The 144,179-nt window shown below is 42.8% G+C and overlaps 4 protein-coding genes across 6 annotated transcripts; 1 reads left to right on the plus strand and 3 right to left on the minus strand.

The window, feature by feature from the left end:
- The first annotated feature begins 344 nt into the window (after positions 1-344).
- On the plus strand, positions 345-10,727 carry LOC310679912 (embryonic pepsinogen-like). Of its 2 annotated transcripts, XM_083445857.1 has the most exons (9): positions 345-432; positions 2,561-2,720; positions 3,573-3,690; positions 4,389-4,507; positions 5,458-5,657; positions 6,794-6,910; positions 7,821-7,965; positions 9,001-9,099; positions 10,385-10,727. In XM_083445857.1, exons 1-9 carry the CDS (start codon positions 377-379, stop codon positions 10,520-10,522), a joined length of 1,152 nt encoding a protein of 383 aa, XP_083301983.1. In that variant the 5' UTR covers positions 345-376; the 3' UTR covers positions 10,523-10,727. The 2 variants fall into 2 exon arrangements, with proteins under 2 accessions (XP_083301983.1, XP_083301984.1); XM_083445858.1 differs by lacking the exon at positions 9,001-9,099.
- Positions 10,728-12,552: 1,825 nt separating this feature from the next.
- On the minus strand, positions 12,553-37,870 carry LOC310680051 (adhesion G protein-coupled receptor E3-like). Its single transcript, XM_083446175.1, has 20 exons — positions 37,819-37,870; positions 37,213-37,272; positions 35,512-35,582; positions 30,636-30,712; positions 29,227-29,286; positions 28,451-28,507; positions 27,136-27,288; positions 26,275-26,354; positions 25,031-25,138; positions 24,033-24,210; positions 21,679-21,798; positions 20,919-21,115; positions 20,393-20,563; positions 19,577-19,771; positions 19,198-19,433; positions 18,525-18,591; positions 17,687-17,778; positions 17,194-17,362; positions 14,550-14,648; positions 12,553-13,131 (listed from the first exon to the last, which is right to left on the minus strand). The coding sequence occupies exons 4-20, from the start codon at positions 30,664-30,666 to the stop codon at positions 13,069-13,071; spliced, it is 2,076 nt and encodes a 691-aa protein (XP_083302301.1). The 5' UTR covers positions 30,667-30,712; positions 35,512-35,582; positions 37,213-37,272; positions 37,819-37,870; the 3' UTR covers positions 12,553-13,068.
- A 12,146-nt stretch (positions 37,871-50,016) lies between these two features.
- Positions 50,017-73,778, minus strand: KCNA10 (potassium voltage-gated channel subfamily A member 10). The gene is made up of 2 exons (XM_083446176.1): positions 73,712-73,778; positions 50,017-51,785 (listed from the first exon to the last, which is right to left on the minus strand). Exon 2 carries the CDS (start codon positions 51,706-51,708, stop codon positions 50,155-50,157), a length of 1,554 nt encoding a protein of 517 aa, XP_083302302.1. The 5' UTR covers positions 51,709-51,785; positions 73,712-73,778; the 3' UTR covers positions 50,017-50,154.
- A 53,039-nt stretch (positions 73,779-126,817) lies between these two features.
- Positions 126,818-134,773, minus strand: LOC310679154 (potassium voltage-gated channel subfamily A member 2). Of its 2 annotated transcripts, none has more exons than XM_083443928.1 (2): positions 134,636-134,773; positions 126,818-132,730 (listed from the first exon to the last, which is right to left on the minus strand). In XM_083443928.1, the coding sequence occupies exon 2, from the start codon at positions 132,583-132,585 to the stop codon at positions 131,086-131,088; it is 1,500 nt and encodes a 499-aa protein (XP_083300054.1). In that variant the 5' UTR covers positions 132,586-132,730; positions 134,636-134,773; the 3' UTR covers positions 126,818-131,085. The 2 variants fall into 2 exon arrangements, with proteins under 2 accessions (XP_083300054.1, XP_083300053.1); XM_083443927.1 differs by having other exon boundaries at positions 134,030-134,773.
- Between the last annotated feature and the right edge of the window lie 9,406 nt (positions 134,774-144,179).

Raw genomic sequence — 144,179 nt, forward strand, 5'->3', positions numbered from 1 at the left:
GCCTGGATGAATTTCTCCACTATCTCTAGGCTTGAGTCTGGACGGGTTGAAGACTACTGGCCTACACTGACCATCAGCACATCTTCGTGGTTTCAAATAAGATATGAAAATATAATGCATGGCAATTTGTTCACTGGATTTATTTATAACTGAAAATATTTTATGATGAAGACACACCTTAGGGAGAATTTCAGCATATTTACAAAGAAATATGACTGGTCAGTTTTGGTTTCCTGGAATGGGAGGGGCTTTCTGTGATGAAATATCATAATTCACCCTTTCAATAACATTGAATACTTCACAAGGAGCTATAAAATAAGAGCCTTTCTGCAACAAACACTAGAGAAACTGGAGCAGCCTCTGCTGAACAAGCAGGATGAAGTGCCTTACAGTTCTCTTCACCATTATTACTCTCTCCGAATGTCTCTTTAAGTAAGTTATCGTTATATTGCTGATATTTACTTCACAGACATATGTGCTTTCTGATTAACTAATCAAGCAAGAGAGGAAAGGGAGTGTGAATTGTATCTACAAATCTAAGAATATACATACATATATATATATATATATATGCTTTCGTAGATTTTCACGGGTACAGGAATGCAGGTTTTGGTGTCCTCGGGTGTCTTCCCGTGTAAAAGTTGGGGTGTCTAGGCGACGTTTCGACGAGGTCTCACTCGTCATCTTCAGGCTGGTGCTTTCGGCTTCTTGTTACTGGAACAGAGCAGGATCTCAGTGTTTGAGTTCCTATAAATACCGTTGAGGAGGTGTGGTGTATAGCCTCCAATGTTCTGGGCAGAGACGAGGTTCCCAGGCTAGTGTGCCTTTTCTTCTTTTGTTCCTTAATTACTTGAGGGATATCTTGAGTGATTTCTTGAGTGATTTCCTGAATCCCACTTAGGTGGGTCATTAGGTGTGGATTAGTTGCTAAAGCCTTCGTGTCTTGAACTCTTGAACTTTGTGAAGAGTTTTTCTGAGAAGATGGCTGTACTGCACTTGGTTGTGCTCTGGCTTGGCTTCGTGTATAGGGGCGAGCTGTGGTTTTGTGGTCTGTGCCAGCCAGATCTGTGTAGGGATTGCAGGGGAGTGCAGCATCCGGAGGTGCCACCCTGGTTTGGCTACTGGATGGTGTCTGTAGTTTATCTGTGGAGAGGGTCTGGGTTTGGGTCTGGTGTGGTTGATTGGTGATGGCGTTCTGTGTGCCTCTGGATCTGGTGTCAGATTTTGTGGGGAGGGCTAATTTCCAGATGTCTGGCAAGCGGGATGTGTCGTCACGCTTGTTCATGTTGTGAGGGTGTTTCTCTATCTCGATGGCTTCCATGATTATTCTCTTGTGGTGATGTTCCATGTTAAAGAGCAATTTGGAATCTGCAAAATTAATTTCGTGTCCTGTTTCACATCCCGCTTGTGAGACACATCCCGCTTGCCAGACATCTGGAAATTAGCCCTCCCCACAAAATCTGACACCAGATCCAGAGGCACACAGAACGCCATCACCAATCAACCACACCAGACCCAAACCCAGACCCTCTCCACAGATAAACTACAGACACCATCCAGTAGCCAAACCAGGGTGGCACCTCCGGATGCTGCACTCCCCTGCAATCCCTACACAGATCTGGCTGGCACAGGCCACAAAACCACAGCTCGCCCCTATACACGAAGCCAAGCCAGAGCACAACCAAGTGCAGTACAGCCATCTTCTCAGAAAAACTCTTCACAAAGTTCAAGAGTTCAAGACACGAAGGCTTTAGCAACTAATCCACACCTAATGACCCACCTAAGTGGGATTCAGGAAATCACTCAAGAAATCACTCAAGATATCCCTCAAGTAATTAAGGAACAAAAGAAGAAAAGGCACACTAGCCTGGGAACCTCCTCTCTGCCCAGAACATTGGAGGCTATACACCACACCTCCTCAACAGTATTTATAGGAACTCAAACACTGAGATCCTGCTCTGTTCCAGTAACAAGAAGCCGAAAGCACCAGCCTGAAGATGACGAGTGAGACCTCGTCGAAACGTCGCCTAGACACCCCAACTTTTACACGGGAAGACACCCGAGGACACCAAAACCTGCATTCCTGTACCCGTGAAAATCTACGAAAGCATATATATATATATATATATATATTATAATATATATATGTATGTATGTATGTATGTATATTTGTGTGTATATATACATATATACACACTGCATCAAACTTATTCTTAAGTTTTGGGCTATAGAGTGGAAAGACTAATTGCTAAATAAGCACATCACGGGGAACCAGATAGAGGGCCTTTTCAGTAGTTGCACCCTCCCTGAAGGAACGAGGCAGAGGGCCTTCTCGGTAGTGGTGCCCGCCCTGTGGAATGCCCTCCCATCAGATGTCAAGGAAATAAACAACTACCTGACTTTTAGAGGACATCTAAAGGGAGCCCTGTATGTGGAAGTTTGAAATGTTTGATATCTTACTGTGTTTTAATCTGATGTAAGCCACTCAGAGTGGCTGGGGTAACACAGTCAGATGGGTGGCATATAAATACATTGTTGTTGTTTGTTTCTTTTGTACCAGGATTTCTTTGGAGAGGAGGAAGAGTCTAAGAAAGATTCTCAGGGAGGAAAACTTGCTGGAAGAGTTTCTTTTGAAACACTGTTATGGCTTCTTTTGTGCTCAATGGCCTTTTGCAAAAAATGGCCATGTGTCTAAGGAACCGCTTCTGGATTTCTTGGATGTGAGTTCATGTTTTGCTTTTATCAGTTTGCTGTGCTGCAGAACAACATTCCCAAATATATTCATGAGGCTCAGTTGAGACCCTTTTAACATTTATCTTGGCATGCAGGCTTAAGAACATAATAGGCACAATTAAGCAAGACATAGTCATTCCCACTAAAAGCGACAGAATACGATTTAGTCATGACTAGCCTTGTTGATTTCTATGGGACATGTTGAAACTAACTTTGGATGGATTGTACCCATGATCCACCCATAGTTAAGCATTTTGAAATCCCATTGACACCTAGGGGGAGCTAGATGCAAAAGAGAACAGAGCTCTTGGACCTTTGATATTTCCAACAGGAGTGATTTCTCATCATGGAAACTTAACACCTGCTGAAATGCCCTTTACTAAATAACAACCCTAATTCTACACATCCATTAAAGGTCTGTGAGTCCTGACTTCTTTTGCATCTGGCCACCCTACTGAACCACATGTAGGGCAAGTTGGGGTGACATGAGCCAGAAAAATATTATTTTACCTTACTGACTATGCACAGAAGGACACTGGGGAAAATTGGTATTCCTACTGTTGTATCTTTGCTGATTGTAGGTTATGTTTCTGTGCATTCAGCTTGAACATTTTGATGTTTATTCTTCATTTATTTGGGGGGGGGATCCCCTTTCTGCATGAACCAATCTTTGCCAAGAATCTATTTCCTGCTTCCACCCTTCAGTTAGTTATGTGGCACTCAAATTTACAGTGATTAACTTGCATATCTGGGAGGAACTAAAATTTTCAAAAGTCGGAAAAAAGAGAGAAGTAACCAAAATAAGTGTTACAAAGTGTATTTGTTTTATAAATCAACAGCTCGAATACTATGGAACAATCTACATTGGAACCCCGCCACAGAAGTTCTCTGTTGTTTTTGACACTGGGTCATCTGATCTCTGGGTACCATCTGTCAAGTGCAGTAGTGAGGCATGCCGTAAGTAACTGAGTACCTCAATGTAGTCAAACATGTTAGTCAGATGTAAAAGCGGTGGGGGGGGGGAGCTATAAGGAATGGGCTCATTATTTCACAACCAGAAATCCAGAGTCCAGTTGAGGGTATAATTCCAGTTACCTAGGACTCACTGAATGCACAGGGACTTGCTTCTGAATAAATATGCATTGGATTGACGAGTGAGCCTCCAATCCTATATACCCACTTTCCTGGAAGGAAGTGCCATCAAAGTCCATTAGTGGCATTACTTCTGAGTAAACACGCATAAGAGTATACAAGAATATCAAGTGGATTTGGTTGTGTGAAATTCAATTCCCATCATCAAACACAGACATTTTTAGTTAATGGTACGAAAATGTTAGAATGAATATATGCATGTGTGGGGGGGGAGAGAGAGAGATGGGGGAGGGAAAGAAAGATTCAAGTTTCAATATCAGGGAATCATTTTGTATTGGGTAAAATTTATTCAGTTCAATAATAATATCTCCCAGTTTTATCTAAATATTTCCTGCAGGTAGACTAACAAGATTGCTAGTATTTTCCAAACACCCTTTACTTTAAAATTTTACAATAGTTTTCTTCAGACAGCAAATTTATACTGTGATTTCTGCCTGCTATCTATGATTAATTAAAAACTATTTTTATATCTATTTAATGCTTTCTTTCTTTTTTACTTTTAGTAAAACATCGGAGGTTTGACTCATCTAAGTCTTCTACCTTCCGCAGAACAGGAAAACACTTCCACATTGTGTATGGGACAGGAAGCATGAAAGGAATCTTGGTATTTGATACAGTTAAGGTAAACTAATAATATTATATAGGTACAGTACAATGTTATACTCAGCTATTGGTTCTGTGCATTTCCAAGGCCAGTGAATCTCAGCCTGTTTGAATGCTGGAACTCAAACTTTAACGCAGAAAAAACAAAACAGCCCATTATTTTCTCTGGAAACACACACACACATACATATACATATATACATAAATACATATGTAGATGTAGTTGCAGGTGGATGCATATAAAGGAACTCAAAACAAAATATATTTTAACTTAATAGCTGTTTTGTTTTTTGTTTAAAAAGACTTTACTGAGTAATCGAAACATTATACAATACAACAAAGAAGAACCAACTGGTGACTTACTATGATAGATCTGTGATACATAGTTAGATATCACTTCATAACATAGAAAGGTTCAATCCAATGTCAATCAAGAAAATGAGAATACTATTTTGGGGGAGGAAGCAGAAAGGGCTACTGCCAAATAAAAAAAAAAAAATGATGGGAACATGCCAACCCTGAGTTTATTTTTTAATATACATCAAAGCATTCCCCACGTAGCAGCATAGTCCATTGATTTCTTGATTTTAAATTGCCATTGTTAGCATCAAAGTAATACGAAATTGAAGCAGTACAAAATCATGGGATCCTGAAGTAAACGCCAATGAAATTGTTGAGATTTACTTCTGAATAAAGAGGTTTAAAACTGGGATGTAAGTCACACTTACCCACTATTTACATCTGAATATTATTCTCTGGAAAGCCAAATTGCATACATGTTTAAAAAGAAAAGCAAGACAGAACACTGTTTGATGAGGTTTCCTTTTTGTTAACATGCACAGGGCTGTAACTTCAATACATCACGTGTGTGTGTGTGTGTGAATAAGCAGATGAACATCACTAGTAGAACCCTGCTCTGTACTTCACAGCTTGATATAAAAGTAAGGAGATACTTTGCTTCTCTCCTAGGTATCCAGTGCTTCCATTTCTCATCAGGGATTTGGCTTGAGTACCACTGAGCCAGGTAAAGCCTTTGTCAACATGACATTTGATGGGATCCTGGGCTTAGCCTACCCCTCCCTTTCTGAAGAAAAAGCAACTCCGTTCTTTGATAGGCTGATGAAGGAAGGCTTGCTTGAGAAACACCAATTTTCTGTTTATCTCAGCAGGTAAATACTATTTTGCTTTACTGCTAAGTTGATTTGTTGAGAGCTTTGCTTTAAGGGAAGAACCAAGTTCAGGTGAACTATGTTGATGTGGGAAGGTAGAGAGTTGAGGCTGAGAGTGAAGACGAAGAGCATTCTATAATTTATGTGAATGCAGAATAGGAAATTAGATTACATCTCATCAGTATAGCTCACATCACTTTTGATTTTAATTTAATATTGGATCACCTTGAGACCCTCCTACCTAAAAACACTTATTGAATCTTTGTTCCCAATTGCAACTGTACCCCATCCAGAATAATAGGAGGACAGCATTACAAAGACCTTTTCACCTGACTATTTTTAAGGTCAAGTAGTCAGCAAAATGTATTGTTATGAGTTGTGAGAGGCGCAGGCTGTATGGCAAGACCCTTTTAATTCCTGGGTCCAACAATCTAATCAAGGATTCGAATTCCTGGAATAGCTAGGCTAGCTTCTTTGCTGAAGTGATAGCCTAGGTGATGAGTTATCGAGGCAACAAATGAAGGGTCTCTGTGCTAGCCAGCAAATAAGTGGGACCCCCTCCCTCTACTTGCTAGTAGTTAGACAGACAAAGGCCAGAGTGAAGGGTAGAGTGATGTCAGCTAGCCTGTCTAGGGCAGAAGGCAGGAAGGCAAACAGTATGTGGAAGCAATGACACTCCCTGGACTGGGTGCAAGCAGGCAGGCAGGCAGGTGAGGCTGGCTGGAGATAAACTGAGGTTGGTGGAGTAGAGGCCCCTTCTGCAGAATGGCCTCCACTGCTCCAAACTGGCTTCCTTAAAATCACAATGAAAACCAATTAGGGAAGAACAAATCTTATGAAGATTATGAAGGGGGAAGTCAGTGTGTGATCTACAAAGCAGAACAGGAAGCATGGTGATATGGAGAACAAAACAGGAAAAGTATACAGTATTAACAGCATTCACCTTTCAGAATCTTAGAGCCTTCATTGTTCACAATTAGATACTGGTGCATTACGATTGTTCCTTTCTATTTTTCCTCTTTCGGTAGTAATTTGCACAGAGGTACAAGAATATGATACATTCGTTTTTTAACATGCAGTTCAACTTATTCTGAATGAATGGCTTGGTAACAGCACACCATATATTCATGTTTCAGAAAGAAAAGAGGAAGTGAGTTCATTTTTGGTGGAATTGATCGATCTCACTATACTGGTCGTATTAATTGGATACCTGTTAATTATCAGTCGGGTTTTTGGCAGATTGCACTGGATAGGTAAGCAGGAATTATTATTAGTAGTTGATGTTGTAGCATTAAGGTATTCTTAACATATGGACTGCCACAAGGGAAAGTAGGTGCCGTTTACAATAACACTGGAAATTTTTTGTGACTAATATTCATTGGCCAAATCTATACTGGTCAGTTATAACATTAAAATGTGTTATAAAAATATGACACCAGCGCTGTGCTGCAGAGACGCAATCAGTTGGCAATGAGAAATTACATTGAGAGCTATGTAACTTTAAAATAAAATCCTTCAATGGCGTTTTTACATATCAGTGCAGATCCAGCCCTAGTTATTGGCTAGCTAAAAATATAAGGCACAAAAGGAAATGAAGAGAAGGCTTTGCAATAAAATGTAAATACTAATATGTAGTTTACTTTGTATTTGCAAGATGTCAGTTGTTAGGATGAATTGTCAATGTTATTATCAATTTATTTATTTATTTATTTATTTGTTTGTTTATTTATTATGTTGATGGTGATCTACAGTGTATATAAGGACAGGTTCCTGCCCTGAAGAACTTACAATCGATAGTTCATGCATTTTGCTTTGCTACCTTCTAAAGCTTCCAATATGTGATGTAATATTGGCTAGCACAATGGAGAACCTAAGCTGCATAGGGATGGATAGCTTCCTGAAACCACTTATCATATCCCACTATCCATTTTGTTTTAAGTCCATGTTTGGGGAAGGGTTGTATCTCAGTGTTAGGGCCTATGTTTTGCATGCAGAAGATCCCAGGTTTAATAACTGATATCTCCAAACGTGGTTAGAAGAACCCCGCATTTTAAATCCTGGAGAGCTTCTGCCATTCACCATAGACTATACTGAGCTCGATGGACCAGTGGTCTGATCCAGTGAATGTTCTATGTCACAGTCTAATGATTTCTCATTTCTCAGCGTTTTAGTGAATGGTAAAGAGATTGCCTGCAAAGGTGGATGCCACGGAATCGTTGATACAGGGACATCCCTCTTGCTTGGCCCAAAATATGAGATGATTAAAATCGAAAAAGCCATTGGAGCCACTCCAACGCACTTTGGCATGGTAAGTTTTACTTTTTGGCCATTGTCTTTACACAGTAGCTGAAAGAGACCCCATATCATTAGCTGAGCTTACATTTCAGATACATGCAGAGTGCTTAAGATTAGGCTTGACCTCGGATTCCTGCTTGCATCCCAGTCCTAGTCTTCACAGTACTTCATGGTATTGCTCATGCACACTAATGTGCCTGAGCATAGGGGATATGGCATGCAAGGCTTTGTGAGTATGTAGTGAGAGTGCAGGAAGGAGAGGCAATGGTATGAGCAGGAAAAGGAAACAAACTGGGGTTTGGCTGGACCAGTGTGACATCCAATGAAAAAATGGGCCTAATATTGAATTAACAAAGTTAGCCGAAGTGAGGATATGTTTTTCATAGGTTTATTGGCTCTTGGCAAAAGAGGACCTTTAAGAGTTATGCAGAAGAAGGAAGTTCAGCAGATGTACCTTGTCATGCAACCTTAAACTTGCTGAAGGTCTCTTCTTCAGTACAAATATGAAAGGTGCACAATTCTTTGGCACTCCATCTGCAGGGAGAGGGGGGCAGGCTTTGCTGCTATTATCTAGTACCATTGCCTCTCCTCAAAATAGTTGTATTCACAGTTGTGATATCTTTATTTTCCTCAAACAGTATATTTCAAGAAAGAAAAGACATACAGATTCAGTATGTCAGCATGGCATCAGCATCCCTTTAGAATGGGGAATTTGGTCTCAGAGCAGAATTTAGAATGGATGGTTGTATCATCTGAATTGAGAGGATATGGTTTGGGATATGAAGACTGGACTCAAAGCTTTGAGTTTATTTGTTTGCAATCTTCGGCTAGATGCCCTGTTTCTGTGCTACAATGCACAGACCTGTGTGCTACATTAGATGGTCTGAAGGGAAGTCCAGAATACTCAAGTCCTCTCTTAAGGTTCTTTCCTGAGATTGGCACCGGGACGAGTCCACTGCATTTCTTAACCAAGCTTGAGGTTTGCCAGTTCATTTCCTTCATCATCAGAGCAACACAAGAACTCAGCTCTCTTCCTTATCTTTTTCAGAGTGAAATCAACTGCAGTAAACTCTCCAATATGCCAGACGTTGTTTTTGTAATCAATGGAATCCACTATCCTTTGCCTCCATCAGCCTACACTCTAAAGGTACATAATCGTTCTCGAATCTCATTTACTTGCTATAAGAATGCAAATTCAAAAGGGGTTGGGGCAGATTTAAAGTGCAAAATCTTTATGAACACATGGGCTGAAAACAGAAAAAATGGAATACATATTAGATATGCTGAAAATGTCAGAAATGCTGGGCTAATACATGCATGTCTGATAGGGAAAAAATCAATCCAAATTCGGATAACGGCTCTGCTCTGCTAAGCAGCATCCCGATTCCATACCAACATGATTTATTGATTGTATTGTGTATCTGACTACAGAATTGTATTGTACAATACAGAATTGTATTGTACAATTGTATTGTATCTCTGACTACAGATATTATATCTCTGACCACAGAATAATTATTCCTATCCCCAGAATGTTGCCCCCGTTAGTGCAAAACCTGGGTGCCCAACTCATCCTCAGGACGCATATTACACCTTCCATCAAAATGTAGCAATGTATCTATGGGGCACTCAGGTGTTCCAAGTATTTGCATGGAAGTTGTAGAGAAGACAGAAGGTGGAAGCACACACTATTTTTCCTCCCCTCGTTTCCTCCTTGTGGTGATGAGGCATTCTAGAGAGTTTCAAAATCCCATGGACCAAACAGGAATGTGGATGGGCCCATGCTGTACACCTGTACCGTCACTGCCTCTTGCATTCACTTGAAGGCTGCGTTTGTGGCAGGGGCAAGGCAGGGGAGGAGATAGGAAACCATTCTCTTGTGCTCTTCATCAGCTCCACAGGGAGGAGCCATAGCTCAGTGGCAGAGCATTTGCTTTGCAACTTGAAGATCTCCAGCATTTCCAAGTAGGGTTGGCTAAGATTTCTGCATGAAACTCAGTCAGTCGAACTGTAGACAATACTGTTCTAGAGGGCCAGTGGTCTGACTCAGCATAAGGCACCTCCCTATGATTTCAATGGGAGTGTTCCCCACCCCAGCCACTACCTTTGTAGGCAAAAAGCATTTTGGAATTGTGAAGCATTCCTATCACTTTTCAATACTTTGCTTATTTGTACACTTCTCTGGTTTGTATTGATTGGGAGATCATCCTGTTGATTAAGAGACCAAATACATAATGTACAGTCTTGTGCACTATTACTATTGTACTGTTGTTGTATCTACATTATTTATCTCCTTTGGAGACTTTTTCAGGAGAAACTCTTCCTTCTTTGTGCTGGAATGTTACTGTATGCATTGCTACCCAGTTACTTTCTGGGATGATATTTTTGTAGAACCTCCTGCATGTGATGACTATCCTTTTCCTTCTCTCTAGGAGAAACAAGTTGGCTGCTTTAGTGGTTTCGGATACACATTTGATGGCAGTTGGAACCTAGGAGATGTGTTCATCAGAGAATACTACAGTATCTTTGACCGGGAAAACAACAAAGTTGGACTGGCAAAGGCAGTCTAAAATAATTGTGCCTTTTAACAACAGCAAGTGCCGTAATCATTCATCTAATTGACTTACGCAGTTAAAATGCTTACGCAGATAGCATTTTAACTTCATAGCCATGTATTTGAGCTAATAATAGCAACTCCAATGATGTCCTTTAAAAAGTAATATTTGTCTAAAGTTTGTAAAGAATCTGCAGGTGGTAGCACTGTTGTGGCATATATGATCTAAAAAATATAAATTTCAAATTAAAAAACTGTCCAAATCTTCTTCTTTTTTAGTGATTCATGTACAAAAGCCTATAACTAATGTGAGTGAAGCTGGGGTGCCATTTCAGATATCAGTGAGCAGGCGAGGGGAGGGACAAAGGCCCACTCTCAGAATCACTCAAATAGGCTCATCCACACTTCTGCTTCTCCCATGACTAGAAAGCATGGGTCCAAATGGTTTTCTGCTTGATCCATGCTTACTAGGCATGCTTCAGAGCATTTTCCCCCCATGCCCCATTCCTTTCCCAGAGAAAACCCACTCTTTAGTGCCAAATCAGAGCAAAGATCAATCTGGAGAAAACCCAAACAGAGCACTAAACAGTTTCCCCTGGGGGAAGGCAGCAGGAAAATAGGTGCCTCTGGTTCCTGTAAGCTCAAAGTTCTGCAGAGATTTTGACTTAGTTATGTATCCCCCACCCTCTCTCTCTCTCTCTCTCTCTCTCTCTCTCTCGTGTGTGTGTGTGTGTGTGTGTGAGAGAGAGAGAGAGAGAGAGAGAGAGAGAGAGAGAGAGAGAGAGAAACTTGGTGCAAAGCAAAGTATTTTCCTGTCTATTCTTTAATTGTGAAAAAACCACAAAAATATAATCTAATACCAACAACATAGACAACTTCAAAACAGATACATATTATCTGTTTTTCTATATTTTTTCCCCATGGATAATGGGTAAGGATGATTGGAGTTCTAGTCCAATAACATCTTCAAGGCCACATCATCTCCCTGCATTTTTCTTAATTAAACAATTTTGAGCATTGGAAGCCTCATCTGAGTAAACTGTCATAAATCCACCTATCCCTTACTGACCACAGTACACAAAAGGAAACCACACAGTCTTGCAAAAGGAAAGCACAGATCTTCTCAGGAAGGAGATGCTGTGGCCAAACATGGTTTCAGTTCTTAGGAAGCCTTACCTGTGAGGAAGTTGGTGTCACACCGTCATTCTCACAGAGGGATGGTGGAAGGCTGACCCCATCACTGAGCAGTAGAAACTGTTGTAGTGACTTAAGTGATCCCAGGCATGTTTAAAGGTCTAATATTACTCCAAGCATGAGAAGAAAATCGTTTGCTGGCCAACTAGTGGTTCCAGTCAGTTGGGAGTTAACTGTCAATTGTTGGTAGGATAGCTGAGATTTGTCAGTTGAGGAGAAAGGGGGTGATGAGTTATTTGTGAGGGGTTTTGGTTGGTCAGGCTGTTCAAGCAGTCAGAATTCCAACCAGAGGAGTTTTGAGGTTCGAGGATGGATTGTCCCAAGTGGCTAGCCAGGGTTCTGGGAGTCTTTGGCTCAGATATAGGTTTGGGGTATTTGGACTGAAGTTTGGGTCACTCAGAGGCTCATACTAGCAGCAGTGTCTCAAGTCTTCCAAGGCTTTCAGCAAGCACCTTTGAGAATACGATAGTACATTTGACAGGGAAAACACACAGGTTTTGCTGCCAAGGCAACCTAGAATAATTGTGCCTGTTCATGTAATCAGCTTACCCAAATTTCATTTTAACTTCATAGCAAGATATTTGAGCTAATAGTAGTGATTCCAATTGTGTTGTTTTAAAATAAGCATCTGGATGGTGTCTTTTAAGAACCTGCAGGTGTGAGTGCTAATATGGCATAGAGTATACAATCTGAAAATATGAATCTCAAATTAATAAACTGTCCCAAAGCTAAGGTTTTGCTTTTTGCGATTCAGGTGTGAAATCCTATAGTTAATCTGAGTTAAGATAGGGCGCCATTTCCGATGTCAACAAAAGGGGGGCAGGAAAGGGAAAGAAAATAAATAACAACAAATGTTTTCAGTGTTTCCTGGTGTTTTTATCTCTCTCCACACTCAAGAATCATTGTATTTGTGTATGTATGCATATATGTATACATATTTCATCTCAAGTGGTACAGACTTGATCAGTATATATAGGTACAGACTTGATCAGTGCTACCTAAAGTAAGTAGTTATTGCCATTAGGGTACTGTTGCCAAGGCACTATGAAGCAGTCCCAGTGACAGCCATGAGTCTTCTCCTCTGTTGGTTCAATCAATGTCCATTGCTTTGTTAAGCTCATCATGTTCTATTACCTAAAACTTCAACGGGCAACAGGAGTGTTTGAGATCTAGAGTGTATCATAATAGTAATTGGAAATGTCTTGAATATGAGGATTTCCATGGTTTTTTTAATCCTGGTACATTAAAAAGCTGGAAGGCAACCAAACAAGGAATAATTGCTTGGATATGAAAAATTCCTGTAGTTCGTCCAGTTTCATTCAGTTGTATTTTGGATGCAGAAGGAAGAGACCAAAACATGGTATTTGATTATGGCTCTGCCCCCCATCCCACCGTCTGTTGATTGCCTGAAGCAGTGCTTTCCTCTTTCCTCTGGAAAAGATAAGGAAAGAAGTTCCTTAGGTCACAGGCTATGATACATAAGCAAAAGAGTGCAAAATTCAGAATATGTGAGTCTGTCTTCCTTTAACACAGAAACCTATCGGCCACTTCAGCCTTTAAGAAACCAGCATTTAACAGCAGGGAGAATTTTCTACAACACTCAACCTGCAACTCTAATAGCAAAAAGCAGTCCTTTTAAAAACTGCAGTCCATAATATCTGAACACATTTCCTACGAAACATTCCATGAAATACTGGATCTATAAAATCTGTTGCATCCCAAGTTGGCTGCACTGCAATCACGCGATGGTATTGGGACCAGTTAGGGCGCAATTGCTGTGCGAGCTCCAGGCTGCACAATGAACAACATGTTCCTACCATCATGTTCCTCTCTGTTAAACCCTGCAAGGCAGTGATCAGTACTAGGGTTATAAACCAAATAGTTTATTAAAATATGAGCCTGAAATTAAGGCTGGGCTGAAATTCCCTTCGAGTGGGTGTGGCCAGTGGGAAGCTGCAGTAAGAGCTTTACACCATTTCAGCAGAATGGGATTTAAAAAAAAAAGCTTGTAAAAAAGAAAACCTTTGGCCACCTGATGAGTTAAAGAAAGGAAACCCCTCTCAAAACTTCCAACAAATTTCCTTTCCCCACCCCCATGATATTTTGGGAGTCTTTCATTCTCTTGCAATGAATGGTTGAAAAAGAAAGTTTCCAAATGTCCAGCACAGGACAGGTCAAAGTGATGTTTTTTATTACAGGCAGAGCTCTGATTGCTCTCTAGAGTTCATTGAGGTTGCACTGAGGTTTCACTTGACTCAGCAATTTACTGCTGAACCAGAAAGGTGGAGAAAAACTCCCAGAAATGAAGGTACAACATCATGCAGAGCCTATACCAGCATTGCTCCTTCTGGCCAGGTATATAATAATCCCACAACAGCTCAGCTATCTGTGAATAGATGGTATTTCATAGTAGGAGGAACAAATGTCCTGGAGAAGCAAATCCGTCACCTATAAAGGGCAGATGTCCTAAGAATGTGAAATTCTGTGAATATTAGGGGCTGAGAGATGCAAGGTTAACCATATCACTGCTGGTTAGAGAAAATGTCTGGATCATGCATCTGTCTTACCATGGGGACACTGACAGGTACAGAAATCATAGACATCTCAGAACCTGCAACAGCATTACTCTTTCTAGCCAGGCATATGATACCCAGATGATGGCCCAGCTAACCTCTCCCAGCTACAATCTGTGGAGAGATTATGCTTCTACTAGGAGGATGGCATGTGCTGGAGAAGCATATCTGCCCCCTAAATGTGCAGATATCCTATGGAATGCCATGAATACATGGCGGAAGCAAGGGTAACCATATCATTATTGCTAAGATATCTGGATTATGCACCTTTCTTACCATGGGATTGGTGATGGGGAGAGAAGTCATCGTCATGTCAGAAGCAGGAGGCTCGATATCTTTCTTGCAAGAAATCAAACGCCAGTATGTTTCTCTTACCTGAGGATTCAAAATACAAAGCTACTAGGAAAAGATTTCTAGTCTCCCCATAAAAACACTCCCTTGCATCGCTGCCTCTTCTTCTCACATGATGCTGACATTTGTGACTATCTAACCTTTCTCCTCTCCCCATTTAGTTGCCCCATGTCACACTTTCCGCAAACTAATTTTCCTTTTGAAGTATATGCTTGTTTCTTCCCCACTGCCCCTCTCCTATTTGATTTTTCCTTTCAGATTTTGATGTATGCCCTTCCTTCTTGAGTACTTCAGTATTCACACTAGTGACCATCGTTTCCTCTTTTTCTCAGTGCCTCCTTTGATATCCAGCTTTAGTCTTCCCTATTTGGGGCCTGTCTTTGAACCCATCCTCCACAGAGGGCTGTTTTACCTAAACTTGTACATCACTTGTTAACACTTTGTTTGATGCCTCATCACTCAGTGATTCACAGCTGCAGGTCTGAACCGTCTCTGTTGAGCCTATTGTTCTTTTTCTGATCTATCTCTGGAATGAGCCTCTCTAGCCAACACCACATCTCCTTTCATGTGTCTCAGTGGCTGTATGCTTTTCCTTCTATCACACATCCTTTCTGTCATTTCCAATACATTCACAATGTTCAGTTTTCTCCTGCTTCTCCCCACTCTCAACCTATTGTCTCTCATCTTAACTCTCAGGCCCTCTCTTAACTACATCCTGTCTTCCCTCTCCTTGCTTCTCTAAAATAAATCTCGGGGTTGTGCTCATAGTCCTCACTCATGAGAACTCCAGTATTGCCTGATTGCACAGTGGAGAGTGAAAAAAAAGAGGGAACAGAGTAGTGCAGATGCTAGCTGCTGACTCAAGTTCTAGCCTCAGTCAAATCCTCCTAGACTCTGCAGTCACTAAAGCATAGCCTATGTTGCATGCATATAACAAGCAAGCAAAATGGGACAGATTATTAAAAGTGATTTATACACTCTTAATTAGGTTATATGAAGATGAGAGTGCAGAACAAAAAGAAAGAAAACAGAATGGCACAGATTAAGTTTTACCATCTACCATCGCTGCAATAACCTTTAAACAAATGCATGGAGATGAGGATGCTTCAAACAGAGCTTTTGAGAAGCACTTTAAGGCAGCTTCTGCACCGACATTAGAGCTGAAAGAGGATTGTGGAGGCTACTTCAAAGTGTTTCTCAAAAGCACTCTTTGAAGTAGCTTGTATGCTTCCCATGCAAGCAGGCAGGCAGCAGCACCACTGGGGGAGGATATTGTCACAGTTGCCCAGCCACTCACTTCATAGAAGCATGAGCTGCTTCAAACAGTGCTTTTGAGCAAGATTTAATCCCTATCATCAGACGATGAGCGGAGATTAAACCCTGGTGCCTTGGCTGTGTGCACCTTGTTCCTCCTGGGAACAGGGCACACAGCCAAGGCAGGATTAAACATTGCCCTCCCAACCATCATCTGACATCATCACCTGATGGGTAGGTGGGTGCATTTTGGGGGAAATGACCTCCTCACATGCCAAATTGGATACCTAATAAACCCAGAATAGCTCCCAGACTGTTGGTTCCCCATCCCTGCACTAGAGCATAACCTCTATTGCATGTAACAGCCAGCCAAATGGAAGCAAATTGTTCGATGTGATTTATATACTCTTAATTAGGCTTCATAAAGTCATTCCACTCGCACCAGTTAAGAGGAGGAAGGGGACAAACACTGTCAAAAGTGAGGAGTTTAGTTCTGAAGACCTGTAGTAGCAATATAAATGGTCATTGGGGAGTCATAAGAGGAGGAGGAGGAGGAAGGAAGTTTCTGATTCTGAACCCAAGGTGCACTTGCAGAGCTGATCTGCTCAGTATTGGCTGCCAATCTCATTCTGTTTCTTTGGAGTGAATATTGCAGGGAGCAAGGAACAAAATAGTCCCTTGTTCAACGGTCCACCAGGAGTCAGCCTTGAAAATTTGCACTAAGTTATATCTTGTTGTCAATTTACATTTCTTAGTACAGAAAGTATTGATCTGATGTGTCTTTCCTATTCTACTTAGCTCAAGAGGATTCTTGAAGCTTCTCTGTGTGAAAGAAGCTTCATGATGTTTGAGAAGCTGAGTACAGCTGGTTTAAACTGGTTCTGTTATCTCTTTCTGTCCAGGTCATGCCGACTATAATAGTAGGGCCAGAAGGAGCCTGGGTTTCACTTACTTTCTCTTTCTATCTCTTTTCTGTCTGGTGTGGTGTTCTGTGGGTTAGTGTTGAGTTTAAGACTTATTATAAGTATTGTAAGTTTAAGTTAAGTCTGCTGCAACTGGATTTCTTATGGACAGTGCCAATCCTGGATGTATTGGATTTGAGACCATTATGCTCATTTGCCTTCAATAGCGGTAAAGCTCTGCTGAATGAAATATTCATTGCCTCTGGTCTAAGTTTTTACTCCGCTAACTATATGTTGGAATCTGCTCTGGATCAATATTGAGTAGAATTTAAATGACACTTGTATCCTATTGCCCCACATTTTATTTGACATTGCTTGCTCTAAGTGCTACCCTCTCTTGTTCCATACATTACCTTCTTGTTCAGCAAGCAATGCACCAGGAAGATGAAGAATCCCTGCACACTGTTGGTGATTGTGAACAGGTATGCCATTACCTCAGCCAGAGGGCCAAACTGAAAGAGGCCTAGACACCAAGTCACACCCAGGATGAATACATGGGCCATTGCCTTAAATGTCAGTGACCTACAAAAGAGGAAGGCAACAGCATGGATGTCATGAAAGGGTAAGGGCAGTACTGGGAAGTATTATCTGAACAAATCCCAGACAACCCTCTTTTTCTCAGTGGCTGTCCTTGAAAGTACATGTTCTTCACTCATGTTTAATAGAAGGAAACCAAAGCTTCATAAGACTTGGAAAAGTTGTGGGTAGCAATGGAAAGCAGTTAAGATTTGCTATAATGTCTGAAGTGTTCCAGTAACTCAGGTGCCAAATCACTAAGTCCAGTTTTTTAAACCACCACTTAAAACTGGGCAGCTGGATTTTGCACTACTATGTGGTTTATCTTACCTCGTATTTCTGAGGGTAGTTATCTCAGAATTGAGAGATGCAAGTTTCATACGCAAGATCGTCAGAATAAGGCAGAAAAACATAATGTTGATCTGAGAAAAAGAAAAATAATTTGAGAAAGGATAAAAAGTGCTCCACGGGAAAATGTGAAGCATAATTCTTAGGGCTGTTGCATTTTGTGAGTGGGGTTCAATTGCAAAGCAGTAAATTTATGTTGGGCAATGAAAACAAATTTGGTGCTTACATGCAATAAACCCGCTTGTAAAACACACACACACACACACACACACCAGACCTTTTGCAGGAAATAAAATGATGGGGCAATGTACTGGTAACTCATGTAACTGCTCCATGAACTAAGCAGAAATAATAAACTGGGTATAACCTTCCCGCAAATATTGTGAAAACCAATCAGGATGACATTTCAATGAACAAACTCTCTGGAATTCACTTTATTCATATCCAGCTTCTAGATGAGTGATGCAGATTCACTATCAGTTTGAAAAAGTTTCTAGTGACATTGCAAAATTATTTGTAGCCCATATCAGTGTAGCAAAAAGGAGATATTTCACATTATTGATAACTAATTAAACTGAAGGCATGAGGGCAAATATAGAAGTAACTCTCAGGACTCCTTTCAAGTATTAGATGAAGCCAAAGACCTGGCCTAGATCTGGCTGACAACAAGAATTATGAATTCTGGACCTCAGCCCATAAAAGATTTCCTTTCCTTTAGCAGTTATAAAGCAGAGAGATGTTCAACAAGCAGTCTGTGTTTTCTTGTGTTTTTGCCCCATTTTCCTGTTATTTTTAGAGAATGAGAGCTATTTTTACTGACCACGATTATGGCACAGACAGGTCCCAGGAAGCTCCAGATAAAACCTTTCTCATGGTTAAGCCAGCAGCTAAGGAAAAAGAAATACCATCAACATAACTTTTGGAAAACCCACAAACACCAAAACAGCAGTTACACCTGAAAACACAGCTACATGTACACAACATGATATAGTCTACATTCAGTGTTCACTCAGCTTGTTTGTTTGTTTTCCCCTAACTAGTCCACACAGTCTGGAACTATTCCTCACTATATACCCCTCAAAAACACTTTTTCATAAATGTAGTTTCATTCTGAAAATAGAAACCCAATGCAGATTGATTCTGTTTTATGTCTAATGCCCAGTATGTCCATTTGAATATAGATGGAGGAGGATCCACCGATTGCAGGGAAGGTGGGATCCACATCTGCCCAGTGACGTTCTAACTAAGATCACAGTCACCACTTCCTTATTGTGTTGGGGTGTGTGGAAAGGGCTTGGAAAACCTTAGCTGGTCTTTGTGTCTGTTAGCCCACAAACCTGGGTCTGTAGAGTGATAATAAAATCCATCAGTAAATACATTCAAGATTGAGGTGCACTAGTTACATGGGCAATCCAATTATTTTAAACAAAGGACTTCAAAGGATGACCTTTGCAGATCTCCCTGCCTCCCTATATTCTAAAACGGACACTTACTGATAATGGGTCCCATAGGACCCGGGTGAAATTGCTGCAGAAATGCCAACTATCATGACAGGGAGCCCATAGCCACAGAGGTACATGGATATCTTCATGCACTTGCTGGTACCGCCGTAATTTGCCACTTTCAGGTTCTTGACGATGATGAAGAGGTTCACACCTTCTAAGAACATCCACACAAAACAGGCCAGGAAGAGGTACTGCAGAGTCCCAGCTATGACCGAGCACAGGATCTGGAATGGAAATAAAAGGTGCCCTTTTGTCGGTACTCAGTACTAGAATCCTGTACTGCTTTGGATCAGAGTGCATGACTGGATGGGGTAGTGAGCAGAGTTATCGAGTCTCTGCCATATCCTTCAAGGATGTGCCAAAATACCTTGTTGTGTGTTTTGTCAATTCCGATTAAGAAGATGAGGTCTGCAAAGAAGAGGCACAAACTCAGCTGCAGGTGGATGAAGGTGCTGCTGTTTTGGACGGAGCGGCAAAAGAGAAAGGTAACAATGGACAAGAAGAGGCAGATGAGCGAGATGATCAGTCCAATGTAGCTGATAATGGAGAGGATCAGAGCTCCCTGTAACACAGGACAGTGGCTCTCAGAACCAAAAACTGACTTTTGATAAACATGGCTTTTTTACACTGCATCTAGCAGATTTCGATTCCATAAAGGAACAAAATCCTCAGCTTCCACAAGCTCCAGTGATTCCATAAGGGAAATTAAAGTGATCTTGAGCATCTTGCTGAAATGTCTATCCATATCTATCTATCTATCATCTATCTATCTATCTATCTATCTATCTATCTATCATCTATCTATCTATCTATCTATCTATCTATCTATCTATCTATCTATCTATCATCTATTAAACCTAATAGTTATGCCTTAAATACAATAAAAAGTTGGTGTGCAGCACCTCAGCCTGATTCCACCCCCTCACCAGTGTGGCACATCAGGTGTCTGAATTGCCCTTTTAACCATTAATGATGACAGAGAAACCTGGAGCAGTTTGCAGAAGCATTCTATGAACGTGTTTCTCCACCACTAACTCTGGAGTAGCCTCACACTATCTAATCCATGAAATACAGTACTATAACAAGACCCAAAACAAATGCATTAGTGGTGACTTAGGGTCTGGTCTTTCACTCTTTCCTCCAACAGGGAACTCAGACATTGTCAGGCCTAAGTCTGACTTACCTGCTTGGGAGTGGGGGCCATCAGCACAGCAAAGTTGGACAGGTACTGGCAGCTGCATTCTGAATGAGTGCTGTTAGACTGGAGGAGCTGGCAGCCCTCAGGGGACCAGGCGCCACTTCTGCTTGCAGAGTCCCAGTGGACACAAACCACTTTTTCCTGGGGAACTTTATTCTGTAAGAAAGGGGAAGGGTTGGAGGAAGATCTGGAGAAAGTCCACTGAAAGTAATGCGTCTTTCTGATGCAAAGAATAGGAGCCGCAAAGTAACAGGTAAAGAATACATGACAAACAGAAGGAACTACGGTATGTCTACGACAATATTTCTGATAAACTAGGATACCTGCCTGTGAATCTGAGTGTCAGGGAGCAAAGCTTGGATGTATACAGGGAGTTCAGCTGAGAGTCTTGCCCCAGCTCTACATTTTCCTTGACACTGGGGGAGGGGTCTCTCTCACGTCTTAATAGATATTCACAATATGAACAGAAAAAACACTTCCCTGATCTCCTCTACAGAATTCATTTCCTCACCTCAAGGTGACGAAAGGTGAGGTTGACAGGGCTGGAAATATTCCTCATCCAGCGGCTGGTGGAAGCGCTTAGCATCCTGGAGTTCATGTGGAAGATTTCTCCCAGAATTCCCCTGCTCTGCTGAGTCTCATCATGCAGAAGAATCCCACTCAGTGATCCCAGTCCACTGTATGACATAAAGACCACAGCAACAGGACCTGCAAGAGACAGAAGGAATATCGGAGGCAGAATAGTGAAAATACATGTCACATACCAAAGATTGCCTCGGTATGCACACATGTACTTTTCTTTGGTAGAATAGAGTGTTGCAGGAGTAAGAATCTGATTGTCCCTTAGGCAATTCCACACATATAAATTTCTCATGCTGCTGTCTGCACAATGCACTGTTTGCCCTGTACAGGGACACCACATCCTGATGCCAGCCACAAGGGATAGGGAGGCATATTTTCTAGTTGTCCTGCCACAAGTCCCAGATTCTCATTTCCCAGCCAGGGCCAGTTGTTTGTACCTGAAGACTGGACCTCCTTCTCAAATACGTACAATTAGGTTGCACTTTTTTACTGCTGAGAAATACAGGTCAAATTGATGCTGACAGTCAATGAAACTAGTTAAAAGTACATGGTAAAGATAGTAAAAAGTTTGGTGTGTCTGAAGAAAGAGAATATTCAAGGTACTTTTCTAAGGGATTTAGAAGCACTGTGATAAGTTGCTATTCTTTATCTTGAACAAGTGTTATCTGAGGAATGAGCAGAAAGCATACCTTGGGTGATCCTGTCAATCACTGCTCTGGGATCAATGGTCATTTGGTCTTCTTGAGCCTCTAAATGCAGAACTTCATTTTTTGAAATAAACTCTTCACTGATTATGTGGGTTTGGATCACTACAATGCGCAAAGAAGGGATATGGGTTCTTAGATACACATCATGATGACTATGTGTTTGTGGGACAATGAAAAAGCAAATCCCAGAAGGGACCGCAACAACATACATGAAGGCAGGAGCGCACATGTCATGAAACACAAACCATGAAATACTGACTTTTCCAAACACTAACCATGAAAGTTCACAAAAAGCCTAGCTCATTCCCAATCTAGCCATTGAGAGCTCACCCATCACTATAAATGACTAGGGGTGTATGGATCAGCTTATTTCCATTAAAGTCGGTTTCACATGCATTCAATAATAAGTCTGTTCCATCCCATTTACTGCACTTTTTTTGAAGAAGAAGAAAAATGTTTGTGTAGTTTCATCCATTTTCTCCTAATATACACATTTTGTACTCATCCCCCAACCCCCTTTGTATGCAGGGGAGTTTTTAACTGTGTTCCACTCAAAGTATAAGTCTGTTAATTGCAAATCATGTATGTTCTGTTTAAAGTGCAGACCAAACAGAATTCTCTTCCATCCCTATGTGTGACAAATCTCTCAAAATCTCCAAACCTTCCTTCTCAACCTTCCAATATAGTTGGTAAAAAATCCCCAATCATGGCTTTCTGTTAGCATCACAACAGAAATACAAGAAAACAGAAGGAAGGAAGGAAAGGAGAAGCAGAATTTTATCCACTGGGTTTCAGCAATATAAAATGAAGACAAACAAAACATTCCTCCTCCTGCTGCTGCTGCTTTGAAAGCCCTCTTAAATCTCTGTTGTTGTTTAGTCATTCAGTGGTGTCCGACTCTTCATGACCCCATGGACCAGAACACGCCAGGCACTCCTGTCTTCCACTGCCTCCCGCAGCTTGATCAAACTCATGTTGGTAGCTTCGAGAACACTGTCCAACCATCTCATCCTCTGTCGTTCCCTTCTCCTTGTGCCCTCCATCTTTCCCAGCATCACAGTCTTTTCCAGGGAGTCTTCTCTTCTCATGAGGTGGCCAAAGTATTGGAGCCTCAGCTTTAGGATCTGTCCTTCCAGTGAGCACTCAGGGCTGATTGCCTTCAGAATGGATAGGCTTGATCTTCTTGCAGTCCATGGGACTCTCAAGAGTCTCCTCCAGCACCATAATTCAAAAGCATCAATTCTTTGGCGATCAGCCTTCTTGATGGTCCAGCTCTCACTTCTATACATCACTACTGGGAAAACCATAGCTTTAACAATACGGACCTTTGTTGGCAAGGTGATGTCTCTGCTTTTTAAGATGCTGTCTAGGTTTGTCATTGCTTTTCTCCCAAGAAGCAGGCATCTTTTAATTTTGTGGCAGCTGTCACCATATGCAGTGATCATGGAACCCAATAAAGTAAAATCTCTCATTGCCTCCATTTCCTCCCCTTCTATTTGCTAGGAGGTGATGGGATCAGTGGCCATGAGCTTAGTTTTTTTTATGTTGAGCTTCAGACCATATTTTGCGCTCTCCTCTTTCACCTTCATTAAAAGGTTCTTTCATTCCTCCTCACTTTCTGCCACCAAGGCTATGTCATCTGCATATCTGAGGTTGTTGATATTTCTTCTGGCAATCTTAATTCCAGTTTGGGATTCGTCCAGTGTTAAATAAGCAGGGAGACAATATACAGCGGTGTCCGACTCTTCGTCCGACTCTTGTCGTACTCCTTTCCCAATTTTGAACCAATCAATTGTTCCATTTCCAGTTCTAACTGTAGCTTCTTGTCCCACATAGAGATTTCTCAGTGGACAGATGAGGTGATCAGGCACTCCCATTTCTTTAAGAACTTGCCATAGTTTCCTGTGGTCAACACAGTCAAATGCTTTTGCATAGTCAATGAAACAGAAGTAGATGTTTTTCTGGAACTCTCTAGCTTCCTCCATAATCCAACACATGTTTGCAATTTGGTCTCTGGTTCCTCTGCCTCTTCGAAATCCAGCTTGCAATTCTGGGAGTTCTCGGTCCACATACTGCTTAAGCCTACCTTGTAGAATTTTAAGCATAACCTTGCTAGCATGTGAAATGAGCGCAATTGTGTGGTAGTTGGATCATTGCCTTGTCATGGCGAAGTGGTTTGAACAACTCAGAGAAACTATGAGCTATGCCGTGCAGGGCCACCCAAGATGGACAGGTCATAGTGGAGAGTTTTGACTAAACGTGATCCACCTGGAGCAGGGAACGACAAGCCACTCCAGTATCCCTGCCAAGAAAACTCAATGGACAATTCTCCTTACCTATTGAGTTAGTAACCACAGTCTGAGATTGGTGCTCTGGAGATGCAATAGCTTTTGCAACTGCGGCTGAGGCCAGTCCGTCCAAAACCAATGTCACAGCTGATACACGCTCCTCATTTGTTTCAATACTCTGTAGCGAACTGCTGACAAGAAGTTTGTCAACGGAGCCCACTGTGTCCTGCAGCATTACAAGAAGCCAAGAAACCACATGACAATTCAAAACCTTGCTTGCCTTCTTACAATCAGTTCTTCAAGAGAGGCAGGAGGGTAGCTACATGAGAACAGGCCTTCTCTGCAGTGGCTCCTCGTTTGTGGAATGCTCTCCCCAGGAAAGTTCGCCTGGTGCCTTAATTATACACTTTTAGGCACCAGGCAAAAACATTCCTTTTTAACCAGGCCTTTGGCTGAAATTTAAAATGTGACTCTTTGGGGAGGGGAGTGTTATTGGATTATTGTTTTTATTTTCATATATTGTGATCTTTTTTGTGAACCGCCCTGAAACCTCCAGGTATAGGGCAGTATAAAAATTCAATAAATAAATGAATGAATTCTCAGAATATGTACATAGCACAGTAGATTTTGTACGGCTCAATGGGTGTACATTATCCTAGAGCAAAAGAAAATATCTACCTGTCTGTCTGTTCTTTAATTGTGAAACAACAACAAAATTTACAATTTAATATCAACTACATAGACCACTTCAAGACCAAAAAATATTATCTTTTTTTCTGTATTCTTCTCCCATGGATAATGGGTAAGGATGATAGGAGTTCTAGTCCAATAACATCTGAAGGGCCACATGATCTCAATATTTTTATTTGTTTGAAATTAAACAGTTTTGAACATTGAAAGCCTTGTCTGTGTAAACTGTCATAGATCCACCCATCTTTCACTGACCACAGTAGGAAACCACACAGTCTTGCAAACAGGAAGGCACAGAACTTCTCAGGAAGGAGATGCTGTGGCCAAATGTTGCCTCAGTTCTTGGGAAGCCTTACCTGCAAGGAAGTTGGTATCACACTGCCATTTTCACAGAAGGATAAAAAAACATTGAAGGCTGGCCCCACCACTGAGCAGTAGAAACTGATGTTATGACTGAAGTAATTCTAAGGGAAGAGAAGAAATGTGTGTTGGCAGAGATCAGCTGATAAGGAAATACAATGAAATACCCCCCAAAAAAGTAGTATAGGCTGGGTTCAAATGGTCTGATATTGCCCCAGGCATGAGCAGAAAATATTTTGCTGGGCCAAATAGTGGTTATAATGGTTGCACTAGGATTAGAGACACCCAGATTCAAATCCCCTCTTAGGTATGACGCTCACTAGGAGAGCTTTGGCCATGTTGCTGGGCAGATCAGTTGTGCATTTAAGGCAAATTACTTCCCCCAAAGAATTCTAGGAACTGTAGTTCCCCCTTCCCAGGGCTACAATTTGCAGAATTCTGAACAAACTACAGTTCCCAGGGTTTTGTGAAGGAAGTTGTGTTGATTATTGTCTATTGAATACGTTGTAAATGTATGGGGTGGATCTGCCCATTATCTCGCAGCCAAACTTACTTCACAGAGATGTTGGGCAGATAAGACCTATTTCAGTTTCCTCCCTTTCCTTCCAGCAGCTCTTCACAAAAACAGTGGTTCTTTCACAACCCTCCCCCAACCCCTTTCTTAACACACCCTGTCTTTAACATCAGAGTGAGGTCTGGAACATAATAATAATAATAATTTTTATTACATTTATTAGTGACGAACATAAAAGTCTCAAAGATAGAATACAACAAAATCATTTTATAACCAGTAAACTTTAAAACAATGAGCAATACAAAATATTATATATATATATATATATATATATATATATATATATATATATGAATATCGAGGATATATAGAGTAATTAGCTCCGCATATAGAAATCATAAGCAGGTTGCGTCCCACACATGCGTACCACAGGATTTTCATTATGTGTTCCATGTGTGTAGAACATGAATCAAGCATTTTCCTTGTCCAATTTCCTCCTTCCCTCCAGTTCCCTCAATTTTCAACAGATTTGGAGAATGAGAGTGAGTTAGCTAACAATGAAAACATCTAATTTGCATTTAGCACTACTGTTCTAGTGGGGAGAATCACCATTTGCATTTCAAAGAAGAAACATTGACAGTGTTAGCATACCAACCAACCCAGTAAGGTTAAGCATATCAGAGTTACAGAACTGTGTTAATTTCACACATATCACAACGCACATACCTCTGGTTTTGTTGCATTGAAACACACCCCTAGACCACCATTTTGTCTTACCATATCTGGTTGGCAGTGGTAGGGAATTTCTGTAAAGAAAACATAATGTACAACTAACATGCAATGCATGGGCTCCATGTCAACTTGTACGATTTGTGTGCTTGTTATGTGTTTGGAGATGACAGATTGTGCCACCATTTTTTCTGATCAAAAATTATATCTTCTAGTTATTTCTGAATGTATTGAACTGGGGTCTAAAAGAGTTTAGGCTTCTAAATACTAAACACTTTTAGCATGGATTGCTTTTGTATAATAATAATTTAAGCTTATATGTGTAAGAGAAGACTGCTATGTGTGAAGAATATATTGTAGCCCCCACCCTCAACCCACCAGGTTTTCCAGCAATCCTCTGCTGATATCTGTGCCTAAAGAGCTTCGGCTTCTGATCCTGACAGCTGCACCATCTTTCCACCTACAGAATTAGGATTTTATTGATAATAAAGAAATACTTTCTACCCTTTGGGATGGCTAAACCCCCAGTGTTATTTATTAACTTATATACTTCTTGCATTCCAGAATGGCTTGTAAGCAGTTTACAACTATAGAATCAATTAGGACATTCATTCGTGATTATAATACACAATAGCAATTCAATAAGAGAGGAATGAAACGTCATTTATTAAAACATACAATAAAGAAGCCAATTGAAACAAGGGCAATTAAAATCCTCTGAGAAACAGTTTAACATTGACAGAAAAATAATGGCGTATTGCCATTGGTTATGACATTAGCAATGACTGAAAATCAAATTTCATCACTGTGCAGCTCAAGTAGATGCCATTTAAAGGATCTGAGAATTAACACACTTACTCTCACAACTGGTGTGATTGGTTCCCAAAGTTGACATTTCCCTGTATCCTTCTTCACAGACACAGCTGGAGTTATTATATGAAACAGAATTAGGACCACAGTCTACGGATGTGTCATTGTCACTGGTAGTACTGCCTTCATCATCCACATAAACTAAACAGAGGAAAAGATAAAAATGGTATTCCACAGGCAAGCTGTGCCCTCCTGCACTGAGGGCAGAGAAGAACTGGTTGGTCTTAGGAAGATGTGAGTAAAGGTGACCCCCGACCATTAAGGCCAGTCGCAGACGACTCTGGGGTTGCGGCGCTCATCTCGCTTTACTGACTGAGGGAGCCGACATTTGTCCGCAGACAGTTTTCCCGGGTCACGTGGCCAGCATGACTAAGCCGCATCTGGTGAAACCAGAGCAGCGCACGGAAACACTGTTTACCTTCCTGCTGGAGTGGTACATTTCAATCTGCTTGCACTTTGACGTGCTTTCGAACTGCTAGGTTGGCAGGAGCAGGGACAGAGCAACGGGAGCTCACCCTGTCATGAGGATTCGAACCACCGACCTTCTGATCGGCAAGCCCTGGGCTCTGTGGTTTAGACCACAGCGCCACCCGAGGAAGAAGTGGACAAGGAGCAAATATTTAATCCACAAGTATATAAGCAGCATTACTTAGCAATACTAACTAGCACAATGACAAGTATATAAACAGTATGAGCTCACTGATTTTCATGCAAAATACTTTTAGAAAGAACTGCCACCAGCTAGCTATGCAATATTTTCAAACCCTCTCCATTTTATACTGGCTTGATTGTCTCTGAGAGGGTCAGGGCTTTATATCATTTTACCAGCAAGCATAACATGGTGGCAGCCAAGGGCATAGCCAGGATTTTTTTGGGGGGGGGGGCAGGCTTAATATTAGATGGACAAGCTTTATGTTGGGGGAGTGGGCAGAACCGAGTTATTTGCGACACAATTGGTCAGTTAAATCAGTCTGATCCAAGGTGAGGCAAGGCTCGCACTGACACCCAGGTCACTATCCTTTAGGCTGTTGTATTAACTTTGATTCTGTCATGGTTTAATGCGTACATACTGTGACAATCAAATGCATGCCAATGGTCTACATGTTTTTGGCAAATTCTACTGTGTGGTGGGGTTGTTTGTACATGCTTTGTATAACATTTACACCCTGATTCATAACAAGTGCAAATGCTGTGTTGTTCCGTGTCAGGCTCCATGGAGCAATGTGCATTGTGACCCTTTCTTTCAATTGCTCCAGCATGGGATTTACAGGTGCTATCGATGCAGACATGGTCCAAAACATACCTATATCATAAGACTTCAAAATTTCATCTAATCGCCATTGCCGTGGACCACCTGATCCTACAAAGAAGCAGAAAATGTTAACATTTTATAAAGAAGCAGAGTCCCACGAACAAGATATGTTTACATGGCAGTATTTTCTAGTGCATTTGAGGATAGGATGTGCACATCATATAAACGCTATGGACTATTCAGCAGATAAAGGAAAGAAAGGGGGATTAACCTTTGTCCCTGGCCTTCAGCTAAGGAGCTGACTGCTGCCTATATTAATTCTCCCCATCTCACTTTCTGTCAGGATCTTGCAATTGCAAATTAGCTAGCCATCTTCTGAAGTGAAACCCATGCATCAGAAATTCTCCACCCTTTTATTTTCATTCCAAAGTCTGGTACAGAGGACAATGCATGTGCAGTTTGACATTACTTTTAGTTCCTATGTTATGGTCAAACAAGCAGCTACTAATTAAAAAAAAAAATTTATATATTAAGACTATATTTGACCCATAAAAAATATTTTAAAACCACAGATTGAGGTCTATTATTCAGAAATTTCTTTCATCACCTTTTCCCAAAATTTGTACTCTTTTGCAAGACCATCACTTGTGCTGATAGATCATTTGATTAAACACATTTCTTAAATAGATGGATACCTGGAAGCAGTAGGGGCCAAGAACATTGCCCTCTTCAACGACATTAAAATAATAGTAAACAATGGTAAAAATTGAATCAATAATTGCTCCCACATTTTTCCAAATATTATCCAGGAGAAAATAATTTTTTACCTCTTTCATCGTTGTGCGCAACGGCAAATCCAAGACAAATCCCTTGACAAATAACAAATCCTAGGACAATATTTTAAAAATGGTGTTAAAAACAGCTGTTTGCCAGGATAGAAAGCCCCATACTGAGTTTTATTTAAAAGAAGAAACATAGCTGAGGCAGCAAATGTCTAAAGCAGAGAGTTCTTCCTTATAAAATTCTGTACATTCATCTTTAAAATGCCGGAGACTTCTTCACATATTGCAGAAACGGATTTCCTCTAATGTTTTTTGGTTGTTCCGGGTTTGTGTCTGTCCCTTTCCTCTCCCTGCTTCCATCTTAATCATAATTACAAAGGGTTGTATTCAGCATAGCACCAAGGACAATGTTCTGTCAAAGCAAGGGTTTCTTCCAATGCAGCAGAATGTTCCCCCCTCCCCTCCCATTCCACCTAAGTCTTTTCTGTAGGTTTCGCCAACCCTCCAAAGCAGAGTTGGGGGACAGTGTGCAGTGTATACAGGGGTAGGAGGGGGGAAGTCCAATTGCATTAGTGCTCACCCTTGTAAGGTAAAGGTAAAGGTAAAGGGACCCCTGACCATTAGGTCCAGTGCTCATCTCGCTTTATTGGCCAAGGGAGCCGGTGTACAGCTCCCGGGTCATGTGGCCAGCATGACTAAGCCACTTCTGGCGAACCAGCGCAGCGCACAGAAACACCATTTACCTTCCCACCGGAGCGGTACCTATTTATCTACTTGCACTTTGACGTGCTTTCGAACTGCTAGGTTGACAGGAGCAGGGACAGAGCAACGGAAGCTCACCCCGTTGTGGGGATTCGAACCGCCGACATTCTGATCGGCAAGTCCTAGGCTCTGTGGTTTAACCCGCAGCGCCACTGGTGTCCCCTGCTCACCCTTCTAGTAGTGCTTTTATTTAGTTGAATACCACCCAGAATATCAGGGTCTGCCACTTGAGTTGGAAATGGGGTGTGATGGAGGCTTTGGCTAAATGGTCTTGACAGCAGTTCATTCTGCAGCATCACAATGAAACTTGAAAGTTCCTGCACAAGCCAGTCCTAACAGCACAACCTCCGACATTTCTCCAATGAAAACAGGGGTATTTCACATCACCCGCTAGTACATACATACTACCATGCATTTATAACACACTTACAGCATATCCCCTTGCAAAAAGAGAGACAGGGAGGAAGAAAAGAATCCTGAGAACTTTTGCTTCTTGATGGTGCTGAGAATTGTAGCATAAACTACCATGCCCAGAACCATTTGGGGGCGAATGTGTTTTAAATATGCCTTTAAATATATGGGGCATATGCAGCCTGAATCAACAACTTTCTACATGCAATGCATTTGCTCTGCCTCTGAGCTATTTCTCCTTCCTTATGTTGAATGTCTTAGCCTATCAATTTCCTACTCACCCAGAAGAAAGCAGCTGAGTGTGGTCCTCATGGTCTTGTTGGCACTGAGGTAATGAATGGTTTGTTTATGCTTGTGACTACAAGTTAAAGCAAAAAGGAACTAAGAAATGCTGAAACCACAAGTTTAGAACAGTTCCCATAAGTAGTATTCAGGTTCAGTCCCCACTTTGACCCCAAGATCTCTTTCCTGGTCAGTTGAGAGTATATGCAAAATTTTGAAAATTTTGCCCCAGGGCACATGATTTTATACTTGCTTACACTGAGCTGCATTTGCCATTTTACTGACTGTTCATCCCATCTGGAGAGAATCTTTTGGAGCTTTTCACAAAAAACACACTGAACCATTTGGTATCATCAACAACTTCACCACCTCACTCCTGACTCTATATCATTATTCATTCATTTATTATTAACAATAATAGTACAGTGGTACCTCGGGTTAAGAACTTAATTTATTCCGGAGGTCCGTTCTTAACCTGAAACTGTTCTTAACCTGAAGCACCACTTTAGCTAATGGGGCCTCCTGCTGCCGCCATGCCGCCGAAGCACAATTTCTGTTCTCACCCTGAAGCCCTATTTCTGGGTTAGCGGAGTCTGTAACCTGAAGCGTATGTAACCTGAGGTACCATTGTAGTAATAATAACCTACCCTTTACTCTAAGGTCCCAGGGCAGGTTACAACAATTAAAACACAATCTTAAAAATAGTTTAAAACAACTTAGATTCACAGAAATAAAGTGGGTCCGAAAAATATGTCAGAGTAAAGAGGCACATCTTCAGCATTTGCCAAAGGCTATATAATGAAGGCACCAGGCACACTTCTATGGAGAGTTCCACAACATAGGGAGAGAATGCCCTCCCCCCCCGCCGCAACGATACCTATTTATCTACTCACAAACTTTCAAACTGCTAGGCTGGCAGAAACTGGAACAGAGCAACGGGAACTCACCCCATCGGGGGGATTCAAACTGCTAACCAAGAGGCTCAGTGGTGTAGACCACCGCATTCCTATTGCTATTTTTGTAAACACTGATAGGTTGCAGAACTGCGTTGCAAAATTCTGATAACAGAATTCTGAAGGATAGCTGTGCTTCAGTTTGCATATTGTTTCAGAAAGTGTAGAGTTGATAGATTTGGCTACAAATGCAAACTAATTCAAGTTTCTCCCCTATCCCTGACCCCTTCCCTGCCTCAAGCACCATGTTTTGGGGGGTTTATTGGCTAGTGCCAACGAGGATGCAACCTCCCCGCTCCAAAATGGCAGATTGGGGGTTTGAATTCTCCTGTCCAAGACCCTATTAACTGCAGCGAGTTAACTTGGGAGCGAGTTCCCGAGCCCCATTTCTACAATTAAGAACAACTTCCTTCTTTATCTAACTGGAGTGTGAAATGAGGAACAATTTCTGTATGCACACTGCACTGTGACCATTTTAGTTACTGATGGGTTTTCCCCTCCCTAAGAAACCAGAAGGGTTACTAGCAATTATTGTGGCAGTGAGGGTTTAAGGGGCGTAGCTCTGGATGCCACACTGCCTGCCCTGTGGCCCCTAAACTAGTCTGCTGCCCTCAAATATGGTGGAGGGCATTGCCCCATCACCAGTGTTGAAATAAAAGTGCCCATCATATTGAATTATGTGCATTAAATGGAGAATAGGGTGTGTTCTTGTCTTTCACCTCAGGCAGCAAAGTGTCTTGGGCTAGCTTGGCACAGCATCATAGTGGCATTTGGGCAACACTGTGACACTGAGCACAACTTGGCTAAATAGATAACTAAAGTCTCAGTATATTGTTTTGAGAGCTGTGTGGCATTCTTAAGTTGTCGTGCACTAAGAATTTCATCGTTGTTGTTTGGTTGGTTGGTTATAAATTTAATTTAAACCAGGAGTGTATGTTTTTGAGCTTCAATTCTATCGAAATTGGAATTGTATTTTTCGCTCCATAAGACGCACCTGACCATAAGACGCGCCTAGTTTTTAGAGCTGGAAAACAAGAAAAAAAAATCTGACTCAAATGTTGTACTAAACTATTTAAAACAGCAAAGCGGGTGGCTCCTGTCCGCTTTGCTGCTTTAAAGTGAGCCACAATATATAATGAAGAGAATGGGAAAAGGACAGACATTCCATTACAATGTCTCATTATCACTGGGAAGTCAGTATTGGCAACCGTCGCATGAACTAAAACTTGAGCATTTTACTGTTATTAATCAAGAATGGTAATAGTCAGGGATGCAAATGAGAAGTATGGATGAACAAGAAAGAAATCAAATGATTGCGCTCCAGTTCCTAAATCTGTGAAGTTTTCTCAAAACAGGCATGGTTGTTTTGAAAGGAAGATTCAAAATGGAGTGACTGAGCAAAGAACAGAGGAGGAAAAGAGGGCAGATAAATAGCTTCCACTCAATACCAAGAGAACACAATGTTTTTGGTTTGGTGTAGGTGGACTGTACTTGTAAGAATTTGTATAATGGATTATAGATTTGGAGTGGAATATCAGTGTCTCTTTTCTGCAATAAAGATTAGCTGCTAGGAACATGGTCCACACACAAACACACAGGATGTCCGGTTATAGTTGTGCAGTTTAAACTGTTCCTGAGCCAGAAGCCTGCTCAGTTTTAGCTGAGCTCACTATTACTGGTTTGTGGAGATGCTTTGCATGTATTTATGACTATTTCCGCAAAACTGCTGCTTGAAGAAATCCCCAAACTTAATATTTTTAAACTTCAAATGGAGCTCAGAATCCAGTTAGGCAATGAAGCCTATGCAGTTGAATTAGGAGGCACTGAGAGGCGGCAATTTGCTGCTCCCCCACCCCACCCCCAAAGAGCAGCCCAGGAGCACACAGCCTTCCTGCTGCTTGCAAACCTTGCTGGGGCTTCAGGGGAAAGTGGAGGCTGCCGGCAGAGCAGCGTGGCTCCTCCCCCAACCCCCAAAGAGCAGCCCAGGAGTGCAGGGCAAGGGCAATTTGGCTCAAGGGACCACACATTTGTGCCAAAAGACGCACAGACATTTCCCCTTACTTTTTAGGAGTAAAAAGGTGCATCTTATGGAGCGAAAAATACGGTAACTCAAATTGCATTTTAAATTCATAACCATGTATTTGAGCTAAAAATAGCAGCTCCAATGTTGTCCTTTTAAAATTAGTATTTGCTTTAAAGAACCTGCAGGTCATGGCATTGGCAAATATGACCTGAAAACTGTTAATTCCAACTTAATAAACTTCCCCAAGGCTAAGCTTTTAGTAGTAATCCATGTGCAAAAGCTTACAGTTATTGTGAGTGAAGTTGGGGTGCCATTTCTGAGGTCAGCAGGAAGGGCAAGGCAGGGGAGAAAAACACCAAAAGATGTTAAATTCATTTCTTGTGATTTATTTTCTTTTTCATGCTGTATTAATAATGCATAGCAACTACTGTGCAATACAGTGTGAGATACAGGTACTCCTAATGCAGGAAGGAGGAACTTGTTGCCCTCCATATGCTGTTGGACTATGGACAATAATATTATAATAATTTATTATTTATACCCCGCCCACCTGGCTGGGTTTCCCCAGCCACTCTGGGCGGCTTCCAACAAAATATTAAAATACAATAGTCCGTTAAACATTAAAAGCTTCCCTAAATAGGGCTGCCTTCAGGTGTCTTATGAAAGTCTGGTAGTTGTTCTCTTTGACATCTGGTGGGAGGGCGTTCCACAGGGCGGGTGCCACTACTGAAAAGGCCCTCTGCCTAGTTTCCTGTAACTTGGCTTCTCGCAGCAAGGGAACCGCCAGAAGGCCCTCGGCGCTGGACCTCAGTGTCCAGGCAGAACAATGGGGGTGGAGACGCTCCTTCAAGTATACTGGACCGAGGCCATTTAGGGCTTTAAATGCTCAGGGATTATGGGATTTGTAGTCCAGCAACATCTGGAAGGCTACAGGTTCCCCATGCCTGCCCTCATTGGTAATCACATGTTGCCATAAACTGGCTAGAGGGGATAGGACTGTGTCTCCTTGTTCTCCCATTAGTTTCTCTTAGTTATCCTTATATTCATCTCAGAAGGCGGACCAGTATGATTTGGAAAGTGGAATATATAATTAGTTGGTGCTCCTAATAATCCATTCACATTCATTGGAATCAAAGCACATTGGAATCCTGGACTGAAAAGGGCCAGTTTCCAAGCAGATTACCCACGGGTGTACTGGTCCGGGATAACACCGAATTGGCATTGGAAAAGAGTTAGATGAATCGCTCATTAGATCAAGGGGATTGACCTCTAAAGTCCATCCATGCAAAGCCCCGATGCAGTCCAATATAGCCATTCACAGTCTTCATTTATCACACAATTCAACAGCCCAAGCACACACTCAAGGATCACTACGTGTGTGTGTGTGTGTGTGTGAGAGAGAGAGAGAGAGAGAGAGAGAGAGAGAGAGAGAGTTATTGCCAATAGTGTGGTGCTGCCAAGGCACTACTGAGCAGCTCCAATAATAGTGATGTGTTCTCTCTGCTGTGTTTCTTCAATCCATTGCTTTGTTAAGAGCACACACTGTCCCATCGAAAAATAGAAAGTGCAAGAGGAATGTTAGAGATCTAAAAAAGATATTGGTTTTTTAAGTTACAGAGAGAAAATGCTAATATCAATAGGAAAGGTCTTGGCGTTCAGCATCTGCATGGTTCTGGAATCCTGGTACATCGAAAAGATGGGAGCATCTTGACTTTCTGGAGGTACTCTTGTGATGGAAAGGGGGTGTCTTCTTCTATGTTACGTCTACAAAAATGCAAAATAATCTTTTTTCAAAAAAAGGATAAGGCAACCAAACAAGGAATATTTGTCTGGATCTGAAACATTCCTGTAGTCTGTCCAGTTTCATTCTGTTGTAATTTGGACATGGGAGATAGATACAAAAACACAGTACTGGATTATGGCTCTTCCACCTTCTGTTGTTTTCCTGAAGCAGTGCTTTCTTCATTTTTCTGGAAAATAAAAAAAAATCCATTATTTAATGTTTGCAGCAGTTTGTGATATATAAGCAGAGCACGGGGTATATAATGTTTGCAGCAGTTTGTGATATATAAGCAGAGCACAGTAGCTTTAACATAGGATGGATCAAGATGCATTAAAGAAGCGTTTCAGTCAAACGTGTTGTAAACTTCATGAAGGGAAATCACATCGATGAAAGACGGGACTCCACACCGCCATCTGGCGTCACAGTGTTATACACATATACCAGTAAATCTTTTTCCTAGTATTCTTCTTCACAGACTATGCCACTGCCATTGAAGTCCGTGTCTTCCTCATGCCCAGTAAAGAAACCTAGGAAAATAAAAAGTGTGTTTCAAGGGCAGAAATGGTCCCTCTTTCATCCAAATTCATCCAGAAGAGGTCTTATTGACAAGTACTTAGGAAGGTGTGGACAACCAGCAAATAGTTACACCACACATGCAGAAGCAGTACTAACTAGTGCAATGACTTTCATCTGAAAAGGGAACAATGATCAGCTCTATGCAATATTTTCAGACCATCTCTGTTTTATACTGCCTTGGTTCCCTCTGAATAAATGTCAGCTTTTGATTAAGTCATAGTGATAGGATAGAGGGCCGTAGATGACCAAGCAATGAGCAGCAATTGAGGGGATCTGGGATCCACACAAGGCCTCACAGGGTGGTGGACTCTCCTTCACTGATTGGGTGGTCATCTGTCATGGATGCTTTAGATGAGACTCCTGCATTGTAGGGGGTTTGACAAGATGACTATCGGGGTCCCTTCCAACTCCACGATTCTATGGTGGTCCTGTCAGTTGAGTCACAGTGGCAGATGAATCGGACCGTCCTGCTTTACTCAGCATGAGCCAATGACAACGGTGGACCATGGCTGCACTCATCGCTACTAGCAAGTCAGCAGGCATGTGTCCAAATAATGTCACATGGAGTGCCTGTCAATATGGCAAGAGGCCAGGAAAAGTCTCCTCCATTTGACAGGAAAAGTAGTACAGTGGTACCTCGGGTTAAGTACTTAATTTGTTCTGGAGGTCTGTTATTAACCTGAAACTGTTCTTAACCTGAAGCACCACTTTAGCTAATGGGGCCTCCCACTACTGCTGCACTGCCGCACGATTTCTGTTCCCATCCTGAAGCAAAGTTCTTAACCCAAGGTACTATTTCTGGGTTAGCGGAGTCTGTAACCTGAAGCGTATGTAACCTGAAGCGTATGTAACCCGAGGTACCACTGTACTTACTTCATCTCAGTATCTGGCAACTTGATGACAGCTATCCTTGAGACTGAGAACCCTAATCTGGCGATCCTGTCCTGGTTTTTGTTATGATTTAATATTTACATTTTAAATGCTGCTTAGTCAATGGATTTCTGCAGCTGTTTCTGTGGCAATCAAATTCAAGCCAATGCTCTACTAATCTACAGCAATCTACACTGTGCCATGAGGTCACTTGTATATGGTTGCATGGACTTTATATGCTGATTTATAACAGGTGCAATTGCTGTGTTGGTGTCTGTTTAGTGTCAGGCACCACTCCATGGTGCTATGTGCACTATTCAGTTTATTTAGCATATGATTTGCTAATGGTGCAGATATGGTCCAAAGTGTACCTTTTGATTCCAAAAGAATTCAATATGCAGCAGGGAGCTGTTGCTGTGGACCAAGTGCTCCTATTAAAAAAAGAAGAAGCATTTTTATCACTATTTTACTTACTTGCATATGTGTATTATACAAAATTGAAAATGGTGAAAACAGGAAGCTGCTGAACAAGGCACTTTAACACTTTAAGATGGGGGGTTAGCCGCCAGCTGGAGGATTGCCACTAATGCCACTGGGAGAAGCCTGAAAATCACCAGCATAGTCCCTCTTTTGCTGCCAACAATAGCAAAAATGTTTTGAATGTTCCATAAAAATATGGAGTATACAAACACATTGACATAGCTGGAATTGCCCTAGCCGGCCCCCGTAAGTTCAAGTGAGCTCTATGCAGCGCAGGAGAACTAGCATCCCAGACTGGGCTTTGTAAAACCTTATTTTTCAATAATTTAAAAGCTGCTGTGGTTATGGATAACTTTAGAAAAGGGACAACATGATGAAAAGCAGGCTTTCACTGCAAAGAAAATGAGCTGGCATAGATACACTGCACCACAGCCGCAGTAACTTAAGTTATCACTGACCTTCCCTCCCCATCCCGCAGCAGATGAAGTAATTTCGACCTTTTACATTTTCGAGGATGAGAAATCCGGAGATAATCCTGTGAAAAACGATCCAAACACCAAAATAAATTTGTGTTAAAAATCACCTGTTTGCTGGGATAGAAAGCCCTGTATTGATTCTTTTAACAGAACGTTGCTGAGACGGCAGATGCTTGGAAATTAAGCAAAAAGATGTCTAAAGCAGAAAAGTCTTCCTCACAAAATTGAATGCATTCATCTTTAAAATGCCAAAGGGTCCTTTGCATTTTTACTGAAATAAATATCCTTCAAATATTCCCAGGTGTGTTTTTTTCCTGGAAGGGGCTGTAACTCCCTGCCGCCGCCTCCTCCTCCTTAATCATAGAATCATAGAATTGTACAGTTGAAAGGGAGCATGAGGATTATCTAGCCCCTGCAATACAGGAAACTTTTGCCCAACATGGGGCTCAAATCTAAGACCCCAAAATCAAGAGTACCATGCTTTACCGACTGAGCTATTGGGAGAGCCTGGTGTTCAACACAGTGCCAAAGTGAACACTCCATCAAGGCAAAGATTTCTCTTTGTGTGCTGGAAAGTCCTCCCTCCTTCTCCCCTCCCCCCACATGCCCCCTGGGGCTATTCTGGGGGTTCCCTCAAACCTCCAAAGCAGATGCTGGGGGCCGTGTGGGTGCATACAGGGGGAGGAAAGGGGTGGAAGTTGAGTTACACTAGTGCTAATCCTTGCATATGTGTCTACCACTTTCGCTGAAAATAGAGTGTGCTGAAGGCTTTGGCTAAAATGGTCCTCATTGCAGTTTGTTGTGTTGTGGCCCAATGAAAGTTCTTGCACATGCCAAGCTTAACAGGCACTACCTTAAAATGAGCCACACTGGTTTCTCCCAAGTGCATAGAAGCCCTGGCAGCCTTAACAGCTGGAGGTAGTTTCGCACTGCTCCCATCATGATTCCTTTCTGCCTACGGGTAGATCTGGTGGAAGCTAAACTACGGCCATCTCAATGTGGCATACCAGGATCAGAAAGGATCTTTTCCCCACCCCCACCCCTAATGCTCAGTGCGGACCGGATCTAGGTTTGCTTTCCTATAAGATGTTAGGAGCTATCCCAATAGGAACAAACATATTATAAAGATGTGCAAATAATTCAGTTGCAAAAACTTCTACAATAGATTTTTTTAAGTGTTAACTTCTACAGTCTTAGACTCAGTAGGAACGAGGCAGCCCTTCAGATGTCAAGGAAATAAACAACTATCTGACTTTTAGAAGACATCTGAAGGCAGCCCTGTTCAGCAAAGTTTTTAATGTTTGATGTTTTATTGTATTTTTAATATTTTGTTGGAAGCCGCCCAGAGTGGCTGGGGAAACCCAGCCAGATGGGTGTGGGGTATAAATAATAAATTATTATTATTATTATTATTATTATTATTATTATTATTATTATTATTATTTATTAGAATAATAGAATCTGAAGAGACCCTGAGAATCATCTAGCCCAACTCCCTACAATGTAGGAATCCTTCCCTAGGTGGGCTCAAACCACCAACCAGCCAGGCGCACTGACTGGCATGTAGATTTCGTTTCTATGGGTTGCTCACTTTTATCTGCCTGCATAAGAAACACCCTTAAACCAAGTCAGACTATTTGTCTGTCTGTTTGTCCACTCTGACTGACATCAGCTCTGCAGGGTATCAGGAAGAAAAGAGTTATTTCACATTGCCTGCTACTACCTGATCCTCTTAACTGCTGATGAAAGGGACTGAGACTGAGTCTGCCACCTTCTAAGTGTAATGCATTTGCTCTCTCTCTGAGCTATTTCTCCTTGCTTACATTGGATTTCTTAGCCTAGCAATTTCCTACTCACCCAGAAGATAGCTGAGTGTAGTCCTCATGGTCTTGTTTGCAGTGAGGTGATGAATGCTTGAGACTTAAAGCATATAGGAACTGGGAAATGCTGACAGCAGATGTTTTGAACGAGTCATCAGGTTACTCTACACTTTACATAAGGAATATTTAAGTCAAGTGTATTTGGTCTACAGACCATAAACATCAAATGCACTGTAAGAGTATCAAGATAAGTGGGGTAGGGGGGAACAAAACACCTGTCCCCGCACACAAATTGTGCCCTTTTTGCAAGAACATTACAAAATCCAGAAACAGGTAAAAATACAGAAAATTTGGACAAATTTCCCCTTCAATAATTGTGATCTAGTTTTGATGGCCACAGCAAAGAAGTTGGTTGTGCGCTCTGTCATCTTACAATTGGAATCTGCTGTTGAAATTAAAACATAAAATTCATCGGTGTTCTCCAAGTGTAGAGAAAGTGCATGAGGCCATGTGATGTGGCTGTGGAATCAAGCCAAAGGCAGAACTAGCTCAGCATCCTGTTCTTGCAGTGACCAACCAGATGCCCATGGGAAGCCCACAAGCAGAATGGGAGTGCATTATCCACATTTGTGGTTCCCAGGAAGTGCTATTCAGAGGCATTCCTCCTCCAACATTGATGCAGAACATAGCCATAGTGGTTGTCCGCCATTGAGACCCTTGTCCTCAATGAATTTGTTCAATCCTCTTTTAAAGCCGTTTGAGGAGGTGGCCACCACCATCTCTTGGGGGAACAAATTCCTATACGCTGTGAGAAGAGGAGCTTTCTTTTGCCTGTTCTGAATCTTCCAGCACTCAATTTCATTGGATAGCCCCAAGTTCTAGTACTATGAGAGAGAGAGAGAGAGAGAGAGAGAGAGAGAAATACTTTTTCAGGTGAGGCGGCCAGAACTTTATGCAGTATTCCAAGTGCAGTCACATTGTATATTTACACAACAACATTATCATATTGTCAGTTGGGTGCATGTTATATTTAAACCAGCAGATAAGGCTCTTATTACCTAGGATAGATACTTGCTATGTTGTGATATTTTTAGTTCATGTTTGATTCCCTCTCCCTAATAAACCAACACCGTCACCAACAATTGCTGTCATTGTCTCTCTATATATGCATAAAGACTACAGTGGCCTCTAGCGGCCAGGAACCATGACTGCAGTCCTGTATAATTGTAAGGGTCGTTGTTGTTTAGTCGTTCAGTCGTGTCCGACTCTTCGTGACCCCATGGACCAGAGCACGCCAGGCACTCCTGTCTTCCACTGCCACCCGCAGTTTGGTCAGACTCATGTTTGTAGCTTCGAGAACACTGTCTAACCATCTCGTCCTCTGTCTTCCCCTTCTCCTTCTGCCCCCACTCAGCAGTGGCCAGAGGATTGTAAGGGTACTTGGGATAAAAAAGGACTTTGATGTCTCTCAACCTTTGGCCTCTGAAAATGAAAGAAAAAAGCCTGACAAATGAAAAGGTCTCAAGGACAAAGGTCAAGTCAGGGGTATCTATGAAAGAAGTGTAACATGTACAAGAGAATCAGCTTTCTTTGCACTTGCCAGAGCCATCTCCATAATGTATACTTTCCATAAGTTCACAGCTTTGGGGGCATATTGTTAAGAAACATCAGATTTTGACACATCTGGGGAGGGGAGGGGTCATTAGCTTGACTCAAAATGGGTCTAGGAAAACTGAAAGTTAATGGTGGCAATTTAAGAGGTGGAGAATCCCAAGCCCAGTGGCCAAATGCAGCCTTCTAGCCCTCTCTCTCTCTGGCCCTTGAGAGTCTCCCCAGGCCACACCCCCACCAGCCCTGGATCCCACCTGGAAGTGCAGCTGGTAAAATGCTATGGAGAGAACCTTGAGACACTTCTGGCCAGCCACACTTTCTTGGCAGCAAAACAACGCAATGCCTTGGGAGCAAAACAATGCAATTGTTGTGGAGTTGATCCCAAGGCTTTCCAGGAAGTGCAGCCAGGAGGAAGCTGCAGAAGGAGCCTTGTGATGATGTGAGCATTGGGAACTGATTGGGAACTGATTCATCTGACAATTTTGCCCAGAAGTGCAAATAATGACACTGAAAAAATGCTTACCTTGCTTATCTAGAGAGGTGGTTCAGTGTTCATTTTGTTGATTCGTTGTTTATTTTAAGTTTTCTTTTAAAACTTAAAATATTATATATATTAAGAAAACATGAAAAATCCTAGCCACCTCTAAGGTCAAGTCAGATGGATGGCTAACCCTTCCTGGAAATTTCAGAGAAATTCCTTTCCCACCTCCCCATCATGTTGTTTTTTTAGGAGGGTTTTGCTTTAGCCCCCACTCAAGGAATAGCTGGAAAGAAAAATTCAAAATGTTCATCCCACTCCTACATCCTCCCCACTCCCTGTGAAAATCCTTTTCCTGGCAAAAAAGCTGTATCAGCCTAACCATCTCTGTCCCAGCATAATAATATAATAATAATTATGTATACCCCGCCCATCTGGCTGGGTTTCCCCAGCCACTCTGGGCAGCTTCCAGCAAAATATTAAAATACAATAATTCATCAAATCTTTAAAGCTTCCCTAAACAGGGCTGCCTTCAGATGTCTTCTAAATGTCAGATAGTTTTTTATTTCTTTGACATCTGGTGGGAGGGTGTTCCACAGGATGGGCACCACTACCAAGAAGGCCCTCTGCCTGGTTCCTTGTAACTTCGCTTCTCGCAGTGAGGGAACCGCCAGACATAATAATACGAATAAGAATAAACTAGTCCAAGTTAGACTTGCCAGCCAGACTGTGCAAAGGATGACTAATGTATGGATTTTGGTTTCACTTCATTAAAGAGTTCAAGACGAGACATGTTTCTATACAGTTTAAACCACAGGCTGTGCTATTTTTAGCAAAGTGGTGAAATGAGGGGGTTTTTTGGTTTCTTATTCAACCAGATTGTTCTTCATTGAAAAACACTTTGCTCTTAAGCCAAGCAGAGATTTCCCCAACAGTGTGCACTACTGGTAAGGGGTAAGGAAGCCCAACTGTGCTAGTGCAAATCTTTCATGGGCTTCTGCTGGTGGGACCAGTTAGCTGAATCTGTCCCAAGCCATAGTCAGCTTCATTCAGCAGAATGAGGCAAAAGAATGCTGAGATAGTTGAATGGATGGCACTACTTCAGACTTGTAGGTAAAGAGTCGTATTCTCAAAATTTCCCATTTTATTCTGCTGCACATAGTGGCTCAGCCTATCCAAGCTAACTAAGGGACTTTTCAGGTGAGATATTTCTGTAGTTTATGTCTTTTAAAGGATGTGATGTTCAATGTCATTGTGCCACTGGGTTTGGTTTTGTTTCACACAAAGCTGGTGGGGTCTACCCTCAAGACAGGCCAAGGTAGAGAGCTTAAATCTTTGCCCCTGTCTTGCTCTTATCAAAGTGGGAGGGATTTTTTTGACTTTGCTCCTTCTTTATAGATACAGATAATTTAATCTTATTTATTGCATGAAAATCATAGCAATAACTCCAAAGCCAGGGGACAATGTTGCCACACAGTGACTCCAAATTACGAGGGAAATGCATGGCAGGGATTCTCCAGAATCTGTTACTGGGCAAAAAGGCAATACTCCAAAATGTATGGCTAAAGAGCTCCTCCAAGGCATTTGCAGAATATTTATACCTCACCATGAGCAACTGCAGGCTGTATCAACGTGTGTCACTAAGGAGGAGGAATTCCAAGGCAGCAAATCCAAGGAAAGCACCAGGGGTGGGGTAGCACCCCTGCCACACCAGAGATCAGGTTTAAGATGTGGAAATGGCCCCAGCAGGACCACCAATGGTAACAATAAAGAACAAAGGGCTCTGAGAGCTTATTGCATCATTTCTGTACTTCATCATATCAATATCTCGTACCTGATTGTATTATCATGCTTTCACCACAGGATTGTTTCAGTCAAGGATCAAAGTCAACCTTTATCTGGTCCAGAGGCCTGCTGGATTTCTGAGGTGAGGCCCAAGGGACAGCCATCAGCTGGATCCAGTGAGAAGTCCTCTTCCCCTTCAAAAAAAAGCAAAACCGAAAAACAAGACAACCATTCCTGTTTGAGGGAGAAAGTGTGGTGACGGTAACTTGGTGAGCAGTGCTGAACAACCTGATCTGAGACCATTCCCACTCCCCCACTTGTTTTCAAACTCTCCCTCCAGAATGAGGCTGAGGCCACCATAACTATTGCCAGCTGGAAAATATGTCCACAAACCCCGGACTGAAAGAGTGGTGTGGGACCCTTGCTTATTTTCCTCCCTCCTCTTGATCACTGTTGACTTTCCACTCCAGTTGCCCTACTATGTTTGCTTCATTCATTATTGTTAATATACCGTATTGGCCTGAATATAAGACACACTTTTTTTTCCAAATTCCGACCATGAAAAGTCAAAGTGTAGCTTAAATTCGAGCCCTTACAAAAACTGGCTTTTATGATATCGCTGCTGAAACAGACATGTGGTAAAACGGAACAAAAAATGTTTTATTGCTGATTTGCAAGCTTGAGACTGTTGTGCAATTAATTCTAATGCCATTCATCGCTTTCCCCGTATTTTACAGTGCAATACAGTGGTACCTCGCAAGACGAATGCCTCGCAAGATGAAAAACTCGCAGAACGAAAGAGTTTTTCGTTTTCTGAGTTGCTTCGCAAGACCTATGGGCTTGCTTCGCAAGACGAAAACGTCTTGTGCCATTTTTTTAAAGCCGTCAATGCATTCCTATGGGAAACCGTCAATACACAGTGGTGCTTCGCAAGACGAAAAAATTCACAAGACGAAAAAACTTGCAGAACGAATTAATTTCGTCTTGCGAGGCACCACTGTATTGGTTTTTTTATTTGTATTTACAGTGCTATGAACAGGTGTTTAACCCACTTGCGGGTCCTCTCTAGTACCCATAGGATTTTATTCTACATTTGCCATTTACAGGTGTGAGTGCCTATGGATTTGTAGCAATTGAATAGCGATTCACGATTTTAGAGATTGTACAGCAACTTTTGCAGGCGGCTTATATTCAGGTATTGTCTTTTTTTCTTTTTCCCCTTTGAATTTTAAAGGTGCGGCTTATTTGCAGGTGCGGCTTATATTTGGGCCAATTATTATTATTATTATTATTATTACCAGTAATTTTAGGTTCGCAACATTCAGATTAATTCTACTTCTCGGTTCTGTGTGGACTGTGACATTATCATAGACACAGGTAGTCAAAGGGTCAAATAGCTGCCAACTGCCAGATCTTACTGCCTCACCTTCTTACCTCTTGGTGATGAGTTTGTGAGTAAGCACCCTGATGATGATGATGATGATGATGATAGCAGCAGCAGCAATTACTACTACTATTACTATTAAAACTGCCCACTGGCCTTTTTGAATTTGGGAGTGGGGTGACAAGGCTGCTGTTGCTAATGATACCCTTTAAAAAGTAAAGGTAAAGGGACCCCTGACCATTAGGTCCAGTCGTGACCGACTCTGGGGTTGCGGCGCTCATCTCGCTTTATTGGCCGAGGGAGCCGACGTGCAGCTTCCGGATCATGTGGCCAGCATGACTAAGCCGCTTCTGGCAAACCAGAGCAGCACACGGAAATGCCGTTTACCTTCCTGCCAGAGCGGTACCTATTTATCTACTTGCACTGACATCCTTTCAGACTGCTAGGTTGGCAGGAGCTGGGACCGAGCAACGGGAGCTCACCCCGTCGCACGGATTCGAACCGCCAACCTTCTGATCGGCAAGTCCTAGGCTCTGTGGTTTAACCCACAGCGCCACCCGCGTCCCACAGCATTAGAAATAAATTTCTTTGGATTAATTAATACAACGAGCTAGACTGCAGTCCTTGTGTGTATACAGCGCAAGTGCACAGTATCCTTATGGCCTGTGGTGGGATTTGATCAAGCCTTGTCCACTCGTATAATTCTGTAATCAGCAGCTTAAATTCAAGGTCCCAAAATAGCAAGCAGGGCATCGCATTTCCCAACCTTACTTTTACAGATATTCATTCAGCTTTCCGTGTTAGCCTGACCTTTGTGGATTTGCTTTCCATAGAAAGTTGGCGCGCAGTCAGGAGTGAGGGTTTTTTAAACTTAAAAAAAAACGGGTCGCACATTTTGTAATTTAGGAAAGGGTACAATATGCCTGAGCGTAAGTGCAAACCACTTGTGTCGTTTGAAGGAAGTTGAATTACAGAAGGCTATTATGTTTTTGCAACTGAGGGTAATCAGTTACTACGACAGCAAAGTTGTTAAAAATTGAGGAAAAGCTGTCTATCAAGCCAGGCTGTTAACCATCTGACATCTAATCCCTACATGCACATCCGTTATCTAATTGACCTTCTCATGGTTGCCATAGCAACTGAGAGAAAAAGAAGGGATTTCCAGTAAACTGGAGGAAAAAGGGTATCACATGGAGGGGAGAGGTTTTGAGGTTGAAATCAGCAATGAACAGGGGTACTGAAGAGGCAAGTCACAGCCTACGCCCCCAATTCAGACCTCCATAGGAGGCAGACTGAGAGCCACAACCAGCCATATGTGGTTTTTCTTTTCTTTTTAAATAACAGCCTGGGGCATGTTAGTACTCTGCAGCCTCCAGCTTCCAGGCTCCTATTTCAGAAACCAGAAACAGAGGTATGCTCACTTCTTTAAAGAGGACTTCATATTCCTGCTACCTCCATTTTAACTCCTCTCCCCGGATCAAGTCACATTTGGCATATAGTGACCACTGAAAAGCTGTCACCTACTGGTAGGGATGGAAGAGAAACTTGACTGCATTTGCATTTAAAGGTGAACCTACCAAATCTGTACTACCTGAAGCTATACATGAATCGAAACACAGGCATCCTTCAAAAGTCCCTGAATTTTGCAATTCTCCTTTTAGGCCAAGTAATGCATAAGAAACTGCATATACTGGGGTAATGTGTGTATAAAGATGCACATATTGGGGAATATAGCATACAAAATGCATTATTTCAAGGGAAATTGCTCTGCAAAAACATGTATATTACACAGAATTGCATACAAAAGTGTATATTAGGAGAAATTCACTGGTGAATTTTCATGAGGACTTAAACAAAATTCACAAACTGATGTAGAAATGCAAGGAATCTAATTTTTAATGGGGGAAAGACTGAGAGAACCTGAAACTGAGAGATTTGCGTATCCCTGCCTACCGCCTTGGCTGCTTCTAGCCATCTGATTATTTGCAGCCACCATCCTGTGTCAGATTTTACTGCAGGAGTCAGGTTTGTGGTTTTGTTCTTTAAAAGGCATTTGCAGCGGTGTGCAATAGTTCAGCTCCATGCATGAGCAACAGTTGCACACAGTCAGCTACCAGGTATCCAATGGTTATATGAATTGGATCTAAGTAAGAACAGATAGCATTGAAACAAAGGTGTGTGTGTGTGGTGCCAAATTTATGTATAAGCTAAACAAGCTATAGCTTAGGGCCCCACTCTCTTGGGGGTCCCCAAAAAATTTAAAGAAAAAATATGGATGTACATTTCCAAAATCTAAGATAAAAAACAAATAAAATTAAACCTACATACAGCAGCAGTGTTTTGTGTTGCGTAGGTTCCTATGATGTAAGTGATGGGTCTCGCCAGCTAGCCTGCTCCCTAAAATATCACATATTAAAATATGTTACCTTCAGTAGCTTAGGGCCTCATCAAACCCAAATCCGGCCCTGTGTGTGTGCTAATCTGAATTAAAGGTTTGTGTGAAAATGGCCAAGGAGAGGAGTTAAAACAAGGAGATAACAGGAATGCGGAAATTCAAAAAATCCTGAAGTGCTTTTTCCTCAAAGTTTTTTTGTCAGATGAGGGCATTATCCACCTTTTTTGAGAGTGCTTCTGTCCATCACAGAAACCTCACTAGATAATAGAAGAAGTTAGAATTCTGTGATGTGCTCATTCAACTTCATCCATTTGACCTAAGAAATATTTGATGCTCATTGTAAAGAAGGAGGTATGTACTTCTCTACATCATGGGAATGGTTCGGAAAGCGGGTACCCACACTTGAAAAATCATCCACGGTTGCACAAAAGCTTGTGTTTATTTTGTGTGGTTATTTAGGCAAAAACACTCCACGCCCGCAATTCTGAGAAGAAAAGACGCATGTATATGGAAGATACAAGAAGATTATTACGAAGATAAGGTGAGGAAAGAGAATGAAATGAAATGCGACAAGCATTGAGCAACATACCCTGGTCGAGAGGCAGGCTGCCAGTGATTGAGAGCGCAACCCTACACATACCTGCTCAGAAACAAGTCCCACTGAGTGCAAAGGGCCTTGCTCTTAGGTCCAGGTGTACAGGGTTGCCACCTGAGAAAGCAGCAGCAGGCACTCGCCTTTACACTGGGAGCTGAACCAGGTGAAAAGGGATAGGGATGAAAGAAGGGCAAACAGAGGAAATAGGTCTAAACAGGTGCACTTTGGGGTAAATCGCAGACAGTAGCATGCCTAGAAATATTGGAGGGGCTCAGAAAGGAGCAGCAGAAAGAAGAATCTTGTCAGAGTGAAATACAAAAGATGCTACCTGAGAACTGGATCTTTCAAGTTCTCTCATACTTAATAGTTGTAGCGTTGTTGCTAAATAAACAAGACAATCTAGAGGTGGGGTGTGTGTGTGTGTGTGTTTGTGTGTGTGTGTGTGTGTGTGTTTAATTACATACATAGTCAGATGCTCAGCTGGTAAAATTTGCTATATTTAATATCTGTTTGAAACCAATGCTGTGGATTTTGCCCTGTTAATCTGACCCACAGGGCAATCCTATGCACCAGAAGGATTGCAGTCGTTGTCTAGTTTTATGCAGGTTCCCTCTTTCTGCTTCTGTAGCTTTTTTTATCTTATACGCAACTTCTATTCAACAAACAGCTTTTGGTAGAAGCTGTGAGAACAGGGGAGCAATCTCAGATTTCATTGGTAAGGACGGGGGGGGAGAGTTTTCAGCAGTGCTGGCGGGAAATGCATAACAAGGTTCAAAAATATATGCTCAGATATATTCTAAATAAATGCAAAAAAAGAGGTTTATTTTAATAGCACATCTCGTGATCAAAAATGGCTCATAATAACCAGAGATCCTGCCAAACAATTGCATATGGGTCAAATTGAGTGAGAAATCCATTGAGGAAGACCATAAAACAGCATTAATTTACCACAGCAATTCATATCGCCTAATATCATGTATATAGTATGAAAACTTGAATCGATGCCATTAATACCTTTCTAACTGTAATTTGATACATGTCTACTTGCAAGAAAGGGGCTTATTTTCAAAGTTAGTGGCTATTAGATTGCAGTGAAAATTTGCATTTTTAAAAACCTACCTTAGTAATATAGTACTACAGACACTGATGAATATTAGGAATGCTGATGTAATTGTTAATGTCTTAAAGCAAAAATAAAACCAAGTGCTCACGGTCAATGAACTGCCAATTATAGAGCTGAACAAAACATTTTTTGCAGCCGGATGTCTTCTCCGACGCTTCTACATGATTACCAAGTGATTCATCATGCATCATGGGATATTTATGCAAAGTTATTATACAGAAATAGTTCCTTTCATCTCCCTTTCTATTTTAAAGTTTCACTTCTTCTTTCCATCCACAGTCAAAATATTAGCACTAATCATTCTTAATGACTGACTTGAAAAAAATCTTCTTTTGGGGAAGTGGTCAGTTTTTGCCAAAGGAAACTGCATGGCATATTCATGATAGCTTCCCTGAGCAGATATAATTTAGCAGCAGGATTCAGTTCTGAAAGCTGCAATGAAATAAATAATATTTCTGAGCATATGCAGAGTGCCTTCCCTTACTACCAAGGATACCTTCAAATGTTGCTGAAAACTGTAATGAAATGGAGAATATTTCTGAGCATATACAGAGTGCCTTCCCTTACTACCAAGAAAACCTCCAAATTTTGCTGAGATCAGCAATTGTGACAGGCTGACAAAAAGGGCAGCAGGAAGCTTTCCTGTTGCAAGGAGTTGCAGCAACTGCATTTTGGCACAATAGTCAAATTCCTGCTACTTCATCTAGACTAATAGCAATTAAAACAAAGATCAGTTTAAATTTTTCTTGTTGTTAATTTCAATCAACAATAACCCCATTTGTGTAGAGGAGGCACCCAAAGTATCTATGGCCAACCTAGGATTAAAGGAAAGAGCTTGTTTATAAAACAAAGCAAAAACAAAACATTGATAATAAATTCTCACATTAGGGAACAAGTATTGACCTCAAAGCAAAGAAACAAATGTGAGACAGCCTAGCACTTGGTTATAAAAAGAGACAGAGGATCAAGGAAGAGAGATAAGAAATACTCTGTTTATTCGAAAAGTCACAAGAAGTCAGATAGCAAAAATGAAAGACTGGAAAACCCAAACCAAGTTGTTGTTGCTGTTTTTAAAAAAAGAGATTGAGTTACACAGTAGACATGGTTTATCAATCGGTCAGTCAGAGACCCTTAGACCCTTCAAGGCTTTTATCTTCTGTGACTGCTCAATATTTTTTTGTCTTGTCTTGAGAACAATTTTCATTTGTGTTGTTCAGGGAGTCCATACTCCCATTCCCTGTAACCACACCGGTGAGTATTCTTTCTACCTCCCTAGGTAGTACTTGTCTCTCCTCATTCTCTGTCTCCCTATGGTAGAAATAGTTAAAGTTGGAGACAATGACTGGCACAGGAAGTGCAATGGTGAGCACCCCTGCAATAGCACATAAAGTCCCCACTATCTTTCCCCCCAGGGTGATAGGACACATGTCTCCATAGCCAACAGTCGTCATGGTGACCACAGCCCACCAGAAGCCATCAGGTATGCTGGAGAAATGTGACTGTGGTTCGTCCACCTCTGCAAAGTAGATGGCACTAGAAAACAGGATGACCCCAATGAAAAGGAAGAAGATGAGCAAGCCCAGTTCCCTCATGCTGGCTTTGAGGGTCTGTCCTAAGATTTGTAGCCCCTTGGAGTGCCGGGAAAGCTTGAAGATACGGAAGACCCTCACCAGGCGAATAATCCTGAGAATGGCCAGGGACATGTTCTGTTGGCCGTTTAGCTCAGTCTGTTGAATCAGCTCCGTGGTGAGGGTCACAAAGTAAGGAATGATGGACACAATGTCTATGATGTTCATAATATTCTTGAAGAACTCAGCCTTGCTGGGACAAACAATGAATCTGACAAACAACTCAAAGGAGAACCAGACGATGCAGGCAGTTTCTATCACAAAGAAGGGGTCTGTGAAGGTATTAGGGACCGCAATGGCTTTGGTTAGATTGTTAGCTTCAGCCTTGAGGTCCTTGATCTCCCTCTCATCTCTGAACTCAGGTAAGGTCTCTACACAGAAAATGATAATAGAGATGACAATAACCAGAACCGAGACCAAAGCCACCCCTCTGGCTGCACTAGAGCTTTCAGGGTACTCAAACAGCAGCCAAAACTGCCTATGAAAGTCATTGGTTGGCAGAAGAGTGACAGGGTCCTTGATGAAGCCTTCATCCTCTCTGAATTGGTCCATGGCATCTTCGCCCAGCTCATAGAAAATGATCTCGTCAGCAAAGACATCTATAGGGACGTTGGCTGGGCGCCGGATTTTTCCTCCCGATTGATAGTAGTAGAGTATCCCATCAAAGCTAGGCCTGTTTCTGTCGAAGAAGTACTCGTTCCTCATGGAATCAAAGTAGTGTATCCTCTTCTCAGGATCTCCAAGAAGGGTTTCTGGAAACTGATCAAGAGTCTTGAGCTGCGTCTCAAACCTCAGCCCAGCAATGTTTATGATGACTCTCTGGTCGCCCTCATCCATGCCCACATTCTCCAAGCCCAGGTGGTCACTGAACTCAGTAGACAATTTGGAGAATATGGTCTCATTGTTTGTGTTCTCACTGTTGATGAGAATTCTCCAGTTGGACAGGAGGCTGGTACAGCTGGGATGCCCTTTGTGCGATTGGCCAGCAGCCCTGAGGTCATTTGAAAAACAAGGCTCTTCCGCTACCTCGTCGGGGTTGTCAAAACTAACCAGTGCCACCTCCATTTCTTTCCAAGTGGACACGTCCATCATATGGGGGTAATCAGATTAGCGGCATAAATCCCGAGGTTAGATACCGGCAGCTTGCGTCTTTCCCACGCTATGATGATCTGCAAGTGAACAGACAGAGAGACCGAGAGGATTTTATGTCTATGTGTCGCTTGCTCGCAAAGAATGAAATCAAACTGAGTCCAGGGTAACTCATCTTCAAACAAACAGAATTAATTACTTTTAATGCTATTAACTTAGTACTGCTGCTATTATCCCTTCAAGGGAGGATTCGAGTAGGTGTTTTGCATGCACTCGTTATTTCTGCAACACCTCCCAGCACAGCGCTGAAGGTTATAGGGTTTTACAGGGGCAATGTCTTGGATGGTTTCCAGAAATCCAGCGCCTCTGCTCTTTTCCCAGTCACTGTAGGTTATCCCTATAAGAGTTTCAAAGCAAAGATCCTTGGGGCAGGAAAAGAGGACCTTAATATTTAATTTCTTAGCATCTTTTTAGGACCTGCTTTTCCCCTTTCCTTGTTTGGGGTAGAGCAGAGTAGGGCAAGCAACAGAACCCTCAGTGGCCAGTTTGGATGAGTTCAGTCTTAACTTGCTTACTGCAGCTGCCCCCCCCCATCATGGTTTCTGCTCCCAAACATATGGGAAATGCATTGCTCTGGCTTCTTCAAAACAAGCAGAAGCTGCAAATTTTGCATGCTTCCATGTGACAAAATGCTAAGAGGGCAATATGCAGATGTTCAGCTTCTTCTGGTAACAAAGCCCATTTCCCATATGTCTGGGAGCAGAAACTCATGGGAGTGATTCATGGGAGGGTTATTCCCCATGGGCTCAGAGCAATCATCAAAGCCTCAAGAAGAAGGAAATCAGTTGCCACTAGTAAAGGCCATTGTGAGCACTGGACTGGACACACAATGCATTTTTTTCTACTACTACTACTATAACAACAACAACAAAGCAATTTAATAGCAGGACCAAAATCACACAAACTTGGATTTAAACTCATGGCACCCCAGAGATGCCAGTATCTGAGTGGTCCAAAAATAATCTGGAAAGGGGTTTATAGCATTACAATGAAGTATGGATAGTTTTGAGAAAGCAATTTGTGCTACTACAATTATCGAAAAGTATGGCACTCCTCTATAACTGGGATAAAAAAGAGGAGCAAAAGTGCTGAAACAAATTTGGGAGGGGGTTGATTTTTGTACTAGAAATGTTTTGCTCAGCTTTCCAAATTCTCTGTTGGTTTGTAGACACCCAAAGTTCTGACAATCTGACTTTGGAATCTGATTTTTAGTTCTGTGTGGTGCTTGTTTGAGAGAAGCCAAACCATTTCCTCCCATGTCTGCACCTTTTTGTGACTATTTTCCCAGCACAGACAGCACCATTGTAAATGTACTTACACAAAGTCCCATGGAGTTCAATCAGACCTACATCCAGATAAATGAATATAGGATTGTAGCCTGAACACCGTACATTTACTCTTGTGATTTTTCCTGTAGAAAGCAAATGATGTCATGATTGTGCTTGAGAAATATGGCTGAACTTCAGAGATAACTGTCTTAAGTATAAAATGTGATGTAGCACACCCTTGATCATGGAGGTTAATTCCTGATATTCCCAAGTGACATGGGACAAAGCCACCCTCCTCAGCATGCTATCTCTAGCTGCTACAATCCCAAATAGGAATGGACAAATCTGTCAGTTTTGGTTATCTACCTTTCCCATTTTCCCCATTTTAAAATTCAGTTCTTCACACTTCTGGGGGGGGGGAATCCTCATGAAAAATTTTATGCATTTTAATGCAAATGTCCTTCAATGAACACATTTTGATGTGCAACTTTTGTCTAATATACACATTTCTGCAACCAATTTTCTGTAATTGAATGTGTTTAAAATGTTATTTCCATTAATACATGCATTTTATGCACATTTCTCCCCAATATTGTTTTGTTGGAGAACTGTATTGCAAAATTCAGAAAAGTGAAAATTGCTGTGTTTCAATTCATACATTGGCTTGAGAAGTGGGAATTAGGTAGTTTCTCATTAAAATGAGAACAAAATCAAATTTCCCCTCTGCCCCTAGCCCCGGAGGAGGGGTGGGGAGTAGTCAAGATCTAGGAATTGTATTTGCTATGCACCATTTTTATTTTGGTATAGTCAAAATTATCTGGTACACTGAGAAGGAGCACTGGAGTGGTTCTACTGGGGCGCCTGAGAAGCCCCTAATCTCACTGCCTCTTTGTTACACCTCTACACTGTTCCAGAAAATGGCAGTAACACTAGTGTTTGGAGGGCAGCTCTGTAGCCCTGGTCTGTCTCACTGACCACTCCTAAATGACCCCAATCCCTCCTCTACAGGAGTACATAGAAACAGATATGAAGAATGTACACTATTCAGAGTTGTGTAACCATAGTTCCCTCCACCCAGCATATTTGGGAGCAAAATAAGAATTTTAAAAAACTTGATGTCTGTGTGCAGTTCTAGTGGCTAGAACTGGCTTTTTTTTTGCACTGGGTGTGTGGTCATGCATGTAGATGCGTGTGCATATATTTGTATATGGCTCTCTTTAATACAAGGATGGGGATCCAGAACTGAATATCCCTCCATGAGCCACTTTGACAGGTAGTGGGGTCGCCCATCTGCCAGTCATCTGATGCCATAGGACATCAGGCGGTTCCAATTAAAACCTGTGACTACAAAGAAAGTATCAGGAGCGCGCCTGATTATTCCTTTAAAGCTATAGCTTGAGTTAAAAAATAAATAAATAAAGTCACAGCTGCACAGATTCTTCCTTTTCAACCCATGGCTTCAAAGGAAGAATGGCACATAGTCTCTCTAAGCAGGCTCCCAATTCTTCCTTACCAGCTTGGAAAATTCAGTGCTTTTTTAATTTGTTTCATTTTCTGTCACAATTCAAAACATTCGGAACTCAAGTAGCAAACTCCTAGTTTTCTTTTCTTTTAATTTTGCACCGCATCATCTTCTGTCATACATACACCTGGCATCACAGAGCACCAGGTGGGCATAGCCTGGGCCAAATCGGAGCATGAGCAAAATGCAGGAGGTGCTGCAGGACATTGTTAGGTCCATAGAACAGAGCTTCTTGATTGCTGCTTTGATGGAATCCAAAATCTGCTGCATTACTCTGCCTTGGCAACACCGGCAACACAAAGGGAAAAGCTATTGTTACTGAAAGCAGTCACTTTGCATCCATCTGCAGATGCCACAGAGCTCTGTTACCCTCTTACTATGCAAAAGCAATACTTTGATGATGATGATGATGATGATGATGTTTCAGAGCACACCAAATTAGCCACAGCTCTCCCCTTAATGGAGGAAAGCAGAGCTTGTTCAGCCTGTGTATGTACAAATGACTGATGAGTCTTATCTGTGTGTATTGGTTACAGTTTGCCGTCGCCACTATTGCTGCACTCTCTCAAGATAGTAATACAATACACCATTGTCTGAGAATGGCGAATGGCAGGTGAAGTTCTAGAACCACCAGACAACCAGACTCATGTGCCAATGAAACTGCTGATATGAAACTGTTTCCAACTTGAGTAATTGCAGCTGTGTCCATTATGTGAAATGACACTTACAAACATCTCCCCACTCATTTTCCCCATGTATGGTCTTGGATCACCCTTTCTATACACCTGAGCAAAACGGCCTTCAAATGCTATCATCTTAAAAGGGAACATTTAGGGGGGTTCTGGGGTCCAAGGACGCAATAGATGTGGTCTTCCTTTTGCTCATCATTCACAAGGAATGTGGCCTCCCTGGTGCACTGCTCCACTGCAGAACTGCTTATGTTTTGCACATTGTAGACTATGGGCACAATATAATAAATAATAATAATAATGTATTTATACCCCACCCACCTGGCTGGGCTTCCCCAGCCACTCTGGGCAGCTTCCAACAAAATATGAAAATACAGTAATGCATCAAACATTAAAAGCTTCCCTAAACAGGGCTGCATTCAGATGTCTTCTAAAAGTCTGGTAGTTGTTCTCTTTGACATCTGGTGGGAGGGCGTTCCACAGGGCTAAAGAAGTCTCTTGCCCAAGTCCCATTGGAATGAATGGGAGCAATATGGAGACCACAGTCATAGATTGCGCTGCATGAGCCCTTTTCTCTTGAATTGCCATCCTTTGCACACTCATATTTTATGAAGAATCAAGACGTTGAGGCCCAGCCTTCTAGTTACACACACAAGCACACACTGTTTTTAATCTATATTTCTCAGGCCAGTTGTTGTTGCTCTTTTGGGGTGAGCAAAGGTGAATCTAGGGGAGAGCGACTGGTTTGGTCGCACTGGGTGTGCAACTTCTGGGGTGCTGCGGCAGGCGCCACAACTATTGACATCCAATGGAAGGTAAGAGGTAGGAGGCGGTGCCAGATTTTGGCATCACACAGGGCAGCACTGAAATTTGAGGTGTCAAGGTCCACCACTGGGGTTGGGGGGAATAAAACATAGTTTCTGTGCTAGCTTGTATGTGTGCACATGCAAAGTTCTTTTGACGCAATTGAGGGATACTGTACCTTTTAATTAAAAGCTTCCTATTTGCAGCTTCTGCTCATTTGCTATCTCTTCCTGTTCGCTGCAACACAGTTTTTTACCTTTTTACCTGCTTGGATGGATTTAAGTACTGGTTTCCTTCCACTACTTTACTTCTTTTAAATTCCATAGCAAAATAGCAATATTTCAAATAATGCAAGGAAATCAATATTCATACTTACACCCAGGCATGAACTTATATAGCGGGAACAGAAGCTGAGTAACTAACAGGCATCACATACCCCCCGCTGCATCAAAGAGGAAGCAAGAAAATGGGAAGATGCTGCAGGGAAGAAACTTTTAATTAAGCTCTACTAAGCAGGATTAACTTCTTTAGTATGCATTATGGAAACATTATTGGCCATGTGGATTGCCGTGGCTCAATAATACAGCATAGGAGAACATCCTAACTGTTCCATTTGCACCTGCTGTGCAGATTATCGTAGGATCAACATTGATCAGTACCATACTCTGCTCTGCCATAAATGAATGCATCAAAGGCAAACACGGGAACACCAGTAGTCATGTGGACATGCTTCTATTTTCCACTGTATTTTTCTTGTTGCTAATGTATGAAAATGCACACTTTAGCTTTAAAGCTAATTGCAAAACTTACTCATAGCTAACTGCAAAAAAAACTAACAAAGGAAGCCAGGGGCTGCTGGCCCTATTCATGGACTATTTAAGGGTATTAGTTGGTTTCCTTTTCAGAAAATAAAAGTACAATGTAACTGCAAAGCCACAAGGAAACATGCAACATATAACTTAGTTTTCAGCATTGATTTCAAAATGCAAAGTTGTCTCATTTACTCCTCTCTGTAAATCATCCAACAGCTGCTTCCCAGAATCTGATTAACTAATACTCTTTATCTTAAATCCTCTGCCGGAAAAAAATAAAGGTCATTTTAGGAGGTAGAGTGTTTCTCCCATCACATTCTCTTTGTAAATTAGTATATTTATGCTGTGCTTTCTCTTCCTTCCCCCCCACCAAACAAGCTCTTGCCCTTGTCCCATCCCAAAATGCAGTTACATAAAATTGGTCTCGCTTCAGAGAAGAAGGAGCTCTCGGGTTTCTTCAGTGACTAAAACTCACTGTAAATGGGGGGAAAGCAGCAAAATAGATGCAGCAGTGCATCATTTTGTCCCCACCTCACCCCAGCCCGATTGCTTAGTCAAGATGACCAGTGAGTTTTTAAAAGCAAGTAACCCTCTGTAATATACTTAGCCTCAGGACTTACCGGTACAAGGCTGAGACCCACCAAAGCTCAATGCATCTGTCACATGAAACAATTTTACAATAATATTTCAAATTTTAAAAAAAAAAACTTAGAAGAGGGGAAAAAGATAATTCACATCTGCCTTTGCTAAGTTCTTCCGAATAGGATAAAAGCAGGAGGCAGGCAATGTAACTGACACGGCTCTCTTCTATTTTATTAACTTTACATCCGGATAGCTGGTACCTAAGAGGCTGCAGTAGCATATGGTGCTGTAGCCCAAAACTTTACCCCCCTGTTTTTCATGGGAAGAAGAAAAGAAAAGAAAAAGAAGACTTTCATCTTATTGTCCGGCTGGCTTCGGGAAGAGGAGCTGAGAAGTACAGTTAACGCTCGAGACGCAGCAAAGTCGCCTTTGAAAGATGTTGCTGAAGTAGCCGGGCTTGGTGGAAATGGCAGGTAAGATCAAATAACCTCCGGGACAATCTCATCTCTTATCCCATTCCACTCCTTCAATATGATCACCCTAAACTGCTTATAGAATCATCCCGCCTGCAATATTTGATATCCTTGTAGTCTAGACAGGAATACATTTACTCCAACGAGCTCCCATGTGCACCACGGGAGGAAAAGCTGGAGCATTTCCCTGTCCCTCACGAGGAGCATAATGTACTCTGCCAGGTTTCAAAACAGAAAACGTGCATGATTTTCCCAAACCCTCTCATAATGCGCCCTGTTACAACAAACAGGTCTGAGGAAGTTGCACATCAGTGTTGAAAGGATGTTTTGTGTTCCTTCAATATGTGGTGTTTTGTTTTGAATATGACTTCATTCCTTTCCTGTTGATATTTACAGCCAATCCTTATCCGGAAACTATATCTTTTAAAGGTACTGAGCTAGACTAGCCGCCCACTGCACCCCCTGCCCCATTCCACAGCTGTTCATGTCATCCACCCTTCTGTTCCATGTGCTGTAGCCAGCAGGACTCCAGACTCACGGCATGGGGGAGAGGACCAGGGCACACATGGAGAAATTGTTTTATTATAATCAGTTATTTATGTAATGGTTATTAGCATAAAGGGCATTTCAAGTACATGTGTGGCTCTCAGTCATCAGGAATTCATAAGTAAGCAGTGAATGCAAGATTTGGTGGCATATATATATATATATATATATATATATATATATATATATATATCCCACAACCACCCTGCAAGGTAGGTCAGTTATATTATTTTCATTCAAACATGGGAAGCTGCCTTGCCCCAAATCAGGCCATTGGTCCACCTACCTCAGTATTGCTGGATAAGTGTTTAATAGTTATTGTATCTGTATTTGTTTAAAAACCAATAAAAATTTGTTAAAAAACAAAAAACACAGACTGGTAGTAGCTCTCAGACAGGGGTCTTTCTTGGGCCTACCTGAAGATGCCAGGGATCAAACCTGGGAGCTTTTGCATGCAAAGGGTTGTATTCTGCCCTTATGCTATCCCCAAATGGCAGGTGAGGGGAGAGGTTAGGAGAAGCAGTAGCTTGCCTATGGCTGGGGCAAGATTAGAACCAGGGACATCCAAGTTCATTGTTCACACTCTTCTTAGCTATGATGCTACACCAGCTCTTACATAGCATCATCAGTCTGCAAGGCACTTCAAAGAAGCAAACGAGAGAGATCCCTGCCCCAAGGCGCTTGCAATCTAAATTTCAAAGGTGAACACAACAAGTGAAGAGGAGGAAAGAGGAAGCAGAACAAATGTGAGCTGCACATACTTACTATAGAATTGTAGAGTTGGAAGGGAACATGGAGGTAATTAATAATAATAATAATAATAATAATAATAATAATAATAATATCCTGACTAGTCCAACGACCTGTAATGTAAGAATAATTTGGCCACTATGGGGCTTGAACCCACGAACCTGAGATTAAGGGTCTCATGATCTGCCAACTGAGCTATCCCAGGTTACGCCTTGGTTCATTTGGCAGTGAGGTGAAGAATGATGTGGGAGACCCAGTGGCTGCATCCTGCAGTCTTGGTGCTTCAGAGTTTTAAAGGTGACATGACAACCCGATGCACAATAACAGCGGGGAAGAGGAAAACCTCAGGAACACTTGCCACTACATGTGCATACAGAGTCAGGAACAAGAGTCAATTCCCCCTTTCCTTGGCAGATGTATCTGCATATTACAAGTGGCGGAATCACCTGTCCCTCGTCTGCATGTACTACTTGCTCAGGTGTGCATGTAAACGTTCAGCAGTTACACCCAAACACCTTAACGTGGGAAGCAGCCTTCAGAATGATCCCAGGCCCCTCTGAGGCCTTTTGCTCAGATATTGCAGCTAATCCCTGATGCTACTCAGTATTTCTCAATGGAGAGGGTACCAGGCAGAGAGCTTGCTCACAGACTTTCTAAAGGACCCTCTAACATCTCAGCCCAGAGACCTGATCTCAACACGAAGAACAAAAGCAAAGATTAATAAACACTCAGTTAGGTGTGCCTACCTCTCGCCTGAGACCATGAGGACAGTAGGCTTCTTTAGCTAGGGTGCGCTCACACTCACTTTGAGGCAGCCGTAGCCACTCTGAATCCCACAAGCAGCTCATTTTAGTCCAGGTTCCTGCCACAGATAGTGGTCAGTGCCTTTCAGACAGCTGTTATGACTCAAGCCATAACGCCGTGAGCGTTTATATCCTTTGCAAATAAATAAATAAAGGAAATGACTTCTATAATGAAGCTGTGGATTAAGCTCACTATTTATACACTTAGCTAATATTTGCCCTCCCTTAATCCTGTTAACTTCTTTGCCTCGGTATCATACTGTTGCAGTGAGTTCCACAAGTTAGATACATCTCTTGGATTTTTTTTTTTAAGTATAGGGTTCCTATATATAAAGCTCAGTAGTTATTAGAATTCAGCAGAATAAATTAATTGTGTAATACAAAGTTACATATTTCACATGCATGGAATATGACAGCTGGTTACTAAAATTGGCTATGTTACCAAAGTTTATGAAACATAACAAATGATAATTCAAAGAAAGTAATGGGCGTTTTAATAAGTACTGCTTCACTAAATGTGCACTTTCATGTGCCTATATTAATCAGTATTTTCACAGCCAGAACAATTTATATGGCTTTTAAAGCCCTACGTATTTTCACCTACATATCTGCTGTTGTCATTATGAGGCTGCATATTTATTTCTGACCAAACTGCAGGAGGCAGTGGAAGACAGGAGTGCCTGGTGTGCTCTGGTCCATGGGGTCACGAAGAGACGGACACAACTAAATGACTAAACAACAATATTTATTTCTGTTGTTTAATGCTGCTGTTTAGTTTTTATCAGTTTTTGTTGCTGTGATTCGATTGTTGTATCTGATTTGATGTTGTCAAACCTCTGGAGTCTGTCTGAAGAGGAGTAGGATAGGGAACACAATTAATGTGTTCCCTAGGAGGTGGTGGTCTTACACCTGAGCAGGTAGTCATAATTAATGGAGTTGTGAAGGGTGGTGGGATCAGTGCATTATTCCTTATTTGTTAACAGTTCTTTGCTTCTGGAACTCTTGTAGCCTAACAAAAACTGGATCCTAGTTCTGTTGGTTGCTGTTGCTGCTGCTCAGAATATAGCAGAAGAACCTTGCAGGTAGCCTGCAGCATGTAGGCAGCATGCTGCAGATGTAAGGAACCTTTTAAAGTATGCATGACGTGGAGCTAGGCTGGCCATGTACCCTACCTTACAGTGGTCAAACTCTTAACTGAAGGTCTGTCTGTTCCAAGTCTAGTTCAAAGAAGGAAGAGCAGGGGCTTTGAAAATGCCCATCCATGGGGAGCAGCTGGATAGCAGATAGCATAGGCTCCTGGTCAGTCTCCCCCATGAAGGTGAGATATACTGTATTTCTATCAAAATTACAGTAACTATCTCTAAATTTGCATCTAGGCCATCTAGGCTCTCGCCCCCTCTTTTTGGCCCTGTATAAGTGGCCATCCTTTATGGAACTGCTTGGGTAAGAGCCCCTTTCTGGTCAAATGTTTGTATCCAACTCAACTTGGTCATAAAAATAACATAAAACTAAATAAAAAATATATAATGATATAAATTAAGGATCCCTGCTTTGCTGGGGGTTGGACTAAATGATGCTTTGAGGCCCTTCCAACTCTACAATTCTATGATTCTAATTATTATTATTATTATTATCCAGTATTCTTGCCATCTGTAATTTTCTGTTGGGCGGGGAGGAAGATCCAGACTTACCTATACCAGGCTGTGTGTGTGTGTGTGTGTGTGTGTGAGAGAGAGAGAGAGAGAGAGAGAGAGAGAGAGTTTGTCTCTTGCCAGTGCCACCATTAGCACCACTCATCAATGAGAACTATGGGTCCTGGTTGCACTGAAGCCAATCTGAGTCTTCCTGGAGGACAAAAACAGGAAATCTTGCCCTGCCTCCAATCATCTTTAACATTGGCAAAAGGCTACCAGCAGTAAAGATTCAGCACCACTTGCTCAGACATGTCAGCTGCTATTTGGAACACTTGGTCATCATTCCCTTTAAAAGGCCTTGTCTGTGAAGTTTCTCATTTAAGAAATACATTGGCTATTGGTCCTCATTTGAAGCATTTAGTGTTGAGTTTTGACCTCTGGTGACATCCCCCCCCCCAAAAAAAAAATGTGCTAATGAAGCAGATTATACTGGGGAGAGTTGGAGCAAGTGAGGTTTGCATCTTTTCCAGGTGATTTATGGATGGTTCTTCTGCTAATCCACACACACTTCAAAGAAGAAGAATGGTCAACAATATTTTAAATATTGCCAAGGGTTGTTGTGTAGCTATATGTACTTCTTGTAATGTGATTTTTACCTTAATTCTAAGCATTGAGAATGTGAGATGTTTTTAAAATCTGATTTGATCTTAATCAAAAGTAATCAACATATGACATACTCATTATTATATTCATATACTTGTAACACAGTACAAGTATTACCTGCAAGCATGAAAAAAACTGGCTTCTCTAATTCAATATTCTGCCTTAACTCACCCTTACTGAAATCAGTGAGTCCAAAAAGGACTCAACTTTGGGTGATCATGCCAGATTTTAACAATTTGTTACAACTGATTTCAAGTTCTATTTCTAGCTGCAGTTTAATTTTGATTATACTTTTTTCTGTTTCAGGGTGGAAGCAACAGAGATGTTTCATGGGAAGCTATGTATGTTATTCTGTCATTGAAAGAATTTCTGGCACATGAAGAAGCAAAATGGACTACGCCTCATTTCTCAAAAGGACAATGAGCATCTGCCAATAAACTTATAGAGGATAGCACCAAACATGTCAACGGTTTAAAGACTATGGCTTTGTAGTTGGTTAATTCATTTTTCTCTGTATCAACAACTCCACTACTGTGTAGTGTTTGCTTGGACAACACAGAGGAAATACTGGATGTCTTTACAGCCACAACAAATAATCAGAACAGAGAAGCCCAGCTGCATTCCTGCTGCCAAGAAATTGGCTGGTAGTGAGTTCAAGACACACAAAAGGAAGCACTTCATGCAATTCATAATTAACTCATGCAATTATTGCAAGCTGTGCTGATGGACACTAGTTCAGATAACTTTGAAGAAGCATCAGGCAACATTTATAAAGAATAGGCCCATCAACATCCATTAGCCATGATAGCTAAACATGGAACCTCTATACACAGACTAAGCTTCCCAGAGGCATCTAGCTAACCAAGAAGACATAATGTTCTGCTAGATGCAATTATTAGTCTGATCCAACAGAGCAATTCTTACTATTTTCAAGATGTATCTCCACTAAAGGAATAAGTGAACCTAGACCAATTTTTAATGTGATACGTGATTCCTAGCTTAATGACCTTCTTCCCAGCGATATGCAATTGACCCTATCAGTGCTGGTCTTCAAAGAGGTTTGGAAGACTCACCTCTTCCAGCTAGCTTTTTAATTAAAATGACTTCATTAAAGTAGCATCAATAACTTTAAAAGGCTCCTGCAGTGTTTCCAGTCATATTTCCATGATGTTATGTGCTGTTCATTATTTGTAAAATAAAACATTACCTTAAAAAGGGGGAAAGAATATTTTATTAAGGTTGTTGGGATTATAAGAGTATTAGTTTTAGTCTGCTGGCTTATGTCCTGTAAGATGACCTTTAAACCACAGTGTTCTGTGGATTTTGTTTTTGCTTATTAAAATTATGAGAACTGCAAAGAATGTCTGGTCTTTCCATTGTGTGATTGATTCTAGAAGTTCTTTAAGTTAGTTTAATGGAGTCACCGTAATGATGTGAAATAATGGTGTAGCTGCAGGTACATCAGAGTAGTGGAGAAAGTGGAGATGGAAAATGCAATGGCTTCGCCCTCTTTCACTGTCTGAAACCCTTTAAAACTGGGGCAGGATCTCTGAGGATCCCTCACTTCTAGATGTTTCATCATTCCTCCCACAGCCCATGGAAGCAGCCCCTGTGAATGGGTTGGTTTTGCCCTCTAAGGTCAGAGTCACTCAAGTAGGAAGGTAAAAGGAGGGAGTTGAAGCCGACGCTTCTTTTGCTGGTGATAAGAGTTCAGAAAGTTTTAACAGACCAGAAATATTTCTTCAACTCCGCAGCAGAAGTTTGCCTTATGTCTGTATTGGTGTTGCTTTCTGAAAATTTATAAAGATGAACATGCTCACAGAGGAGTAGGGGGGTACATAGATATAAGAATCTATATATATGTTTTGGTGTCAGGGCAGGGATGGATGTTTAGGACACAGTAATGACAAAGACAGCATGTGATGGCCTGGGAATCTGATTCAGAGGCTGAACCGGAGGAATCCCAGCCTACACAGGAGTCCCCGCCTCCAGGACCGGCTGAGCTGGGGCAGGGCCTTGAATCTGAAGCACCTGCACCTGTGCCAGATCCTCAGGAGCAGACACCAGATGAATCCACTCTGGCTCCGGAGGTGATTGAGGACCCATTGCCTACAGGTACGCCTCTCCCAGCCCTGTCAGGGGAAGGTGAGCCTCCCCCTGGGTCCAGTAACCCTCCAGCCTCTCCTGAGCTGCAGAGGCTCAGGGCAGAGAGGCGGAGGGAACTGGTTTCTCTCAGGAGGAGTGCTCGCCTTAAGGCCAGGAGAGGCGGGTCACCTGTGGGCCAGGACCGCCCCTGGCCTCAGAGAAGATAAAGGCCAGTCAGCCCGGTCCCAGGTTGCAGGAGCAACGACGTTGGAAACCTGTTTCTGCCAGCACCCAGACCTGTCTTTCCGGAGTTCCCGACCACGCCCGGCTTTTTGTTTTGAACCCAGCTTCCCCCTTGGTGGACAGTCTCCAGACCCTCGACCCAGGACCAGACTTTGACCACGCCTCACGGTACCCCCCCCCCCCGGGACCAGCACACAGCACCTGAAGCCAAATAATTTGCAGCTGCGCCAATACCACCACACCACTTGGTGTGATTTTTCACCTACATTGTAAGTGTGATGCATCCAGACACAGAGAAGTAAATGTAGACTCAAACCAGACTCAAGAGTTCTCCTTGGAGGCCCATGCTTAGAGTCCTGTCATGAAGTTCTATATAAACTTGCTTAATAAACTATTGCCAACTTGCATCAATAATCAAGTTTCAGCACAAGAGAACATAATGAGAGCATATTTCCTGACTCACCATCAGTATTGACCTGTATATCTGCTGTAAGACAGGAATGCTTCATATGAGCAGTGCAACATCAGAAGAGGGAGCTTGAGCAAGATTGCAGCTCGTCCATGATTTGAAACATTTGACCTTTTAAGAGCGGATGTACTGGCTCTTAGTCTGCTTGCACTGCCAGAATGGCACAGAAGAACTTCGCTGTGCGACTCAGATTCTCGGCCAGGACTGTTGATGCCTGCCAAAACTGCTTCAACTTGAAACCTCAGGCGCAGAGGCTTGTCTTCTTGTGTGAGCAGCGACAGCCAGACTTGTTTAATCCCCTCCTCCAGTTTGCACATTTTATTCAGATTTTTGCTTTATAAATAAAAATCAGATTAACAAAGAACCTGGTACACCCAGTACACGCCATGAGACAGAGGAAATCTTTCTGATACCCAGACATTCAGCGCATATTAATCAACCGTGGATTAACCGGGTCAGCCTGTAATTTAATAACGAGAGAGATCAGAGATCAAAGCTAAAAGGCAGACTTTCCACATATAAAAAGCAGCTAAAAACCATCAGCCATTAGAGCCCGCTGTCAGTTAAGTGAAACTACATGTGCTTTCACAATGACATATGGGCCTGCCCTAGAAAAACAAGAACTCTGTTTCACAGCAAGTATTTTAGTATGCTCCTCAAAGATCTTTCTCAGTAATATTACAAGTTGCAGAACTGTGAGCAGCCTGGTACCTGATAGGAGTTTTGATGCCCTCTCTGAAGATTTGAGATTCTCAGTCACACAGGAACCACTTTATATATTCTCCACCAAGGAGGAGGGAGCACCAAGTTGGTTCTGCAGAGACTACAGCTTCTACAAAGGTATCATCTAGGTGTCAGAGTTGGTTAAGGCCTCTCCAGCTGTGGGGGTCACAGCCCTTCCCCACTCTTCTGCTTTATGCGCAGGCAGTGGGTTTGGTGAAGATGACTAGATTTTGTGGGATGTCTCCCTGAATAGATGACAATGAAGGTCTGGCCAGAAACTGCTCTAGATTTGAGGGTGTCTTGTTCAAAGTGAACCCTGGGTGGGCTCCGTCCTGTGTGAACAGTCCTACTGGGGCTTACCTGGTGGAAACAGGCAGCAGCACTCTGAGCAATACAACAAGTAGTACTGAGTGATTGAGATTGTCCACCAATTTAATTTCCCATAATGTCCCAGAGTGGCACTACACCAGGGGAATTGTGGGACATTAATATGGCAGCTGGACGCAGCTGGGCAGGACTGGGCCTGCCGTGCCCTGCCCTGTAGCAGGGTAAATCAACCTGCTAAGACAGTACAGTCATACCTCATGTTACGTCCGCTTCATGTTACGTTCTTTCAGGTTACGTCCCACAGCGACCCAGAAGTACCGGAAAGGGTTACTTCCGGGGTTTGCTGCTCACGCATGCGCAGAAGCGCAAAATGATGTCACGCGCATGCGCAGAAGGGGCAAATCGCAACCTGCGCATGCGCAGATGCGCCACTGTAGGTTGCGCTCTTTTCACGTTGTGAATGGGCCTCTGGAACGGATCCCATTTGCAACCAGAAGTACCACTGTACCCTAAAGGCAAAATGGAGACAAGAACTGGTATCTGATTGGTGCAACCAGACTTATTAAAGTGCTGGCCCTAGCAAATGCATTTAATTTCCAGTTTAGGCAAGAAAATGTTTTGAGCTGGCAGTATGGGTAGGGGGGACCCATTAGATCTACTTGATCCCATGAGAAATCTAGTAAGCCTTGGGGGCAGGACAAGATCTTCTGAAAGATTCCTGTTGAATCAAATCAATATTACTGCTCTCTGATCTCTGTTTCTTGGGCATTTTTAGCATGGCAGAAATTTTCTGGCAAAGCAGCACCATAACAATACATTGCTGTAGGAAATGTTTCACTACAGATCAGTCAATGTATGCTTGCAGTCAGAAAACATTTAAGTGGCCATTTGTCATTTATGATCTTGCTGAGATTCCTGCATTGCAGGGGGTTGGACTAGATGATCCTTGGGGTGGCCCTTCCATTTCTACAATGCTATGATTCTGTGAAGTGCCAATGGTTCTGAATATTCTATTGTTGCTCTCAAGTTATGCTCTAGAGGGGAAGTCAAGGGAGCCACCTAGTGGCACCTGAAAGCATTACAGTAAAGCAAGAACGAAACCTTTAATTAATTGCAACTGATGCTTGCAGAGCAACTTTTCGGAATGGGGGAGGGCTAGGTTCTAAGCTAGAGGCCTGCCCCTTTAAGGCCTTCCATCCCTCAAGGAAAGGGGCAGAGCTTGGAATGGGTGAAATGACCCTGGGCGCAAATTCTTCACTAGGACATCTTCTTGGAAAAGTTGCTTTGCTGCATCACATCCCACATGGGAGCCTTGTTAGCACTAGGACTGGCAAGACTCCCATTTTTAAAGCTGGTGGTTAGTCAACACCACATCATGTGGCAGCAAATTCACTATGGTGAAGAGATGCGCTTTCCCTTCTCTGCCAGAATCTTCTGCCAGAATCTCATATTGACTTGTGTCTACAAGAGTAGCTTCTAGAGGTAAGATGTGTGGCCTGTTCACTGGCTCTACAGTTCTAGTGGCTATTGGCAAAGATATGTACAGTGGTACCTCGGGTTACAGGTGCTTCAGGTTACAAACGCTTCAGGTTACAGACTCCGCTAACCCAGAAATAGTGCTGCAGGTTAAGAACTTTGCTTCAGGATGAGGACAGAAATCGTGCTCCAGCAGTGTGGCAGCAGCAGGAGGCACCATTAGCTAAAGTGGTGCTTCAGGTTAAGAACAGTTTCAGGTTAAGAACAGACCCCCAGAACAAATTAAGTTCTTAACCCGAGGAACCACTGTACTTTGGTGTGGGATAAATGACAAGGCTGCACATGCCTTTCAGTTTTATTTTTACTTTTTAATGTTTTCAGTGTGTTTATACCACTGCAATTTTTTAAGCTGAAGACAATTCTTCAGCAATTTGTGGGGGTAGAGTTGAAAGCAACAGGTAATTTATTAGAAATTGGAGGGGGGGTGACAACTCTTATTTTAAACAAGGTAGCCAGGGGGGTTATTTCTTTCACATACATATACATCCTGAACCTCTAAGAAACTTGCCTACCCTCTCAGAAACAGCAACCCCCTTTGTTTGTTTGTTTCTTTCTTTCTTTCTTTCTTTCTTTCTTTCTTTCTCTCTCACACACCGCAACACACTGCTTTTTCACTGTTTGGGGATCAGGGTTTTTATGGGGTGACATAAGTCTGAGTTGCCACAGCAGCATATCACAATTTTTTGCTTCATTTTTTAAAGTAATTTGCCTGATTTAATATACAAAGCACATAGGAGACAGTTCTTCATCACTTTTCTCAAATACAATGGTAACTCGGGTTACAAACACCTCGGGATACAAACAATTTGGGTTGCAGACTCCGCTAACCTGGAAGTAGTACCTCGGGTTAAGAACTTTACCTCAGGATGAGAACAGAAATCGCGCAGCTAAAGTAAGTACCTCAGGTTAAGAATGGTTTCAGGCTAAGAACAGACCTCCAGAACGAATTAAGTACTTAACCCGAGGTAACACTGTACTTGAGATTGTGTTTTGATGGCTGCAATTTTGGCTATTAGTCAGAAAGTATATGAATCATCTGGCACTGGTTGTTTTTCAAATCCCATGAAATAGCTATTAACAGTGTTACGGTAACATACAAAATTGCAGGTCATTCAGCTCCCCTTTTCTTTTTCCCAGTTCAGGTACAAAATATAACAGTGACTCAGAGAGCAATTAAGGAAAAGGGGCAGCAACCTCCACTTGCTTTGCCTCTCCTTCTAAATGGTGCAGATTGATCCCACAATGGGAAGTAGTGATGAAGACAAAGTGGTGTTACTCAGTTAGGAAGACTCTTGAAGTTGGGTTGCTCAAGCCCTACCTCAGGGGTGGGGAACAAGATCTGGCCCATGAACCAGATTGGTCAGCCCTCGACCCTCTACAGGCCAGCTTTGACCGGCGGGCAGGACCACCCACCAGACAATCCCCTGAGATCACAATGTCAGGTGATTGACACCTGGGAAAGTTCAACGGGGATCGCTGCAAGCACTGAAAGGTGGTGTGGTTACAGCGACCACCTTTCAAGGCACACTCCCAGAGGCTTGCTCCATTAGCACAAAGCAGTTTGCATCAAAAGGGCTCGCTAAGATGTAGGGAACAAGCCCACCTCATCCCCCCTCCACAAGAACCTGGAGATGACATTGCTTTAAAAAGCTTATCACATGGTACCTTTAATTATGTCCAGAAGCACTTGTGACATGGTTAAGTCCACAGGGGAGGAAACACCCCCATAGCCACTCCATTCACTTGTAGCCACTGTGCCATAAGCTTTTAAACAGCTACCCCTAGAGAAGCAGGACTACATCAATTGCTCTGCATGTTTAGGTGACCTGACCTGGACTAAGACATCAATTGCATTAGTCATTTAGATTTTGCACTTCTCCAAATTTTACAATACAGTTCTTGACTCAAATCACATACCCCAATGTGTGAAAAGCTTGTCCCAACATTATTTTAGGGCAAAATGTTTAGAAATGCATACGTTAAGGTAAAAAAAAGTCATATTTTGCGGTTAAATAGTATTTTAAATACTTTTTAAAATTAAAAACAACCTGTTTCTTTTTAAAAACAACAAACCCAGATCAGTGCAAAAATGAGACTTAATGGTACTTCTGAATGAACGCATGTGAAATTACCATGGACTGAAATTAAACTGAAGTTCACCCTTAGGGACCATATAGCTGCCGGCCTTGAATCACCCATACCACAGAAAACATCGAGGGAGACCACTGTCAACCCTTATGAGGTTCAGTTCTGAGAAAGATAGAAATGGGATTGGGGTGATGCGGTCAGGGCTGGGGTGCCAACCTCCCACCCGCCAGCCGGGGTGCTACGTGGGCCCAGATGCCCGGCTGCAATGCTGCCCTTTCACAATGCTATCCCTCATTTTTAACTGTAAACATCCTCACTTGCACACAAAGCCTGATCCAAGTCCAGTGATATCAGTTAAAGCTCTTTGGCGCTAGCGTGGTTTGCATGAACACTTCTAAGTCAACAGAACATCCCCTGCAGAAGAAAAGCCTCACAGCAGATTAGCTGATTAATGTTAATGCATCCCGAGTATACTTCTAAGGTAGCACACTCTGAGCTTTTGTCATTTTCTGTTCTATGACATTTGATAGTCTAATTACTGTTCTAATTGCTGTACCACAGGACATCAGATCTAGCCAACAGAGGTGTTTTCATTTCCTTTGGAGAAACACCGGCATTGCCACTCTGCATATTTAGCACATCTTGTATATTCCACACATTCACTTTTGAATATGGAAACATGCTGTTCTTAAACACACACACACCACTTTATATTACAAGCATTCATCAACAAAAGGCTTTTTAAGCAGGCACTTAGTTAGAAACAATATTCTCACTGATATAGGTGACTACCTGCAACAGGGTTAGTGATGTCACTGAACTCATATTTCAAGGGTCGCAAGTGCAAGTTTCAGGAGACTCATCACAGCTCATTGGCAAGTGAATATTGTAATCCCTGAATTCTCCTTCCACCTCTTCCAGCCGACCTCAAATCTGCTCCCTCCCACCCAAGCAGCCCACTTTCAATGCATCCTGATTCCCCAAGCCTCTTGTAGGAACATAAGAAGCTGCCTGGACCACTGATCCACCTTGTACAATATTGTCTACTCTACACCACCTGGAAGCAGTCCCCCAAGGTGTCAGGAAGGAGCTTCTTGTGGCTCTACCTGGGTTTGAACGTGGGACAGAAGATGCGGTGCACTTGAACTAGGGACTGCATGTTGAGATTCTTACATTGCAGGGGGTTGGACCCTCAGAATCCCTTTCAACTCTGCAATTCATTGATTCCTCTTCCATTCTCTTCAATGCCACTAAGATCCAATGGGTGGTAGAAAGATAAAGAGAGGGAGAGAGGGAGGGAAGGAAGGAGGATTCCTATCCCTCCCCATTTAGCACACCAGGCTACAAGACTGGGAAATGTAATTTCCCCAAGGCAACTGACATTACAGGAGCTCTTGGAAAAATTACAACTCCCAGGGGTTACTTCAGCCTGGCTTTCGACACTGCTATGCAGTACGCACAGCTGATTTTGGAGGGGAGAGGAGAAAGGAGGGGAGAGGCGAGCCAGTGTGGTGTAGTGGTTAAGAGCGGTAGACTCCTAATCTGGTGTACCGGGTTCACGTCTCCGCTCCTCCACATGCAGCTGCTGGGTGACCTTCGGCTAGTCACACTTCTTTGAAGTCTCTCAGCCCCACTCACCTCACAGTTTGTTTGTTGTGGGGGAGGAAGGGAAAGGAGAATGTTAGCTGCTTTAAGACTCCTTCGGGTAGTGATAAAACGGGATATCAAATCCAAACTCCTCTTCTTCTTCTTCCTTCCCTCTTTCTGTGGCTTCTTGTAGTTTGCTGCTGTTGCTTAGGAACCAGACCTCCACTGCAGCTTGGGTCACATTCACACCATACATTGCAGGCACTCACAACACTTAACAGTCATGGCTTTCCCCCCAAATCCTGGGAAGTGTCGTTTTTTAAAGGGTACTGAAGATCCAGGCACCCTTAACAAGCTACAGTTCCCAGTATTCACCATGACTGTTAAGTGGTTGGAATGTATGTTGTGGGGGTGACCCCAGTCATTGAGGTGAGAGAATGCGTCAGTGGGTTTGATGGATGGTAGGGACTGTTTCAGTGGAAAAGAAGGGAGGGGTTTCACATTGACTGACAAATAAGCTGATTTAAAATTGACATAGTTTGGTCCATTGAATAGTTATGGCTTTGCATAGCTTGTTTTCCCCTTTTGCCAATAGCTAAGCACAGGGACACCACACCAGATTGGAACCACAGTGTGATGGTAGAGGGGCTTTTGACCATTTTGTCTCTACTTGCAGTCCCGTTCCTGACTGGATCCTAACAATATGCAACCACTGGGCACAATCTCAGTTCACAGCGTATGATGGTGAGGCCTTGAATATGTTCCAAAACCTCACCAGAGGTCCTGATGAAATGCCCTGGGATCTCTCAGGATAGAGTCATTGAATCGTAGAATTGTAGAGTTGGAAGGAACGCTGAGGATCTCCAACCCCCTGCAAAGCAGGAAGATGCAGCTGTCCCATATGGGGATCAAACCTGTGACCTTGGTGTTATCAGTGCCATGGTTTAATCAACTGAGCTAAATGTTCATTGCAGGTAAGAATCTTGAAAGACACCAAGAGAACACAACACTTTTCTTTCTTTAATAGTTGCACTGAAGGTACAGCTATTTTCACCCCTGCATACCACACACAAGATCACACAACTAGATGTACAATGAAATACTGAACAACTTTTAAGAATTCCTTCCTCCTTTGCCTGAGGTCACTCCATTGTGGAATGGTCTAGCCCACTGGAAAGTGGGAAAGAATTCCACTACATTGAATGAAAGATATCACAGATATCTGAGCAAATTGACATCAAAATCTCATGCAGCATAGTAGTTTAATTTCATTAAATCACATACCAAAATCAGTCATTCATACACCTTCCATTGTCTGAAGCAAGAAGGACTTCAGAGGGCTAGTCAGCTTGCAGGTGAGATCTGGGCCTTACTGATTACCAACTTTTAATTAAAGTGTGGCCAAAACAATGGCTTTGATCCCAGATGTCCCTTCTTTAAATGAAAGGGCTACTTCCATTTGTAGAAGCCCTTTCAAGCCAGTGGAGGAGACCAATGGTAGGAACCAGGTGATCTTCACCACTTCTACCTCCCACTATAACACCACCATGCCAACCTACCCTGAACATTGGTCTGGAAGGTTCTCCAACTCAACTAAAGAAACAAAACTTCCAAAAGCTGTGTGAGATGCTGCTGCTCCTCCTCCTCCTGTCTCTGTTGAGTGCACCGATCCAGGCACAACCTTAAATTTGATAGACCCCAATTTTCTTATAGAGCCTGATCCATAAGAGAGGCAGAATATACATACAGTAAAATCACCACCACTGGTCCATAAAGCAGGCAGATAACAACACACTGTGGACATTGACATCCCTAGTCTTGAAGAACATGCTGTGATGTGAGGATAGGACTGCATAATATTGGAATAATTTAATGAATTCCCCTTATGGCCACAATACTGTGAAGGTTGTTCTCCCAGTTTTGTTTCTTCACTTGAACAAAAACTAGTCACCATTCCAACCATTTTTTAAATACAATGCAAATTATTCAAAGCCTTGTAGAGCAAAGTCATCAATAAACATGAACAGTAGGAATATTTATATCAACACAAGGAAAAACAAAAGCTATTGGAAATTCTGATTCACATGGATTTTCCTAAATTGAGGTTTATTGCGTTGAGGTCCACAAATGGAGGCATTGTAAGATACTTCATTTAGAATTGTTAAGTAAACAGCTTTTGTTCCATTTTAAATAACTGAGTTGCTGCAAAAGAGATTGTTTTACTACACCCACTGTACCCTGTCTGATTGTATCTTGTTATGTTTCTATCACATCATTCTCCCTGCCCACCAAATGGGTTCTTCTTTTAAAAAACAATGCAATATAAATATTCAGCAGCTCACCTCAGATCCAATTCAGCTGGTCTTTTGAGGGGCAGGAGCTTGCATGGGAAAGGCTGAGATATCTCCAATTGGCCCAGATGTGACTGGTGTCTGCTTGTTATCTCCGATACAAAGATAAGCATTAGAAAGAGTTTGCCTTGGCTAAGACTCAGATTCAGAAACACGATATGCTGGTGAAATCTTATCTCCTTGTTGTCATAGGCTTTAAAAGGAATTGTTCTCAAAAACGGGAGCAGCATCAAACAGAGACTGGGTGTTCTTGTGCGCTTAAGTGACACAGGCAATGTGATCCACAAATTACTTAAGCAAGTATAATTGCACTCAAGCCAGGTTAATCTCGCTGAAGTCACTGAGACTAAACCACTTTGGAAACAATTAAATCAATTACTTATGGATTCAGAGAAGGTTAGGAAATAAATTGTCCGCATGGATAAGACTTCCATCAACTAAGATATTGGTTGATCTATATGTATACAAAGAACTCTTCACTCCAGATTTGTGCATGGATCAGAAATTGGCAATCCCTAAGTACCCATTCATTCATATATTCTTATATTTCCTATTGATTTCCAATAAGCTCCATAGTTAGACCATAAAAACATTTCCTTGAAAATAAATTCCACTGGGATTTCCTCCCAGGAAAGTGGGCACCAGTTTCAGTCTTACTTCCTAGTATGTATGTCACAATTGTAGCCTTAAAAGTATGAGAAGTCATTTCCCTTTTATTTAATTAATTGTTACATTGATACACTGCCCATATAACTGAGTTCTCTTAGTGGGTTAGATGTAGAGAGAGATGATTAAGTGCCACTGATTTCACTGAATCCACTTACTTCAATCCTATATATACTGACAGCAAACTTCTTCCCTGAAGGCTGGTAGCAAAAACAACACCATCCATGCATGAAAAGGAAATACCAAAACAATCTTCAGTCAAAAAAAATCTCTAAGTGGAGGATCCCAAAAACAGCCTAATGGGGACTGAGTATACTCAGTGACTAAGGAATACCGATGGACTGATGGAATGGAATCTTTTAGGAAAGGGCATGACTGGCAGCATGGAAATCTGGACAGGTGTACTGCATACTTCACCATTTTGATGCAACTTCCTCTTATTTTTTCGTAATTCTACTCAAAGTATGCATTTAGCTAGTTCACTCCATTCTGACTTCCTTCTAAGTAGCATGTTTAAGTTGAAAGTGTATGGTACAGGAAACAAAAACAATTGGATCTTTCTGTTACACATCAGTAGCTGCAGTCCAACAAATGTTTAAGTGCGCTTAAAACCATTGATGTCAACTCTTCTCTGACTTATATGGCTAATGGTTATAATCTAAGATTATGGGTGCTTAGGTGGCCCTAATAGCTAACTGGCCCATTACTGTTTTTGTACCTCTAGGGCAGATCCAGTCCTTAACTATGCTGCAGTATGACTGAGCTCAGGCACTCAGGGAACCAGGCGGAGGGCCTTCTCAGTAGTGGTGCCCGCCCTGTGGAACGCCCTCCCACCAGATGTCAAAGAGAAGAACAACTACCAGACTTTTAGAAGACATCTGAAGGCAGCCCTGTTTAGGAAAGCTTTTAATGTTTAACAGACCACTGTATTTTAATACTCTGTTGGAAGCTGCCCAGAGTGGCTGGGGAATAAATAATAAATTGTTGTTGTTGTTGTTGTTGTTGTTGTTGTTGTTGTTGTTACTGTACCAAATATCAGTCAATGATACCTGAAATGTCAGTGAACTTCCTTTCCTGGAGTTAGGTCTCCCCCCACCATTCTGTTCAGAACATCTCAAGGGGAGCCTACAAAGTTACTTCAATTTCTCTCTTCCTTCTGGAAGTTTTGTTCACTGCCTTCAGTATTTTTCATCCTCGTGTTTTAAGTTTTGTTTCCACATTACCAACAGCAAAACCACCATTAATGGAATCCAGATGGAATCCTGGTTGCGGTTGCTAACTTACAAAAGGCCTCTCTGCACACTTACCCCAATGCCTTCTTGTGATTAGAGGACCCGATCCCTGCTTGGGGAATGAAGACAAGTGGACACAGTATATTAGGTTAATGGGCAAGAAAAGGCCACAATTTTATTGATTACAGCATGTGAGAAGGTATTGGCTTAGGCATTGGACCACAGCAAATTTGTGGAAAATCTGAAGCACAATGGCGGGGAGAGCTGGCACGGCCGCATTTGAGTGGCTAAACCATGCCCCCCACGGTGGCACCCGGTTGGGTGCCCAACTGGGAGGCGTGGCGCACCAGCAATGATGAGAGGGCAGGGGGCAGAATGCCCCCTGCGTGACGCAGGAATCGTCTCCCACTCACAATCCCTCCCCTCCGGAAGGAGGAGAGGCTTTGTGACTTTTATGACTGATATGTTGATCAGTCATGATGAGAATTGGTTTCATCTCTTTTTGCCAGAGTAATGAGGTATTGCTTTGAATCCAAACAGGGCAAAGGAGGCGAGGTGTTCATTTCTAGCAGTTATAAGAAGGAAAAGACCAGAATGGAGTTGAAATAATGTATATTAGGTGTGAAGAAAAACATGACAGCTTGGGTGATGCTAAGTCTTTTGCCAGCCAAGCTTCCTTGTGGTTTGCTAGCTGGTCTCCAGTGAGGAGATGGCCCCAGAATATCACATCACTACTCAGTATCAGAAAGGAGGGGGGAATCCCCCTGAAAAGCAAGGAGCTTGAAAGCAGAGCCTTTGGGTGGAAACAAAAGCTCCCTAGGATAATGTTCTTTCTACTTACTGGCTGTGACCATGTCCTGCCTGCCATCTGGCAAAGAGCAGTCAGCAGATGCTGGTAAGAGATGGTTGCCAACAGCCTTGCATTGTGTTTCTCAGCCAGGCAGGTAGCTGCCCTCAAAGGTCACGTTAGTCAATTTGAAGGTGCTCACCGACTGCTATGTTGGGTCATGAATAGGGGAGAGTAGTGTTGCCATTTTCTCTACTGACCTAGTTCCTTCTCCCTATCTCTCAAACACACACCCAGTGAAACTTCCCTCATTCCTTTATTGCCAGTCCACTTCCTTCCTTTCTGCATGAGTAGGACCAAAAAACAGTGATGTCCCCAAGTGCAAGCTGCTTGCTCCTCTTAGCACCAGATTGAATTAGTACCTTCAGATTCTGTACAAGCCCAGTAGTTTTGTACAAAGTGAAAGCCGTTTCTGATTTTCAAATTTAGCTTTGTTTTCCTGTCAAGGAAAAGCGAATTGAACTAATTACAGTGGTGTCTCTGGTTAAGAACTTAATTCATTCTGGAGGTCCATTCTTAACTTGAAACTGTTCTTAACCTGAGGTACCACTTCAGCTAATGGGGCCTCCCACTGCTGCTGCGCCGCTGCCACACAATTTCTGTTCTCGTCCTGAGGTAAAGTTCTTAGCCCAAGGTACTACTTCCGGGTTAGCGGAGTCCGTAACTTGAAGTGTTTGTAACCCAAAGCGTTTGTAACCTGAGTTACCACTGTATTACAGTAAATATTGGATTTAACCAAACCTTGAAAAACAGATGAGATTTTCTTCTTCTTCCATGCATACTGAAGTCTGTGGGCATGGATTTTTATTTCCTTGCCTAGATTTCTTCTCCCTATGTCATTCATCAGTGGAAGGCAAATGGGATATGTTCATTGTCTTCATTGAAATATATGCATACAAAAAAGAAAATGACCACCAGGGGAAGCATTGCTCTGGAAGAACAGCTTGCCATTTTAATGCTTGGCATGTAGAGGCTGTGAAGGGCCTGACCTGCAGCGACGGGCTGCAATGGCAAGTCAGGCTAACAGTGTTCCTCCTTCCCTCACCAGCACCACCCCATATTACGCCTGCCAGTGTCATGATATTGGTGATAGAAACTAAAATCTGTCACTTGACCATGGACTGGGGTCAGCAATGCAAACTGATCACAGTGTAAGAATGGTCAGGGTAGGTCAGCCCCCTCTTCTGATGGAGGGATAGACTTTCAATGTTCATTTAGCTAATGGTTTCATCTTCCATGGAACAATTACCAGGGCTTAATCTGAGCTAAGCCTCAGCTTGGTTTGTAATGCTAAGGTTCAAACCTTTGAACAGCTGGAATGATGAAGAAAAGAAAAAATTCCTTGACCACTACATCTTCAGCAGCAAAGTCTTGTGGCACCATATAGACTAATGCATGTATTGTGGCATAAATGTCCATGAACCACAGTCTGCATCTTCAGGTGCATGAAATATCCAGAGACATGGGAATATGGCTGGGGGTAAACAAGGGTCACACACTGGTGCTGCTGTGAACTGCAAGATGATGAGAAGCAGTGGATTGAGGCCCAGGAGAGTCACAGAGGGACAGACACCAGGAAGAGCAAAGGAGAAGCACTTGGGAGGATCACAAAGTCCTTTCACTTCTGATATTGGTGGTGTAAAGGAAGAGAGGTGCAGAGCCCTTTCCCGCTCTCCCACTTCCAACCTTTGATGTTGCAAGTTGAAAAAGTTGATGTGGAGAATGAAGGCTGCTGCTGTCTCTACTAAGCTCATGGACCCACAAGGGATTTTGACAGGTGGGATAACCCAGCTGACAACCATGAGACATCATAATGACTTCATTTGATTGACAGGTGGGTTGCCCCATCCACCTATCAAAGTTGGTCCATGGTGTGTGTATCTGTAACTCAGGAGAACACTTTATGCCTCTGTGGCCATACAAGGTGATGCTGTTATATATATATATTAAAAAAAAACTTTAAAAGTGTCACAGTACTCTTTTGGTTGCAGCAGCCTAACACAGTTAATTTCTTCTGGAAAAAGACTGTATGTCTTTTCAGGACAGAAAATGTGGCATGCATGCATGAGATCCAGTTCTTTGTAATTTGGAGATGCTCCCATAGGTTTAGCTTGATTTTTTCATTGTTTACACATAGGACACATCGGCACATATGTGTGAGCACCTGGGGAGGAGATCACAACCTCTTTGTTCCTCCTTGGTCCTTCAGTGCATCATGGCAGCTAAGCCATGGTTCAGCTTAATGTCATCCTATGTGTCCTTGAAGCATGATCAGCCACAGGTGGAGTCACTTGGCCTTCTCCCCCTTCAGGCTGCTGTTCAGCAGGTGAAGCTGACTCTTGGTCCATGGAAACTTTTTTTAAAACCAAAGGAAAACCAGAACACCCAAAAATCAAGTCTGCATAATCAAGGCTAAATTTACAGGCCTCTCTTTCATATCCAAAGATGTAAACTCTTCCAGTCAGAGAAATGCATTCTTTATTTCAATGCAATTTACTAATAACACATATGAATCAAAGAGAAACAAAACTGCATGTTTGGATGTGCTGATGTGCTTAAAAGGTAAAGGTAAAGGGACCCCTGACCATTAGGTCCAGTCATGGCCGACTCTGGAGTTGCGGCATTCATCTTGCTTTATTGGCCGAGGGAGCCGGCGTACAGCTTCCGGGTCATGTGGCTAGCATGACTAAGCCGCTTCTGGCGAACCAGAGAAGTGCACGGAAACGCCGTTTACCTTCCCGCCGGAGCGGTACCTATTTATCTCCTTGCACTTTGACATGCTTTCGAACTGCTAGGTTGGCAGGAGCTGGGACCGAACAACAGGAGCTCACCCCGTCACAGGGATTTGAACCGCCGACCTTCTGATCGGCAAGTCCTAGGCTCTGTGGTTTAACCCACAGTGCCACCTGTGTCCGCTGATGTGCTTAGGAAGTATTCAATAAGACATCCCCAATTATGCATAAATCTATTCTGGTTCTGTCTTTCTTTTCTTCCCATTTAATATGTTAATTATGTCAGCAAAGTGTAATCCCATAATGTATCAATCCAATCCTTTGTCAAAGGTAATGTACATGACCTCCAATTTTTTGCACAGAGAATTCTAGCTATCTGTGATCATGTAAACAACCATGTCTGTTCATGTCTAAAGTTACATTGGTTTTAATGGCTCTGGATCCTACCCAATATGTAATACAGCCACTTCATGTAACAAAACAATGTTGTTATTTTTTCCTATTAATCAGGGAGGTGAATTATTTTACAGTATGGTCAGAATCAGAACCTTCATGCCTATGCTTTGCTCTTTACATTAGGAGTAGGGAACTGAATCTAGTTGGTGGACCAGATCATTTTCTCCCCCTAGCCTGTGGATCAAGTTTGACCCTACCCAGCTGTCAATCACCTAATGTCACTATGACTTCAGGTGATCACTGTGCATAGCATTTCTCAAGCCAGCAGATCATCAGGTCTTGCAGAGTGCTGTGCATGGAGCTTTGCAAGATCTGGACAGCCTATTGTCAGGACTTGTGAAACCCCATGTTTGGCACTTTGAGAGATCTGACCATCACTTTACATGTTCCCATGGTGATATGTAGCTCTTCCCCCACCCCCTCCAGCTCATGTTGCCTTTGTCCTTATTGGCCTTCATCTGAGTAGTGACAGCCAATCCCTCTGAAGGTTCGTTTCAGTTTGTAATTCTCACTGCAAAATATCTGTTATGTTATCCTTCCAGCTTGGTGTCACCAGGGAAACAAAACCTTCTCTCGTCTTCTCCATCCCCTGATTCATTTCAAAATATAGTAATTAATACTGGACCCAGCTGTGACCCCGAAGTGAAGCTATCTCTCCCCCTTCTCTTCCCAAACTGATACATTGACATTAATAATTACAGTGATCTCACTGAAGCTGTACCTCCTTTGTGTAAATTTATTGAGATCTGACTATATCCTGTGCTTTTTGTCTGAAGTAGTGGCAGCTCTTCTGTTTGCTGCCCATGGCAGCCAATATGTGCTGGCGCCAGGGCTGGCCCACCTATGAGGCAAGATGAGGTGACTGCCTCAGGCAGCAGGATCCACAGGGGCAGCAGATTCAAATGCAGATCTTTAGTCCTCCCTCCCCCCTTGTTCCTGAGACAGATTTTCACTCACGCCTTTATCCTGGTGGGGAAAGAGTCACCATTTCACCGTTCATTTCAGGAGCCAGCCCTGGCTGGCACCCACGACACGTTTGTTATTATACGAATACTGCATTTTTTAAAAAAAACAAACAAAGAAGCACCGACTACATCACTCTGGTTCCTGCATAAGAACATAGTCTGGGAAGCTACCTGGTGCCATCAGAGAAAGGTTCTTGTCCTGGAGATAGGATGAAGATTAAGATTTCCAAATGATGTTATATGCTAAAAGAACCATTGTATCTGATTGTATTTTTACAGATAGTAAAGCAAAATATGGGTGACAGCCAGGACTGTGGCAAGCAGGGGGCAAGTTGCAAATGGGCAACAGGCAGGGAACTTAGTTCAGTGTTTCCCAAAGTGAGGGGTATCACTCAGGCAGGGGGTGTGATATTGCCTATGGAGGTGGCAGAGGTGTAAATGACCATCAGACTTGAAAACATGGTACCCCTGGATCTAGTTTATCAATTTTGTTGAATTAATTAAGCTAAATAGTTTTGATTGGATTTTGAATAAATGTGCAATTAAATGTTACTGTTTTGAAATTTAATCTTCCTTAGTGGGTCATACAAAGTGCTATTCTAAACAATGCTTTTTATAGGGTAGGGAGATGAGCTTATGGAACCATAGGGGCAGTTTCCCACCACCACCAACTGGGAAAAACTGACGTAGCCCAACTTCCCAGCTGCAGGATCACAACTTGCACAAGCACAACTGGGCCACAGGATTGTGTGTTACTCTATTTTGTTAGGCCATTCACCCACAAGTTAGGATGCTGGATTTAGAGTGATGGATGCATTCTGAATGCTTCTGGAGCAGGCAGATTACGCTCAAAATTATTTTAGCGTTGTGTTTAAAGCTTCCCATATGCCTGCTGAATTAGATGGGTGTGTTGTGACCTCTAGTGGCATATTTGTGGATGTGGAGAGGAATATCTGCTCTCACACTTTTTTACTACATGCAGTTTTAAGAGAGCCGTTTCGTTCATTTTAAAACCAGCCCTGCATACACGGTCCCATGTAAATCTCTGCCACTGCATACATTTCAATTAAACGAAGCCAGCAAGGTGGACAAGGAAACAACGAATTAGCACAAGCAGATGGAGGTGGACCACCCAGTGTGCCCCAGGCCAGGAGACCATTGGAAGAGTCCAAGGGGGCAGGGTGTGGGATTTGGAGAAATGAGCCTTGTTACTTTCAAAAGACAAATTCATGGAGGAGACGGCTATCAATGGCTACTAGCCATGATGGCTATACTGTTGCCTCCACAGTTGGAGACAGCAATATTTCTGAATACCAGCTGCTGGAAACCATAGGAGAAAGGGTGCTCTTGTGATCGAATCCTGCTTGTGGGTTTCCTACAGGCATCGGGTCAGCCACTGGGAGAACAGGATACTGGACTAGGGTTACCAGACATCCCCGGTTTCCAGGGACAGCCCCCAGATTTGCAAATCTGTCCCCAGGAAATGTGGCAGCGGCAGCCTCAGCAGCCCAGAGCCAGCCTGGTAACCCAGTTGGCTCTGGCTGGCTTCAGGAGCTGCTCGCTGCCATGACACCCGCCATTTTTCCTCACTGGAAGTCCCCATATGATGTGTCTTGGGTGCACACATCATATGGGGACTTCTGGACTACCAGACTGGCTCCTGGCTCCAGGCTGCTGACTGCCACTACTGCTGCCACTGTCGAAGGGGAACCAGGGACGTCCGGTGGTACAGGTCTCTTGCCCCCTCCCCCCTTTGTTTTGACTGATTGGGGGAGGCTCAGGAGTCGCAGGTGGGGGTGCACCATTGCCCAGAAGGGGCACAAGGGGCACGGTTTCTCTGCCGGGCAAGGTGCAAAACCCTTCTTTCACACCCTGTGAAACATAAATGCACAGGTTTCTTATTTAAAAAACTGGGCAACGGCACACCGCTCACCCGTGTCTCCCGAGCCTCCCCCGATCTGTCAAAACAAAGGGGGAAAGGGGCAGGAAATTGTGGAAGGCTCGGGAGTCACTGGTGGGCAGCACGCCATTGCCCAGTTTAAAAAAAACTGTGCATTTATGTTTCACAGGGTGTAAAAGAAGGGCTTTGCACCTTTATACAATATGTATGTATGGTTAGGCCCAGGGTCTTTTGCCTCACCATCCCCACTACTGACTCCCTGTTCAAAAAAAAGAAGAAGAAGAAAAAGAAGTGTCCCAGGAATCATTGAAAAAAATCTGATAACCATATACTGGACTAGATGGGACATAGGCCAGATCCAGAAGCTTCTTATTATGTACTTAAAGTGTGCATAATATGCATATATTAGTGAAAATAGCATAGAAAGATGTTGAGAAATTTCTTTGGCAAAAATGTGTATAGTAGGCAAAACTGCATGCAAAAAATGTGGATATTAGGAAAACTGAAATGCTGGTCAATCTTCATGAGAATCTTATTTTAAAATGTTCACAAACTGTTTGGGAAATGTGGAGAACTGAATTTGAGACTGGAAAAATGAGAAACTGGGAGAAATTGAAAATGGAGAGAGTCCATTAGATCTCTAGGTTGTGACTGGCCTCACTTCAAGCACATCATTGTCATGTTCAGATGGGAATGACTGCATAGGAATCCAACCTAATTTCTCTCATCAGTTATGTCACCATCATGAATAAACAGCATACTCTCGGGCTGCTGTCATTTCAGGCAATCCCCAAGAGGTGACATTTAAAAGAATTGTGTTAAATTAATGTATCTTCCCCAACTTCAGTGCTCTAAATAAAACCAAATCTCCTGTGAATTCTCCTACTCTGGTGAATCATTGTTATGACCCATCACATCCTGATCTGTCTGATGTTCTGGTTTGTTACAAAGCTGCATGACTAATGGTGACAATTGAGAACAATGGGACCTCAGCCCAGGATGCAAGGCGGCATTTTTGTTTCATTTCACCTGTTTGGTTTCATTCTCCCACCCTGAACTTTAACTGGGAGGGCCACAAATCTATAATAAATAGGTGTTAGTTGATATTTATTATTATTATTATTATTATTATTATTATTATTATTATTATTATTATTCCTGGTCTGCCTTTGGTTTCAGTTGGTATGAACAAGGGCTGCTTCAGAGTTGGCTTTAGAGAAGTGGAATGACACCCCCTTTCTTCATCTTGGTATAATCCAAAGGCTCACATATGCAGGACAAGAGCAAGCCAGTATTAAAGCATTGACCTAGATGAGGTCGTGATCATAAGAGCAGAAGAAGAGACTGCTGGATCCGGCCAACAGCCCATCAGGTCCAGGATCCTGTTGTCACAGTGGCCAGCCAGATGCCTCTGGGAAACCAGCAAGTACACATTTTGTACTCAGTCTTCCCATAAAACAATGTTCTTTAGACTTAGGTCAGCAGATGTTGTTAGACTACATCCTATCATCTCCAGTTAGCTTAGTCAGTGGTCATGGATGATAGTGGTTGTAGTCCACCAACACCTGGACAGTCAAAAGTAGAAAAACACTGCTGTAAAATATGCCTTCTTCCATGCATTTAGAGACTTTTTGTTGCACTTCCCCCAAAATACACATTTTGTACACTTTTTAAAATGTAAAAATAAGTATTTTTGTGTACACTTTGAAGGACCAAATCTGCATTGAAAAATCCAGAAAAATGTGTAACTCAACAGATACAGTGGTACCTCGGGTTACAGGTGCTTCAGGTTACATACGCTTCAGGTTACAGACTCCGCTAACCCAGAAATAGTACCTCGGGTTAAGAACTTTGCTTCAGGGTGAGAACAGAAATCGTGCGGTGGCGGCGCGGCAGCAGCGGGAGGCCCCATTAGCTAAAGTGGTGCTTCAGGTTAAGAACAGTTTCAGGTTAAGAACAGACCTCCAGAATGAATTAAGTACTTAACCCGAGGTACCACTGTAGTTGCATTCTGATCCGCAAGCAAGTTTGAGAACACTGATTTGGATTGGTTCACAGTGAAAAGTGATTTTAAAATATGGATGTTGATTTTGGAGAGGCGAATGCACAGATGTACTGAGCATTTGTGTCTGTTGCATTTCTTTCCAGATTTTGCAAAGGAAGGATGTAGTCATAGTTTGACAGAGAAAAATATGTGTCACAGGATTCCAGCTTTTCTGAGACATGAAGTAGTAATCATTTGACATAAGTAACAGATGCATGTGGATCTTGCAAATAAGAAAGTGATTTCGCCTATGTATAACACCAGAATATTGAGATAATTCCATCAACAGATTAATGTTTGCTCATTGTTCCTGTTGTGCTGCTATTGATTTTAACCAGCCAGCGAAAGAAACTGCAGTAAAAATGACTTATTGTCTCATATTATCTCTTAAATGGAGTAGAGGACAGGTATGTACACAAACACCCCACAGCCTCAACTTTTCCTTTCATTGTAGTAACTCGCAATTTAGCTGTCTGAACAGAGGCAAGAACTGCAGATACCTCAAGAAGGGTGACTCTGCCCAAATGATATTTATGGTGAGAATCCTAGATGAACTTTGGAGAAGAGGAGGTTAAGGGGTGATATGATAGCTATGTTCAAATATATAAATAGATGTCACATAGAGGAGGGAGAAAGGTTGTTTTCTGCTGCTCCAGAGAAGCGGACACGGAGCAATGGATCCAAACTACAAGAAAGAAGATTCCACCTAAACATTAGGAAGAACTTCCTGACAGTAAGAGCTGTTCGACAGTGGAATTTGCTGCCAAGGAGTGTGGTGGAGTCTCCTTCTTTGGAGGTCTTTAAGCAGAGGCTTGACAACCATATGTCAGGAGTGCTCTGATGGTGTTTCCTGCTTGGCAGGGGGTTGGACTCGATGGCCCTTGTGGTCTCTTCCAACTCTATGATTCTATGATTCAAACAAAAGTCTCAGTGAAGGTTCTTGAGAACTGTCATTTCAGCAGCACTCTCTCGTCTTACTCTTCCTCTCTTCTCTCACCGAAAGAATAGCACAGGCAAAACAAAAGCGAATCACGAATGAAGTTGACATTTACATCATTGCACCTAAGACCTACAACAAGAAGTTGCAATGGAGGGTGCTCCTGTCCAGGATATTCCATTCCATTCCCCCGCCCCATTCCTACACCTCACTGGGCTGCATTGAGCTCTGCCATCTCTTTAGGGGTTCCCCCTCCCTTCACAAATATGTGTTATACTTCTGTTAACCTTGGAAGTTCTCCAAAGCCCGCTAAATCCTCCCTTGTTTGTGTGGATGCTGCTGCCGATTAAGATTGCCATGAGTTCAGTGGAACCTTGGTTCTCGAACTTAGTCTGTTTGACTCCTGAAACATTCAAAAACCAAGGCGCAGCTTCTGATTGGCACAGGCACCTCAAAAACAATAGCCGACAGCTGCATTGGACATTCAGCTTCCAAAAAACATTTGAAAACCAGAACACTTACTTTCGGCGTTCGGGATCCGATTTGTTTGTCAGCTAAGCGGTTCGAGAACCAAGGTTCCACTGTATAGTGTTACAGACGTTGCTCACCACCCCCAATCTCTGCCAAGCAGTAGGCAAGATTCCAGGAGGTTCCAGGCACTTAACCAGGGTTATAGTTCCATTGGGAATCCAGGCATGTAAGAGACTGTAGTGTTTTAAGATAGATGGTTGATTTTACACCTATATACACCTGGGTCTAAGCAGAGAAAGTGAATTCACGGCATTGCATCTCGAGAGGGGATTGTTCCTCACAACAGTGCAGCACTGAAGTCCAAGGCATCCTGCCCACTATTCTCGTGCCTCTGTCCCAGCCTGCCAATATGGTTCTGCTCCACGTGGCCTCTGCCTAGTTACTTCCTGCTTCATGTTCCCAGAACACCTTGCCAAAGGGCAACAACCCCCACCCCACCCCTTTTGTCGGCTTGCCCCCCTCCTCCTGGCTATTCCACACCTAGTTTTTAAAGGTGACCATTCTTCCTGTAACCTACATCATCGCTCCGTGTTACCTTGGCAACCTCCATTGGCCCAGACCCAAGGATTTCCCTGTGATGGGCCATCAACATCTTTTGTTAAGCTTAAAGGCTTCCATCCCAGGTGAGGCCCTGGCCTGAAAAAAAGAGCTTAGTCTGTATTTTTCCACTGGCCTGCATCTTCCCTTCAATACTCTTCAAATTTGTAAAATTCAACCATTTTACTAATTTCTAACATTCACTAACTCTAGCAGTTATGGGTGCCCTTGCACCCCTAAACTATGTTACCCCAAATCTGTATTAATATTTACAACTAGGACCCTGCAATGAAATGTTAAAGTATAGAGTGCTTCTTTTTAACTTCCCAGATGCTCTGTTCCAGTTCACCACTGCTGCACTGGTTTTCTCCCCTACTTCACCCCCAGTATTCTGTATCTACTGAGCAAGCTCAGTCCTCTTCACATTGAAAACACTACTGCCTGATCCCAGCTACATTAAAATCTCAGATTTCCCCCATTGATTTCTATGGGCATTCCTCTCTTTCATCCTTGGAGTTATCTAAAAATACTTGTGAACTGCCCTGAGACCTTCAAATGAAGGGTAGTATCCAAATAAATAAATAAAAATTGTGTCTCCCTTTAAATCATGAAATGACCTATCAAGACAATTAGAGATTTGTTTGTTTGGTTTGGTTTGGTTTTTTGCTAAACTAGTGATGCATGGAAGTGAGAGCTGGACCACAAAGAAAGCTGATCACCAGAGAATTGATGCTTTTGAATTATTGTGCTGGAGGAGACTCTTGAGAGTCCCATGGACGGCAAAAAGATCAAACTTTTCCACTCTGAAGGAAATCAACCCTGAGTGCTCACTGGAAGATTAGATCCTGAAGCTGAGGCTCCAATACTTTGGCCACCTCATGGGAAGAGAAGACTCTCTTGAAAAAACTCTGATGTTGGGTAAGATTGAGGGCACAAGGAGAAGGAGACGACAGAGGACGAGATGGTTGGGCAGTGTTATAGAAGCAACCAACATGAATTTGACGACTCTCCGGGAGGCAGTGGAAGACAGGTGTGCCTGGCGTGCTCTGGTCCATGGGGTCACAAAGAGTTGGACATGACTAATCGACTAAACAACAACAACCCTACTTTTCTAGCATCTCCATTCCATTCCCCCTCCTACCAGGTTGTCAGGTATTTTCTGCTCAGCATTCAGTCAACATTCCATGACCCCTGGGCATGCTCAGTTCTTATTAGGATGTTTTGGGGGATTCCCCCCATTTAGGCCCACTCCTTAAAGATTTTTTGTACTTCTGCAAACCTCCCAGCTATCTTCAGTCTGCTGGTACCTCCCACTTCTGTGGAGGAGATGCAGTTTTGGTCATGCAAACAACAGCACTCAAAGTACTGAGCAGGAATTAAAATACAGTATGCGTAATTAACAGGAATCCATTATTTCCAGAATCCCCAAACAGGGCTGTGGAAGATGCTAAATGAGAGGGGGGTGTCTGTGTATGACTGGCTTACACTCTATTGTGGTAGAAGTCTCCTTCCTCTCCATTCACTTACAGATTCTGTATCCGTGCCTTAGCACAGAACTATTAAAATATTTACAGCCGGGCTGGATAAAAAAGACCGAGGCTTGAATTATTCATGCTGTTCCTTTTATCTTGGCAATGGCAACTTTATTTAGTGTGGAGGATTCCTACACTAGAATCCTGGGTAATCTCCCTCAACCAGAATCACTAGATAAACTCTCCGGTGTGATTAGCACCAATAAGAAAAGGAGGTGGGGGATCAAATTGTAACTTCTCGCTGGAGACAAGAAGGTTGTCGCTTTGATGAGCTGCAAGAAGGATATATAGTCATACGTCTGATGCCTTGCAGCACAAGGAGAACAGTTGTGGGAAGAAGGGATCTCCCAAGCTTACTTCCAAGAAGCAACTGGGCACATTGCCTAACATCAGGCTGGGCTTCTGGAGGATGGGAAGCAGGCATTGCGTCTCAGTCATGCTAATGATAAGGAAGCCAAAGGGTCCTAAACTGTGGTTTAAAGAGCCCAAACCAAAGCATCCCCTAGAGGAAAAGAGCCATAAAGGAAACATGGACTTGACCTAGAATGAGAGACAGGAAGGTTGAACTTTAGCTTCACATCACACTTATTGCTATTCATGGCTATGAAAGTGGTATCATAACATTTTGTGGTGCAGATGTGACCAAGGCCTCTTCTTCTTTGGACTGCTGCTTCTTCCCTGGTGTCTAGTTACCGTATTTTTAGCAATTTCATCATTCTCATTAACAAAACATATGTGGCTCCAATTTCTTCTACACACTTAAGGTGCACTCCAAACCAGCTTTGTCCAATAGCTTTGGCTCCACACGCCCCAAAATGTCGGCCTGTGTATAAGCCTCAAGGCCCCATTATAAAGAGACTGAGGTCCTGAAGTCTGTTCATACATTGTTGCCCACTCTAAATTAGGCCGGAAGAAGTTGCATTGGTCCAGCTTGGCACTGGAAAGCCCCATGATCATATATTTTTCGTACATGGAAGAAGCCAGGAGAAGAAAATCTGTGAGGTAGTGCTGGACAGCCGGATGGGTTCCAAAGAATTTGACTCACCATTGGCAGGAAGTCTGTTCTAGCAACGGGGAGCATCAATATAAAGCTGGCTTTCACACCACGCCAACAACGAGGAGGAAACATCCCAGACAAGATTCTCAGAAATCAATGAACAATCGACAACACTGACACCCAGCATCAGGTGTTAATGTCTTTGAAGTTTTCATCCCTTCCTTATAAATGATGTTGGTCTCAAGAGCAGGCTCAGAGAGGCCATGCCAAAAGGAACTGAGTGCAAAACTGTTCCTTGTGTAAAAGTCCTGATATTCTCTGCAGACTCTTCAACAGGATGTGGTTGAGATGGTGATGGTTAATGACTGGACTGGTATCTCCAAGGGTTTGAGGAATGGAATGAACTTTGCAAAACTACTGCAAAATCTGCACAACTGCTCAAAATGTGAGCTCAAGGCAAGTGGGGGGGGGTTTCTATTCCATCTCCTTGCCCTTCTCACCATTTGTATGTTCAAAGACAATGAAGGCAAGGAGGAGAAAGAACAACAGGGCAGCCCTATATAAGGATGTGGGCCTCAGCAAGTGCCCTACGCCAGTCCTGTAGGAAGGAGGTGAAATGCCATCACTGCCTATGTTCCCTTGCTCCCTCTTGAATATAGTGGTCTTTGGATGTGTTGCATATGTTTAGTAGGGGAAAGGTAAACTAAGGATCCAGCTTTGGTAAAGAAAGAAAACTAGAAGGCTTCATGAGCTATCGCCCCCTGAAACCCAATAATTCTTATCATTTGTTCAAGATTATTCATATATTGTATACCATGGGCTCAGTTCAGATTGTTGTTAGACAACTCCCATCATCCCTGCCCAGTGGTTCTGCTGGCTGGAGGTTGAAGGGAGTTGGAGTTCAAGAGCAGCTGGCTGGCTACACATACCCCATCCCTGCCTTAGTGCCATGATTTCCCTTCCCATTTAAATTGAATAATTTCAGGGAAGGTTCTTTACTGTCCCAGCTGCCAACATGATGCACTCTTTTAATTTTCTGTTCATATATATGTTTGCATTCATGAAATGGGTAACATTTGAAATAATAATAAAATATAAATTCAAGGGCAAACAGTCTTTTATCAGTGAATTACTCTTTATGTGTCCAGTTTTACAGTATATTTAAGGAGTCAGCATCAGCATCATAAAATCACCTACCAACATTAGGGCTGCCTAGTCCAGAAGTTCCCGGAGATTATCGGGATTTCAAAGGTGGAATTGGCGCTTCTTTGGGGTTTGTTTTCAAAAAGCTCGACAATTTTGGGTTCCTCCTACAAAAAGCTCAACAAGTTTACTTTTTGAAATATGGCAGCCCTAACTAACACAGGGGAAAGAAGGATGGATTAAGCCCATTATCTTGAGCAGCTCCTCAAAGCACTTAAGGCTGTTCTGGAATTCTGTTTCATTTTATTGTTACATTAGGCATTCTTCTTCTAGATTAGAAGTAGTCTCTTATATCAAGACAGCCTCAAAACGAAAGAAAAAATAAACAGGAAGGAAGAAAACTTACGATCAATTATCTGAAGGCAGCCTTTCTAAAACTGGATGCTTATCACTGCACTATATTCCCACTCATAGATGGATATTGATATGGGATACCTGGGGAAAGGAATTAAGGCCCATCCATTTTCAACCAGGAAGAGGTACGGCCAATTCACTGACACTCTCACAAAGAGGTACATCAGCTAATCCACTTCCCAGGGTCCCCTCACTTCATTAATGATGAGTCTGTTGTAGATTATTTATATATATATACACACACACACACACACACACATCATATACATATACATATACATATACAGTGGTGCCCCACAAGACGAATGCCTCGCAAGACGGAAAACCCGCTATACGAAAGGGTTTTCCGTTTTGGAGGTGCTTCGCAAAACGAATTTCCTATGGGCTTGCTTTGCAAGACGAAAATGTCTTGCGAGTTGCTGCGATTTTTTTTCGCTCCCCACCCCCTTTTTCTAAGGCACTAAGCTGCTAATAGCCTTTTAGCAGCTAATCCGCTAATCCCTTAAGCCTTTAATAGCCGCTAATAGCCACTAAACCGCTAATAGCGCTAATCCGCTAATGGGGTTGCTTCGCAAGACGAAAAAACCGCTAGACGAAGAGACTCACGGAACGGATTCTTTTCGTCTTGCGAGGCACCACTGTACATATACATATACATGTGCACCCACATGCTATATAGCTTTTACACTCAATGCAGGAGCTACTTTGGCTTAGGCTAATGTCACAAAAGGCCAAATACCAACTTGGGTGAGTTTGACCCCAAACCCAGCTCAACTATTACAGTCTGGGCCAGGGTTTTATCCCATTTTTGAAATCTGTCTCTTCAGAGTTGTGTTCAGCTGTTGCAGTAATGTTTTCCAAGTCTTTACCTGGCTCCTCCCAACATCTCTGCACTTGAGGGGCTTAGTGTTACCGCAGAAATTAAGGTTGAATTTGAAGAGAGGAAGGAGTCTAGGAGCCCCTTTTTCTTACCTAGAGATCTGTGGGGCATATCCCAACTAGGGCTCCTGTAGGGTGAAAAAATCTCCAGAAAGGAGGGAGCTCTGTGCTAAGGTATCATCTTCCACAGATGACATCTCTACTCCCAGCCCTTATCCTTAACTGTGAGAAAGTCTAAATGCTTAGTGTGATTGCACTGGCACATAGTCATCCCCATATATCTTTGTTTTAGTTTTCTCCCCATCCTATCATATAATCCTCATTGCTTCCCTTCTCTAGTCTCAATATAGTCTGTGTGTCTGCTGCCAAGAAAACTTGTCTCTCCTCCCCATCCCATGCCTGCATTTAAACTGTAAGGTCTCTGGGGCAGAGACATTCATGTTTTTGCTTCTGTTACTCTTTTGCTCTTGAAAGCACTGTGTTGGCTGATAGCATGATATAAAACCTTGTTGCTTCCTCCTCCAAGCCCAAAATGTATCCCGTGTGTGTGTGTGCATGTATATGTGTGCCCGCACGCTACCACAAAATTTTCCAGTGAAACCCCTCTGGGTCTGAGAAAAGCAGGGGAGAAGCTGCAGCTGTGCTTTTTCCTTTCAACAACAGTTCTCATGGCAGCATCTTGACTCAGGGCTGAGTCCCAGCTGTCAGCGATTACTCTTTCCTTGGAGGAAGCTGCTGCCTTGTCCCTCCATTATTACGTTCCCTTCTCATCTCTTTCTGCAGGCTCACACGGCAAGTCGTGACACACTCACGGCCAAGGGAGGGCAGTCAGCCTTTGTCCTCCTTCCCCCATGTGATGGGAGGCTCTCAGCTGCTATTTGCACTCTCTGTGCCCTAAACAAAGGCTTCCCGTCTTTGATGCTGCCTTTCGGATAGGATGCGTTGATGCTGGATGAATCTACAGTCAGTTATATTTTCAGAAATAGGACAGCTCTTATTTAAGTAGCCCTCTGGAGAATCTTCCAGCTCAAAAAACAAAATGCAGTGTGCTTGTGAACACGCCCCCTCCTGTATTTTGGTAGATGAAGATGGGCACCATGGCTTTAGACTGTGAGGTGCTCCCCCTTCCCAAGCAAGCAGAGACATCCTTGAAGAAGCAATTTCCTATAGAGGAGATGTAGGGAGAGGACTGTAGCTCAGTGGTAGAGCATTTGCCTTGCATGCAGAAGGTCGCAGGTTCAATCCCTGGCATTTCCAGGTAGGGTTTGGAAAGACTTCCTGTATGAAACCCTGAAGAGACACCGCCAGTCAACGTGGGCAAGACTGAGCTAGACGGATCAATGGTCTCATTCTATATTAGGCAGCTTCCTATGTTCCCATAACTTTCTAGTCAAGAATTTATTTACAAATCTACTAATTGTGTAGGCAGCTGCATTATGGAGAAACTAGCAGGGGGTGGTAATGCCACCTCCAAAGCAAGATCACTCCAGGATACTGAAACACCAACCCAACTCCTAAGGTCAGCCCAAGGACAAAAGGACAAAATGGCACCCTCACTGCCATTCTATGTACAAAAGCCACCCAACTTAGCTGTTGAATTTTGCTTCAGAAGAGGACTGTGTTGTCCACCACATACCTGAAGGCTGCAGGATAGCTCAGAGAGCTTAGGACAGGTTTGTGAGAAGTGAGGTTACAGGGAACCAGGCAGAGGGCCGAATCAGTTGTGGCACCCACCCTGTGGAACGCCCTCCCACCAGATGTCAAGGAAATAAACAACTACCTGACTTCTAGGAGACATCTGAGGGCAGCACTGTTTAGGGAAGTGTTTGAAGTTTTATTTATTTATATTACAGTGGTACCTTGGGTTAAGAACTTAATTCGTTCTGGAGGTCGGTTCTTAACCTGAAACTGTTCTTAACCTGAGGTACCACTTTAGCTTTAGCACTGCCGCCACACAATTTCTGTTCTCATCCTGAAGCAAAGTTCTTAACCTGAGGTACTATTTCCGGGTTAGCCGAGTCTGTAACCTGAAGCGTCTGTAACCTGAGGTACCACTGTGTTATTGTTATTGTTATTATTCTGTTGGGAGCCACCCAGATCAGCCAGATCAGCGGGGTATAAATATATTATTATTATTATTATTATTATTATTATTATTATTATACTTTTTATTTAAAAGAAAGCCCACACCACTGAGCGAATGCTACATGTCATGCAACATCTACTCTGAGTCTTCCTTTCTTATATAATGAGTGCTTCAAGTTGCCACTGGCAATCTCAATCATATATCAACCTCTGTTCTTATAGTTTATCTCAGGATTGATTACAGGCAATTTCTTCCTTTCATTCCAATGTGCGACCTCTTGATTGGTTGCTTTATTGCTCAGGACTGTGCGCTGGCATAGAGACATTTCTTGCTGAGGCCTATATTTGTTGCAACTGTTTTGGCTTTTGTTTGTTTGTGTAACATTATTTTTGGCCCTAAACTGAACAGAAGTAGCGGGAGTGGGGGGGGAGAGAATGACAGCAATAGCTTTTGGATGATGATGCACTTCAAAAATTATTTGTGCTCTCTTGGATCAATGAGAAAAGGGCTCTGGAGGGCAATAATATCTCCTATGGTGCATCAGAACCTTTCCTCCTTTGTGTATCCGCGCATAATGTTTACAAAAGAGAAGTTTGCCATAAACCAAATGATTTGCTCTGTCATCGGTGATTCCAGTGGAGATGTGATGGCAGAATGACTGGAGCGCAGGAGAGTGCTTAGCTTGAAAACCCAGTGAAATGCACTCAGTTCTGCAGACTGCTCTTCAATTGCTTCCGTACATTTTGAAAATATTTGGCCCATATGCTTTTGGGAGCTGTCAATACTGGTGAAAGATTGGAATCAAAAAGTACCTGAAGCATGTTCGTCCATTTGTTGCCAGACCAGTTTAACAAAGAATCCCTATATGACAACATCTGGAACACCTGGTGTGGCTGGGAAATGAATGCTTAAGTTAGATTTGCATAGTCTTCTCTTCTAAAATGTGACTTTCTCTGAGCTGCACTCCAAACTAAAGAGACACCTGCAGCTATTCTGCTATTGAAGCGTGGCAGATATTGTTGGACTAAGGCTCCATCCATCCCTGGCCATGCTGGCTGGGGCTGATGGAAGTTGGAGTCCAGCTATATCTGGAGGGCCACCTCTGACCTATTGAGGCTGTTCAACATCACCCAGAGCCCTATGTTAACTGAAAAAGTACATGGAGTGATCTGGTCTAGTCCAATCCAAATGAGATCTTATGTCTGAAGGAAACCCTTGTTCCTTACCGCCAATAATAATAATAATAATAATAATAATAATAATAATTTATTTATACCCCGCCCATCTGGCTGGGTTTCCCCAGCCACTCTGGGCAGCTTCCATTAAAACACTAAACACTAAAACACTAAATGGTTGTTGCATATTTGCAGGCTGTATGAGGCAAAGAAGGTTCTGATTCAGGTGGGCAGAAGAGAAAGATCCTGCCCCATCCCTCCATTGCCCCTGCCAGAGTGGCACATCCCTCATATGGCAGCACAGTTGTGCAATGTGCAGTAATGTTAATAATAATAATAACATTTGTATCCCATGTAGCACTAACAGTCCCATCAGCGCAAGGATTTCCAGGCATGCAACAGGACTCTCCCGTCTCATCCCCCTGCATGCACCCCCATGTGCTCCCCAAATGTGCTCCAAAGGATTGGGGGGGACCCCATAACAGATTTAGGGGCACACGGGGGGAGGAGGGGGGAGTCCCATTACACAAGCAAATATACTTGCATGGATGGAATGGTTACTTAGTGCTACGGAGTTTCCGTGCTCTCTGGCACTCGTCACAGTGACCCGTTGCACCAGAAGTGGTTTAGTCATGCTGGCCACATGACCCAGAAATCTGTCTGTGGACAAACACCAGCTCCCTCGGCTTGAAGCGAAATGAGCGTCACATCCCATAGTCAAGATTGACTGGACTTAACCATTGTTTACCTTTTTCATATTGAATATAATCCTATGCGCCTTATGAGTGTTCAAAGTGCTTGGCATTGTCCTCATAATAATTCTTACAACAAACCTGCAAGGCAGGCCTGTGTTATTACAGAGAGGAATAGATGGACTAAGACACAGAGAGGTGGGATTTTAGGAACTAAACTATTGAATCTGCACACTTACTAGGGAGTAAGGTCACTTCCAGGTGACCTGCTTATTGAGCATTCATCCTGATTTGTTTGCAGAGATGTTAGACACCAATGCATCAAGCAAGTGTTGTCCCACGCTTTCCAGTGCATTTTCCTATCACTTTCCTTACTGCAAAAATTCTGATCTGTAGTGAAACCAGGTTTGTTGCACAATAGCTCCCAATCGACTTTAATGCAGCAACCTGAATTTGCCGGTATAGCACCCAAAATTAGTGTCAATCTGGAAGTGCCCTAAGTTCCATTGAAAGAAGTGGAACTTGCATCCAAGTAAAACTGCATAGGATTTTGCCACACATGGGTCTCTGCATTTAATGTGCACTTAATATATATATATAAATAGTAGCCACTGGGAGGCTGACCTGGATGAAAATTGCTCCCTTGGAGCTGCTCAGCAAAGTTCCCACTGACAACTGTTTTAGAATATGAGATATTTTATTCTGCACAGTTATAATTCAAAATTTTTAAAAAACTGAATAGCAGAAAGGGAAACAGACTGAGCCAGATGGTGGCTCAGGTAATGGCTGAGCCAGGGTTTGATTTGCTGGTCTCAATGTCATTTCAGCTGCCAGTCCAGGAGGAAGCTAATATTGCTCTGCAGTTGGTTAATGCACTTAGAATCTTTTTAAAAATATTATGAGGTCCACCCAAAGGGGTTAAAAATGGTTATGTGAAGCAGGCACATTCAAGCTGCAGAAAAAGAGGCGAATAACAAGAATATTTGAATTGTAAATGTCAGCCAGTGTCCTATTGCATCAGCCCAGAACCCACTTCTTAAACATTCAGATGGCATGAACTAGCTATCGTGATTATATCATTACACAGGAAATAATGGCTTCTTCTGGCTAAAAGGAAGCCTTTGCCACTATGCATGTGGGGAGAAATCGAGCTGACTGTTCTGTGTATTTATTCCTCTTCTTCTGAACTTGTTGTTATTCCTGTATTTGATACTCCACAGCAGAGTCTGAAAGCTGCATTGCAGACAATCAGATCCGCCTTGCCTGTTTTAGCAGGTATCAAGCTCAGAGCCACACATATTGCTTGGATTACGTCTATATCTGCTTGCTGCAGCTCGGATTCCCTTAGGACTTAATTATTTCTCCACAATGTGTTTTTTTTAGAGGCAGGACAACTTTACCCCATCGGTTTCATGGCATCACCCATACCACATAAGCCACACTGCATTATCCACACAGCAAAAAAGAAAATTGCCATTAGGACACAGTATTGCACATAAACAGGATGCTGGCAGGAAGCCTTAGTTAAAAGATTATTGAATATCTTTGTGCATCCAGGGAGACTTTGATAAGACCTTTATCACAAGGACTTGCATCCTCAAATCTTTTTTTAACGATGTTATAATCAGGCGAATGGGAAAGTCCTAATGAATTAGCAGCTTGTTGCATGGACAAAAAATGATCGGTTCTCCCACAAAGCAGATTTCCACTTTATGTGCAGAGACATCTTGTGTCCTCATGTGTACCCCATTGTGGATATGCACTGTGTGCCACTGTCTACGGGGTTTCCCAGTGCCTTTAGAGCAGCCTCCCCAAACCTAGTGCACTCCAGATGTTGCTACACTACAACTCCCATCATTCACTGCCATTGAACATACTTGCTAGAGCTTATGGGAAATGGAGTCCAACTATAACTAGAGGGCAACTGGTTCTGGGAAGGCTATTATTGTTGTTGTTGTTGTTGTTGTTGTTGTTGTTGTTGTTGTTATTAACCTGCCCTCCACCAGCAGGTCCCAGATGTGTCAGATCTGGAACTTTGGAGTGGCCCTGAACTGAACTGTGGAGATCCATATAGAGCGATTTAGAGCCCTGATGACCAGATAGAGAGATTTAGCTCTCAGGCCTGAGGTTCCCCAACCCTGGTGTATATACATGTCTCAACTGAGGACAGCACATCATGTGTGTCTGATGTAAGTGGGACACTAATCCACAAAAGCTTGTGCCATTAAAAAATGCCTGAGTCTTCCAAGGTGCTACAAGGCTCCTTGGTGTCTTTGCTGCAGCAGGCAAACACAGCTGTTTCTCTAGATGCTGCACTTTTAGGAACTGCATGAAGAGGAAACTTCCACCAAATGTGGCTTTTTACATTTCAGCAATGCACATTACATTCCAGTGCTGGGAAAAGCCAGGTATGCTGGATGTCTCCCATCTGGGCCACTCTTAAAGGTACAGGATCCGGTCACCTCCAGGGCACTTCTACATCCGAGCTTCCAGATCTCCTTGTCTTAAGGACGAGTCTTAAGGCTTAAGCACTGGCACCTCTCTTATTAAAAACTGATCACTTGCCCTTTCTAAGTTTGCCTAAGATTAGCCAAGCAGGATTTGCATCGCACAAGCAGGATTTAGGAATATGATCTCCCCCTGTGCCAGAGGGAGGTTCATGTGACTGCAGAGAATTCGCCTTTGCAGGATGCAACATCTGTGTGCCCTTGCAACTGGCCTCTGCAGGGATGCAAACACCACACCCTGTGCCGGCCACCACTCTGGTCGGTGCAATACGTACCGGAACACTGCCTTGCAGATTCTTGTGGATGTTCTCTTTGGGGATTTGTGCCCTTACCACACACATTAAATGTTGGCACATTGCTTCTGGGCTTCCCACATTCCCAGTCATCTGTTAAAATGGCATTGTGCCCAGTCTCACTTTCAAAAGTTGCAATGGAAACTCACCAAGCATACACAGTCAAGGCAACCCGGAAAACACAGAAGGCTCAGTGTCTTGGAGGATTAGAAGCCTAGCATATGGAGAGCAGAAGAGCTCTTGCAACTAGAGGCAGGAAATGTTTTGTGTCAGAGCATATGATGCAGAAAGCAAGAAATGCAAGTCACCTATAGCAGTTCCAGAACTGTGTGCAAGAATAACCATTCCATCTGATGCTATTTTCAGTATCATTTCCAGTCCTTTCTTAAGAATCCCTAATATTCTGTTTGCCTTTGAATTTGACATTTTGCACAGGTGTTTTTGCAAAGTGGTCTGTAATTATTCCCATTCAGACATTCAGGAGCTGAAGAGGTTCCCTCTCTTTCACAGGCCTCTGCCATCTCAACTTTTACATGGAGGGTTGTTTGTTTGAAGGCAGGTGCCTTACACCAGTGTTTTTCAATGCTGGGCCCACAGCGGCTGTTGGATGACAACTCCCATCACCCCAGGCTAATAGGCAGGGATGATGGGACTTGTAGTCCTGGTTACTGAAGCTTGAAGGACGCTGCCTTACATGACTTCCACACCTTATGTCAGAATTTACCAGCTCACCTGAGAGAGAGCTTGAGAGCTAACCCAAATCTACAGTCAAACAGGCTATAAATAAAAAGGAGCTCGCTCTCTTTCCTGTGTCCATCCCACCTCCCAGAAAAACAGAATCTTTCTGCCAGTTTTCAGAAGTCTCCTTCAGACTGACTCACAGTGATTTTGGGAGAAGCTGACCTTTTGAATTTATGTATGAAATGACCCGATCTGCTCTTCTTGGACTAAAATGCAGCTTTCATGCTTCTCCAAATGTTGCTATACTGCTGTCAACATTTTAAACCCTGAAGAAAAATCTGTACCTGCTGCCTTGCGGCACATCTTTGGGAGGCTAAGGAGTAAATCCTACACAAATCCAAGATGGAGTGCCTAAGACCGTTGCATGGCATCTTGTACACCTTCTTCTGGCAACTCCTGCAGCCAAGCTGGTGCCAAACATATTGCTCTGCTTTCCTTTGGACCACATCAGTGAGGATGAAAGTGAGGGTGGGGGAGTCTTGTTGTTTGGGCACCCCAGGACCTATATACGCACAGCCCAAAGGTCACTTCGCTGCTGCTAACACAGCAAAAACAACACGGGAGGCAGCAGTTATGAGTTACCGGTCTCTGCAGCTACAGCAGGTGCTGTGATTCTCCAGCAGTTTGACTTCACCTCCAGAGGTGCACTCCATTGTTTCTTGAGACAGATAGATACCAATGATACTGAATTTTAAAATGATGTGAACTGCCCTGGGACCTGCTGCAAAGTTCCAGATCTGTGCAGCCCTAGTAGAAGCAAAGGTAACTGTACGGAGGTAATGTTTACATTAGTTGTCCCACCCACTTTTGCCTCTGGCCCCACCCACAACTGGCATGTGGAGTCCTGGTAGATTGTCCAGAAGGGAATGAAGCCCTTGGGTTGCAAAGGGTTCCCTGCCCCAGGGGGACACACTGGTGTGGACAAGGGGGAGGACTTTGACAACAGAGGGCTCAGAATAGCAAATGCATCAGTCAGTATAGCATGTGAGAATTCATGCAGAGCTTGTTAAATGTACACAAAATAAGCGCCGTGATCATTCACAACAGCAGGAATGGGAGGAATTCTTCCTCTCTGAATTAGGTCCTTTGTTAGACATGACCCAACAAACAAGGATTGACCAAAAAGGAAAGCACCACCAATAGCTAATGGTGTAAACCATCTTGCCCAGGTTACCTCACCCCTGTTGCATCACATCGTCTTATTCAATGCACTTCTCTCTCTCTCTCTCTTAAAATGGGGAGAGAGTGTCTAATTTTCAAGCTGTGACTTTGCATTTTGTGCAGAGGAGGTGGCAGTATTGGTATTGATGAGAGCAAAGGGAGGAGGATTCCTGAACATCGCTGACTGCAGTGGCAGCTGCACTGCAGAGCAACACACTTAACTCCTTCAGAAAATAACAAAGGTACATGCAAACCAGGAACACTGAAACAGCAGCTGTCTGGAGCATTCAAAGCTCTCTCAAATGGATTCAGAAGGTCTTGGTGTGATTTATAGTTCAAAATTACTGTTTGTGTACAGTATGTGAACAAGGGAAGAGAGAGATGCAATGAGAGGATGCAAGAAATGCAAAAGAAAGGATGTATACATGTCCTCTTTTTTATATATGGCTCAAGAGCCGGGTTTGATCCAGACCTGCTACAATCTGTTCACAGCTTTAGAAGCTTTAACAAGCAGATTCCCTGGAGGTGATTAGGCATCTAAATAAAGTATCTTTAATAGTGGTTAACATCACACAATTCTAGTCTGGTTAAAAAAAATAAATCCTGCAGTTAAAGGGATGTATGCATATCCCAAGTCATAACCCTTGTAGTTGCTGGTCAGAACAAATTTTGGTGCATTCATTTCAATGGTTCTATTCTGAGTAGAACTTAGATGGATTCCCAAGAACCTTGTGTTTCATTTTATGAACCAGTAAAATTGCCTTCTCACCCTCGTGGTATCTCTAAAATATAAGGTGCCCACTGAAATATAGGTTTTCTGTATGCTCACTGGTGACATGATCTGTGTGACCTGTACAGATGGCACAGTGGAGGCTCAGCCCCTGTTTGTCCCAAGGGTGCATGGAATCCCCTGCCATAGGGAAATAAACAGAAGTTGCTTTCAGCAATAGCAGATCAGACTCTCTCTATGTCTTCAGTATGTTCCATAGTCTTCAAGATTCCAGTCACCACATGGAGTGGGAGAAATCTGGATTTAATGTTCCTCCTGTCCACCACAAACAGAAACGATGGCCCAAGGAAGGTGGTGATTGGCAGGAGCAGGATTCTGCACCAGGCTGGAAGCTCAGGCAAGGTCAAGGACTGCCTTTGCTGCTGCATTCAGAAAAAGGCAAAGAGTCTTGTGGCACCTTAAAGGCCAAACAGATATATGCCACTATAAATATGTTAGTCTTGAACATACCATAAGACTCCATGATTATTATTTTCCTGCAACAGACCCTGTGGAAATTTTTGCAGGTTACAATTACAATTTCAAAAGACCTTCAATCAGGGATTTTGCATTTCAGGACCATGGTCAGCTGAGTGCCGCAGCCTGAAAGCGAACATCCTGTGTGGTGAGGAAACTAATATTTTAAAAGGCAATTCCATCTCTCTCTCTCTCTCTCTCTCTCTCTCTCTCTCTCTCTCACACACACACACACACACACACACACACACACACACAATCAATGCTTGCAGCCAATCTTGAGAACTGTTCTCAGAGGTTAAAAGGTTTAATACAGATCTCTGATGTAACCATTCTGGCCAGCCGTTACAGAAATGTTAAAGTGCAAAATTCCCAGGCAGTTTGTAGGAAGAGTCTGTAGAACTTTAAAACTAAATATCAGATATTTGGCTGGAAGCAATTTTTGTTGAATCAAACAAAAAAGTACTGATTTGATGAATTTCCTGGTAGGTCTTCTTAATTATATACAGTATTGTTGTGTGTGGTTTGATGTGTCTATGAGACCTGAGCATCATTGCTGTTATCACCACCATTATTCTACTTAATCTCCTCAAGACTACAGTGGTACCTCAGTTTAAGAACAGCCCTATTACGAACTATTTGGTTTAAGAACTCCACAAAACCAGAAGTAGTGTCCCGATTTGTGAACTTTACCTCAGTCTAAGTACGGAAGCTGAAGGGTGGAAGAGCATCAGTGGCGGGAGGCCTCATTAGGGAAAGCGCGCCTCGGTTTCAGAATGGTTTCAGTTTAAGAACAGACTTCCAGAACAGATTAAGTTTGTAAACCGAGGTACCATTGTACTGTAATTAAGGTTTATGCAAGCTGATGAAATAAATATAAAAGTAACCACCATACGCAATGCCGTCAGCATACAAAGTGTCATACAACAAATGCAACACACAGGCAGAATGCTACTCCAGGAAATTACAATCAACAGTTTGAGAACAGGGAAAATAACAGAAGGGGGAGAGAGATAGAAGATGAGATAAGGATAACAAGGAATGCATGTGAGTAAATCCAGTTACCTGTGTGTGGCATATCGGTTTTCCCTCAGGTGTATCTTTTGACTGCCAAAAAGACACAGTTATGATTATATCATATCTAATATTGTGTAATAACCACAAAACCCCTTTCTCATTGCACTGTGTATCAGTACCATGAAGTAGGAGGAGATAAAATGCGGACTTATGCAAGTGATCCTATGGGGGAAATCAATGGGAGGGCCACCCCCCTTTTAGTACTCTTGTGGTCTGGCCCTGATTTTGCAGCAGTGGTATGATCTCCAGACAATGGGCAAGGAATGAACTGGCACCACTGGAATAGCTAAGCAGTAGGGGAAGGAAACCTATTCACATTTTTAAGAAAAATTAAATGGGTGAGATGTGTGTTCTAATGCTGGGAGTGATGCTGCGTGCCTATTCTACAAGTAAAATATATAAGTAAAGGTTCTTCAAATGGCAAGACATTACTTCAGGTGAAGGCACAATGCTGCATGGAAAGGCTACATAAGCATTCATGTGGCAAAGCGGATAAGCATTCACCCTTTACAAAACTTATATATATATATATAACTTTAAAAATAGTTTTCAAAACCACACATGCAATAGATGGCAGGGAGAGGGAGACTGTGTCTGATGTCAGCAATGGCATTTATTTTTATTCATTTGAAGAATTTCTAACTTGCAGTTCACCAATGCTCTGAAAACATATTAAAATGTTAACAATTACAATTTTAATCGTAAAGCATACAATTACAACCAGCCGCTAAAATTCCCAAGCATAACACATTAATCAAACACAGAGATTTTTGAAAAGTCTTCAGAATACTGTTAAAAAGCAGCAGTGATGAGGCCATATGCATTTCCCTAGAGATGGAGGGCCAGCAGTGAAAAGGCCCTGCCCTGGGGGCCATGCCAGTCTAGCTTCAGCTCTTGCTGGTGAGAGCAAGGTCTCAGATTCTGATCATAAGGCTTGGAAGACTCATATAGGTCCAAGCAGTCCTTCAGATAACCTGATCCCAAACTATGACTACTGTACAAGTTGGTACTAGTTGCACCAAAATGTGCACACCTCTGTCACAGCAGCAGCACCTATTGAACTTCAGAGGCAAGTTTCAAATCTTGCCAGGTACTTCCTAAAGCTATGAAAACCAAGAAAACATTTTTGCCAGTGATGCAAGTAAGGGGGGAAGTGGGAGGGGTGATGCAAGTAACAGGAGGAAGGCAAAAGTTCTTTGACAGCTTTGGAAGAAGAAGAAGAAGAGTTTGGATTTGATATCCCGCTTTATCACTACCCGAAGGAGTCTCAAAGCGGCTAACATTCTCCTTTCCCTTCCTCCCCCACAACAAACACTCCATGAGGTGAGTGGGGCTAAGAGACTTCAAAGAAGTGTGACTGGCCCAAGGTCACCCAGCAGCTGCATGTGGAGGAGCAGAGACGCGAACCCAGTTCTTCAGATTACAAGTCTACCGCTCTTAACCACTACACCACACTGGAAACATATTGCCTGCAGAAGCCTTGAGGAGGGTTGATGAAAAGTTGGGGGACTGACCTTGCTTAATGGCCAGAGTTCACCAGGGTTAGTTCTTGAACAACTTCAGGATGCTTGGCTTCATCCTGCCAATTTTTGGAGAGACGTTCTTTCTGTTCTTCTGCTTCCTCCTTGCTGCTACAGTGTTCTTCATCACTGGCTGCATGACTTGTATAAAGTGCTGCTTCACAGATAGGAGTCATCCTCAGCCATTATGTCAAAGAGATAAACTACCATTGCTGAAAAGTCCCCTTCTACACAAGTATTGAAAAGGCAGGAGCTCTGTCCTCGTGTGCATCTGGCCACCTGGGGAAAAGGGAAGGAGAGTTGGAATTCACAGGCTTGGGTTGTCCACCCTTTCTCTATTTGTGTTGGTGCCTAGCATTCCTACTACCACAAACATTAGCTTGTCCTGCAGGTCACCAGTATAACAATCTATCAAACATTTTCCTGCAGCTGGAATAGATTTTCACATTTCTCTAGCCCAGCATACCAGCTTACATCCTTTGAAAACATGTTGGATTAATCAAGCACAATAGTCTTCCCTTCAATATTTGTTCCAAGGCTTGATTCAAGATTCATTCAAGTTTGAAGCAATGCATTCTGTGTGCAGCATATTCTCTCGCATGTTCACTCAGAACAAGCCCCTCTGTCTTCCGTGGGGCTTACTCCAAGGAAAGTGTGCATAGGTTTACAGTCTTAGAATAACCAAGGGCAAAAGGGTGAACGTGAAGCCACAAAATGGAAGTCCTAAGTGCTAAGAGAAAGAATTTTTCCTTCCAATACTTTGCAGCTTTCTTTTTTTTGCAAGGAAAGGAGCAGCTGCTTAGTGAATTGAGCTTATTCTGCTCTTGTGTAAACATGCCTTTAGGAGACACGTTCTGATATGGCCGTTGCTGGTGCACAGGAGTCAAGAAGCAAGCCCAATAGCTAAGGTCAATGATCCCTCAGATGGCAAAGACTCATACCTTATTCATGGTGAAATGCTGGATAGCTTTGTTACATTCAGCCTTGTACAGGTCTAGAGGGCATTTGACTTTAAAAAAGAAAGAACGAAAAACTGAACGCTTTACAATTCTGCAGGTAATGGCTAGCTCTTCAATTCCATTCCCAGTTGTAGTGGATCAATAGATCTACTGCCGTTTTCTTCCGTATTCAGGTCCAGCGCTCCAATATTGCAGCATGTATCAGGAGCAAAGGCAGATTTGTTTAACAAACCCTAGTAAACCCTAGGCATTTGCACTGGTTTATCAGACTGAAACATGGTATGAGATCTATGTGATATCAGGTTGTTTTGTGATTAGCCACCATTTCATCTGTATAGCTTCTGTGTCTCGAACCGGTAGATGAGGCTGAAATTCAAGAGGTGCCGTTTCCCCTTCTGTAGCACAATGACAAGAAAAGTTGCATCTGCTGACTTGTCTTTCATGCTATCTTCAAAGGCACAACATATCTGTCTATTTTAAAAGTGGCCATTCTGTGTGTGGCACCAGTGGCGTAGCGTGGGTTGTCAGCACCCGGGGCAAGACAAGTAATTTGCGCCCCCTAACCCGTGGATTTGCGCCCCCTAACCCTAATCCCCAGATGTTGCGGCCGGTGCGGCCGGCCCCCCCTGCACCCCCCACGCTACGCCACTGTGTGGCACTGTGCCACATTCCCCGCTGGTCCTGCCCTGCATGTCCCATGATACTTTTGTTAATCCATTCTGTGCTCATAGAGTGGGTTATACGAGCAGCCATAAGTAAAGGAGAAGAATGTGCTAAGTTCACAGCTACATAAGGCAGCCAGTGATGGGGAAAGAAGACTGGGCTCTTGCACCTTTAATAGATATGCCTGCTGAACTTTCCCTGTTCTATATAACTATTAAAGATGCAAGAGCCCCTCTCCTCTTTTGTATCGCTGACCACCCCACTGTGGCATCAGGCCACCTCCCCCCCCCCCATCCTAAATCCTCAATTATCTTTCATTCCAGAAACTTATTGGCTATCCTATAAAACAATTCCAAACTCTTTCTATTTAGTTCCCTTAGCACCCCCTTCTCACATTTCAGAATGGCTTGCAGCTCATGAACACTACATCTGTAAACTAGTTTTAATAGTCGTCCTCTGCAGACCTGCAGAACTGCATTTTGCTAATGGACACCATGCTAAAACTGTCAGGACTCCTTAGGGGAGGTCCTGACAGTTAAAATGATACCAACTGTGATGAGTCTGCCATGACTATGCACCCTCAGTCTCCCCACCCACACCCCCACACCCAAGATGTACTGTAAGCCAGCCAGCTCTGGACAAAGGGCAGCTGAATCGCCTGCCCCATCTATGACAACGCACTATCCAAAAGGAAGTTTTACATAAGAGGTCATAGGCCACACAACAACATGAAGGAGGTGATCTGCATAAGGCATGCAAGGGCACAGCTGTTTCTCCCAGTTAATGTCCTTCTGTAGCAAATGCTGCTACATACTTGCTGGAGGACCTCAAAGAGGATCCCAGGACGCTGGCATTTTTCTGAATCTCAACGATAGGGAGCCAACCCACGGGTGTTACTATAAGCATGGATCTTTGGCACAAAGCAGAGCAGAGATTGGGAAGAATCTTTGTAAGCTGAGAGAGCTTTTTACATAGATATGAGCCACTGTTGATTGGGATGGGGGTGGGGGATGGATGTCTCCTGGGCATTGAGTTTGACAGTAAGGAAGGAAGAGCTCAGAGAAGGAAATGCCCAGAAAGTAGGTCACCTATCACAAGCGTTACCAGCCAGCCTGTACTCGGTGGGGGATCAGCTGTTCTCTGCAATCAAGCTCATTGGCCATGAGCAACCACTGTGCATTGTAGGGCCGAAAGGCCTTTTGTGTAAGCAAAGGGAGCCCTTTGTGTTTGCCTGCCAGAATAATTAGCCTGCAAATATTGCTGTCTATTTTAAATTATGTAAATGTGCCAAACTGCCTTGTTAGCAGTAAGACATAGATTACTGACTGCATTTCCATGTATTTGAAGCCTGCTTCTGCTAGTGCTTAATAGCTCGGCTGTTTACAATAATTACCCACACATCTTGCAGACTTGTCCTTACATTTCTCTGAGAGTGGGGCTCGGCAACTTAATGGCATGGTGCAAACCCCTCACACTAGCTTGCGGTTCTCCATTTATGATCGCATAATCCAAAAAGAGACACTGAAAACAGAGGCTGCATCCTTTGCATCTCTGTAAACACCCATGCGGGCATAATGGTGTGGCTATTGGAAAGTAAGCAATTAAAATGATTTTTAGATATCCATTTCAATCATGGATCACTCCTGATTCACAGTTCAGGTCAGTTATAGATGTATCATTTCCTGAAACTTCTCTCTCTCTCTCTCTCTCTCTCTCTCTCTCTCTCTCAATTTCAAAACACCCTACAAATTACTATTATCTGTTGTTGTTGTTATTATTATTTATTAAATTTCTATACCACCATTCATCTGAAGATCACAGGGTGGCTGCAATATATAAACACAACTATATATGGCACAAAAACAATACCCCACCCCCCTTCCAAACATACACAGTTTAAAAGGCCTGGGAGAAAATAAATATTTTTGCCTAGTGCCTAAAGATACGCAACAAAGGCACCAGGTGAACCTCCCCAAGGAGCATTCAATATGCGGGGCAGCACTGCAAAAAAGGCCCTTTCTCATGTTGTCACCCTCCAGACCTCTTGCGAAGGAAGCACATGAAGAAGAACCTCAGATGGCAATTGCAGAGTCCAGGTCAGTTCATATGGTGAGAGACAGTCCTTGAGGTATTGCAGTCCTAGTCTTTTAAGACTTTATAGGTGAAAACCAGCACTTTGAATTAGGCCTAGAAGCTAATTGACAGCCAGTGCAGTCAGGCCAGAATTAGTGTAATACGCCCAAACCGTCTTGTCCTGGTGAGCAACCTGGCTGCTGAGTTTTGCACCAGCTGAAGTTTCTGAACCATCTTCAGAGACAGCCCTACATATAACATACTGCAGTAATCTAACCTAGAGGTTATCAGATGACAAAAGTTAGGCTGTCCCTGTTCAGATAGGTGCAACTGGGCCACCAGCCGAAGCTTACAGAAGGTGGCTGTGTTTCAATTCGCACATTGCTTCGGGAAGTGTTAATTGGGTGGGTCCAATTTTCATGTGAACTCAATCAGTTCCCCCACTCCCTGGACCCCAGGGGTTTACCGCACATGCTCTCTTTTTGAAATGCAGCATATATGGAAGCTCTCTTACAAGAAAACTGAGGCTAGCACAGCTTCTTGCAAGGCTGGCTGTGTAACGCAGCTAGAAAGGAAAATAACAAGGGTGGTCATGAATATATTGGAGCGTTTGCCACACACTGTCAATTCAAAGCTATTATCTAGTGGATGTATTGAGCGCTGACCAGGTTCCATCCTATTAAACTAACTGGTCCTGACAAATGCTGGAAGCATGAATCTTCCTGAGACTTCATAATCACTTTGCTATGGCACTGCCCCAAGGTCCCCCCCATCCTGTCTTTGGCAGGGTTTTTCTGACAAAATCAATTTAGGAGTAAAATCAAAACTAGTGACCATGTTTTCCTGCTGGCTAAATGCCACGTTAGTGGAGTTTTTGTCTGCGCCCTCAGCTAATAGTATGCACAGCCTCACAATCCACTGCCTGGCAGAGGCACCATTTAGAGATGGCATGGGAGGGACAACTTCCCTGCCCCCCCCCCTTCTTCCATTGCAGGCCACATGTGAACATTGCACACTATCATTCTGATTTCACATAGAGATTTTGCTGAGACTCATGGTTCTTGGCTCAGAAATAAGAGTCTCTGGGGCTCATAATGCTCACCTCATGTTATAACTGTGTGTTCAACTGCTTTTCAGATGTCAGTAGCCTTTGGCAATGCTACATTTCCTGGATCTCCTTGTATACTGTATATCAGCTGCTGGAGGCAGGAGAGATTTCCCTCCCTCTTGTCATTGCTGGAATAGCATCAGCCTGGGTAAGGAGGAAGCAGAATTTGGAGGTGGAAGGGAGGAATGAAGGAGGGCATGGGGAGAGACTTGGAGTTTCATGGAGTCACAATAGTATCAAAATAGATTCAGATTGATTTGGATTAGGAACGGGGGAGAAATTCTGTTTGGGTTTTAATGTGAACCTATCTGATGTATATTTTCCAAAACAATTTGCATACCAAAACACTGCGAACCTTTGAAATCCGCAGCTCTGAATTTTGTGATTCAGTTGTCCAACCCAACAATGTGTACAGAAATATGTGTATAAGTTAAAAAACAACAACAATGCCACCATATATTATTAAAAATAATATATAAAAAATAATATATAAAATGCATTATATCAGGCAATATTGCATGCAGAAACGTGTATGTTGGAAGAAATTTGCACTAAGTTGTTGATCTTCAGATACTTTGTAAATAATTTAAATGGAAAATCAGGAAATGAAGTGGTTTTTATTTATTTTTAAGGAAACACTCACTTCTGAATGTTTTTTCCGAAAATTAAGAGGCAGTCTTTTTCACCTACTTTTTAGGAAACTTTTAATTGTGCTTATGAATGTTAAGGTACTTACAAAAGAAAGAAAGAAAACAGGAAGATTGTGGTCACCAACAGAACAATAAGGGCTGAGGGGCATGACCTGGAAAGAGCTTCTAGCAAATCAGATGAGGCTAATGATAACAAGCTGCAGAATTTGAACAAAGTTCACTAATTTTCCTGCTGACCAGTTTGGTTCAGTCTTTAAAGCCAAAGGACCCTTTATCTAGTTCTTTGGTGTTTCGCTTCTGACACTAGTTGGCCACATTATTATAAGACTGGGACTAAATGACTTCCCAGCATCCCATTCAATTGGGTGGTGGTTCTTATATATTTATTTTATGAAACTCATATCCCACTCTTCCTCTCAGAAGAGCCCAGGGCAGCTCTTGATTCTCAAAGAGAAGATTCTCAGCCCTGAAACCTGCAGGCCAGTTTTGGCCCAGGCACATCCCTTTGCAGGTAAATTAAATGTGAGATGTTTCCATGAGAACTAAACAGGAAGCAGGAGATAGCTTTTAATGGCTGGCCTTATCAATTGCCAGCAAATATCTGAATCTGGATGCCTCTTGCTCCCCAGCCAGTTAAGAAATATAGTAATCCAAATGCCTGTGTGAAAACAAAGGTGGGGCAACCTATAGTTTAGGGAAACAGACTGAGAAGGCTGAGGTTTGGCTCTGTAAAAACATATTGGTGGTGTTCCTCTAGAAATCTGATCCGGATTTAGATCATCCACAAAACTGTACCCCTATCAATGCTCAACCTGCATATTTGTTAATAAATGCAAATATTAGCCAAATCCCTTAAAGAGCTGTCTGCAGTCCGACTGCTTGTTGTGGTGGTATAAATCTTTGTCCCCTTTCAACAGTTCCTGAATCTGTTCTCTTCAATGTGCCATGTCCCCATTACACCATCTGGTTTGCATCTGGTTTGTGATGTCCTGGAACTGAGTAATATTCCAGTAGCCTGAAGCAAGTGACAGATTTAACTCATCAACACTCCAGTTTGTAGGGAGCTCCTTGTCCTGGCTTCAGTCCATGAAAGGGTGTGTGTGTGTGCATGTGTGTGTACATGCCTATAGCAGGCACTGGCGGAGGAAGAGGAGTGCGGGGGGAGCGCATCGCCCCCAGCAGCGTGATCCCTGTGGGGTGCCATCGCAGCTGCCCCCCAGACCATGCTGGGCAGTAGCTGCCCCTGCAGGCAGTATGTTATGCCCCCAGGATGTGCGCCATGCCCCTGGGATGCACACCAGCCCTACCCCCACCTGCTCTCTGCCCCCCAGTTCCAGAGCATGAAGCTCTGCCACTGATAGCAGGACCAACAACAAATATAATGTTTGAATATAAAAAGTGGCGATGGGCTGGCTGCTATCGCACAGCCCCTCCAAACACAGACATAATTGTAGGTGTCAGCCAGTGTCAGCCAGAGAATAAAGTACTGGCCTGGCCTATTTTCAACTCTCAGATTCACTATCATGCATCATTTTCAGCTTCAGTTTCCCTTCTGTGTGAAGATATTATGCTGCAGTCCTAAACATGCAACCCCATTAAACCCAGCAGAATTTCCCTCTGAGAAAGCATGGATTGTGCTGTCAAATAGCCTACCTCATAGGACTCTTGTGGAGGAGATTGAGGTAAGTACTCTGCATATTGAAAGCCTGTTTACTGAGAAGTCTGATTAGTTTCAATGGGGATTTCTGGAAAGTATGATTGTGTCAAGCGCACTTCCCAGCCAAGGAATGCACACGACAGAGAGCTAACTCTTTATTGTCAAAGATAACACAGCTCTGGGGACCTAGGCACACCAATCCAGCATCTAGGCAGCTATTCCTAGGTCCGTGCTCTATGGAGCAGTTGCAGCTTGCAGGTGGAGTGATAAAGAAAGCTAAAAGAGAGGTTTTTGCAAATGGAAAAAGATGAAGTGGTCACCTGGAGCTGCAGTTGCTGGGGAGCAGCAGTGCGGTTTGGAGAGATCTGTGTGTGCCACATGACCTGTTCTCCGCCAAGCTATCCTGCTGCCTTCAGATGACATGGAGGGCAGTGTCCCACCACCAGTGTTGAAATAAGCTCCAGCTGCAGGCCAAGTGTAAATAGACTAGAGGGGGCACTATCAGAAGCATCATTGGAATTAGGCAGGAAGGTACCTAATATTGCCAAACCCTTGGTCCGTCTCACTCAGTATTGTCAACAATGAGTTTCAAACAGAAGTCTTTACCCACCTGTAGATACCAGGGATTGATTGGACGTGGGGACTTTCATACCTATGCTCTGCCATGGAGCTATAATCCTTTTCTGCACCATAATATCTTGTGTGACCCCTAGCTATACCCTAAATGAATGGATAGGGTTAGCAATGTGCGAAAATTCGTGAGTTGTTTTGGTATACAGATCTATGCAGCTTGCCATGCTCCGTGACCTAATAACTCAATAACAATTTCCCTTGAAAAGTTCTTATCTACACATATGCAGACCAGACAACCAAAGCCAGCTGTTTTGTAGGCACATCCACAAAGGTAATTTGGAGTTAGCCTCTTCAATGATAGTCTAGTTTGTTGCTCTGACTGTCACCAGATCACTGGGCCATGCATCCTTTCATTTGATGAGTCTCTTTCTTCTCTTTGGGGGTCAGAGTTTTTACTCCCATCCAGCTATAAAACTGCTTCATGTTCCCTGTACCAAATCAGACTACAGTGGTGCCTTGGGTTAAGAACTTAATTAGTTCTGGAGGTCTGTTCTTAACCTGAAACTGTTCTTAGCCTGAGGCACCACTTTAGCTAATGGGGCCTCCTGCTGCCGCCGTGCTGCCGGAGCACGATTTCTGTTCTCATCCTGAAGCAAAGTTCTTAACCTGAGGTAATATTTCTGGGTTAGTGGAGCCTGTAACCTGAAGAGTATGTAACCTGAAGCGTATGTAACCCTAGGTGCCACTGCATTGGTTCATCTACGCCAATATTTTTTATTTATAGATCAGAATTCATATACCAGTTGGTGGTAATAAAACCTCAAAATGGTTTACAATCAAATAAAATAAACATTAAAATAATCAATAACAGACAGTTTAAAAACAAATATTTTCCACCAGAGTATTGCCAGCAGCTCTCCAGAGTCTCAAGCAGAACAAGGCCTTTCACATCCCCTGATTCTTCATCCTTTTCTTAAGTGGAGATACCTGGACTTGAACCTGGGACCTCCTGTGTGCAGAGTTGTGCTCTGTCACTGAGCTATATTCTCTCCCCCTTCTTGGACAGTCACCAAGAAAGCTAATAAAGATTGAACTGGTTCCAAAGCTGAGCCAAAGGGAGTTTGCCTGCTACTGGTTAAGAGTTCTTCCAGGTCACTGAGAAAGCTGGAATAGGGTATTCATGTGCAGCCTAGCACACTGATTGCTAAAGAAATATAAAAACGAGCCACGTTTGCACCAACTAACAATAAAATGCTGGAGAGCACAGGGGCATAGCGTGGTGGGTGCCAGAGGGGCCATGGCCCCGGAAGGGGATTTTTGATGAGGCGTGAAGCCTGTAGGAAGACAAGCACACTGTAAGCACAAGGAAAGCAAGAAAAGGAGCGGCAATGCCATGGTTCCCATCAAGGTACATGGGATGAAGAAAATTGGCTTCAGGTAAGAAGATGGCTGAGATGTGAAAATGGGATCACCACTGCCTATAGCAAGGGGCATTTTATTTGCCTCCACCTCCAATATATCCTCCTCGGAAGCAGCTTCCTACATATCCTGACTGAATTAGAAGGCAGACAGTGTTGCCTGGTGCCTCTTTCCTAACGGCAGGACTACTCGTTTGTTAAGATGATTTATGGTGCTGAGGGTAAATAATGCAGTGTGTGTGTGTGTGTGTGGGTGTGTGTAGGTGTGCAGGGTACCTCCCTTGAGAGCCTCAAGATATGTCGTGAATGCACATAGCCTTAATTTCTCCACTCTGCTTTGGTCTGCCTGGCTCTGGGCCCATGGCAAAAGCAATGTTGCTAGCCAAACTTTTTGTTTTTGTCACCATGGAGACTTAAAAACCATTTCCTCTGTTTTGACTAGGCTGACTTTGACCAGTGCTGTTCATATTTCCTGTACTATGCAAGGATGGCATTTGGAATGTAGCATGCATCTCTGCATCTCAACTATGTCTCTAGTCCTCATAGTTATGGAGATAAACTTGACCATTCATAAGCCCAGGGAGGCTTCTAGTTGCCAGGGGTTGGTGTTTCAGTGCTCTACATAGATTCTTTTCCCCTCAAGTTTGGCAGGAACCTAAAATATATGAAAATTAAGCAAATTTGCTTAATTTGCTTAATCTGTACAGGTAGCTTTGATTGGTGAAGACCAGATACTTTTCGTAACCCATGTAATTACTGTTTATTCATATCTTAAGCAAATTTCTGAATAATTAATAGGCTTTATAGGGAAACATGTTTGCCTTTTGTTAGCGAAGTATCCCTTGCTTCAGAACACCAGTTTTATGAAACCCTATAAAATATTGAAATGGTAGTCCAGTTTATAGAAAACAACCACGTTCCTATGGCTGCATGCTCCATCTGCCTTCTACTTGCTTCTCACAAGCTGCAAATGAAAATTTCTAGTGCTTATTAAATTCCATATTCCCACTACATCTGAACCTGGAAACTGTGACTTAACCACAGGCACTGATCTCATATCCTGGTTTATATTCTGTAGTTAAGACTACAGTGTCCCTGTTCACATGTAACAGGAAACCGTGGTTTAACCAACACCAGAAGTTTTCAGTTGTTGTGCATGTGAGAAGGGAGAAAGGAAAGGCCCAAAGCCAGCACAAAACATTGAGTCTAACAGACTGCACCACGGCTGCTTCCGCCCCTCCGCCTCCTTGCCACTGCCACTGCCTATTTTCCTCCCAACCATGACTTCGTCTCCTACTGCTTGCTGGCCTTTGCTGGATTCTGTCAAAGCAGCTGCAACACAGACATCCCATTCTTCACTCTGAAGGAGAGGTCCAACCTCAGAGTGAGGAATTGTTCCACCCAGAGAGGGTCTGTTCCATCAGTGCTTTGTCACAATTGTGGCAAATTGTTGTTTCACATTAGTGCTAAAGGGAGAAGGGAAGGGGGGATGGATGGAGTGAGAAGGTAGCAGCAGGACGGAGGGAATGGTGGTGGTAGTGTTGACCAACCAATCAACTGCAGGGAGTGGCTGGCCCTGAGGGCAGTGTGTGAGAGGGCAAATGATCTTCAGCCCCTCCCCTTCCATCAACTGAGCCATTTGGCCAACTCTGAGGAAGTACATGGACACAAGACTTGTCCTTGGCCTAATAATCCATGCTTTATTAGACCAAGTTCATTGTGTCTGAGTTGGACCATGGTGTACAATCAGCTGCCAAAGAAATCTATCTTCCCACCCTGTAAACCACCACAGAGCAACTACCATTGGATCATATTCTTGTTCACTCACCTCTGGGATCAGCTGCAGGCATCCACATTCACCATCTGCATTCAACAAAGGCTGTCCTCTCATGGTCCAGAATCAGGCAGGCACAGGAGAGCTCTTGGAAGACAACAGACTTTATTATTTGCAACAAGACTGTGAGCTATAGCTGACCAGAAAGGAAGCAGAGGAAGTTTTATGGAAGGACAGGAAGTGTGATCCTCAGACAACTTCTCTATAAGGCATTGTCACATTCCTGAGCTCCAATTATATTTTCCTATTGTCGAAACCTTCCTTGGGTTACATTGGTTACCCCTGCCTATTTGTAAAATAGTCCAGAAGGGTAACACAGATATCAGAGAGAAGGTATGGAATGATCAGAAAGACAACTTCTAATACCGTAGTGGCCAGTGAAGTGGAACGGGAGGCCATTCTGACGCTCCTACACCACATGCTACACCAGACCAAGTTCCCCACACCTCATACCTCCCCTCTCCCTCTCAGTAGGTAGCAGCAACTCACTGTGTAAAGAAGCCAGGAGAGCAATGGACTCACTGGCTGCTACTGCACCAGGGTTGCCTACCTGAAGACCATTCCTGTATTTCCAATACAACAGGAGATAGGTCAGCTGTGGCTATTCCTGCTGGTTCCTTCCCTGAATGACAGAACCAGAGAAGGAGTGAATGGGGGGGTATTTCCCACTAAATCAGTGTAGTGGTTAAGAGCGGTAGTCTCGTAATCTGGGGAACCGGGTTCGTGTCTCCGCTCCTCCACACGCAGCTGCTGGGTGACCTTGGGCCAGTCACACTTCCCTGAAGTCTCTCAGCCCCACTCACCTCACAGAGTGTTTGTTGTGGGGGAGGAAGGGAAAGGAGAATGTTAGCCGCTTTGAGACTCCTTAAAGGGAGTGAAAGGCGGGATATCAAATCCAAACTCTTCTCTTCTTCTTCTTAAATGTATAAGTGCAGATCTCTGGATCACAACCTGGCAACTTTACATTTTCACTGAGAGGACCAGGGGACTTCCCTACACAGTGGGTTACTGCTGCTTACTGAGAGGAAGAGAGTCAGGGTGACTAGTCCAGAGTATTGGGCCAGCGGCTGAGAAGACCCAGTTTGAATCCCCACTCAACCCTGGCGCTCACTGGGTGGCATCCAGACAGTCACTATCTTTTCGCCTAACCAACTCACAGGTTTCTTGTAAAGTGGGGAAGGAACATATATACTGCCCTGGGCTTCTTGGAAGAAAGGAAGGATATCAATGTTGTAAATAAGCAATGGCTTCTCTTATGTCCTCACTATAGTTATTTCCAGGCTTCCCCTCTGTTTCTCTCTGCACATTCATTTGCTTATTGGCCAACATGAAGGATTCATTAGAAAGGCCTATTCAACTTGTAATGAGGCCCTTAGATGATTTCTGTAGCTCAATGTTGACTTCTCATCAGGAATGAGCTTTCCTGTGGGGACATACTAGCATTTACATTCACACCAGCAGAAGACACAGAGGTCCATGATATATTAAACAAAACAGGGGACTGCCTACAACAACACTATCACCAAGAAGAAAAAGGCTCTGCTTCATAAGGTGGATATTTATAGTGCGTGTATTTAATGTGTATTTAATGATGAAACCCTGCATGTTTTGCTCTGTCTCTGTTCATTAGGGGTATCCAAAGCTATGCGTTAAGGCAGGCAGTTTCATAAAATGCTTTGGAATGCATATAGAAATTGGCATATATAATTTGGACCCCAGATTATGAGTAGGCTTTTATCATTATATCATGCAAGAGAAACTCACATTTGTAACAGCTGCGTTTTTAAAAGTATTCAAACATTTATATTTGCAAATGCCACCTACTAGAAAGTTGGGGGATCCTTTCTTTCCATTGGGAAAAGATTCAAAAACGAAACAGAAACGATGAGGTCCAACAATAACAGGGTCCTTGAAACGTTGATCTTCAGGGAATTCCTTTTAGGCAAGCGCTGAGCCAATTGCAACATCTTAGAGGTCACAGGCCACATATCTTGGTGCTCAGCATCTACAAATAGACTGGATATTTTAAAAGTTTTGATGTCAGCCATTCCTACACACAAACACGTTCATGCTACGCCAGCCTGGTATTCTCCAGATGTTTTGAACTACAACTCCCATTAGCCGTGGCGAGCAAAGCATTTTTGCAACCAGAAGTCTAATCCAATCTAAGCAGGAGTCACACCACGGACAGCGCTTGTTACATGATATCGGGGCTGGAATCGGATCTCAGAAACAGATTGTGTTGTGTGGCATTGTGCCAGAATTGGGATCCAGTATCTATTTGTCCCAGATCTGTGTGCTGCTTTGCCAAAGCAATGGCTAATGGATCAGTATAAAAGTTTTAAAACAGATGCTGGGGGGGAGGGTGAGAAGCAACAGGGAGGTGGGAAACCAAAGTAGATGTGTTATGAAGACTTCCCTGCAACTTGGGGTGGATGAACCTGTCAATTTTCAGTTTCTCTCTGTTTCCCATTTTTTTCAGCCTTAAGTGCAGTTCTGCACTTTTCCACATCAGTTTGCATTTTTTTAAATTCCTCATGAATATTCATCTGTGAATGCCCCAAAATGCACACATGTTCGTATGCAATTTTGCCTAATAAACACATTTTTTTCCAAAGTTAGTTTCCCTAATAGAGTTTCTTTCTATTGCTATTTTGACTCATATATGCATTTTAGGCACATTCTACCATAGTCCGTGGATTTTTGCACACATTACTTGGCTGGAGAATTGCACTGCAAAATTCAGAGAAGTGCGAATGTTGAAGGGTGGCTGTATTTTGGCTCATGAGTTGTTTTGGAAAGGGAATATTAAGAAGGTTCACCATAAAATGTAAAGTGAATGGACTTGCTCCCCTATACTTTCTTACCTGTACCTTCCAACTTGGCCTGCTACCCAGAGCTGCAATGGAGGACATCATTCTGTCCCCAGCAGTAATATAAGATCCAGGTGCTACTCTAGATGGCATCTGTATTTTAAATAGGAAGGGAGGCGCCATCTTCTGTGCCTTAGGAAACAAATATTTGGGGCTTTAAAAACCTGGAAGTCAACACTGTCTTCAAATCCCAAGGAGGCTTCGTTGTTGAAAGTGGACAGAATTGATAAGATACACACAAAATGGTTGGCTTACCTTACAATGAACTGCTTCCAAGGTTTTGCAATCACCTGGTGCTCCAACATTGGAAGGGGAGAAATCATCTTCATCAGCTAAGCAGCGGGTTGTTGGCCTACATTCCCTGCCCCTCCTTGAACTTTCAGGAACACTAAGCAGACCTCTACAAAGACATCTGGGCTGGTTTTACCCATCAATTGCTTAAATGTTCTTTTTGTTTCCAACTGACACTAATGCAATACACCTAACACCATCCCTCCCTCCTTCTCTATATTCCTTTGTTTCTCCCAAGTGCATTTCTTTGTTACTCTGCTCTTGGAGGGGGGGGGACTATAAAAAAAATAATTAAATCCTTAGGAAGCCTTTTCTGAAGTACTGCATATTTGACTTGCTGCTTCTCCAAGAAGACAAACACAGCCACTTAGAACTTTGTCAATGTCACGTCCTCTTTCAGACTAACTCTGATGAACCGCTGGGGTGGCAGAAAATGGGCCCCTTGCTTGCCTTGCCTCAGCTTCTCTTGTGCATGTTGCAGAGTATTTTGTCACTGCAAGGCAGAGCTATATGACCAGGGTTCCCAGAAGGTATTTTGTTCTACCACAAGGCCTGTTCTGAAGAAAGCAGCATGTCACCGTGGATTTACAATGGATTCTGCAAACAACGCAGGCACTTTTGTTCAGAAAGACATTATAGCTCATCTTAGCACTGATATTGATTTGTCTGCACAGCAACAAGAACCATACATCATTTATTCAATAACCAGTTATCATTCTTTTTAGGGAAGCACGTTTGAAAATATTCCCCTTGCTGCATCTCTCTCCTCTCTCTCTCCTCTCTCTCTCTATTCTTTTACAATAACACATAGTTCATTACAATGTATTATTCTATTCATTTCTACACCACACTTTGAAATAAATATTCTAAAGGCCAAAATAATAATAATGCAAAACTCTAGAAGGACAATAAGCAGGTTAAGTGTTTTGAACACTAAATCATGTTAGCAGCTATACAAATCATCATAGCCTAAAAATTAATAGCCTGAGGAAATAAAACCAGGGAAAGCCAAGGAGGCAGCAGAGAGTTTCCTTGGGGAGAAAGTTCCACTGGCAGGGTGCCACAAGTGAGAAGGCCCTCTCTTCAGGAGGAAATATATATATATTTATATATATATTATATATAGTTATTACATTTATATCCCACCTTTCCTCCAAAGCGCTTAAAGTGGGTGCACATGGTTCTCCTCAAACCCCCCATTTTATCCTCACCACAACCCTGTCAGGGTAGGATAGGCTGAGAGAAACTGACTGGCTCAAGGTCATCCAGCAAGCTTAATGGATGAGTGGGGGATTGAACCCTCGTCTCCCAGGTCCCAGTGCGATACCACAGCCACTACACCAAAAGGCAAGTGTAAGCACCTTGGAACGTGCTCAGAAACTGGTTAACCAATGACGACATATAAGAAACACTGAGATGAATGTTCTCACCAGATGGTCCCAAAATGCTCTTTCTATGTATTGGCATGGTACACACCCACCACTGAAATCCTATTCGAGTTTCAGCTTACAATACAGCACAAGGGCCAGGCCTATTGTGCTGAAATTGAAACAGACTTCCTGGCTGCAGTTGCATGGGTCCATGCAAATGGAATGGTATCCTCTGGACATACTGTAACCCAGAGGAAGGAAAAGGGGTTTGGCGATAGGAAAACAGCCAGGCCTGAGCACAATCCAGATGTAAATAAAATAAAATAACAGTATGTATAATAAGAAGCATTTTCAGTCTCTAAAATAGATGGGATGCTGGCACCAGGCATTTTGTTGGTTGCCAGGCATTCTGTCACAGACAATGTTGAAGAAGGTGTTGCAGAAACTGGTGCCACCTCTGCTGCCCATTGCATGTCCTCTTTCTTAGTGGTCCCTGATTAACACTCTGCATCCTGTGCACAACAGGAACACAGCATTTGGCTGAAAACAGAGTGTTGTCCATGTATTTAAAAGGCACTTGTTTAAGCAAATGTTTCCTTATGCCCCTTGTCTGGCCATCACCCAGACTCTCCTCCTTCATTATCTAAGCCAATCATAACTGTTACAAAATTACTCAACTCCACCCCAGAACTCCAATAAGAGTTTATGCCTGGGAGCTGATGAGAGCCAATCTTGTCCTACTTGATGTTGCATTAAAATAAATGCAAAGTGGTTTGCTGGGGAAGACATGCCTGAGTGTTTTTGTAAAGGAATCTGAACACCAATAATGTCCTTGAAATAAATTAGAACAGTGCACGAAGATTACTGCTGCAAGAAAACTACTCAGATACTGAGGACGAGTTTGCTGGGGAAAAGACTACCATATATGGCCATTTAGAAGGAACCAGATTAAATGGCCATTCTCCGGCATTCAGGTGGGGGGCGGTGGACAGGTGGCTGAACTAACAATGTTGCTACAATTCTCTAGGAGGTATTGGCATCATTATACAACCCCAAGTGTGTTGTGTGACAGAAATGGAACACTTTTTAACCATTATAGAATGTCTGCAGATGATATAATAATTTCAGCAGTCTCCATGTCCCATCGTCAAATAGCTTCAGAACTATTTCAGAATGGATGGAATACTCGAGAGCAGACAAAGAAAAAAGAAGAGTGACAGGGTGGGGAGACATAGTTAGAGGGATCCATTTTGGGGCTATCAGAACAATATGACTTCAGCAGCCTGTCAAAAGTTTATTCCTCTTTTGTTGTCACGCACAATGTATGGCAAAACGAATCCTCAGTAATATACCTTTTTTATTTTTAACGGGTGCTGATATTTACAAAATTGGTGGTACTCTATGAAGCATATATTATGTACACACATGATCAACCAGACAGCAAATCTTCATTTGGGAATATATATATGTATATGCATATATATACATATACACAAATAGCTATCCCTATATACAAGTAATTCATCTTGACAGGGCATATCTCAGCTTCTTGTGTCCAGTTAGTGCTGAGGACTCCTGTGAGTTGTTAACAGTAAGTTCTATACACATTGTGCAATTTAGATACAGCTGGTGTCTAAATTTTCATCAAGCAAACACATGGTTAAATGATTCGACATTCCCATGAGTTCTCTTTCTTTAGCGTCCTCTCACCATTATTGGTCCCATTCTTCCAGTAACCATGGAAACAAAAGATTCAGTTCCACGGCATCTTTATTATGAGTCCTTCTTGGATTTCCTTTTCTTATTGATTCTCTCAAATTAGGCAAACACACACTTATTTGATCCAATATCCTTTCTTTCACATTCCAAGCAATAATTAGTAATATGACTAGTTTGTAGGACATCTGCAATGTCTCAGGTAGCAAGGAAAGCAGGTGCAGTTCGCTAATTACATTCCTCGCACTCAGTAGAAAACAGCCTTACAAATCTTGAAATAATACACACAGTTCCATTACATATTTACACATACACATAGATTTTGGAATTAAATTCCTAATAGCACAACATTGGACATCTCATAGAAGCCAAAATGTACCCGAGAAGATAAAATGAGAACTAAGGGATTCATTTGCCAGCTATCACCTTGAATTCATCCTTGGGCCAAATGGTGGGATGGTGTAAATTAGCATAGCTCTGTTGAAACCAAGCCAAAGCCTTATCAGTGTTCTAAGATTGGGATCTCCAAGGCTTTAGAACAGGAGCCACATTACAGATGGAGGGCTTGCCTTTAGAAAATGCCTGTTAGTCTGAAATTCACTTGGGACAGTGGAGCAGGAGAAAGGAAAGGAGGGGGCATTTCTAGCAAAAGGGATCAGCTGTTAGGCTCCAAGGAACAAATAGCTAGCAGCAACAATGAAAATGGAATGAGCAAGGAGGCATCAGATACCCACCCCGTCTTTCCAACATGTGACAGATAGAAACAGGTTAGCCTGCAGCACCACAAAGACTGCTGACAGGATAAAGATGGCGGGAGATGCGGGAAGATCACAGAGATCAACAACAAAGGGCCTAAGCAGATTCAGATCTCGTGGGCAGAGAACTCTGCAAAGAGAGGGGGGTGAAATTCTGCACTTTGGGGTAGGGTGGGGGCCCAAAGGGCCTCTGAACATCGAGATGTGTGCTTTGCAAAAACACACACCACTATTTGAGGACCCTTTTGTACAGGATTGTGAGCTGCGTCAGCCAAAGAAGGCTGTTGGGGGGGGGGAGTTGTGCTTGAAAGAATCCCTCACCCTGTGGCCTTGGCAGGAAGTAATAATATGAAGAGTAAGCCTTGCTTACTCTTCACATTGGGGAATGGGGTCTTGTGTCATCTTTAAGACTGATGATGGAGTGGGCTGTACCCTAGGCCCAGCATGCTCATGCTACAACACCTTTGATGAACATGATTGCACAGAGGGGCAGGAAACTGGAGGAGAACTGGGAGGACAAATGTAGATTGGTAAAGTGCACTTGTGTGTGCCTCAAATTGGGACAAAATGGTTGTGCCCCTAAGGCTGCTGGGATGTGCTGACTTTCTATAATGGAAAGCATTTTTACCCTGTCTTGGCAGGGCGTGAGAGGCAAAAAAGCGAACATAGTACTCAGAGTAATAGTGTTGCTGCCCCCTGAGAAATTCCTACATCCTTGTAGTAAACGTGTGTTGCCTCTCCTCTGCTCCTTTCCCCTTAGGCTGGGCACCCTCCCCTTAAGTGTGCATTCTGTAGTATCCACTGTATTTCTGAATCCAGTGGTCCTCTGTCTCCTGCTTAGAGGCCATTTTTGTTACAGGCTCCACAGCTGGGGTGGAAAGGAACCCAGGATGCCACCATTGGTATGGTGCTGTGAAAACGACAAGCTGTTTGAATCTGAAAGGTGCACAGCAAACAAACAAATGCCTTAGCTCATAATTTGGCTTCACCTGCATAGTAACATAAATACTAGTGATGGGTCCAAAACTGCAAACTTCAGATCCAGATCAGAATTCAACACAAGTCCCAAGGGGGGATTTGGTTTCACTAACTTGAGAAAAGGGAGAAGGGAGATCAGTGAATTCCTCCTCCACGTTGGAGAATGGAGAGAGTCACATTTCTGTCAATTTAACCTTGTCAAAGCAGCTGGATCTGTTGTGAGATTTGGGCCCTTCTCTAGTGTATTGCAAACTCCAGAAAGACTAGAGATTTCAGCAGTAAATCCAGTAGCTCATCCATGAATGATTTGATTACAAAGCATGACCTTTCTTGAAAGAGATCCTCCTATGTATTTCACTTTTCTTCTCTGGGTTTTATGCAAAGATATGCCCATATTTACACACCCTCATGCTGCATGCTCTTAAGACCATTCTAGGTATAGCACTGAGTTATGGAGGTTACAGAAAACAATGCAGAAGATAACTGTTGAGATATGTTCCGCTATATACATTTTCTCAGAGCTGTTATGATTTTATGCAAGTTGAACATTTCATCATCTACCTGCTATTAGCAGGCGTGCTATTTTCTTTCTCTTTCTCTCTCTTGGCTGTTTTTACATTTTTATATAGTTTATGTATTTATTTTTAGTGATCTGAACATCTTGCATGTTAGAAACTTCTGTCTTTTTAATTCCAACTCCACTACTGACAATTTCTTTTTCTCTTTTTTTACATGACCTTAGGAACTTTATTCTATCTCCTCTGGTCATTTCTAAAGTTTAAAAGTGGTTATTAAAGAGCTTACTCTGACGATTACTGAATGTGAACCCTCATTGCTCTGAAAGCTCTCATTCAAAGGCAAGAGTACAATATCCAGGCCATGTGTTGTTTCCATCATTCATCATTATGCACATCACAGGCAATATCAAATGACACTTTCACACCTGAATTCCAAACCCACAACTGTAATGGATGCATTATCTGGATAGTATTTTTCCAGGTTCAAAATATAACAAATTAACTGCTGGGGAAATGAAATATTTCTAAGTTCAGTCTGGGGGGATGAAGGAATATCTGAACTATACACACCATTTGGGTAATAATTGCACATTTGCTGCACTGGAAACAGATTGTCTTGGAAGGAGCTGTGTGTTGCAGTTTTAGAAAACCCATGTGTAACTCTGGGGTTCTACCCAACTGAAATCCACTGTTGGTTTGCCCAACTGAAATCAATGGACAGTACTAACTAGATTCATTAGTTACACTCTAAGCATAGCGTAACTGGATACCACCCCTTGTTTTTAATTATTTTACTATGTCAGAACTGTCCTACCTTATCATCCCCTCTATTTCTAGTGCTCTAAGTGCAGTTGTTTATATAGGCAAAACAGTACTGCCAGCGTACAAAAGGGAGGTGTCAGGTCAACAGACTTGGGGGAACTCTGAAATTTGCAGAACTACCAAAAAAAAAAACCTATATGAAAAACTAAGAGGAAACCCGCATACACAGCATCAGAAAAAAGGGGGGAACCCCTAGCTCAAAGAGGATTGAGCATGCTGAGTGTCCCCAAAATACTGACAGATTATTGGAGGGTTGGGGAAATGGTTGAAAGGCAAATGGAATGAGGTGTCCTGGAAAAGGGCATGGGTGGCTGGAGCAGTGAACAGGAACACTTGCCGCAACATTTTCTTACTGATCTCCCTTATTCTCATCTCATACTGCTGCATGCATAAACCAGCCTTTAGAGACCATGAAGGAAGGAGCAAAAGTATTCAAGGCATCAACATGTGCACTGGCTGAGTCAAAATAATTTACTGAGGATTCAGGTCAAATGCTAACATTTTTGTGTTGTTATCAAGAAAGCCACACATAGAGGACTTAATATGAGTGGCAGTAAACCATGGCTCAGTTCTGGATCTGTTTCTAAAAGCTCAGCAGTGAAATGTGAAGAATGAAGAGTGCCTCTGAGCATATGCTGAGCCCCTGCTTTCGCCACTGATCTACATCTGCCAGACATCTTGGATTGGGAGCAGGAAAAGCAATTCACAAGCAGGGAATCAGGTGGACACAGAGAACTTCTTGCTGCAGATCCAAAAGCAGCCTCATACTTCCTGGACTGTGGAATAACAATGACTAAACTATGCTTCATTCAACAACCAACTCCTCTTTTACTCCTGCATTTAAACCCACTCTCTTCACATCTCATCCATCTATTCCTGCCTCAGCTGTCATTTAGGAACCTGAGTAATATACAGAAGATTACATTTTCCAAATTAAAGAGACAATCAACCCATTGGGCACTAATGGAAGTTAGGAATGCTGGTTTAACAAATCCAGTTTTCACATTCACAGTTTATATCACCTTTGTAACCTGCCCAAGACTTTCTGGGCTGATGTCCTCCTCTATTTTGTATAAGATCAACCCTAGCCTTTGAAGGATACTCAGTTGCCACCCCAATAGCCCAGACTTCTTTCCTGTGCTTTACTAACTAATCCAAATTAGTGGCAGATTCACACCGTATATTTAAAGTGCATGATTTCTTCCAAACAACCCTGGGAGTCCCAGTTTCCCCAGAGCTACCATTCCCAGGATTCATTGGGGAAAGCCATGTGCTTTAAATGCATGTTAAATGTGCTTTGTTAAATGTGTGTGGTGTGGATCTGCCCTAGTTGAGGCAAGAGGCTATGCCCCTGGGGTATTGCTTCATGCTTATCTAGGTAGAAGTGTGTCCTTGACCCTGAATAACCTCACCCAAAGTTATGTAAAGAAGTACCTGCTGAAGTTTAATTGGACTGCAGTCTGGACACCGCATAGGCAAACCTCACGACAGAAGCCCTGCCTTAAACCTGCAGATCCTGCCATCCTTATTCCAGCATTCATCATGACACTCCCGTTTTACCATCTGCTCCTTCCCACCTGCTGTGGTCTGCAGTTTCAGCTCTGCGCCATAACACTCTGCAAAGGTACGGGGCGTGAGATAGCTCTAGCACAGTGGTTGGGTCAAGCCAATTCGTAGATTAGAGGGTTGGCATCCTGCCGCAGTTCAAGTTGCCTACACAGTGTCCAGGCAGCAGATACGACAGTCAAAACAATCATACATTCCATTTAAACCTGACCTTGGATGCAACAGAGCACTGCAGCCTTTAGTGTTTCTCCTGGTTATTCTTGGCTTCCTCTCTCCCTACCTCCGCAGCACATCTAAGGCTGCAATCCCAAACACACTTACTAATGAGTAAGCCCCACTGAACATACTTCAGAGACAACTGCAGCACATTGAGGCCATCACTTCCTCGGTCTATGGAATCAATATTCCAGCATCTCACCATTAAGCAATAACTTAAATGAAAAACCAACTGCTTAGATTTCCTAACTTCTGCTTTTTTTTCAACATTCATTGATAGTGGTCAGTCACAGTTAAGGCCCAGAAGGTAGGTTGTTTTGATTTACATCAGCCTTGGGGTCTCCTGATAATGGGTTTGAAAAGCTACAGCAAAGGACTCACACTAACTGCCTGGGTCCAGATCCAGTGCCATAGATAGATAGATAGATAGATAGATAGATAGATAGATAGATAGATAGATATAGATAGATGATAGATAGATAGATAGATAGATAGATAGATAGATAGATAGATAGATAGATAGATAGATAGATAGATATAGATAGATGATAGATAGATAGATAGATAGATAGATAGATAGATAGATGATAGATGATAGATGATAGATGATAGATGATAGATATAGATAGATAGATAGATAGATAGATAGATGATAGAGATAGATAGATAGATGATAGATAGATGATAGATAGATAGATAGATAGATAGATAGACAGACAGACAGACAGACAGATGATAGATGATAGATAGATAGATAGATAGATAGATAGATAGATAGATAGATAGACTCCCAAGTGTGCAGCTATTCCCCCTAGAAGCTTGGCAAACCATAGTGACTTTTGTAAAGTTCCTAGATTGGCACTCTTAAACTGAGCCACCAGAAAAAATGCCCAGGGTCATAGTCCAGGATGGTGCTAGATAAAGCTTCAGGTTATTGCCACTGCAGATGGGATGGATCAGGCAGCAAGATGATAAGCAAGATGATAAGCGTCCAACATTTCATACCTGCTCTGCTATGGAGTTTTGTGCAATAAGGAGGTACATTTCAAGATAATGTTTCATGACCTTTTAGTCCTGTTTAGAGTTTCATTCCTGGGTTTCCCCTCCCACCTCTTTCTCATAAACAAACTTTTTTTTTTTTAAAGTACTGTACTGCATAAGAGGTGTAAGCTTTTATGCAACTGGCCTCAGATGAAGTTTCAGATTGCTCCTCTACCTGTATCTTAACATATGCATTGAGTTTCACTTCTGGTGCCAATTTCTTTTGATGCAGAGACCAGGCAATTTAGGATGCCCCTTCAAGGTTACTTCCCATACAGGGACCACTCCTTTTTGATACGCTGCACCTTGGGGGGCAGAGGGTGGTCAACAGGTGAGCACACAGTTGGGACTGCAAATACAATCAACTTTATATTAGGGTGAGGGCATTAAAAAGTCAAAGTCTGCAATTCCGAGAGGCGGAATGGGAAATGCATGAAAACAAGTGTGGAGTTAGATAATGTGCAAACCCAAGTACAAGAGCAGCAATTGAAAATTCAGTGAAATAGTGCTGGTCTGGATCCAACCTAAGATGCTGGGAAATAGCAGCGGTGAGTCCCCTCCTCAGAAGTACTAGGCTTCATCCTCGCAATTCTATCTTGAACATACTCCTAGCATGAATAACCTCAACTACTATTGAAATCAGTAGGCTTAACTTTGCCTCCCTTACTCTCTGATGCCTCATGGATCCTACCCCATAATTACACGAGGACAGTACCCCCATGGAAGTCCCTGAAGTAACCCCCTTCCTCATGATTTTTTTTGCATAGACTGCAATGATTTCCCCCTAATGTACAGGAGTATCCTGCATGGATCTTTAACCAAGAATATTTATGATTCCTTTACAGACAGAGTGGTGGAGAGGACAGAATATTTTTAGCAGTGGCTTAAGGCAATAGGAAGGATTATTCCATCCCTGCTCACTGCAATGGAAGATATTCCAAAATTAGCCTTTTAAATTCATAGCATAGTTGGAGAGCAAGCAATTAGAGATGTGATGCCAAGCTCTTCCTTTGTCAGCATTCTACAAGAATGGTCCAAGGCACTGTGACATAGGTGGCCCTAATCCTGCAATGCAAACTCCAGCACTGCTGATGTGTGAAATAATTAGTAAGCCCCTCAAATCATAAGCCGTTAGAAAACCCTGACAGCTTTCTTTTTTATGCATCTTTTCAGCAGTGACTGCCAAGAAGGTTAGAGAAATTGTCTTTCTTTGGCAGGGGCAGTGCAGGGTTGGGGGAAGATCAAGAAATTGACCCACATTTTATCATGTGAATCTAATGTTTGGGGGGGGGTTCATATTCAAAAAGTGAGAGTCAGTTGTCCTGCAACAGGTGTAGAATCAAAACAAGGCCTGCATGTCGCTTATACTCTGTTTAAAGGGAGGGCAGGTGTTGTTGAGATATATTGCCCCTCTTGGCACAAGCATATGGGTTAGGGCCAATACACACAACCCAGGTGGTTCATTAAGAATGCAGGTTAAGTGGATTGTATAGAGTTTGGCACACGATCAATAAATTAGGTGATTGATTCAGCATGTATCCCATTCAACCTATATCATTTTCAATGCTAAGCTGTTGAAAGTGAGTTGAGTGGGGTGCAATAAGTAAATAAGCAACAGTGGATCTGCTTTACCTTGTTGCCAAATTCTGTACAGATCCAATCAGATCACATGCTCAACATGTTCTTTTGGTCTGGTGAATTTTTGGTCTTCACAAGGCATCCATCATCCATATCAATGCAAGATCCGGACCCATCAGCAAGCTGCCTGAGTAATACTTGCAGGATCCACATGATTGATCTGGTTGGGGATTTCAGTTTTGCTCCATTTGCTCCCTATGGCATGGGTGGGTATATATATATAGGGGACTTCTCACATAGTCTCCAAATCCTAAGCTTCTAAATATGATATAAGCACACACACACACACACACACTGTGTGTGTATATCTGAGTGTGCTATTCCAAATAATCATACCGTGTTTAGCAGCTCAGGAAATAGGACACTGTAAGGAGTACCCATGGTGGCCTCAGAACCAAATCCTGTTGGCTTAGAAGGGTTATCATCTTTTTTTATTACTGATGAGATGAAGGGGATATTGGCCTCACTCTTTTACACACTGGTTCCAAAAGCCACTTTCCTAGGATGTTGATAGCAGAATGAGCCTTTACTGAAGGGCTATCCTTTCCCTTGAGAGCTGAAGCAGCCGCATCAACGGGACACTACCAAGCTAAAATGCCAGTCCATGAAGAGCAGTCCAACCAGGAGTCTTATTGCCTCCTTGACTCAAAAGAATGGATCTGATTCTGATGTGTGAGGTTGGCCAAATTCTGCTACCATATTGCCCATGGGCATTTCCCCAACAGATTAGCCCACTGGGAGTAGACTTGGATTGTATTTACTCTAAAGCTGAGGAATATTGACTCCACCACATGACAGCAACATCCCAAAGGAAGCCTTAACTTCCAAGCCATGCGTTGCATGTATCCATCCACAGCCATCTCCTCAGCTGGGGCAACTCCGTCAAGACTCATTTCCATGGGGCAACATTGCCCACACCTGAACAAATGACCTTGGGCTGGCATTATCGTATAAGCCCCGTCACCACCAAAAGACGCAAGTCAACAAAGTTCAGACAAAGTCATTGGCACTCTATACTGTTGCATCTTAGCTGTGGATCTCAAACTATCTACGCCTCCAAGCACTGTGAGCAATATTTGTTGTGGGTCTGAGCTTACATTTGCCTAACAGTGTCACCCAGCAATGTTTTAGTCACAAATAAGCCTGGCCATCTCTGGTCAGATGTACATCTCTGCATATGATACCACTATGAATAAATTACCAGTTCCTCCCTACATGTGGAAGACAGGTGTGTACTCTTCATATCACCTTTCCTGGGTTGCACCCTCATGCAAGCAAACACCTAGGGCATTTGCCTTGGTTATCAAATTTGTGGTCGGCCCACATCCGTCCCCAACACATTCCCTTTCTCCCCCTTTTATGTCCACAAATCTCCTTCAAGCCACTGGAGAATCTAGAAACACTATAAACAGGTATACTCTATAGTCTACTTAAGAAAATAGATATATTTTCGTGTATTAAATATTAAGATCCATGCAACAAATATCCATGCAGCTTTACTGTAATACTGGGTTAAATTTCACTGCAGTATAAATATATTCTAGGCCACAGCTTAGTTGCTCCAGCATTTGAAACAAGATGCTTTTCAGTCCTGAATATGTCGGTGACCCCCAAACCAGCAAAAAATAATAATACATGTGTTCTTTAAAAAAAGAAATGTCTCCAGGCTCTTGATGTATCTCTACCAAAGCAACAGAAAATGTCCTACTAAACAGTGCCTCCCGCGAGCCTCACACTGGCGTGCTGCAGTGGATGAATCCAATGCAGCATTTTTGGTTCAGAAGCATGACCCTGCATGGTATATTCTCCCTTTGGCATTTCTGATCTGGAAATCTGAACCTTAAAGTAATTTGGATGGATGTTCCATTAATTAAACTATGCATGACCTTTTGTATAATTCCTGAAGCTTGAAAGCTAGATGTATAGTTGCATACTATTTCCTTGGGATATATTTTTGCATGGGCTGAGTTCTATATTAAATTATATTTATGCTAGTTGGCATTTGTTTGTTACTGTTGTTTACATGGGGAGGTGGTTCGTTTTGTTTTTCTCCAATGCCTTTCGTTTGATATTGTGACATAATTCTGCTTTAATTGTGCCATACAATTGGAAAACCAGAAGTCTGTGATGGGGAGGAGGGGTTGCATGAAAGCTTATTGAGCATCAAATGTTAAAAAGAGTCACTTACACGACTATTGCTTCCCATGCAGAACCAATACACGTTGTAGAACATTTTGTATTAACTACAATGCAAGGTATTATGCAACATCTGCAATTGTTCCACTCAAGTTTTAAATAAGTTATTAGGGTTGTTTTATTATTATTATTATTATTAGCTAGACATCAGTTAGCATTTTGGTTATATTAACATAGTTTGTGTTAGCTAGGGTGCAGTTGGCTGTTTTCAAGTTCTCCTCTCTAAAGTCCTCATTGCTATTATTCACACCTTCTTGTATCTCCATATAATCAGACTTACTAATAGTGGAGGCACTTCTGCTTTTCTTTAGGTCAGGGGAAGAAGGGATCTTTGGGCAGCTGGTGACTTGCAAGTATTGAGCTTGCTCCTCTCCCTCTGTCTCACGGTGATAGAAGTAGTTGAAATTGGACACTATAACCGGCACTGGTAAGGCAATTGTTAATACACCTGCAATGGCACACAAGGAACCAACTATTTTCCCACCTATGGTCGTGGGGACCATGTCTCCATAGCCAACTGTTGTCATGGAAACCACGGCCCACCAAAAAGCATCAGGGATGCTGGGAAACTGGGAATCGCTCTCGTCGGCCTCTGCAAAGTAGACAGCACTGGAGAAGAGAATGACACCAATGAAGAGGAAAAATATCAAGAGGCCCAGCTCCCTCATGCTGGCCTTCAGGGTCTGTCCGAGGATCTGCAATCCCTTGGAGTGCCTGGAGAGCTTGAAGATCCTGAAGACCCTCACCAGGCGGATCACTCGGAGGATGGCAAGAGACATTGCCTGCTGACCTTGTTGGCCATCTTCTGGTTTCTCAGCCAGTTCCGTTCCAAGTGTGATGAAGTAGGGGATGATGGCTACAATGTCAATGATGTTCATGATGTTGGTAAAAAAGCCAGCTTTGCTGGGGCAGGCGAAGAATCTCACCAAGAACTCAAAGGAGAACCAAATGATGCAGAGCGTCTCCACTATAAAGAAAGGGTCTGTGAAAGATGTTTGCTGCTGAGACCCCATAGTGCTATTGGAGTAAGAGCTTGGGTTGCTACTGCTGCCATGCATCTCATCATTCTCATCCCGGAACACAGGCAAAGTTTCCAGGCAGAAGCTTACAATTGAGATCAAAATGACCATGACAGAGACAATTGCTATAATCCTGGCTGGCCCAGAGCTTTCTGGATACTCAAACAGCAGCCACACTTGTCTCTGAAACTCATTCTCTGGTAAAGGCCGCTCTTCTTCCTTGATGTAACCTTCATCCTCCCGAAACATCTCCATAGCTTCCTCCCCAAGTTCATAAAACCTTATCTCTTCCGAGAAGATGTCTAAGGGGACATTAACAGGCCTCCTCAACCTGCCACCAGACTGGTAGTAGTACAAAATAGCATCAAAGCTGGGTCTGTTTCGGTCAAAGAAATACTCGTTCCGAAGGGGATCAAAATATCTCATTCTCTTTTTAGGGTCTCCTAACAAGGTCTCTGGAAACTGAGCAAGTGTCTTGAGCTGTGTTTCAAAGCGCAGTCCCGAGATGTTGATGACCACCCTCTCGCAACATTCATGGTCAGTTTCTGGGTTGTAGGTGTCCTGAGGATGACCAGGCAAAGCTGCTGCTTCATCTGTGGGATCTCCAGTGGCAACTGTCATATTTAGGCCTTTAAGCTAAACTTTTCTGAATGTCTGGTGGTGGGATGAGGTTCAGGGGGACTCTAACACCTGCCAGAAGGGTCTGCGCGTGGGCTTGGAAGTGGCTCATGAAAACGTAGAGAGGATGTAAAGGAAGCCTGTCCAGCTGAAAGAGAGAAACAAATAGCACCATGAGCATTAGCCCCCTCTTTCTTCACAATGTATACAAAACATAAATGGGTTGCTTTTAATTTGCATCCTCAAGCGTAGTCTAAAAATACTCCCATCACCCCATGCTATGCCATTTAAGGAAGGGCTAAAAGAAACAAGAATAAATGAAGGGTGCTTTCTCCCTGGCAAACATATCACACAACATAGGTGGGGGTTCTATCTCCCCCACGGCCAACAGTTTATTCAAAGAACTTCAAAGGCTGCCTAGAGTTTGCTCCTGCATTGAAGTGTTAAGATTTGCCCATGCGGCACCTGGGACTTGAGCATTCAACTCAAGGAATACCCTGGTGACTCAGAGGTAAACATTAAGCACTCTGTTTCATCAAACAGCATCGTGCACATTTAACATGCTGCATCCCTACCTTAATCTCTTTTGACTTTTGCAGTCCAGTCTCCCTCCCTTTCCTTCCTTCCTCCCACCCCTCCTTCTCCGCTGTTTTCTGGTGTGCAAGTGCTCTTTGCTAGCTTTCCCCTGCTGCATTTCTGTGCTGAGGCTCCTCTCTTAACAATTGCCTAAGGAATAAGAGCAAGCAAAAAACAAGGCACACATTTACCTTGATGGAGGAGAACTCAGTGTCTCTCACACTGACTCCCTGACCTTAGAGAGAAACACAGAGGTTTCCAAGATTCCCATAAGTTCCTCAGGCAATATGGTGAGTCAAGAAAGAAAGAAAGAAAGAAAGAAAGAAAGAAAGAAAGAAAGAAAGAAAGAAAGAAAGAAAGAAATTTGCAGTGAGGTTTGCAATGAGGTGGTGACTGGAAAGAATTTTTGGTAGTTCTTGTAGCCCTTTGCTCAGGGCAGTGACTGTCTGAATTGAAATCCTTCTGTATGATAGTGGAAAGATGCTATACTCAGCAAAAAACACACAAACCCTGATGTCCCCAGTGTCCTCAAGAGGTGTGACGTTGCCTGGAAAACCAGCAGTAAGACAGTGCTGGATGGGCTTTAAAACAGCATCTGCAAAGAACACCAGGAGGGGGGTTGTTTGTTTTTGTCCAAATGTAGCCCTTCCCTCACAGAGCTGTATTGCAAGCTCTAGCTATCTTGGATGAAACAAGGAGAGCAACTGTGGTGGCATAAAAGCAGAGCTATATTTCTCTCACACAGAGACACAAACACACACTCTTTCACACACACACACACACACACAGAGAGAGAGAGAGAGAGAGAGAGAGAGAGAGAGAGAGAGAGAGAGCTGTATATTGCTGAGGGTAGAAGTGGTAGTCTACACACCATTCGGCACTTGTGTCGGTCTATGCAGCCTGGCTGGCGCAGGGTCCTCTGCAGTGTGGTCTCCCTCTTGATCTTCCTCCTCTCAGCAAGAGAAACAGTGCAACACGCTCTCTGCCACGCAGAGCTCATCCAGCTGCGGCCGGGTCCACATCAAAGAAGCTCTGGACTTCATTCCGCATGCAGGACATGTCCTGGAAAGGCTTGGCCCTCCTAAGCACCTGAAGAAGACCCCATGTGGGCTCGAGGTCTCAGCCAGAAGCCCCCGCTGAGATTTCCATGTCCTTAGCACAATGCAGCATTGCCAGCTGTCCAGCCTTTGGCTTGGTCTAAGTGGATGCCCACCTCACTGATAGCCACAGGAGACTATTCAGGTCTCTTCTCGGGATACTGCAATTTTTTTGTGGGTTTTCTGCCTTCTTGTTGCTAAGCCCAACCAAAGGATTTTTGCTCCCCAAGAGAGACTCCCTGGCATCCCATCCTCAGCAGTAGACAGCCGCCTTCCTTAACCACTCAGAGTCAGGATTCAAGAACTAAGGGAGGGGAGGCAAATGAAATACCACCTTTTAGTCTTAGTCCTTAAGACAGAGATTTTTGCATGCACCTGACCTGTTATCTTTCTTGATGCCCATCACCATCATCATCCCTTCAGGGTGTGCTTCAGATTCTCCATTCCCTGGATTTTCCCCTTGTCTCCTGTCTCCTAGCCTCCCTTCTCCTTGTGCATTAGAAAAATAGTACAACCCTGACAAAGCTTGCAGCCTTCAACTGCTATACTTAACCCCTTGTTTACCAAGGCAAAATCATAGACGGTTATCATATGCTCCATTCTCTTCCCCCCTCCCTCCCTCCCTCTGCCTCCTCCTTCTCCTTTGAATTGCTAAGAGAATCCACCCCCCTTGGGAACGGAGGGTTTTTAAGGCAATATTTCTGAATGCCAAATGGGAGGCATCGTTTACAATCAACCTGATGTGCACAAAATGGAACAAAAGCAAAATCTAACCTTGGTTTTTATATTGTCTCTCCCTCCCTCCCTGCCTCCCTCCCTAATATCACACAAAGTCAAGGTGAATCATCAGCAAATGAGAGAGAGAGAGAAAATCTTCCAGCAGGTTAATTTTTATTTTGGCATCTTAATAGTGATGGAAATTTTCATTATACAAATGTTATAGTGTCGTCTGTGCTTATCATATTTTAAATTCCTCCTCCAGTCTAGGTGCTATTCAATATTTCATGCATCTTTGATCCGCAATTCGTAGAAGGACATACATATGTTTGTTTGTGTGTGCATGTGTATTCTCATGCATATAGATTTGGCTAACGAAGATGTATTGGGGTCTTTGCAGTGCGTGAACCACATCAGGTAAATGCCTGCAGGGGTGCGGCGAATGGATGAAATCAATCACTGGACAGGCATGAGGCAGGCCACACACTACAGCAATGTTCAGCATAATCTCCAGAGGCAGTGAGGTGCACGCACCAAGGGAAAGGCTGTGTTTGATTTACCCTTTTCATTCAAAATATGAAGCATCCATTTTCACAGTTTGTGGTAAACCTCTATTTAACTGGGGTGTGGGGGGAGGTGAGCAGCGGCTTACAATTGGTTCTGCAGTTAGGCATGCAGCGAATACATAACAAGCTTTCTGTGCTGTGGCGCCCCTCCTTACCTGCAAACAGAGGAAGCTAATTTAAAGGAGACAGAGCTTAGGAGACAAAGAGAGAAATGGAGAGAGTGAGCTTTACCATCCCTGATAACAATTCATATTAGTAAAAAAGAAAAGCTTCGGTGACTTTTCTTTTCTTTTCTGAAGCAGTGACTAATTACCATAAAAAAAAAAACTATGGACATTTGCTGCCACTACAACACATGTAACAGTTTTAGTGACCAATGAGCTTGGTAAAAGTGCAAAAATAATTGTTTCTCAGGAATTTTCCCTGGTCTGCAGTTTCTTTGCAGCAGGTCTGTATAACCTCCCTAATGGGTCCATAGTACGATCAACGACTCACACATGTGTGTTTGTCAGACGATGGCTGAGGTCGCTCTGAGCCTTGCCTTTGAAGGTGTGGATTGCCCCTGTTGGAAAAGATGGCATCTGAGATGGTGGCTGAGAGGTAATATGATGAAAGCTCTGGTTGTAGTGAATGATGCATGATGGTTATACAATTAGAAGTCATCACTTCATCTGGCAGTCATTGAGTGATTAACATGAATGCATGAATGAGTCCTTAGGCCTAACTCCAGAATTCCCAACTCTACCTATTTATTAGGGAGATGCACCTATTTTCTTGTGCAATAGGTACCAGTTTATTCCTGACAATGGCACACATCCTAAAAATACATCTGTTTGCCTGACAGAAAGCCAACGCTCTGGGTTTTATATCAAGACTAACAACTTGATATCAGGAGGGCTGCGGGACTCACATCTTGTTTGAGGCCTTCTCAAGAGGCATCTGGTTGGTCAACAGTGTTGGACTAGAGAGGCCTTTGGCCTAACCCTGCAAGGCTCTCCTTATCTTTTATTAATTTTAGCAGTACACAGCAAATGAAAAAAATTCTGAAATAGTCCAAATACATGTTTCAGTGGCAGAAACAATACACCGTTTGAAAAAAAGGAAGCAGTCTGGACTTATTTCCACACTTGGACCATTTAAAGGGCATGAATCCTAGGAACTGTAATTTGCTAAGGGTGCTGGGAATTGTAGCTATTTGAGGGGTGAACTACAGTTCCCATGATTCTTTGGGGGAAGCCATGTGTGGGTGTGACCTTGATCTCAACCCTCTTATGAGGTTGAACAAGGATGCTTAAATTGCCTCCATTGACTGCTGGGAGGTTTGCAACATCTGTGGTCATAGCTATATGAGATGTCTACACCTCTCAGTTTCATGTTTCAAGTGTCTCCCTACATCAAGGGACTCTTTTCAGCCAGAGGACCACATTCCCTTCTGGGGGTCACATGGGGCGAGAAGCAAATATGAGCACAGCAACAAAAGTCAATTTTATCTTTGTACATATGGCAATCGTCGTCTCTTTAAGAGACATCTCTGAACTGCAGTTGAAGCTCTGCTCCATTGTCTGGGTGTTCTTCCCTCCATAGCTCAGTGGGAACCAAATGGTGTCCTAGTCTTCCCTTTGTAGGAAGTCATCTGCTGAGTTGCTGAGCTTCTGCTTGCCAATAAATACAGCTATGGACATTTTCCCAATTCCTGCTGCTTAAGATGGATTTCTCATTTGCATTTAGTTCATGAGATGATAAATTTACTATCAAATCCATCTTCTCCTTGAATACGAGGGAGTTGCATCAGCCTCTGCATCATCCTGACCATCTTAACATTGGGCAATGCTCCAAAAAAGTGTTGCTCCTATCTTTATTGCATTCCTCTCCCTCTCTCTGAGATAGCCGAAGAATCTCCATATTTGTTGCTGCTCCCGGGGTCTGAAGAAAAACTATGAGATTCTTGGAATGTAACTACCTTTTCGGTAGGATCCTTTTGATTCAACCAGGGATATGCTTTCTCTATTTTTATAATCCCATTCATCGAATTTAAAACTTCTTAATCTTGACAGCTTTTAAGTCCTTTATGTATACATTCAATTCCTTCTGCATACCTTCTCGCCATCGTGCTTTATCTTGTGATATGTTATTAGCCCTGTTTCACAATCCTGAACAGCTTTTATTTGCCTTCTGTATTTCCATGTTAGAACGTTCAGATAGTAGTAATATTAAGTCCATAGAGCATTTGTTCAAAATAGATGCCCATTTTAAAAAATAAATCCATGTCCTTGTTAAATAAACCTGGATATATTTTTTTTAAATCCTCAATCCCCTAGGGATCCTCAATGATTTACAGAATAGATTTACAGATTTGGGAAAAATGTAGCATGTATATATCTTTTAGCATCTGCTCTTTTTTCTTTAACTTTCCCCAACTTTGCCAATCTGTATTATTTCCACAATTTGTTATGTTTTGCACTGTGAGAATGATATTTGAGTGGAATATTCCATAAACCTGGGTAACTGCATTTATTGTGTCTAATTATTGTGTGTGTGCACAAATTGTACTTACTGCTAATGATCTATCAACAAAAAAGCAGCACAGGCAAAGGAATTCTGTTGGCCAGTAATGTACAGAAAGGGATACATTTTCTCGGGAGTGTGTTGTTATCACTCTTCCCAAGAACACTAGATTAAATGGATGAGATTGAAAACGACTAATTAGTTGAAACAGACTATCATCTGGCGTTCGCTCTTCTGATAAGACTTCTGTAAGACCTGCTTGGCAGTGGAACAGTCTCCCTCGGGAAGTGGTGGATTCTCCTACCTTGGAGGTTTTTAAGGAGAGGTTGGATAGTAAGGTATGCTGAGATTCCTGCATTGCAGGGGGGTGGACTAGATTGCCTTTGTGGGTACCTTGCCATTCTACAATTCCATGATTGTATGATATATATTACACTCTGTTGCTTAATTGTAACTGTGTGTGTGTGTGTGTGTGTGTGTGTGTGTTTATATATTCTTAGCTTTCAATGAAGGACTGTTTTCATCTTTTAGATCTGATGTTGTTTATGCACTCTTGAAGATTCAGGCCTGTCCCAAGAACATCTGGAGCCAAGCCAGGTCAGCTGAATTGGTTGCCTGGAAATGGAGCCAGGGTATGATTGGGATGAAAACACTGCCTCTTTCCACATCCATCACTTTAACTATAATAATTATTATTATTATTTTATTATTTGTACCTCGCCCATCTGACTGGGTTGCCCCAGCCACTCTGGGTGGCTTCCAGCAAATCTAAAAGCATGATAAAACATCAAACATTAAAAGGCTACCAATGTGGGGACTTTATTTCCTAAACCAAGTTCTTCTTCTTCTGTATCTGTTGTGATCTATATTTTACTCCAGATTTATCTTCTATAGATTTTGTTATCTGTTTTGAGAAGCTCCTTGGAGGAAAAGGTGGAATATAAATGCAATAAATATATAAATACCTCCTGAAACAGCCATCCAGATAGGAATGGAACAACTAAAACAGAGTGCCGGTGATTCCCACTTCACAGACAGCCTCAGTAGAAAAAGTGTCACAGTTGATGGTCTTGAAAATACTATTTGGTCCAAGTAGATTGTGGGACTCCTCCAGTTCTCCACCCGGCATAGGTCAGGCTGACCAAAGTTGTTGTCAATCCAAGCAAGACCTGAGCACTGCCAAATTTCTGTTTTTATTTGATTGATTGATTGATTGATTGATTGATTGATTGATTGACTGTTTGTACATTATGACATATGAACGCTCTGAATGAATTGTGCCTGGATGCAAACTAGGAGCCAGTGCAGCTGCTGTGATGTGTTCCTCCTAATCCCTGATCCCAGTTAACAGCCTAACAACTATATTTTCATTCCACTGAAGTTTCTGGACAGTCTTCAAAGATAGTCCCAAGTTTAAGATATTACAGCAGTCTAGCCAGTCTCTCTTTGTTCAGAAGGGGTTGCAGCTGGCATGCCAGCTTCAGCTGGTAGAAAGAGAAGCAATGCCAGTCTTGAAGGGATCCTGGGGAAAATACCTTCCAAGGTCCCCCTCCCTCCCTCTCCTCCAGGTCACTCGTTTTTATCTTTCACTCTTCTCCTTGGCTCCTTCCTACTTGTTGCCTGGTAACTGGGTGGGAGAGAGAATTTCATTCCCTACCTAGCATCTGGTAGGCAGCAGGTAATGCAGCAGGGGGATTAGCAGGCCCCTTTTACTTTCTTCTAAGAAAGCAAGTAAGAGGAGACTCATCCCCACCCCAGGTTCATGGCTAGTACATGGGAAGGAAGGAGGGCACCCAAAAGTCTCTGTGGGAAAAAGCTTTGGTGAAATCAACAGGAACCAATTCCTGTCTTACTACTTGCCCACTTCCAGGTCAGTCTCCCCCTTTCTCCCCTGATTCAAATGTGTGGCAGAGGCAGAGGGGGCCACTACTGCAGCAGGCGTGAGGGGTGAACCAATTGTACCTTCTCTCCGTTTCTTGTTTCCCAAGCATAATAATAATGATGATAAAAATAAATAATAATAAATTTATATCCCACCCATCTGGCTGGGTTTCCCAGTTCTCAACATTTCAACATCCATTTGCAATTTTTTCAGTCCTCATGAAAATTCATCCACATTTTAGTGAGAATTTATTATAATAGATACATTTTTGCACCCAGTTTTGGCTAAAATTACATTTTTGTAAAGCATCTTTCCCTCGTGTAATGTGTTTTGTCTGAAATTTTCACTAATATATTCATTTAATAAATGCATATGTATTTCTGCAAGTAGATAAATAGGTACCACTCCGGCGGGAAGGTAAATAGCGTTTCTGTGCACTGCTCTGGTTCACCAGAAGCGGCTTAGTCATGCTGGCCACATGACCCGAAAGCTGTACGCCGGCTCCCTCGGCCAATATAGTGAAATGAGCGCCGCAACCCTAGAGTCGGCCATGACTGAACCTAATGGTCAGAGGTCCATTTACCTTATTTCTGTACACATTGCTTCACTAGGGACCTATGTTGCAAAGTTTAGAGAAGCATGAACTTTGAAGGATGGGACTATTTCAGTTCACAAATTGTTTCAGAAAGGGCAAATTTTGTCAGTTTGACTTTAAATGCAAACAGAATTAAATTTCTCCCCTAGGCCTACCAACCACACACTCACCACCTTCATTTCCCAGAGTCCCAAGCAGGCTCAGAGGTATAGTGCTCTGGGAAACAAAGATGGAGGTCTGAGTGACTGGAGTTTCACTCTGTTCCCCACTCACTCTGGTTATTTTTAAAGGAAAGACATTACGGATGACTGCTACTAACAAAGGCCAGCCATTTCCACCCCTGCACCCTATGCAGGGGCCCAGACCTGTGGCCCATCACCCAGCCCAAGTAGTGCCACTGGGTGAAAACAAAACTGTGTGCCAAGGAGACAACGTTTGCATTCAGTGGCAAAGGGATAAATGAGAACCATCAAGTTGCAAATCTGATCCCTCAAGGAGAGTGGAGACCCATGTAGAAGAGCTTGGACACCTCCTTCCTAGATAGCCAAGCCAGCCACTGAGAAGCACATCCATCTTGTGTGCAACAAACTTCAGTTTATTGGCTCTTGTCCAATCAATTACCAAGTCCAGGCATCAATTTAGCACTTCTGCTGCCTCACCAAATCCAATGAAAGGAGAAATTTTCAAGCAGAGAGATTGTTCAAAGGGGGGTGGCAAGGAAGAACTGACACTTTTTATTAGAAAAAGAAATTTAGCTTACGTTGCTCAAAAATTATTCCATTGTAATTTACTATTTTTAAAATCCTGAACCACAGAAAGTCAAAAAAGGCAACACTTTAACTTGGAACCATAGGCTGTAGCAACATTTATGCCCCTCCCTTTATTTTGCCTTCTCAAACAAGGACCTTTAGGAGAGAGTTGTGGTTGACTGGCAAGTTGACTCAGATTTCTTACTCAAAAGGACTAAGCTACCATTTCTGGGTTCAGCCTCTTCACATGTTTCAGCCCTTTAGAAATAACTTGCTTCTCAAACTCAGTTTCTGTGGGGACCAAACTATGCCTTACATAAGGTGTATTCATTCAGTCAGTCAGTCAAGCTGCACATGCTGAAATTCCCTCTTCTACACAACTATAACATTGTTTGTAAGAGTGCTGCCTGCCTATTTCCCCCCCCCCCAAAAAAAAAAAACTGTTTGCCACCTTAGTATCTGTATGGTTTCACTTTTCAGCAGCTACAAGGTCATGGGAACACACCTGGATACAGGGCCATCTCATCCATGAGGCAGACTGAGGCAGCTGCCTCAGGCAGCGGAATTCAAGAGGTGCCTTTGTGGGTGTCCTCTCCACACACACACACAGAGAGAGAGAGAGCGAGAGAGAGAGAGAGAGAGAGAGCTGTGGCAGCTTCTAGTGAGATCTTGCAGTGGCTAGAGTCCACTTCATCACATACATGAGGTGTAGGAATGCGGGGGAGAGGGAATTGGATTCAGTTTGCATTTAAATGTGAACCTACCTAATTCACACTTCCCGAACAATACAAGGACCTAAACAGAGCCATCCCTGAAAATTCACAAATTTTGTAATGCAGTTCTCCTGCTGAGTAATGTGCACAAAAATGCATATACTGTGCTAGTGTCCATAAAAATGCATCTATTAGGGAAAAGAACAGACAAGATGCATTGTTATTTTAAATGAAATTGCTTTGAAGAAAAGTGCATATCAGGCAAAATTGCATACAAACTCGTGAATATTCAAAAAGATCCACATTAAAATGCTGGTGAATTTTCATAAGGATTTATTTTAAAAATCACAAACTGATGTGGAAATGTGGAGAACTGAATTTACGGTTGGGGAAAAATGAGAGAGAAACCAAAAGGGACAGATTTGTCCATCTCTAATGAAGTATTAACCCAAGTTTGTCAGATATATCTGTGCACACACAAGGCTGTAGAGGAAAAGGGGGGGAAATATTCTAGGGAGTAAGGTTGAAGGGGAATGAAATGCCAAAAGCACAGACAATACAATTACTGTAAAGCTTAAATGTATGTTAAAAAATGTACAGTGATCTTTCACAAAGCAGTGTTGATAATAACACAAACATCCAGGGATAACCTATTATCTCAATTCAGGCCTCAGGTTAAACTATGGAACTTCTTGTGATTCAGTTGTAATTCAGCAGCTTCATGCTGGAGTCTCCCTTGGAAGTTTTTTCAAGAAAGGCCACGCTAACATCAGTAACAGAACATCCTGGGAAGCTGAAATGTTCTCCCACTGTTTCTGACTATTGCACTTTCTAAAGTCTGATTTGTGGCTATTTATTCTTTTTGTGCCCAACCTGTTGTCGAACAAGAGCTCTGGATCAAAGTACAGATATTAGACGTGTCAAGAAACTGCCTGAATGAGACCATTTCGATTTCAGGCAGCTTATTTTGGCACAATCACTGCCTGTACTCTACTGAAACTTTGCAAGGTGGCTGTTTCATATATACCAGCTCACGGTGCATGTTGGACTCAGCTGTTGGCTTCCTCTCCACCACCAGGATTCGTATGGGAGGGGGCAATCCATAGGGAATACTGATGCGCACAAAGCAACAAGCAACAGAGAATGCCCACATTGCAGAAGCAGCTCCAAGTAGCTTCCTCATGGCGACCTTATTGTGGAGAAGCCACCTTAAGGTGCAATTTTTGAAGCTCCCAAGGGTCTTCTCCAAAGGGAGTCAATATATAATAACAATTTAGAAAGCAATTTCATGCAGGCCTGAGTGAACTAAATAAAGGAGGAAATGTACTGCTGAATCCAAAGCAAGCTGGGCATTACACACTTGTAGTATCCCTCATTTTTGCTTCATGAATGGTGACCGCCATCGCCAGCAATTCACTGACACCTCTGCCGGCAGTGGTGAAATTACTATGAAGTCAGCATCACACATGACATTAACATGCCATAGTCACTATATTTCTCAGCCTGGTCCTCACCCCAAGAAAATATTAAAAAGTAATGGGGGGGGGGAATGGACAGGTGAAAAAGTTAGCAAGATAAAATTACATATATATCCTGCTTTATTAAACATGACTGTATAAATGATACACTCTTTCCATATGCATTCAGGAGCCGTTTTACTATGTAGGATTGCATTTAAAACACCCACTGAACAGTTGTTTGTGTGGCCTGGGTCTCAAATGCATTGTAAGGAGGAACAGAAGGTGCTCAGGACTGGTTATCTGACATACACACTTTTGCATTGTCAACATTCATTTGCCACTTCCAAGAACTGTTTCTCCAAGAACTGTTTAAAAGGTCTGTTTATGAGCCACATTGGAGTTATACTTTGTTTGTTTGTTTTCCTTTTTCTCAGCTCACATGAGTGGCTTACTGGCATGAGAAGTGTCATTTATGATCCTGAAGGTAGCAGAGAAAGGGGCTAGCCTAAAAAAAAATACGAAGCTGCCATGGGCTCAAACAGCTACATGAATGAGCCTGGAGACATTGTATGCATAATTGGCTTACAGGACTTTGCAAGGTACTGGCTTGTGTGCAATGCTGCCCTCTTCTGGAATCTGATGGCCTCTTCATAGAAATCACTCCTCACCCTCAGTGAATCTCATTGTGCAATTTTCAATACACCGTTTGCACGGTTTGAGTCCCAAACCTTCATCTC

The sequence above is a fragment of the Podarcis tiliguerta genome (genome assembly GCF_965153285.1).
Source record: "Podarcis tiliguerta genome assembly, chromosome: 6".
Taxonomy (NCBI): domain Eukaryota; kingdom Metazoa; phylum Chordata; class Lepidosauria; order Squamata; family Lacertidae; genus Podarcis; species Podarcis tiliguerta.

Bases quoted from the DNA above. Each gene is read 5' to 3' on its own strand.
- LOC310679912 (XM_083445857.1), top strand. From the start codon at position 377: ATGAAGTGCCTTACAGTTCTCTTCACCATTATTACTCTCTCCGAATGT. The intron at 2,721-3,572 runs GTGAGTTCATGT...ATAAATCAACAG, and splicing joins CGCTTCTGGATTTCTTGGAT to CTCGAATACTATGGAACAAT. The intron at 3,691-4,388 runs GTAAGTAACTGA...TTTTACTTTTAG, and splicing joins GTGCAGTAGTGAGGCATGCC to TAAAACATCGGAGGTTTGAC.
- LOC310679154 (XM_083443928.1), bottom strand. From the start codon at position 132,585: ATGACAGTTGCCACTGGAGATCCCACAGATGAAGCAGCAGCTTTGCCT.
- KCNA10 (XM_083446176.1), bottom strand. From the start codon at position 51,708: ATGATGGACGTGTCCACTTGGAAAGAAATGGAGGTGGCACTGGTTAGT.
- LOC310680051 (XM_083446175.1), bottom strand. From the start codon at position 30,666: ATGAGGACCACACTCAGCTGCTTTCTTCTGG. The intron at 29,287-30,635 runs GTGAGTAGGAAA...ATATTGTCCTAG, and splicing joins ACTCAGCTGCTTTCTTCTGG to GATTTGTTATTTGTCAAGGG. The intron at 21,116-21,678 runs GTATGCTTTCTG...TGTCTCTTGCAG, and splicing joins GATTGACAGGATCACCCAAG to GTCCTGTTGCTGTGGTCTTT.